The sequence below is a fragment of the Triturus cristatus genome, chromosome 9 (assembly GCF_964204655.1).
Source record: "Triturus cristatus chromosome 9, aTriCri1.1, whole genome shotgun sequence".
NCBI lineage: Eukaryota > Metazoa > Chordata > Amphibia > Caudata > Salamandridae > Triturus > Triturus cristatus.
The window spans coordinates 401,924,295-402,068,473 of record NC_140592.1 but is presented as its reverse complement, the minus strand read 5'-3'; the positions used below and the strand labels follow the sequence as shown (position 1 = coordinate 402,068,473).

At 43.2% G+C, this 144,179-nt stretch overlaps 1 protein-coding gene across 2 annotated transcripts; it reads left to right on the top strand.

Moving 5' to 3' along the window:
• The first annotated feature begins 55,632 nt into the window (after nt 1-55,632).
• Nucleotides 55,633-101,113, top strand: LOC146798040 (thyroid transcription factor 1-like). 2 transcript variants are annotated; one of them, XR_014968591.1, is made up of 3 exons: nt 55,633-56,020; nt 95,773-96,389; nt 100,081-101,113. XR_014968591.1 is itself a non-coding variant. In XM_085625274.1 (2 exons), the coding sequence occupies exons 1-2, from the start codon at nt 55,768-55,770 to the stop codon at nt 96,309-96,311; spliced, it is 792 nt and encodes a 263-aa protein (XP_085481400.1). In that variant the 5' UTR covers nt 55,633-55,767; the 3' UTR covers nt 96,312-101,113. The 2 variants fall into 2 exon arrangements, 1 of the variants encoding a protein (XP_085481400.1); XM_085625274.1 differs by having other exon boundaries at nt 95,773-101,113.
• Nucleotides 101,114-144,179: the final 43,066 nt, after the last annotated feature.

The window sequence follows — 144,179 nt, the reverse complement described above, 5'->3', positions numbered from 1 at the left end:
ATTTTGCCATAGAAAGTATGATTAGTGATGCAGAAAGAAAAATTAGGGCACATTTTGAGTGACTTCTCAAATCCTCTTCTATTTCATTAAAAAATTCTGACATGCAGACTGAAACATGCACTTTCAATACCAGCAGCAGACTTCCCTGGTGAGCAGTAGCTTTACTACAGTGATCTAATAAGCAACTAGAGTGCTAACATTCTGAATTTATGGCAAATGTGTGACACATCTGAATACCTTCTTGATGGAATCAAAGTAAAAAAACTGAAAGTATTTCCTACTGAGGAGACTGTAGTAAATGAGGAAATTAGGAAACTTCAGAACAAATAAGTCTCCCAAAATGGCCACCAGAGACAAAAAAGCCCAAATGTAGCCCAAATATCACCCAGATGTAGCCCAAGTATAGCCCAATGACAGAATGTCCCGGAGTGTTCTAACGAACAACTAGAGCGTTAACAGTGTTACTTATGAGAAAGGTATGGCACACGAGAAGCTATCTTGATTGGAACAAAATGGTAACACTTAAAACATTTAATTTACAAAGGAACAAAATGAGGGGGTTCCTTTTGCCACAGCAATTATGATTAGTGCTGCAGAAAGAAAAATTAGGGCATATTTTGACTTCTCAAATCCTCTTCTATTTCATAAACAAATTCTGACATGCAGACTGAAACATGCACTTTGAATACCAGCAGCAGACTTCCCTGGTGAGCAGTAGCTTTACTACAGTGATCTAATGAGCAACTAGAGTGCTAACATTCAGAATTTATGGCAAATGTGTGACACATCTGAATGCCTTCTTGATGGAACCAAAGTAAAAAACTGAAAGTATTTCCTACTGAGGAGACTGCAGTAAATGAGGAAATTAGGAAACTTCATAACAAATAAATCTCCCAAGATGGCCACCAGAGACAAAAGAGCCCAAATGTAGCCCAAATATCACCCAGATGTAGCCCAAGTATAGCCCAATGACAGAATGTCCCAGAGTGTTCTAACGAACAACTAGAGCGCTAACAGTCTTACTTATGACAAAAGTATGGCACGCCTGAAGCCATCTTGAGTGGAATAAAGTGGTAACACTTAAAACATTTAATTTACATAGGAACAAAATGAGGGGGTTCATTTTGCCATAGAAATTATGATTAGTTCTGCAGAAAGAAAAATTAGGGCACATTTTGACTTCTCAAATCCTCTTCTATTTCATAAACAAATTCTCACATGCAGACTGAAACATGCACTTTGAATACCAGCAGCAGACTTCCCTGGTGAGCAGTAGTTTTACTACAGTGATCTAATGAGCAACTATAGTGCTAACATTCAGAATTTAAGGCAAATGTGTGACACATCTGAATGCCTTCTTGATGGAACCAAAATAAAAAACTGAAAGTATTCCCACTGAGGAGACTGCAGTAAATGGGGAAATTAGGAAACTTCATAACAAATAAATCTCCCAAGATGGCCACCAGAGACAAAAGAGCCCAAATGTAGCCCAACTATCACCCAGATGTAGCCCAAGTATAGCCCAATGACAGAATGTACCAGAGTGTTCTTAAGAACAACTAGAGCGCTTACTGTCTTACTTATGACAAAAGTATGGCACACCTGAAGCCATCTTGATTGGAATAAACTGGTAACACTTAAAACATTTAATTTAAAAAAGAACACAATGAGGGGGTTCATTTTGCCATAGAAATTATGATTAGTGCTGAAGAAAGAAAAATTAGGGCACATTTTTAGTGACGTCTCAAATCCTCTTCTATTTCATAAAAAAATTCTGATATGCAGACTGAAACATGCACTTTTAATACCAGCAGCAGACTTCCGTGGTGAGCAGTAGCTTTACTACAGTGATCTAATGAGCAACTAGAGTGCTAACATTCAGAATTCATGGCAAATGTGTGACACATCTGAATGCCTTCTTGATGGAACCAAAGTAAAAAACTGAAAGTATTTCCTACTGAGGAGACTGCAGTAAATGAGGAAAATAGGAAACTTCATAACAAATAAATCTCCCAAGATGGCCACCAGAGACAAAAGAGCCCAAATGTAGCCCAAATATCACCCAGATGTAGCCCAAGTATAGCCCAATGACAGAATGTCCCAGAGTGTTCTAACGAACAACTAGAGCGCTAACAGTCTTACTTATGACAAAAGTATGGCACGCCTGAAGCCATCTTGATTGGAATAAAGTGGTAACACTTAAAACATTTAATTTACATAGGAACAAAATGAGGGGGTTCATTTTGCCATAGAAATTATGATTAGTTCTGCAGAAAGAAAAATTAGGGCACATTTTGACTTCTCAAATCCTCTTCTATTTCATAAACAAATTCTCACATGCAGACTGAAACATGCACTTTGAATACCAGCAGCAGACTTCCCTGGTGAGCAGTAGTTTTACTACAGTGATCTAATGAGCAACTAGAGTGCTAACATTCAGAATTTAAGGCAAATGTGTGACACATCTGAATGCCTTCTTGATGGAACCAAAATAAAAAACTGAAAGTATTCCCACTGAGGAGACTGCAGTAAATGAGGAAATTAGGAAACTTCATAACAAATAAATCTCCCAAGATGGCCACCAGAGACAAAAGAGCCCAAATGTAGCCCAAATATCACCCAGATGTAGCCCAAGTATAGCCCAATGACAGAATGTACCAGAGTGTTCTTAAGAACAACTAGAGCGCTTACTGTCTTACTTATGACAAAAGTATGGCACACCTGAAGCCATCTTGATTGGAATAAACTGGTAACACTTAAAACATTTAATTTAAAAAAGAACACAATGAGGGGGTTCATTTTGCCATAGAAATTATGATTAGTGCTGAAGAAGGAAAAATTAGGGCACATTTTGAGTGACTTCTCAAATCCTCTTCTATTTCATTAAAAAATTCTGATATGCAGACTGAAACATGCACTTTTAATACCAGCAGCAGACTTCCGTGGTGAGCAGTAGCTTTACTACAGTGATCTAATGAGCAACTAGAGTGCTAACATTCAGAATTTATGGCAAATGTGTGACATATCTGAATAACTTCTTGATGGAATCAAAGTAAAAAACTGAAAGCATTTCCTACTGAGGAGAATGCAGTAAATGAGGAAATTAGGAAACTTCATAACAAATAAATCTCCCAAGATGGCCACCAGAGACAAAAGAGCCCAAATGCAGCACCAATATCACCCAGATGTAGCCCACATGTAGCCCAATGACAGAAGTGTGCAAAACACCTATTTTTTGTGTATTTGCAGTTTTATATAGTGCAGACTTGTTAGGTATTGGAGTGCTTTACATGAGCTTTGGTTACATCACACAAGATCAAATTCATGTTGGTTGTAGACATGGGGAGATTAAGTGATTTGACCAGAATCACAGAATTTTGATCTGAAGCAGAACTCCAACCTGGTTCCCCAGTTGCAAAGTCTGCAGCTCTGGAAGTAACACCACATCCTCTCCCTTAGGTGCAACATTTAATCAAGTGGTCAACTGGATAAAAAAACATAAAGATTACAAATAATTTAAAAGTTCTTTGTCGCTATTTGAAAACTCAGAAAATATGTCCTCATTTTAGTTTTTTAGAGCACTAACCATAATTTTGATGCAAATAAGACACTCTCATATATGTAATTTCTAAAGGAAATACTCTAGGTATTACGGTTTTGATTAAATCAAGATGACGTCAGGTGTTCCACACTTTTGTAATAAATATAGATTGTTAGCAATCTAGTTGTTCATTGGGATACTGTTGAGAGGCAGAGGCCAGGGGCACGGACTCTGAAAATTGAAGGCAGGTAGGAGAGTGCAGAGGCAACAATTTGACCACACTGGGCAGGCAGGAAGGACAGTGGCAGCACAACAGACTATGGAGGGCAGTGGAAAGGTGGGCAGGGGCAACATACCAACAATACAGGACTGGCAAGAGAGGCTGTGGCAATATAATAGACCATTGTGGGCAGAAGGAAGAGGCAGTGGTAGTACAACCATACATGCCAACAGACCCGTTTCAGCCAGGAAACGTCCAATGTTTTTAAGCTCAAATGGGCTTTATTTGATCTGTCTCCTGTCTACAATCTCCTCTTTTTCAATGTAACTCAAAGGGGAAAATCAATACCCCAGTTTTTTTTCAAAATCTCCCTCTTACCAAGTTCAAAATATTCTCAAGTATGGTACATTGGATCATGGTAGGCAGGAGGAATTGGGGTAGAGACATGGACTCGGATAACAGAGGACAGGAGGGACATGGAGAGGTTCACCAAACTGACCCTACAGGGCAGGCATCAGGGTTTGCAGCAGCACAATACACCACACAGAGCATGCGGGACGGGAGTGCAGCACAACAATCCATAGAAAGCAATAGGGAGGGGACAGGACCGTGCACATGGACAACAGAGAACAGAGGGGAAAGAGGCAATGGTAGCTAGCTGACCATAATGGACAGACAGGAGAGAAAGCTGCAGCATAACAGACCATAAAGTACAGGAGGGACGGATCAGGGGCATTACAATGGAACAGACAAGCCAGGAGTGAGGGAATAGGGGTCTGCACATGGAAACAGAGGGCTGGGGGCAAGGGGGCAGGGCAGGAGCAGCAAGATGACCATGGAGGTCAGGCAGGATGGGCACTAGAAACAAGACACGCCATGGAGAGCAACAATGAGACTATGATGGCATACACACAGACCATGGAAGGAAGGTGGGAGGGGGTCAGGGGCAGCTAGCTGACCACACAGGGAAGGTGGGAGGGGCAATGGCAGCACAGAAGACCATGCATGGCAAGCGGGAGGGTTAGTGGCAGCACAATGGCTATGATGGAAAAGAAGGAGGGTGCAGGGGCATGCACAAAGGACCATGGAGGATAGAAGGGAGGGTCAGGACCTGGGCACAGACAAGAGAGTTCAGGGGAAGGGGCCTCACAACAGACCGCGCGGGGCAGGCAGGAGGAGCAGTTGCAGTACAACAGACCAGGGAGGGCAGAAGGGTGTGGCAGTAAAATGGACCATGGAGGACAGGAGGAAGGGGATAGGGGCATGGCATGTGGACAGGCAGGGTGGAGGTGACAGGGACAGGTTACAGTCATCTGACAATGCTAGGCAGGTGGGAGGGGAGTGGCAGCTCAACAGAACACTCAGAGTAGATAGGAGTGGCAGGTCCATGGAACATGGTGGGCAAAAAGGATGGAGCAGGGGCATGCACAAAGACATCGGAGGGCAGGGGGAAGGAGAATAGGGGCAGCAAGCTAAGCACAGAGGCTAAGCAGGAGGTCAATGATGGGCCATAAAATTGGGCAATGGAGGGCAGGAGGAGTGGACTGGTACATCATGCTAAATGGAGGGCAGTGGCAGCACATCAGACCATGCATGGCAGGAGGGAGGAGGCTAGTCCATGGATCCAGACAACAGAGGATAGGGAGGAGGTGGATGGGGCAGCAAGCTAACTGTTCAGAGAAGGTGGGTATTAGGAACTTTATTGTTTTTAAAATGTGTGTCTGTGCGAACTACTTAAAATATGAATAAGTATGCAGCATAATCTCACTTTTATTCAGGAAGAAGAGGACGTTTGTGACTGTGACTCCGGGCTCACTTGGCAGAAGCACCCCCTGACCCTCCACCCCCATCGCAAAATGTAATGCCCGTGAAAAGGGTAGGTGGACGCAGTGTTATATAGAACATAGTCCTGAGAGCACGATTGAAAATGAAAACTAGATATAGTATATGGTATAAACTATGCACCAAAAAGTGTGATATAAGATGAACCGGGCGTGAAATATAATATGCAATACATTGTGCGCAATGACAGATTCATTGGAGAGTGCAAGATAGCAAAAGCACTAGCGCGTGCTATGCGATACGCGCCTTGGAGTGTAATATGCACAGGGCAGTGTTGTGTAACCTAACTAGTCTCTAAAGCTGTAATATAAAATATGTGCTGGGGAGTGTAACGTTGCATATGCACTGTGACAAAGATATGGATCCCAGATTGTAATATGTATGGCATAGCGCTGTGCATTATAACATAGGCATCGAGGAAGGCACGTTAGATGGGGCAATATAACCCGTGCGAAGGCAAGTGTGGGATGACATATTCACGGGGTGGTGTTACAGTGCACATGGGCTAGAGAGTGTCATAGCATACGCACTACCTGGTGGAATACAACACAGTGGTGTGAGGCACTCGGCGGGCACTGGTGGGTGTAACACAGCATTGGGCTCAGCCAGGAGCACGCTGTGACTCTCAAGTGAGGTTCGTCTCCTTTCCAGAGAGTAAAATAAAAAGTATTACACATCCGGCGGTGGATGTGTATTTTATTAACCGTGAGGGGGGTTTCTTGCATAGTTTGGTTGAATTTTTGTCGAATCCCCTTTGAATGGCTTGATGTGCGTGTATATTAAATGTGCCCTTCAATAGCTACCCATGTTTGTATAAATAAACGACAAGGGTGTCTACTTGGAGAGTACCCACCGGCGGGGGCGCTGGGATTAGGCACGGTAGGGCATCAGACACGTCAGAGCTTCACTAGCGGTGTAAATACATTCCATGTGTATTCATTCTATGCATAGTCGCCTTTTAATGAATATCACACAAATCGTCATTGTGATAGGTACGTACGGTTTGTCCAGCATGTCCTAGGTGTTTCTATAAATATATATTTTTTTAAAATAATAAAAAACAAAGGCCGGCCCCGGGGGATGGGGTCCCCGGGTCCATAAGTGGCCTGGGGAGGGGGGCAACGCAGCCCCTTCCTAAAGAATTTTTTTTTAAAAAGGCCATGACCCGGGGGTTGGGGTCCCCGGGGCCGATTAAGGCCTTGGGAGGGCCAAATTAATTTTTTTCAGCAAAAAAAATTAGGGTGCAGGCCCTGGGGGATGGGGTCCCCAGGGCCAGTAAATTAGAAAAAGAAGGGTGGCCACACAGCCCTCCTTCTTAAAAAAATAAAATGAATAAAAGACCGGCATTGCGCCGGAGGCCACGCCCCCTCCTTGCAGCACTCTGCAAACACGCCCCCTGGCCAGTTGTAAGTTGGGGAATTAATTCCCCTTCAATACTGAGGGTCCCTGAGGGCCAACTAGCCCAACAGGTATCTCCAGTATGCGCCAGGGAGCTGAGTTGCAGACAGGTGTTCTGAGGCCACGCCCCTTTTTACACCTCTTTGCAACACAGCTCTGTGGCGCTTACTGGAGGTACCTAGTGGGCTAGTTTGACCCTAGGGACCCTTAGGATTCAAGGGGACTTAATCTCTCAACTTAGAACGTCCACAGGGCGCGTTTACACAGTGGTGAAGGGAGGGGACGGGGCCTGAGGTGACGTGTGCAAACACGCCCTGTGGCGCGTTTTTAGTTGGGGAAATAATTCCCTTTCAATCCTGAGGGACCCTGGGGGCCATCTAGCCCACCAGGTGCTTCCAGTAAGCGCCACTGCTCTGCGTTTCTTCCTGCACTTTTCTTCGTCTTTGAGGACTTCTGTTGCTTCTTTCTGCATTTCTTTTTTTTCTTGCTGTGCGTTTTTTCTTCTTTCTTCACATGTCGTATCTCTGTAGGCATAGTTAGAAATTAGCATTTAAAAAACCTTTGAAATTCACTGAAAAAAACATAGGTTTCAGGCACGTTAAAGTTAGGAATTAGCATTTAAAAAACCTTAGAAATTCACTGAAAAAACCATAGGTTTCAGGGGCGTTATTGTTAGCTGGACTTTTCACTCGTACAAAACCATTGAAATTCCCCCGTTATAGTTAGTTCAGCTAACTATAACTCGCGAGACCCGCAATGCACTGCTGATGACGTCACATATTACATCACTCATGACATGGTCAGTGACATCACTCATGACATCACTGATGACATCTCAAATGACATCACCGATGACATCACCCTTGTGATAGAGTGGCAGACCTCCTCTCCCCCTAATATAACCTTTGATACACACATTCAAAAATAGAAACTAAAATTTTCATAACAATGGACATACCAATATCAGTTACAACAACCTATTCAGTAATTCTAAGGTCCACATACACATCCACTCATTCACCAACAGTCCTATACAGTCACTCATACATGTACTCACTCAGCATATGTACTCATACACCTATACATCCTGTTACACAACACCACTCATCCATAGAGTTACTCACACACATAGTCACTCATGCTAATAAAGAATCAAACATCCATTTACTTGCATATACAGTTATACACACACCACCACACATACTTCTACTTACACATACTTAGTCTTTTAAACAATCACTTATAGAAACACATACTTATTCATACAGGAACTCTTTCAATCTATCACTCTCACATATACTCACTTATATACACCAATAGTCACATATACTAGTTTAAAACATATGTAGTTACTCATAAAGACACTATTGAGACAGCCATTCACTCACTAAAACACCCATGCACACACTCATCCACCCATACAGTCCTGCACACATGCTGTCTTCAACACATACAAACAGTGAGTCACTCATTCATGCACCTATGCACTACGTAATACCCCCACCGAACAATACAGACACTCAGACACTCATACTGATACTCAAAAAACCAACTAATAACCTATATAGACACTCATGTAGCTACTCACCAACCCATGCAGACACTTATACACAAAGTGAGAGACTGACACAGATATTTACATATTTAAACATTACTCACTAAGCCATGTATTCACTAAGATACACTTAATCAGTCAGTTATACAATCAATTTTTCAAAAACAAATCATCCATTTAGACACTTATATACCCATTTATTCTTCCATCGACCTTGAGATATACATATATAAAACATATGGAATTTTCAGAAAAACACACATTCACTGGATGATGTCATCAGTGATGTCATCAGTGATGTCATTTGAGATGTCATCAGCGATGTCATGAGTGATGTCACTGACCATGTCATGAGTGATGTAATATGTGACGTCATCAGCAGTGCATTGCGGGCGCGCGAGTTATAGTTAGCTGAACTAACTATAACGGGGGAATTTCAATGGTTTTGTACGAGTGAAAAGTCCAGCTAACTATAACGCCCCTGAAACCTATTGTTTTTTCAGTGAATTTCGAAACGTTTTTTAAATGCTAATTCCTAACTATAACGTGCCTGAAACCTATGGTTTATTCAGTGAATATATTATATGCATACATTATATGAACTATGTACATTGCTTCATGCTCCTATTATTGGAGGTTTTTGCTTCATTCTGAGAAGCGGTTTGTTTTGAAGGCACACACTGCACGACTAAACACACCATGCATGCTGGGAGTAAATGAAGGAATGAAAACTGAAAGTCAGGGACCTTATGTATTCGAAAACCGATCAACATACACCTCCCATCGTTCCAGGAAGTAGAGCAGGGAGTGAAGGGTGTCCAAAATGTTGTCATCTGGGCACTTGTGTGTTTTGTTGTTTTTAGGGTGGATGCGACTCTTGCCTTCATTTTAACTCTCTTAAAGCTCTCTTACAGCTCTCTCGTTGTTGTCCTTTCAAATGCAATAGCTCTCTCGTATTCGTCCTTTCATATATCGCTCTCCCCTTTCCATGAGAACCTCCTGCTGTGCAGCTGCATTGTTTTAACCAGGACTGTCATGAGGAAGGGGTGTCCCAGGCCCTGCGCATCCAGGGCCCTGCTCTGCTTGAGCAAAATTATAGATGTGTTTCTTAGATCTGTAAAAGAAACGAAACGCGCAGGCTTCGTTAATATTGAGGCAGCTTATTTGGCCAACCCACTAGATGGCGCCAGAGGCTGTTTTTCTTTCTTTCCCTCGTCTAGATTAATTTTAATGCTTAAAAACTCGTGTTTTTGTGCACATTGGATTAATGGGAGAGCAGTCAAAAGGGCCCTGCAAGGGCCCTGCAAGTGCCCTGCATTACTTGTTTTTTCCATGCCTAGCAAAAAACATCTGACAAGGCTGTTTATATCTGTTCTAAAAGTGAAGCCGTCCTCACTGCTGCTGCCATGCTGTATTTGGTCTGCGTGCGTGCATGTCAAGTTTTAGAGCTGCTGCACGCGCTGCACAACTTTTATTGTGAGTGAGACGTGCTTGTACAACTATTACTGGCCTGCATCTCTTCTTGAGGACAGATAAGGGAGCACTGTTGATGCGATTACTACACTTTTGGTGCAAGAAACTTTTGCTGCCTAAGCTGTACGTTTTCTTTATGCGAGAGGCATGCAGTTTGTAATAGTGGTTGACCCCATCTCCTTTACCCAAGTGAGCGCACTATGCCAAGTTGTGCACATCATGACGTGATGCCTTCTGGTGTGATCCGGAGAGTAAAAGGGGAGATATAATGACCATTCAAAACGTGGTCCCTTTACTGAGACTGCAAACAACTATTGGAATTGTCCCGTTAAAAAAAGTATAGTTGTAATGCATGAAGTTTTGGAACTTTCCTATTAAAAGGCAGCAGCGCTCTTTGATAAATGATTTGACTGCCCCACTTAAGGTATAGCACCGCTGATGAAAAAGGCAGATATTGCTCAAATGAACTACAACTGCTCTGTCTTGGGGGCATATTATCAAGCACGGCGTTAAAATAATCGCCGCTTTAGCGGCAGAAAACTGCCGCTAAAGCGGCGATAATGGACTTGATAATATGCTGCAGAGAATTCCCATAGAAGCCCTTATTGTCACCAGAACATGGGCTTCTATGGGAATTCTCTAGGGCATATTATCAAGCCCATTATTGCCGCTTTAGTGGAAGTTTTCTGCAGCTAAAGCGGCGATAATTTTAACCCCATTTCTTGATAATATGCCCCCTAGTGTGCCTGACTGTCTTGTGAAAGTACAACAACCCTGCAGAGAAGTGTAGTTACAGCGACCCTGGACTTGTTTTCCGGTGCGTCAAATGTGAATGTGAGTGCATGTGCAGTGACAGCGACACAGATGTACACCTGCGCTGCTGGGAGTGAAATTCTGCTCTGCTCGTGGAGTTTGCAGTTTTTACCACTCTGATCCGAGTAGAGCATGGTGCGGAGTTTTTTCCTCGCTCGTCCTCACCAACATTAGTTTGGCAAGCGAAGAGAATCTTACACCAGATGGTCACTACCGCTACGTTGAGAAACCTTCCGATCATGTTGAGGAAGCTGCCGCTCGAGTAGAACATCTACTCGAGATGCAGAAAGAAGCAGCACCCTCTTCCACTGAGCGTGGTGCAGTTTGCACTGATTTTGCAGTGCAGGACAAACACAAAAAATCAGTGCGAAAACATGAACTCTGCTGCTTTCGAATCTCCGCGTATCGCGGCTGAGTTTTTGGGTCACTTTACGGAGTTCCCCATAGTGGAACACTGCAAACTCCACCCAGTCCTATGATGCTTGTAGCAAATACAACAGATCTGCTTTGATGCTTAGATGGAGTCAAGAGGAGAAGGCGCAAGATGGACATGTTGGTACTAAGCCTGGGTGGAATGTCAATTAGATTGAAGTAATCAGAGTAATTTTATTAATTCTGTGTTACTCTTTGATATGGAATTGCTGATAAAAACGCAATTACACCCGCTCGCATAATTAAGAGTATTTTGGAGGGAATAATCCAACAGCGTGAGCACATTTAGTGAGCATGAGTGGCTGTTTGCACTTGCTATTGGTGTTCTGTTACATTTAGGGCTATTTCTTAGTGCAAAAAGCATCCCTTCGTCCATTTTTGACATGGGGGTGCATTATGCACTGAGAAAATAAAGCTAAATGCCAGGAGTAAGTCGTGGGGAAATCCTACCTTAAGTGCACATTTAGCGAGCATGAGTGACTTAACATGCTAGTCATGTTCTGTCACATTTATTCCTACTTCCTACTGAAAAATGCATCCATTCATTCATTTTGGATGCATTTTTGCACTAAGAAACTAGAGCAAAATGCAGAATTACTCTTCTAACTTAATTCTGTGTAATATTGCATTTGTTTGTGGTAATTACGCGTGATTCCGCAACGCAAAATTATGTGAGTTACGTCCACCTCTAGTTGGTACCCTGACAAAAAGAAGAGGGCCAAATACACTGGCTCGGTCAAGAACCTGCCAGGACTCGTACCATTACCAATGTCACCACAGAGTCCTCCTCCCTCACCTGCTCACTATACCACCTGAGGTGCAAGGCACGGTTCTGGAGATATCTGCATTACAGCAGAAGTTGCTGGGAGTAGCTCACTCCAGGCAAAGTAGAATAGTAAAGGAGATTGTGCCTGAGGAGTGTCAGGACGAACAAGAAGAGACCACAGAAGAAGAGAGTGAGGAGTACCAAGCAAGCCAGCCTGGCATGACCTGCTGATTCCCCTCAAAGGACACCTACCTTGCAGTTGTGGCAGCTTCCCATTCTACGTGGTGGGACGGTTCGGGGGCAGCACTGGGAAAAATTAATAATAAATACAAAAATATACACTTACCTTCTGCTTCTGTGGTGCTCCTCACTGCTCCTCTGCTCCCGGCACTGCAACTCCCATGAGCCCAGGCAACCATCACGACTAGTCAGGGTAAGATGCTTTATGTAAACACCTGTACAAATCCGGCTTTTATTTGTATAATGATCTGGGAAATTAATGTTTATTTTCTATATACATATAATGTGAAAGAGAACAAAAATAGGAAATAAGATTCACCAGAGGATTTTATTTAGACCAAGGGTGATGAACAAAAACATGCCACCATAACCTCTCTAGTCAAAAAACTGGGATTGACCCAGAGTTTTTGTCCAACTTAAGCCCTATCTCAAGATTATCCAGCATTGCCAAAGCAGTAGAAATAAGTATTTCAAAACAATCAATAACACTTCTTAAGCCTATCTCTCATTGAATAAATTCCAATTGGATTCCAGCCCCAACGGGGAACTGAAGCTACCCTCCTCAACTTTAAAAAGGATGTTCTCACTTCCCTAAACAAGGATGATAAGTCTGCCCTAATACTGTTAGACTGGTCTGTAGCATTTGGTACCATAGGTAACAAGATATTAACTGATAGGTATCTGTGTATGCTGCAATTAGGGGTGCCCCTCTGCCCTGGCTGAGATCCTTCCTTGATAAGTAAATTTATCAGATCAAAAAACACACTCTTCTCCAATACCAATACCATTTCTTGTGGGGCTCCTCATGGATTTGCTCTTTTACCAAGTGTTTTCAGTGTTACAATCACTCAATCAATCAGGGGTTTATAGAGCGTGGCTAATCACCAGCGAGGGTATCAAGGCGCCATGGGGGGTGGTAGCTCAGTGGCGGGCTGGGATCATTGGAAGAGCCAGGTGTTGAGGTCTTTCCTGAACTGGGGCAGTGTGGGGGTTTGACGGAGTCAGAGGGGAAGATCGTTCCAGGACTTGACTGTAAGGTAGGAGAAGGACTTCCCTCCTGTTTCGGTCTTGTAGATGCATGAGATGGTGACCAGAGAGAGGTCAGCTGATCAGAGGTGTCTCTTGGGTGCCTGGAAGGCGAGGCGGTCATTAAGGCATGCTGGTCTGCTGTTGTGGAGGGCCTTGTAGTCGTGGGTGAAGAGCTTGAAGGCTATTTTTCTTTTGATGGGGAGCCAGTGGAGGTCGCTGAGGTTTTTGGTAATGTGGTGGTGGCGGGGGATGTCTAGGTCTAATCTGACTGCGGTGTTCTGGACGGTCTGGAGCTTGCAAAGTAGTTTCTTGTTGATTCCGACATAGAGAGCCTTGCCGTAGTCCAGTTTGCAGCTAATGAGGGTGTGGCTGACCCCTTTGCTGGATTTTGATGTGATCCATCTGAATGTTTTTCAGAGTATGGGGAGGGTGTTGAAGCAGACCAAGGATATGGCGTTGATCTGCCAGTTCAACGGGAGCGCTGCGTCTAGTATGATGCCTAGGCTTCGTGCATGGTCTGTTGGGTTGAGGGGTTTCTGAGGGCGGTCGGCAACCAGGTGTTCTCCCAGGTGGATGGGGTGGATCCAAGGATGAGGACTTCTGTTTTCTCTGAGTTTAGTTTCAGGCAGCTCATCTTCATCCAGCTTTCAACCCCTCTTGGTAGTTGTGCCTGGTGATGTTGGGTTCTTTGGTGAAGGAGAGGATGAGCTGGGTGTCGTCGGTGTAGGAGACTATGTTGAGCCTGTGATTTCTGACGATAGTTGCGAGGGGGTCATGTAGATGTTGAAGAGGGTGCGGCTGAGGGAGGATCCCTGGGACACTCCACATCTGGTCTTTGTTGGTTCTGAGACGAAATGGCAGGTGTTTGACTCGCTGAGTTCTGCCTGTGAGAAAAGAACATATCCAGTCGAGAGCCTTTTCGTGGATGCTGGCGTCATGTAGTCTAGTGGCTAGTGTGCGGTGGGAGATGGTGTCAGAGGCAGCTGAGAGGTCCAGGAGGACGAGGGTTGTCATTAGGCCCTGGTTGAGGAGGAAACGGATTTCGTCTGTGGCAGCAAGTATGGCGGTCTCGGTGCTGTGGTTACTGATGAATCTGGATTGGGAGATGTCCAGGACGTTGTTGGCTTCGATGAAGTTCGCTAGCTGGGTATTGACACCCTTTTCGATGACTTTAACTGTGAATGGGAGCAGGGAACTGGACCTGAAGTTCTTGAGGTCCATCGGGTCTGCAGAGAGTTTCTTCAGGAGGGGGGTGACTTTGGCATGTTTCCAGTTGTCAGGGAAGGTGGCGGTTTCGAGGGAGCGGTTGATTGTCCAGTGTAGTTTGGGTGTGATGGCCATGGTGGCTTTGTGGAAGATGTTGGGTGGGCAGGGGTCTGAGGGTGCTCCAGAATGGATGCTATTCATGGTCTTTAAGGTGTCTTCTGTCGTGAAACTTGGCTTGAAAGTAGACCTTCACTCAGAAAGTATGTTGTTTTTGACATATATCTGTTCAGTTATTTTGAAATATTAGCATTGAACAAAGGTGCAAATCAGGATTTAAAGGGTTAACACTTTTGAATATCTCTTCCATTTCATCTTGTAAGGCAGGACTTGTGAATTGTTTCAATCACATTTTTTACACAATAGGATTGGGTGCATTAGGGACAAAAGATTTTTTTGGCCATCTTGAATCTCTTAAGATGGCTTCAGCCCTTGAATATTGCACTATGGAATTTTTTTCCAAAACCTGGGGAGCCAACCCCAAAGGTCACCGAACAATGACAGTGATCAGTGGTACCCAGACATGTGAGGACCTCATAAACAGAAGTAGTGGAATTCAGTGTCTTTTGTGTTTTTTGAGCTAGAAAAATAAACTCAGTTTTAACTGTATTTTGTCAGTGAACAAACAAATATATGTATGTAACTATGTCATGTGGGTTTATATTTCCATCAAAGGGTTCTGGTGACATTTAGGAACCACACGGCTGAAGGCTGGGTTGTTTATAAATGTCACCTGAACCCTAAAATGGCACGGTAAAACCATATTACACATTAGGGGAGAGGATGTAGCCTTGCAGCTAGAGTGGTTGACCTCGAAGCTGGGGAACTGGGTTCATGTCTCGGCAACGATGCTCAACTTCCTGTGATTCTGGGCAAGTCACTTAATCTCCCTATTCGTAAAAAAACAGAATGTGTCCATCTGTAACAAAACTGGTGCTCATGTAAAGCTCTCTGATATCTGATATCCTTGGGTCTAGTTCGCACTATATAAAACTCTAAAAAAATAAATTAAAAAAACGTGTCATGTGTTACATATTTTTTATGTTAAATGATTTATAAATTGATTTTAGTGTTCTTTAGAAAGATTTGAGAATGTGAGTGTCCTTTGTTTAATATTATTTGTTTGCCTGAGACTACAGCTATGTCTGTCAATGTTTAAAGAAATGTGTGCAAAGCACATTGTAAGAAGTTAAAATCCCTCCAAATAGGTCAAGTCTCACCCATTCTCAAGAAACCAGTAGCGGACCCCAATGACCTCAATAACCTCTGACTTATCACCAACCTTCCCTTCTTAGCCAAAACGCTGGAGAATTGTGTCCACATAGAAGAATTCAACCTTCACAATACTTTCCAATCAGCATTCATGAAAGGCTGTAGCATCGAAACTGCTATGCTCAATATTTCCGATGTCATTCACAGATCCTTAGATGAAGGCGACGCCTGCCCCCTAATCCTACTTGACCTATCGCAGTCTCCAATACAGTAAATCCTCCAGCTTTACTCAAGACTATCAAAAACCGCACAGCCCTGAGATGGTTCTCGTCCTAACTGCAACATCGCTGTCAGCAAATAAAAATCAACAACTGTCTCTGTAAACCTGCTCCACTTACACAAGGTAGACCTCAAGGTTCAATCCTCTCCCCAGAACTTTTTGTATCTCTTCATAGAACCCCTCACTGCCATTTCAAACGAAGCAGGGGCCAAATATCACCTATATGCTAATGACATACTACTCTACTACAAAATAAAATTATGCTGTGACCTCTGACAGCTGAACATCACACTAATTAAGATACAAGCATGGCTAAAAACCAAGCACCTTAAATTGAACCTCAAAAAGAGAGAACAACTACTCTTCTCCCCCCAAAACAATCCTTTACCCATCCAAGAATGGATCAAGAATGTTGAGACTCTGAACTGCTCTCTTTCTCTTTGCACCTCCGGTAAGTCCTTGGCCATCCACCTGGACAAAAACATGTTGATGAAGGAGCACATCAACAACTCAGCCAAAGGAGCGCTCTGCACGCTCAGACATCTCAAGAAAATAAAACCGTTTATTCCCCCAGACTACCTTAAGATGGTAGTGCAATAACTTGTCATCTCAAAGCTTAACTACGGCAATGCTCTCCTCACAGGAACTCTGAAATGTCACCTTGCTCCCGTTAAAGCAGTTCTCATAGGAATTAAAAGATTTAATCACATCTCTTCTGCCCTTAAGAGTCTTTACTTGCTTCCCATTGAAGAAAGATGCATCTTCAAGACAGCCTGTATCACCCACAAAGCACTTCATACAAAAAATCCAAAATAATTAGAAACTAAAATTTCAAGAGCAGGAAGAGTCCAGGCACTGAGAAGCTCCAATGCTCGTCTTCTTGTTCCTCCTAACCTAAAGAACTCATCCCAGGCACGCTTCTTCTCGGGAAATGCTCCTAAGGTATGGAACTTACTTCCCAAGGATCTCTGCTGCAATCCCTCTTTTCCTTCCTTCAAACAGAACCTTCAATTTCTACTGCTCAACAACTACTTCAACCCATCCACAAGCTGTTCTACTTTTCCTTCATTGACTGGTTCCTTCAAGATGGTCACATGAATCTTTCAGTCGCCTATTCTGTTTTCGATGCCATTCCTCAATACGTCTTTGCGATATACTTTTGTGACTTTGTAACCCCTTAATGCTGGTTTGTTTCTGTAACTTTGACTCATATGAATCCCCTCATATACCTCTTGTAAACGTAATCACATAACATGTAAAGAGCTCTGATACCCTCGGGTCTAGCTAGCACAATATAAAACTCAAATAAATCAAATTAAAATTAAATAAAAACAATAAAAAATAAAAATAAATAAATGCATTCTAAAACGTGCTCTTCTTTTGTATCAAATTTGACACTATAATGTAGGTTTAAAAAAACATATACAAAGAAATAAAATAAAGTGTTACGTGGCACAATGGGACTTTTAGCTGACAGGCTTCTGCTTTAACAAAGTTTATTTTCATACACTGGGGAGGATTCATTGGTAGATGCTTTTATCAAGGATGGGCCTACAAGGGCGAGCTTTCCAGGTGTGCTGATTAATGCTCTCAGGGCAGCACTGTCATTGTAAAAGTATTTTTTCCCAAAGAAAGAAAGAGAAAGCGATGTGTTAAACATCCATTTAACTTTTCTATTGGTTTTGAGAAGATGAACATCCTGCAAATGAATTCAGCAATGTGAATTACAGGAAATAAATCACAGACTGCTAACTTCTAGAAAACATTAATTAATAAGACATACACACAGATTCAGTTCAAATTGGACGATAAAAATTAGTTGCAAATAGTATTCTGCTTGCAACAATTACAGACCTGAATACTACAAAAATGCCTGGTTGACATTATTAGCTCTAACATTCTGCTATCTGGAGTAATGAGCCTAGTAATTAAGACTAAAAGGCCATGTGTCCTGGGATGAAACAAGTTTGGAATGAAGGAAGAAATAAAACTGGTTACAGTTGCTTTCCTTTTGAACGTGTCTTTGACAGAGGCATTGTTCGAGCTTCACAGGGCTGCCAAAAAAGGCTGCACAGCACGCCCCCTCTCTCCCCCAATTGAAAATCATTGAGGAGAACGGATATAAAGGTACCAGGGAATTTGGAAAGGGGGATACAAAGAATGATTGCTCGAAGGAAGTTGTGGATACTATTAAAATCACTCTGGACAAGGGTTGCTGCTGGATCTCTCCGCGGCCTTCTATATCGTGCCCCATAGCGGACTTTTATGAAGGCTCCAAGAGGGCGGGATCGGAGGCATGGTGTTGAGATGGTTTGATTCCTTTCTAGAATAACCGCCAGCAATCCATCTGGTGCCTGCCTTTTTTGGCACCCATTTCCCCTATGAATGTGGGGTTCCCTCAGGGCTCAATTCTTAGCCCCACTTTCTTCAATGTTTATATGGCACCTTTAGCACGTCTCGCAGAGAACTATGAGGCTAAGATAGTGTCATATGCTGATGACACACAATTGCTGTTCACCTGTGGGAAGAGCTCAGAATGTAACAGTAAGGAAATAAACACATGCTTATCTGAGGTTTTCCATTGGCTCGGGATAAACCAACTGAAGTGCAACCCTGAGAAGTCATAAATAATGATTGGGGATGGTAACATGGCTTGTCATAAATAGGGGGATTGATTTTACTGCCAATATAATGACAATGAGGCTAAAAACCTATAAATATTTGTTAGGCAGGGACTAGACTACTTACTTAAAGGCAGTAGGGATGTGTGGAGTTAAAACCCCTTTGACAGGAAACCATTATTATGTTTTTTCAGTTATGTTTGTCACCACTTCTTTGATTTGAGTGGGAAACCTGGAACCCTCTTCAAGAGCCTCGGATTCCTTTGAGCATCAAATGCGCCTCATTGTCCCCATAATCTGAGGTTATTTTTTTCTTAATTATTTTTCGTGTTAAAGTTTTTAAAGAATCTGACATTTTCACATACTGCCCCATGTGAGTGTTATATATGTTTCCATACCTAGCTGTTATGGGTGATGCTCTTTTGTGTATGTAAAGATATATATTGGTTTTACCTGTAGTCAGCAGGACCTCTACTATGATTCCCAATTGTATGAAGTATCACAGTTGTCATAACGACAGAAGGATGGATCCTAGATACCTATGCATTGTTCCTGGCACTGAAAATACATTTGGAGGTCCCATGCTTATCAGCTAAATGGCTCTGACACAGAGATCGAGATTCGACACAGACATTTTTTATGTATTCAGTTTTCATGCAGTGCAACACAGCAACCACATTTGCTTTGCTGTGTAGCACAAGGGCAAAAACTGAGATAAATCATATATACGAAGAAAGGTCTTCTGTCATCCCAGATGTTGGTGCTGTAATAAGGATGCCTTATGGGGTACACAGCCTCTCACCACGGTGCAGAGGTGAGTGTGTGATGTCTGGCATAGTACCTGTACTGGGAGCATACCCTTCCTGTACTAATTCCTAAACCTAGACAAACTGTCTAGGGTCTTACAAACTGGATGTTTACTGTGGACTTCAGCACACATGCAATGTTTGTGGGGTTTTTTAATGAATTTTTTTTAGAAATGAACACATTCCCTATTGTTAATACCTGCTTAAAGGAGGCATTTTTTTATATATAAAGCCCAGTCTGGCTATTTTAGTAGATCGGGCTTTGTGCCAAAACCTATGGATGTTCTTTCATGTCTGCCAAGTAACATCATAGTAATACCCACTTGGCACAAAGTGATACAAACCAGTGCAAAGTGGTTTATGCACTCAGAAAAGGGCACCTTTTGCACTGAAAAGTAAATACTAATGCTTCACTTTGCGACAGCCTAAAGCCCATAGCAAATCTGTTCATTAATTTGGTGCCAAATTGCGACGAAGCGATTACTATGGATGTCTATACCATTGTTGCTATACTAAGCGTAGTCTTACCATTAAACGCACAATTATGTCATTCCCACTCCCTTCCGGTACACAAAATACACTTACGAAACTACTTGAAGTTTGCCACAATTGTGATGCACGACCATGACTAAATTCGAATCTTGCATCTAGCAGTAAAAAAGCCCCTCTTAGATGACAGTGGACATGTCTGGGGCTGAACTGAAGCAATAAGAAAAGACACAAATTTAGGACATCTCCCCAAATGTTTCTAGAAGGTCAACAATGTGTCCATTATGGGAGCATGCTTGTGCTTGTGTCAAGGTAGGGTCGGACTGGCCTGCCAGAAGAGATGGTTTGACAGGTCAGTGTGTGTGATCTTTTTTTAGCTGTTGGTGAGACTGTTTTATGGTCTGGTAGGCCGCTTTTAACTGTTGATTTTACCACAAACATTGTTTGTGGCAAGCGCGCAAGTACACAGTCTCCCATAATTTTACAAAACACCCTTAAAGCATGTCTTTACAAGTTCAATTCAGCCCTGATTTGCAAATGGGGGCCACTTTTATACCTAGCTGATTCACTAATGGGGGCCACTTTCATGCCTTGCTGATTGACTAATGGGAGCCACTTTTATACCTAGCTCATTCACCAATGGGGGCAACTTATATGCCTCGCTGATTGACTAATGGGAGCCACTTTTATACCTTGCTGATTCACTAATGGGGCCACTCTTATAGAATGCTGATTCACCAATGGGTATCGCTTATATGCCTAGCAGATTGGCTAATGGGAGCCACTTTTACACCTAGCTGATTCACCAATGGGGGCCACTTATATGTCTAGCTGATAGACTAATGGGAGTCACTTTTATACCTTGCTGATTCACTAATGGGGGTCACTCTTATAGATAGCTGATTCACCAATGGGGACCACTTATATGCCTAGCAGATTGACTAATGGGAGCCACTTTTACACCTAGCTGATTCATCAATGGGTAGCCACTCTTATAGATAGCTGATTCACCAATGGGGGCCACTTATATGCCTAGCTGATTGACTAATGGGAGCCACTTTTATACCTAGCTGATTCACTAATGCGGGGCACGTTTATACCTTGCTGATTCACCAATGGGGGCCACTTATATGCCTAGCTGATTCCCCAATGGGGGCCACTTTTATACATAGCTGATTTACTGCCACTTTTATTATAGTGCCCGAGCCAATTTTCTCTCCTGTTCCGACTTTGTGTCAAGGCATGCTAAACTGCAACTCTTCATTCATCCATTCATTCATTCACTTTGGGGGGATCACTCTGAACTGTGGACAGCATGAAACTTTAAGGAAATAGATTCAGCTACTCACGCCAGGATGAAGCACGTCAAGAAAAAGATTCACACAGGAAAACAAAGAGCAAGGTAAAAAGCCTTACAGCAAATATCCCCCCTTTCCACGTAAACAACCACCCTGACAAAGCCATTATTGAACAGCGCCATTCAGCGAGGATTCAGAAGGAGGAGTGGGGCTCCGTCACCGCCACATGCCCGATTTCGTGAATAGGCAGCAAATAATTGGTTATTGACTTGTTTTCTAACATTCAGGCCTGGGTGGGGGACTTCGTGAGGCCGGCTCTCCATGAGGTATAGAAAGAGGTTGCCATTCCCAAAGGCAGAGAGAGCAGAGGACAGCAACACTGGCCTTTACCAGGCCAAAACGTGCCTTCGCCAAACCAGGGGTCACAAATCCAGGTTTACCAACATGGCTTTTAAATTTAAAGCAAACGTTTTGATTTTTTTTATTTGAAACTACCTATTACGACAGAACAGCACATATAATTGCGGCTCTGCGCGAAATGCGGTGCTGTTAATTAGTGCGCTTATGAGGGGCCCAACTAGTCATGCAGAGCTGGCTGCATGGCGGTGGCTTTATTTAGTGTCTGTGAGAGGTGATTAGGTATTGCGAGAATATGTCTTTTTGAGAAGTCTCTTATGTGTCACAGCAGCTACTTGTTTTGTCTGCGGGTGCCCGAGTACTAGGTCCCATCACGAGCTCAGTCGTTTTTATCGCGCTAAGACAAAGCGGACAGCCGAGTCTGTCCTGCCCCAGGATAACCCTGCAGTCTGCATGTTCCTGAACAGGTGCACGGACGAAAGCAATCTCACTGGCATATAGTACTCCAACCCCCAGTGAGGGTGGGGAGAGTTACATACAGGGCCGGACTGGGAACTAAAATCAGCCCTGACAAAAATGTTCAAACCAGCTGTGCTCCCTTCCTCCTCTCTCATCTCCCCCGCCCCCTCTCTCGCTCTGTTCCCCTCTCCCTCTCCAGAAGCCTCCATCCCTGCCTGCTGTACTTACATGTGGAAGTGGCGTAAGGAAGGGAGGACTAGCGGCCCTTAAAACTAGCCTCCAGAGGCTCCAGCCCACTAGGGGAATGCCTGGTGGAATAGAACAGACGGTGGCGGGCAGTACAGGCAAGAGCGGTGAGGCGGAGCGGGGAAGTCGACAGATGACGGGATTGATAACATAAAAAAAAAAAAAAAAACACTTACTTTGCGCTCGCCGCATCGCAGATTTATGACTGCAAAAAAGAATCACTGAGATCAACCAATCAATCAATATTTTCTGTACTTTTTTATTAGGTGTCCTCAACATTGTGTGGTACTGATGAGACCCCTTATCCGCTAGTGCGTTCGAACATCCTCAACAATACCAAATGAACCTTGTAACCCAATTCTTTAAATAATGGAAGGGTTGTATTGAGATTTATGTATAAGTAATTTGAGTTTGTTCATTTTGATTTTAGAAACCTTTTTTCGGATTTGTGTTTGTTTAATGCTGTGCACTGTTGATTTTACAACAATTTTTGTGTGTAATTGTGGGTTGTGTTTTTCATGGGACACTTTATAGATGTGTATATGTTTTTGACAATATATACTATGCAATATTATATATGTTTCTAAACTAGCTCCTCTTCTGTTATGGGTTAGTGTTTGGAGCAACAAGGAGGCTAGCATAAATGGGGCAGTTATTGAAGACTGCCTGAAATTGGATAGGGGCTCTACCATACCTTGGCGGAGTTACATGTGCAAACCTTTGGGTGATATCAGCTTTCCAGGAGTGTTTAGCGCCCCTGATGTGATTAACAACTCTATTTGAAAAATTGGGAAAACATAGATTTCTGGAAATTGTCACTGCTCTGAGGTTTCAGGAGGCTGCCAGTAAGCATACCATCTGCTAATATTATATTATGTTTGCAACACATGATACTACCCTGTACCTAACATTAGAGGTAAGTCTGTGGTAAAGATCTCTTTTATTCAGATTTAGGTCAGGGATGGTTTGGCGTTTCATTTGCTTCTATGGAACTGAAGGTATGTGGAGCACGGTACGCCCCTCCTGTCCCTGCGAATACAAGTCGGAACAGTCCTTACTGCATTTTATGTTTTTCTGTGGATTTTATCGTAAAGTTTTTCGGTTATGTCTTAAACCCTTATTGATTAGGTCTACTCTCCGACAATGTAGAATGGCACTCATTTATCTCCAATTGTTAAATAGTTCAGAAATTAGTTTTAATGTCTGTTGTTTTCTTAAGATGGCCATCCTAAGCAGAAAATTATATGAAATCAATGTAGTTGTTTTTTATATCATGGTTTTGTGATGTGTGAAATTGCATATTGCCAATTGAATTTTGTATGTACATTTTAATGTCTTTTTCTCTCTGTCCCTTTATGATCATTTTCGAAGATCAAATAAACGAATTTTGATTGATACATGTTTCTGTGTCAGGCATTATTATGTATGTGTGATCTCAGTGAGGATCATTTCTTGACCACATCCTATAACAGCATTATTCATGCGATTGGGTTTTCATTTATTCGAGTATAGCGATATCTTTCCAAAGAGAATCAATGTCGTATGTAAAATGATGTAAAGTCCTGGTTCTTTTTGAGTCTGGTTGTCTTTGGGTTTAGATAATAAAGTGGCAGGGGAAGTGGCAGTGGGCGCAAGTGAAAGGTCCTGCCGTGGAGCATTCTTTGGCACAGTAGCAGGGTTTGTTATGGTGTCCATGGTCTAGGGTGTAGAGCTCGACAATGGTGTATCTTGGGGGGGGGGGGGGGGCAGGGGTCTTGGTGCTGGGCGTAGTCCATGCATGAACTGGCTTGCCTTTGGCACACCAGCAGAATGCCCGATGCGTCCATCCACTATGTGGTCATGCTGCGGCCTGCATTAAGTAGGTCCTGGGGTTGACGGAGCCAATATAAACATAAAGACAGGTATTGGATTAGTTGTCCAGTTCTTTTATTGGGGGGACAGTTCATGAGGGAAAACTGTTTCCCTTCAAAGGTGGCTGACATAGAACCCCTTATGATTCCCATAAGGTATACAATGCCAGATTTGTGTACCTTGGTTAAGGCGACCTGTCCTATTAGCCTGAACACTGAAGTTGCTAAGATGCCCACCACTACCATAAGATTGCCTAAGAGGATCACCATGTACAACTTCCATGACTGCATTGGCAGCTTCACTAAGAAGAACATGCTTTACTATCCTGATAGCAGTGCTTTCACAAATTCTAATTAGCACTGGGCAGCTAATTTGCTGTGCACTGTTATTTATTTGCCTACGACTTTTTGCAGCAACTGCAATGCTCCACGGGGTACTGTTTTTATCCATTAACTTATTTCCTTGTTGAGTGCCTCCAGCCTATTAGTTAGTTTCCTTAAGGCAGCCTCAGTTAATGAGATCTCTAACACAGATGCCCACCTACTCTGGTCTTGTTCTTGCAGCTTGATTGACAAGACACTTTCCTAAAGGAATGGAAGGTTTAGAAGCTATTGTGGCCTAAAATACTCCTAAGGCAAATAAATATTGCCCTAGTAAAATTTGATCAGATTTTGTGTTATTGTAATATGAGTATTTGAAGTGTGTTGGTTTGTGAAAGTGACAGTGTCTGTCTGAGGTATCTTAGATCCCTGGAGCAGCGCACTAGCACACTCAGATGCAAGAGTATCTTTCGACAGGCACACATCTAGTATCTAATCCACAGTATGATAAAGTCTTCTATATGGGGACTAAACCAAGGATTACCATTAAATACCCTCTCAAAATTATCCTTTATACCACTGGTACTCCTTTGGTAATTATTAATTACATAGAGAACTATGCTGGGAACACCCAACTGGCTCTGAGACTGCAGAGTCTGAATATTCTGTTGCACCGTTCTACGGATGCTGTCTATGGTCACAATTCTGGAAGACATTTGCACACTTAAGTTGCACAGTATGCCATTTTTATGAGTGTAAATCCATACTTATTTTGTGATGTGTTTTTTAGTTACTTGTTAATTGTTGTGTTTGCATGCTTTGTAAATTGTGTTAGTTATTTTCATCATCATATAATCTTTATTTTGATCACTTAAGATCATAAAAGACACTTGCAAATAAAAACACTCAACCCGGTCAATTGAGGGTGACAAACATGAATGGATATAAGATATATAAAAAATGCACATTGTTCTGTTAAAAAAAAAAAAAAATTCATATTAGTTAAAAAAGACATAAAACTATTTCCAATAAAGGTCCGTATTACTAATTAGTTTAAAACCTAAGGGTGTACAATCATTAATAAGCATAATTATTCGGAATAAGTAAATAGCAAATATTTACAAATTCATACAGAAATATATATTAGGTCGAGATATATAGATGGGAAGGAGATCTCCAGCATGTAACAGAGAACAACCCACCATCTATGCCATAGGGTGCTGGCTACAAAATGTTAACCTATCCATTCCTATATCTTTTGTCTTCTTATACAGCCGTTGTTTTTGATGGGCTTACTAACCTTTGACATTTTTTTCACGAATTAGCCACATCCAACTTAGGAATTTAGCAACTTCTATTACACACTGTACTTCTGTATTGGTTAATAAAATTCTCATGGCAATAGCGCTACTCCTAACACACATATTTCTACATAGTGGTTGCAACTATATTCTCCGTGGTGCCCGATACGCTGGGCAAACAAATAAAATATGCGGATACGTCTCCCCAACCATCTAAACATAACTTTCATATACAGTCATTTTCAATATGCTATTTACATGTGAATGCATTTACAGGTAACGAACCTACCCGGAATTGGAAATATAGGCGTCTGTCCCTAGGTTTGGTAATAGTATCCCAAAAATGCTCATAGAGGGGGCGGGGTTTAAACTCTAAAAATTTGCCTCTCAAGGAAGTGGACTCTGGGGTAAGTAGACTGTTCCTCTCCACCATGGTCCAATATAGATCTTTCAATTTTTTTGTTGTTGAGGAGAATTGTTGACCCTCTGGGTCATTCCACATATGTCGAACTCCCATACCAATCAGCGTTGTTTTAATACTTTGCAATCACTTAATTTTGCATGAGGTATCGGCCACTCATACATCTTTTAAGGCAGAGGTGTAATTCAATAACTCGGGGGTAGTCCATAATCTGCGCCAATAGGCAATTGGACGAAATATGGCGACCTCAGCCAGTCTACTGCAACCTAGGTCGTAACAAATCGGCTGCAAAGGGGTACAAGATGGTAAACCAATTACATTTCGCACAAATGTATTCTGCACCATAGCTAGTGACTTCAGATCATCAAAACCCCATAGCTCCGCGCCATAGGTTACAGAAGTAATGACCTTAGTATTATAAATCTTAAGTAGTGGATAAATGGGTTGGGTCATTTTAACAATTTACAAAAGTATTTTATTATAAATTTGATTTATATTTATAATTAATGTAAATGTAATTATGTTATAGGAGAGGGATGTTGTTTTTTTAGGTAAAAGGGTGGGGAGACTATTAAAATATGTGAATAATAATTTAGTAGTATGCTTCATTTTATAAAATATATTATTATTATTTTAAATGTATGATTTTGCTTTTTAATTATAAGCAATATTTCAATTCAAATTTTCAAAATGTGATATAGCATTTATTTATTTATATAAATTATGTGTAATGTGTTTTTAAAAAAATTACATTTATGTACATTTGTGTGTATGTAACTTGATATTCTTTATTTAAATGTTAACACTTTTTTTCACTCGTACAAAACCATAGAAATTCAGCAGTTATAGTTAGCTGAGCTAACTATGACTTACTCCCCCTGCAATACACTACTTATGATCTCACATATTACATCGATCATGACATGGTCACTGACATCATTGATGACATCTCAAATTGCATCACTGATGACATCATCAAGTGAGTGTAAGTGTTTTTAAGAGTTTATGGGTGTTAAACATATACACTAATCTACTATAAAAGTTAAATGAGTATACTAAATGTACTACTACTGAGTGGTACTACTTTTAACATTTATTAAGGGGTTGGCCACCTGTTAGACCTGGCATCTTTTGGCGTGGTTACCCCAGACTTTTTTGCCTCTACCTCCTGTAATTTTTTAATGCTATGCTGGATGTCGTTTTACTGGTATAGATGCTTTGGGCACTTTGCCACTGTTGATCAGTGTCAAGGTGCAAGTGCTCCCTAGGGAAATTGTGATGTAATTGGCTATACATGTTTGGCATATTTGTTCTACCTGCAAGGCCCTAGTAAAGTGCACTGAGAGTGCCAGGGCTGGTAGTACAGATGCTACTAGTGGGCTGCAGCACTGATTGTGCCACCTACAGGAGTAGCACTAAAATGATGTCTTAGGCCTGCTTGCAGTGCCTATGTGCAGTCCAGGACTGCCATGTCGACCTGGCCAGTGCAACCACTGACCAGGCCTTATCCTTCCCTTTCTGTACATGTCAGGCATCCCTATGGTGGCCCTAGGTACCCCCCTGGGCTGGGTGCAGTGTATCTGAAAGGTAGGGCATGTACTGAGGTGTGTAACATGCCCTGGTAGTGAATTACAGCCATTTTCGTTTTTCACTGCTGAGAGGCTATCTTGCCCATAGGACAGAATGGGGGAGGCTGTTTACATGCCTATCTTCCCCTAAAGGCAAGATAGAAAATCCAAGTTTGGTATCTTTGTGTTCAGAATTTAATTATACATCTTTTTAGAAAGATGGTTTTTAAATTCACTGTGTGAGAATAGCACTTTTTAGAAAGTAGCTAATCTCCTGTTTAACCTTCCTGTGTGCCTGTGTGCAGATTGGCTGACTGGTGTCATGTGATGGGCTAGGTGGCTCCAGGAGTCTGGATGAGTCAGCAGCAGGGTGAATAGGGAGATCTGCTCTAGATGGGTGGGAGGAGTAGCCCCTGGGTTTGAGTAGGGCTGCCTCTGCCAGCACAATGCCGGCTCCACCCCCTGCTGGCCAGGCTGAGGACTCTGCCTCTGCCAGCACAAAGAAGGCTCCACCCCCTGCTGAGCGTCTAACGACCCTGCCCCTCACTCTGAAAGGAACCAGGTGCTCCAGGGCAGAGCACACCCAGAAACCGGTTTGAGCAAGGGAATCCCCCCACTGAAACAAGGAGAGACAAAGACTTGGAGGGGTATAAGAAGAGGACCCCAGACACCTAAACTTTAGATCACTGTGGAACTAAGAAGGAACCTCTGCCAAGGAGAAAGCTGGAAGGAACTGAAGAGGAGAAGACTGCCTGCTTGCTGTTTTGCTTTGCTGCCAAGGAGAGGGGAAGGACTTTGCTGTGTCCCCTTCTTTTGATTCTGATCTCTAAGGGCCTGAGGAGAGCTGGCTCCCTGTTAAGAAGTCCCAGGAACAAAAGGACTTCACCACCAGCTCCCCTGGAACTCTCCTGATGGAGTTCTGACCTGCCTTGGAGTGCTTGCCTAGTCTTGGGGCCTCAGGAGGTCGTTTTGCTGTGTTTGGGAGCTGGAAAGCAGAAAGCGTGAACAAGAGTAACTGGTACCCATCGCATCATCCAGTTGAGGGACGCATCATCCGGTTGCGAGTCGCAAGAGCGAGAGTGCGAGGAGAATTTCATCGTGGCGTCATCGCAGCACCCGGAGTCCCCGCATCACCGAGTGCATCAAGCATCGTCCCGGTGCATGAAGATTCCTGACACTGCGAAGGTCATCGCAGAACCAGTTTGCGGGCCGCACCACTGCCGGTGTGTGAAAGTATCCAGTCGCTGCGTGCGTCGATGCGGAGTCCCGTCCCGTGGCGCATCGAGGGTTGCGGCGCCAGTAGTCAACTCCGTGCCGCGCATCGCGCCCCGTCGAAGAGCGTCGCACCGTACTTGTGCGTGAAGCTTTCGCCTAAGAAACCTACGCAACGAAAGCCAAAGTCATCGCATCCTCCCCCTACAGATCGGAGCCGGCACATCCACCTCTGCTGCGTGAAGCTGGGCTGCTGCAAAGCCTCCCCAAGGTCTCAGGAGTATCGCATCACCTTTGCCATCTTCATTGTTATAGCTTTTGGGAACCTTAGCGCAACTACAGGTACTGTTGGGCACGAGAGTGTCGCATTTTGTGCATTGAGAGTCGCATTGTGCAGGACACTGATTTTTACATCATGGAGTACTTTCTGCAAACTCTTGAACTATCCTTAAAGTAACCTTTTTAATTGTATGTTGGTTTTTCTGTAGTATTTGGTCTTATGAAGTTTTTAGTAAAGATACCTTATTTTTCTAAAACTGGTGTAGAGTAAATCTGTGGTGTTTTCACTGTGTTACTGTGAGTGTTGGTACAAATACTTTACACATTGCCTTTGATAGCCTAGACTGCTCAGGCCAAGCTACCTAGAGGGTGAGCAGGGGTTATCTTAACAGTGTATCCCCCTTTCCCTGACTAGAAGCAAGGGTCCCTACTTGGACAGTGGTACCTACCCTGCCAACTGGAGTCCCCCAGATCTAACATTGGTGGTCAGCAGTGAGGATTGAACTTGTATTTGTACTTGACACACAGTAATTGGTGTACATCACTAGGAGAGCAGACCATTACGCAGCCACATACTGCTGATTGTTGATTTTTGGTTCTATTTTTGAGGTAACTCTTGAATCATCATGGCTCCAAGTGAGAAAGCAGCCAGTGTAGAAGGAGAGCTAGAGTTCACCATTGAGGATTTGTATTCATACAAGGTGGAGGAGCTCAAGCGGTTCTGCAAGGATTTTGGTTGAGTTGCAGAAGGTTCTGAAAACCTGGTGGGAGGCTAAAGAGGCTGAAGGAGCAGATGATAATAATGAAGGGAATGGGTTTGGGGCAAATGATTTGCCAGTGGGCAACCCCACCAGCGGAGCGGGGAGCCACCATTCCAGCAGAGGTCTCTCCCCAGCAGAGGAGTTACAAGAGAATCAAAGAATCAGAGAACATGAGCTGGAAGTAATGAAAATGAAAATGAACATGGAAATGGCAAAGGAGGAGAAGAAGAATGCCCTTGCTTTTGAGGAAAGAAAATTGCTTTTGGCTCATGAGTTGAGCATGAAGGAGCTGGAGATCAAAGCCAGAGAGGTGGAGACCGGCTCAAATGGTGGCAGCAAACAGCCAGTGAAAAGGGGTAAGGTATATATCCCCAAGGATGTGGTTCAGAGTTACAGAGTGAGTGATGATATCTATGGGTGGTTTTCTGCCTATGAGATTTCTTGTAAGATGCATAGAGTGCCTGAAGAATATTGGGGTGCAGGTCTGTGGAAGCCTTTTGAGGCCTCAGGGAGGAGTGCTCTAGAGCCCTTGCAAGCAGCCGGTAACCTGACCTATCCCCATATGAAGGAGGCCTTATGCCTCAGGTTTGGGTTAACCCCAGAACAGTACAGGGTCCAGTTCAGGAACTCCAGGAGGGAGGGGTCCCAGACTTGGGTACAATGTGTAAATCTGTTCTCACATGCACTGGAAGGTTGGATAAAGGGCAGCAAGGTGAATGATTATAAGGGGTTGTTGAATTTGATCATTTGGGAGCACTTGAGTAGTATATGTGTTCCAGAGCTGCGCCAGCATCTTTTAGACCGCAAGCTTACTGATCCCCTTGAGCTTGCACAGGAGGCGGACTGCTGGGTCAGTACCAGGGTCCCTAGGGGTTTTGTGGGTACCACAGCCAAAGGTAGGCAGGGTTCTCAGCAGAAGAGTGGGGGGGACAAGGGTAACCAAAAGGAGTTCTCACATGGGCCCCAAAACAGTTCCCAGGGTAACCAGTCCCAGCCCCCCAAGTCAAAACCCAAACCAACCTGGCCCCCTAAGGGAAGGTCGGATAACAGGGGTCCCATTAAGTGTTATCACTGTCAGGAATTGGGTCACAAATCCCCTGTGTGTCCCAAGAAATCCCAGGCACCCTCTGGTGCTCCAACACCAGGTATAGCTAGTGTAGCTTTTGGTGGGGATTTAATTTCTAGTGATTTGGAGGGATTAGCAGTTATGGCCCTTTTAGGAGACACAGAGATGGTCCGGGAAACCCCTGTCCCTGATAACACTAAGAAGTACAGGCAGTGGGTGACCATCAATGGGAAGAGGGTGGAGGCTCTCAGGGACACTGGAGCCAGTGTGACTAGGGTCAGGTGTCAGTGGGTCCCTGAGGAGCTGATCATTCCCGATGTACTTCACCCTGTAGTGTCAGCTGACAACTCCTTGCGCCTTTGCAAGGTAGCCCATGTTCCCTTTGAGTGGGGGGGGGGGGGGTATCTCAGGGCCTCTAAGAGTCGTTGTGAGTCAATCCATGCCGGTAGACTGTCTGCTAGGTAATGACCTGGAGAGTTCACCATGGAAGGAGGTGGAACGCCAGGCTCATTTGGAGATGTTGGGTTTGCATGAGTGGGTCTGTGTGACCACTCTGTCCGTGGCAGCCAGACAGGGTTGTGAAGCAGACCTGGAGCCTGAAACAGTGGCCCAGGTCCCTGCCAGAAAGAGGAATGGCAAGGGGCGTGGTGCGTCCACCCCCGCTGTTCCCACGGTCCAGGGAGGAGCAGACCCTGAGGGGGATGCCCTGGAGCCTACAGGGGAACAGGTAGCTGATCTGGGAGACATACCTGAGCTGACCCATTGGCAGCAAGAGGGTGGTCCCTCCAGAGAGGAGTTCTGCCGAGCGCAGAAGACATGCCCTACTCTTGAAGGTCTGCGACACCAGGCTGCAGACCAGGCAGCAGGTGCTGATCCAAAGAACTTCTTTCTCTACTGGGAGAATGACTTGTTGTACAGTGAGCCTAGGTTTGCTGAGCCCAGTGGATCACGTACCCTGGTGGTACCCGCAGGGTTCAGAGACTTCCTACTGGGTCTGGCTCACGACGTGCCTCTTGCAGGACATCTCGGGCAGGACAAGACCCGACAAAGGCTTGCCACCCACTTTTACTGGCCCGGGATGAAGACAGACGTCGGTTCCTTTTGTAGATCATGCCAGACTTGCCAGGCAAGTGGCAAGTCTGGAGGGCAGTGCAAAGGCCCTCTCCAGCCTTTTCCTGTAGTGAGCACCCCTTTCGAGCGGGTGGGGATAGATATTGTGGGGCCACTGGACCCCAGGACAGCCTTGGGCAACAGGTTCATCCTGGTCCTGGTGGATCATGCCACCCGGTACCCGGAGGCTATCCCTCTCAGGACAACCACAGCCCCGGTGGTGGGCCGTGCGTTGATGGGGATCTTTTCCCGTGTGGGTTTCCCCAGAGAGGTGGTATCTGACCGGGGTACCAACTTCCTCTCCAGGTATATGAAGTCTCTGTGGGAGGAGTGTGGGGTAATTTATAAATTCACCACTACTTACCACCCTCAAGGAAATGGGCTGGTTGAAAGGTTTAACCGGACCCTGAAGGGCATGATCATGGGGCTGACAGAGCCCATGAGACGGAAGTGGGACGTCTTTTTGCCATGCCTATTATTTGCCTACAGGGAGGTACCACAAAAGTCTCTAGGGTTCAGTCCCTTTGAGCTTTTGTACGGGCACACTGTTAGAGGACCTCTCAGTCTGGTGAAGGAGGGTTGGGAGAAATCCCTGGGGAAAACCCCCCAGGATGTGTTCAGCTATGTGCTGGCCATCCACAACCAGACACAGCGCTTCAGGACACTCGCTCAGGCGAACCTGGAAGCCAGCCAGGATGAGATGAAGAGGTGGTATGACCAGCATACCACTCTGGTGGAATTTCAGCCTGGGCAGATGGTGTGGGTGATGGCACCAGTGGAGCCTTGCGCGCTCCAAGACAAGTGGACTGGGCCATATGAGGTGGTGGAGCGCAAGAGTGAAGTGACCTACCTGGTCAACTTGTGGTCTCCCAGGAACCCCATGAGGGTCCTACATGTGAACCGCCTCAACCCCCATTTGGAGAGGTCTGAAATAACAATGCTACTTGCTACAGATGCAGGGATGGAGGAGGATAGAGATCCTCTTCCTGACCTCCTGAAAGCTAAGGAGCAAGATGGGTCAGTGGATGGAGTGGTCCTCTCGCCCACCCTGACCCCAGAACAGCAGAGGGACTGTTGCCATGTGTTGGGTCAGTTTGCATCTCTGTTCTCCCTGACCCCCAGTATCACCAACTGGTGTGTCCATGATGTGGACACGGGAGATAGCATGCCTGTGAAACAAAAGTTTTACCGGGTGGCTGACAAGGTCAGGGCCAGCATCAAGAAGGAGGTTTCTAAGATGTTGGAACTAGGGGTGATTGAGCCCTCCAGCAGCCCCTGGGCTAGCCCAGTGGTACTTGTACCAAAAGCTGCTACGCCAGGTGCCACTCCAGAGCTTAGATTTTGTGTGGACTACCATGGGCTCAATGCGGTCACGAAGACTGACGCACACCCCATCCCCAGAGCTGATGAGCTTGTGGATTGGTTGGGAGCTGCCAACTACCTCAGTACGTTTGATTTAACTTCTGGGTACTGACAGATTGCCTTAACTGATGGGGCCAAAGAGAGGTCTGTGTTTTCAATGCCAGAGGGGCACTTCCAGTTCCGTGTCATGCCCTTTGGGTTGAAGAACGCCCCTGCCACATTCCAGAGACTGGTCAACCAGGTACTGTCCGGGCTGGAGCAATTCAGCACCGCATATCTGGATGACATTGCTGTGTTCAGCTCCACTTGGGAAGAACACTTGCAACACCTCTGCGCAGTGTTGAAGGCTCTGCACAGTGCAGGCCTCACTATCAAGGCCAGTAAGTGCCAGATAGGGCAGGGTTCGGTGGTGTATTTGGGACACCAGGTAGGAAGCGGCCCAGTGGCGCCCCTACAAGCCAAGATAGATACCATCCGGGCTTGGGAACCCCCCAAGACCCAGACAGAGGTGAGAGCCTTCTTAGGACTCACTGGGTACTATCGCCGTTTTGTCAAGGGGTATGGCACCATTGTTGCTCCCTTGACAGAACTAACTTCCAAGAAGTTACCCAAGAGAGTGATTTGGACCAGTGCCTGCCAAGAAGCTTTTGATGCCCTGAAGGAGGCGATGAGTACAGCACCTGTACTCAAGGCACCTGACTTCTCCAAGGAATTCATAGTGCAGACAGACGCTTCTGAGCATGGAGTGGGAGCAGTGCTCTCACAACTAAATGATGAGGACTTGGACCAACCTGTAGCTTTCCTTAGCAGGAGGCTACTTCCCAGGGAACAGAGGTGGAATGCTATTGAGAGGGAAGCTTTTACTGTGGTCTGGGCTCTGAAGAAGCTGAGACCCTACTTGTTTGGGACTCACTTCCGGGTTCAGACAGACCACAGGCCCCTTAGATGGTTGATGCAGATGAGGGGTGAGAATCCTAAGCTGTTGAGGTGGTCCATTTCCCTACAGGGGATGGACTTCACGGTGGAACACCGTACCGGTACAGACCACGCCAACGCTGACGGTCTGTCCAGGTTTTTCCACCTTAGTGATGAGAACTCCCAAGAGGGTGGGTAGTTCTCCCCACATTTCAGCTGAAGGGGACACGTGTTAGACCTGGCATCTTTTGGCGTGGTTACCCCTGACTTTTTTGCCTCTACCTCCTGTAATTTTTTGATGCTATGCTGGATGTCGTTTTTACTGGTATAGATGCTTTGGGCACTTTGCCACTGCTGTTCAGTGTCAAGATGCAAGTGCTCCCTAGGGAAATTGTGATGTAATTGGCTATACATGTTTGGCATATTTGTTCTACCTGCAAGGCCCTAGTAAAGTGCACTGAGAGTGCCAGGGCTAGTAGTACAAATGCTACTAGTGGGCTGCAGCACTGATTGTGCCACCCACAGGAGTAGCACTAAAATGATGTCTTAGGCCTGCATGCAGTGCCTATGTGCAGTCCTGGACTGCCATGTCGACCTGGCCAGTGCAACCACTGACCAGGCCTTATGCTTCCCTTTCTGTAAATTTCAAGCATCCTTATGGTGGCCCTAGGTACCCCCCTGGGCTGGGTGCAGTGTATCTGAAAGGTAGGGCATGTACTGAGGTGTGTAACATGCCCTGGTAGTGAATTACAGCCATTTTCGTTTTTCACTGCTGAGAGGCTATCTTGCCCATAGGACAGAATGGGGGAGGCTGTTTACATGCCTATCTTCCCCTAAAGGCAAGATAGAAAATCCAAGTTTGGTATCTTTGTGTTCAGAATTTAATTATACATCTTTTTAGAAAGATGGTTTTTAAATTCACTGTGTGAGAATAGCACTTTTTAGAAAGTAGCTAATCTCCTGTTTAAACTTCCTGTGTGCCTGTGTGCAGATTGGCTGACTGGTGTCATGTGATGGGCTAGGTGGCTCCAGGAGTCTGGATGAGTCAGCAGCAGGGTGAATAGGGAGATCTGCTCTAGATGGGTGGGAGGAGTAGCCCCTGGGTTTGAGTAGGGCTGCCTCTGCCAGCACAATGCTGGCTCCACCCCCTCCTGGCCAGGCTGAGGACTCTGCCTCTGCCAGCACAAAGAACGCTCCACCCCCTGCTGAGCGTCTAACAACCCTGCCCCTCTCTCTGTAAGGAACCAGGTGCTCCAGGGCAGATCACACCCAGGAACCGGTTTGAGCAGGGGAATCCCCCCACTGAAACAAGGAGAGACAAAGATTTGGAGGGGTATAAGAAGAGGACCCCAGACACCTAAACTTTAGATCACTGTGGAACTAAGAAGGAACCTCTGCCAAGGAGAAAGCTGGAAGGAACTGAAGAAGAGAAGACTGCCTGCTTGCTGTTTTGCTTTGCTGCCAAGGAGAGGGGAAGGACTTTGCTGTGTCCCCTTCTTTTGATTCTGATCTCCAAGGGCCTGAGGAGAGCTGGCTCCCTGTTAAGAAGTCCCAGGAACAAAAGGACTTCACCACCAACTCCCCTGGAACTCTGCTGAGGGAGTTCTGACCTGCTTTGGAGTGCTTGCCTAGTCTTGGGGCCTCAGGAGGTCGTTTTGCTGTGTTTGGGAGCTGGAAAGCAGAAAGGGTGAACAAGAGTAACTGGTACCCATCGCATCATTTGAGGGACGCATCATCCGGTTGCGAGTCGCAAGAGCAAGAGTGCGAGGAGAATTTCATCGCAGCGTCATCGCAGCACCCGGAGTCCCCGCATCGCCGAGTGCGTCAAGCATCGTCCCGGTGCATGAAGATTCCTGACACTGCGAAGGTCGTCGCAGAACCAGTTTGTGGGCAGCACCACTGCCGGTGCGCGAAAGTATCCAGTCGCTGCGTGCGTCGACGGAGAGTCCCGTCCCGTGGCACATCGAGGGTTGCGACGCCAGAAGTCAACGCCGCGCCGCGCATCGCGCCCCATCGAAGAGTGTCGCACCGTACCTGTGCGTGAAGCTTCCCCCTAAGAAACCTACGCAACGAAAGCCAAAGTCATCGCATCCTCCCCCTACAGATCGGAGCTGGCGCATCTACTTCTGCTGCGTGAAACAGGGCTGCTGCAAAGCCTCCACACGGTCTCAGGAGTATCGCATCGCCTTTGCCATCTTCATTGTTATAGCTTTTGGGACCCTTAGCGCAACTACAGGTACTGTTGGGCACAAGAGTGTCGCATTTTGTGCATTGAGAGTCGCATTGTGCAGGACACTGATTTTTACATCCTGGAGTACTTTCTGCAAACTCTTGAACTATCCTTGAAGTAACCTTTTCAATTGTATGTTGGTTTTTCTGTAGTATTTGGTCTTGTGAAGTTTTTAGTAAAGATACCTTATTTTTCTAAAACTGGTGTAGAGTAAATCTGTGGTGTTTTCACTGTGTTACTGTGAGTGTTGGTACAAAAACTTTACACATTGCCTTTGATAGCCTAGACTGCTCAGGCCAAGCTACCTAGAGGGTGAGCAGGGGTTATCTTAACAGTGTATCCCCCTTTCCCTGACTAGAAGCAAGGGTCCCTACTTGAACAGTGGTACCTACCCTGCCAACTAGAGACCCCCAGATCTAATACCACCCATGAGGGGTTGTGCCCAGGGCCTGGCCAGAGGTCAGGCCCAGTGGTGAAGCCACCATTGTGCATGACCAAAAGGTGCACTCAGCTGCGGAGTTGGGTGAATATGATAACAACAGTAATGCACTGAAAAGAAACACACAAAGGTTAAAGTGACAATATAGTTAAGTTTTGTGATATGATCTTACTTTATGTTATCAAACCCTCGAAAAACAATGTTTAAAGTGATGTTATTGTTAGGTATAGTAATAAGATCTTAATTTACGTTTAAAAAAAAATGGAAGTCCAAAGATACATTATAGTTAAGTATAGAAAAAAGACTTTCACCTCCTGGAAGAAGTTGGGTTATTCGTTTAGAGGGGTGAAGGCCCAACTCAAATATTAATCACAATCCTTGTGAGGGTGGGGTGTAGTCTAGCCACGACTAAGATGACTGTCTCCTGGTGAGACACTCGCTAATCCCGAGCGCCTAACTTACTGTTTCCTCATCTCCGGCCAACATAGTACTTGGAAAACGAGTGCTATGTTACTCAGATGGAGAGGAGACCTCTCACAGAGCCCATTTGCACCCCTGTGATCTGCTATGGTGCTGCCAAGACACTGCTGGGAGAGCTCTGGTTGGGCCTCACTGTAACACGAGCTGTGAGGTTCCGCAGCCGCCCGCATGCTGGAGCACGCCAGCCCAGTACTGCAGTAATGGAACTACAATGTGAGAAACGTATTCCAGCCGCCTCTTTAAGCTGGGCCCTACAGTGCACTTTTGTTACCTGTCTGCATAGAGTCTCTACTCCACCTTCGCTGAGCCTTCCACCTGGCTGGTTCTGGGCCTATTGAAGAGAAGGCCTCAGAAAACACCAAAGGCCACTGCAGCAATGGCTACAACAACCTTCCGGAGGACTTGGTTCTGAGATGACCCTCCCACTCGCTTCGGCTCTGTTAAGTCGAGAGAAACGGTGAAATACCTGAAAGAGTATGCTCATCAATAAGTCCATACAACATACTATTCATAAGTCTTGAGTGGACGATGGTGGTCATTATGTCTTTGCTAAGATCACTGTAATGGAAGAGACATTAGTACTAGGTAACATCTATGCACCCAACATGGACAGGGCTGGATTCTTCTCTTTCATGACCTGCTGTGGAGTTTAGCTGTATGAGACTGGTAGCAGTAGGAGATTGGAATCTGGCCCTGGACCCTTATATTGACCTACAGGGGAATATGGCAAACCAAACAAAAGTGACTGTAGAATTCTGACAAATATTTTGTAAGACTTTGACATGGTTGATTTGTAGCACCTTACTCAACCCAAAGACAGGGAATACACATATTTATCACACCTGCATGGTATGTGCTCCAGGATTGATTCCTTCCAAAATCCAACACGTGGTTCCGCTTCAAGGGGAAAGAAGACTGGGTAGAAGTCCGCAGTGACTGCGGACTTCTACCCAGTCGCTTGGACTACGGCCAGCGCTCGTATTTGTTACGTTGGAACTAACTAATCTTGGATTATTGCCAGCGTCCGTATTCAGTACGTTGGAACCAACTATTCTTGATTTCCACTCCGTGTTCCTGCTTCATTTTCTGGTCACTGCCTCCGCTTGCGTGTACCCTCATTTCTTCCTCTTCTTTCCCCTTGAAGCGGAACCACGTGTTGGATTTTGCCCTGGATATTAGACCTATCTGTGGATATTGGTATTTGTTGAACCCCGTTTATTGATAACAGAGCACTTTTAAAGAGTTATGTAACCATCGTCCTGATGATGACCTCGAGTGATAGAGGTTGAAATGCCGTCGACCCTTCAACACAATTTATGGCTTGTTTAATGGTCAACTTCGTAATGGATAAATCATGTCTATGAATGTATAATAATTTTGTTGACCTACACTATTGTATCGACTGTTTTGCGCCGTTGGTCGTTTTTTTTTTCACCATAGTTGTCACTGCGCCGTTTATTCACCCTACACTTTCAGTGCACCTTGGTTGATATGGTTACTACAATTTAATTTGTATTTATGTGCTTCTATGTGTGGAATAACATCCCTTTTCATTCTCCTTGGTCTCCCTTGTCCTTCCTTGTGCTATAGGATTGATTACTTATTGAACAGTCCCTTTATGTGAATTACCTGTTGAGACATTGTTTATTGTTGCCATATTTGACCCGGTCTCAATTGGGTTTACGGGTGTACTCCAGTTTTTGTTTGACTTACGATTAGCATTCCAAGGCAGGGGAGCGTCAAAGAAGTCCTGCCTTTGAAATGCGAATGTGGCTCCTCTCACAGGAGAGGAAGCATACCCCCTTTGTCCAGAGCCCTTTGCCATCTGAACAGGCAGGAAAATTAGTCAGTCAGGTAGGGGTGCCCACCTCAAGACTAATACCACTTCTAAGGTGGGCTAACCAAAGTGGACACAATTTTTTCAGAGTTGGCCATCGTTGTGATGGCAAACTTAGGAACTCTGGTACAGGTGTATGCCTATTTCCCACAGGAAGTGGCCATATAGCCTATAGGGGATGTAGTGATCCCATGGGTAAGTAGCCCATTGGCTACTATTCTACACTATAAACCACAGCAAGAATTGGGGGTCTAATACTAATAGAAAGAAGCACATGAAAAAGACAGGAGTGTGTATAAAGAATCAAAACATGGAATTCTAAAGCAGAGGCTGGATTCCCATCAATTATTTTTGTGATCAGTATTATCATTTGGTCATCCACCCGATAGAAGAATATATCTCTTGCTCGGGTAAACAGGTGGAACCAGGCCCATAGATAAAGAAAGACAATTGTGTCTATAGTCAGTGATCACAAAAAGCTTTTGCAGTGCAAAAATTATATAGTGAGTGAAATCTTAAAAAAGAGTTGTTTGGAGAAAAAGACTCTTTTATTAAACAAACTCCTCACACTCTTATTGAAAACATTGCAAAAATAGCAGTGTTAACAAATAACTGCTAGTTAAACCTTTTAGTAAACAATTGTTTTATTAATTTATTTTCACACTTTATTGTGGGTGGGTGGTGTTAGTATAATGTTGCAGTAGCGAAATTTTGACAAACATAGGTCCCGAAGAAAGCCTTGGGTAGTGTCCCCTTATGGCTGAAACATGTCGACCTTTAACCAGCAGTTATTTGTTAACACTGCTATTTTTGCACTGTTTTTAACAAGAGTGTAAGGAGTTTGTTTAATAAAAGTGTTTTTCTCTTTTTTAAGATTTCACTCACTATATAACTTTTGCACTGCACAAGCTTTATGTGATCACAGACTATAGACACAATTGTCTCTCTTTATCTATGGGCCTGATTCAACCTGTTTACCTGAGCAAGAGAGCTCCCCGTGAAGGTAGTCTCTATGATCAAGAGATATATTCTTCTATCGGGTGGATGACCAAATGATAATACTGATCACAAAAAGAATTTACGGGAATCCAGCCTCTGCTCTAGAATTCCATGTTTTGATTCTTTATACACACTCCTGTCTTTTTCATGTGCTTCTTTCTATTAGTATTAGACCCCCAGTTCTTGTTGTGGTTTATATAGTAATTTTGGGGATCAGAACTAGGGCAGGTCGTTAAAATATCCCTTAGGCCCTATTTCTCTAAGAGCGTTGTTGTTGTTAGTATTCTACACTGCCCTAACACCCCTAAATTCAGTATTTAGGGGAGCCCCTGGCACCAGAGAACCAGATCCTGCTGACCTGAAAGAAGAGTTGCAAAGGGCAAGAAGCCCCAACCGCTGACTTGGCACCAACCCTGCCGGCCTGCCTGCTGACTTTGGCAATTGTGCCAAAAGTTGACTTGTCTTGCAGCTGCTGAGTCTCCAAAGCCTGGGAAGTCTGCCAGCATGTCACCCAGGAACCAAGAACTCCTGAAAAGTAGCAGACCTGCATCCTGAAGGCAAACATAGACTCGTGAGAGGAGTTTGTGTCTGCCGAAACCTTACGCCTGAAGACACCACTGCACTGATTGCAGCGCCGGCACACCTCCTTGTGAGGTAGCTGTTCGCGCTTTATAAAATTCTGTATTATTATTATTATTATTATTACTGATTGCGCCAAGCCTGAGTTGAAATGGGCCAATGGTGTCATCGTGGTTCCCCAGTCCTCCAGAGACCAAGTCCACCATGGTTTCTCCCCTGTGAACTCTCCGAAGTCAGCTGAATCCTCTGCACACAGGCCCCATCGTCCAAGACTGCTCCAGGTAAAGAAAACCCAAAGCCTAAAGACACCTCTGCACCTTTTGGACCTGGGACGTGGAGAGGAGGACCAAGGGTGTCACTACATCCCCGAGCATTGTGAGGCCTGAGCCCCCCTGCTGGTTCAGTCTGGCTGGCTTCCCAGTCAAAGCCTTCAGCCTCTTTATGCGAAGACTGATCCCCATAGAGTAAAATTGGTCACCCAGCGCTGTTTTGCATTCCTGCACCGTGCTGCCCTAGTGCCGCTTGTGGTGTTCTGCTGGTGCTACCTTGGATCTTGCCCACCACTTACCTTAACTCCTGGAGACTTGCATTTTACTGTACCTGAATACCGCACTTGCTTTTCTGCCCACAGGATAACATTGCAGCTTTTGAAAATTGCAGACTTTAAATGCAGAAGTATTTCTTTTGAAAAACGTACTTACCTGAACGAATTGCTTCTGGTGCCTAATATATATAAAGATATGTGTTATATTTAATAAATATGTGAGGCTGTCCTTTGAATCATGTGTCTCACTTATTGACTATTGTGTGTATTTGTGAATGTCTAACACTCCCCGCTGATATGCCTAAGGCTGCTCGACCACATTACCCCATAGAAGAGATCCCGGGGATTGCTAGAGCAAGCCACTGTCCATTTATGAGGCAGCTCCCCACACACTCATTATTTAACCAATACACTACGGCATCAACTAAGAAGAGGAGAATGTATATACTATGCAGAATGGTGGGGAGCAGGCACCATTACACAATGCACACTAGTGTGAACAGCACTAATACCTCATACAACTCAGATACCACAATCACCCCCACATTCCCAGATGTGCCAATACCATACATGCGCCATAACCACTGAGAGCACTATTGCCAACCTAACACACCTTTGTAGCAGTTTCTCACTGGGCGGGTGTACACACGTAACAGGATGCAAGAGAGGGATAGTAGGCTAGAGTAAGAATGTGGACCTCTTTATATTGACAGGGGGAAAATTCAAATTCAAATGTAGATTCTGATTCTTATTCATATTTTAATCATTCCACTGTTAGTTATAATTGTTCGAGTTGGTATCAGTGAAATTACTTTTGATTAATGGTGTGAGATAAGACAAAAGGATAAATAGCAGGGTGTGCTGACTACACTGGAGAGCTTACTGATATAAGAACCAAATATGGTGGGCTGTGATAATGTGCTGTGATGTTTTTGTATTTCATTTTGTATGCCAGATTGCCTATGTATATTTCGTACAATAACAGCCATGGTTTATGAACATTCTTGTAATGTACTTTGTTTTATTTTCTTCTGCTATGGAAATAAAGTAATATAGGCGGGGGAGCAAGATGGCGGCAGCGTAACTCGCAGCCATCGCCGCCCTCGCCTCAAGCAAACTCTACCGTCGTCTATGCTGCCTGGCGTGGACACCCCGGTCTTCAGACCTTTGATCGTGCCACGAAAGGGCCGCCCGATACATTGCATCCGAAGAACTGGTCTCGACGCTGACTCGGTGCAAATCGACACTGTAGCTGGGTTAATTGGGGATCTTTTCCTGCTGGCATTCAAACCTCCGAGTTTTCTGCGAAGAGACCACCAGACACTTTGCAGCCGGAGAGTAGACATCATTGTTGACATGCTGCAATCAGATACAGCATCAGGGCGGATCCGGGACTTTTCTCTGCTGGGAGCTGTGGCATTTCTCTGTTTCGCGGCTTCCGCTGAGGGTTCCCGTGCCGTGAGGGGTTCCCTTTGCTGACTATCGCGGACAATGGTGTCCCGCGGAGGGAGAAGCATGAAATCAAAGACAGCTGGTAACAATGCAACTTCCCAGAACACGGGGGGACGACACCCGATTTGGATACCACGCCAAAAGGTAAAAAAGACAATCTAAATGCTAAGAGGGCAATGGGGAAAACAGGGGGGGGCACCCTTAAGGAGAGTAGAGGGTCCTAGCCCTCAATTGCTAAATTGTTTCCCGGAGTGAGCTCCACGCCCCAACGGCCTCAATGGGGGAAAAATCTGCTAAAACCTAGGAAAGTGGGGATTGTAACACTGACTCTTTGCAGAAAGTTCTAGAGCTGCTTGATCCCCAAATACCGTGGGAGACTACAAACTCAGAGCCGGTACATTCAGGGGGTACACTTATTGGAAGTTTTCCTGATGATTCGAAGGTAACTACTGAGCATCTTGACCTTGCTGCCCCCTCTCCGGTAGTCAGGTCTGAAGCCCCCCAGGTAGGGGGTCTAAATATCTATCATGACTCAACCCACTCAGGGCTGGACCAGCAAACTAGTGGCAGCTCAAGAACTCAACAAGGTACTGACCCAGACTCACTCCCCCAGGGCGTCCAGTCTCCCGACCCGCCTTGCGATTACTTCTTTTCACTGTCGGATGGCACAGATTCAGCGGCTGAAAACAATTCTTCTACCTCTAGTGATAGAAATCACTCTGATTCCAACTGCAGCGATTCCGGCAAAGAAACTGGCACAGTACAACCCAGGAAGAGTGCGCACAGTAAACGAGATTGGCAGCGCTCTGGGAAGCATCGCCAATTAAAGTGGGACTATTCTGACTCACAGATTGCCTTCCCTTTTGAAGAGGAATCTGATAAGCGCCAGGGCCCAGTTAAACCGCATGCTATTTCAAACCCACATGAATAACCCTCGCTATCATCTATTCTGCTGTAGATCAAACATTTTCAGCAGGAAGCTCGATCAGAAAGCAGACAAGCTAAGGGTGCCGCTAAAAAGTTTCAAGGCGGACTCAGAAGGTGGAATAAAACCTGTTCTGATATAGACAAAAGGGTCAGTATGATTGAAGGGCGCACGGAAAATCTGGAATCTTAAATTGCGACGCTGAACAACCTATGCTCTTCCCAAAGTGCGTGTATGATGGACGTCATGTGGAAGCTGGAAGAGCAGGAGAACAGGCAGCACCAGAATAATCTCCCCTTACTTGGCATTCCTGAGGGGGCAGAGGGGGAAAACCCCCGGTGCTTCATAGTGAAACTTTTGAAGGAGACCTTCCCAGATCATCCAGACTGGAACTGGGATCCCCATTTCCCCCTCACGCCGAAAAAATCACAAGCAAGTAGCGGAGCTAAACCCAGGGCCTTCCTTGTGGTTTTTGGAAACTTTTTGCTACAACAGCTGGTTTATGACGAGGCTCAACCAAATTCCCAGAAAAGCTCCGAGGGGTGACATTCTTCGCAAAACCCGATTTTTGCCATATAACAGTGGAGCTGAGATGGCGCCACCGTCAATTAATTACTCCCTTTCAACAGCTGGGGGGCCAAGCTTTTCTGATGAACCCTGCAAAACTTAAAGTCATCCTGAGCAGCACTCCGCGAATGTTCTTCTCTGAAGTTAAAGCTCAAGAGTACTTTAACGAAGTAAAGTCCAAGAAAGGACAGAGTTAGGCTCTAATAGACTCTTATAGGCTACTCTTAGCAGCTTAATCTTGGCTGACACTGCCTAATTTCTCTCTATCTTTTTTGCAAAGCTGAGATCGGGGCAAAATGGTAGGGTTGGCAGGTCTTTCGCCTGTTCTCATTATTATGTTATGAGGATCCTTAAGTATAATAATTTGTCACTAAAAGGATGTCCTTCTCTATTTTTAGTATGATCAGCATAGTTTAGCCTATTCTAAGTTTTGAATTCCTGTGGCGGGGCTGGGTGGTGGGGTGTTATTGCTGGCAACCATCATTGAGGCTATACCTGATTGCTCATTTTGTGGGGGGGCGGGAGAGTGGGCGGGGGAGGGTTTGGGGAAGTTCTCGGGAAGGGCATTTAGTTTGAGGTTTGTATGGGTTCTTTTCTTGGGTTGGATTTTGGTTATCACTTTGGTCTATGACACCATTTATTGCAGAAAAGACAAGGCTAGTAGGATTTTTGATAGTGAAAACTTGATCCTTTGGGGCAGCATGTATTATTTGTTTTCTGCATGTTTCTTCGGTGTAACCTTTATACATATGTTAAATTTTATAGTACATCACAATGACCAATACAACACAGTTTAGAATTGTCTCATTAAATATCTGTGGCCTGAACAACGCTCACAAGCGGCATAAAGTCTCCCAAGGTCATAGACTCATGGGAGCGGACGTAGTTAATCTCCAGGAAACTCACATTGAGGGTTCGCAATTAAACCTTTTGAATACATTTAGGGTTCAGCCTAGTGGGGGGGACCTCACAGGGCGCCCGGATAAAAGGGGTAGACAATCTGATTCAACGCAACCGTCTAATGCAGTCCTCACGCATTAAATCTGATCCCCAAGGGAGGTGGGTTTTAGCAGAATGCCGGCTTAATGTGGAATCCTCTTTCACACTCTGTTCAATCTATGGGAGTACTGCGGACGATCCTGGGGTAATCAACTATATTTTCGAAGAGCTAGTCCATTGGCCTCTCCCAGTTATTATCTGTGGAGATTTTAATATCAATTTAGCCAGCAATTGGGGAACAAACAGCCCTTGCAAATATATGGGTAGGAAACCCAAAGTCTTTCAAGCCTTGAAAAATGTAATGCACACACATGGGCTGGTGGATGTCTAATCCAACCTCAACCCGAACCAGCCGGGATACACTTATTATTCAGCCCCAAATCATTGTTTTGCCAGATTGGATTATTTTCTGATATCAACTTCCCTACTTCAAGAAAGTAAGATAGATGTCCTACCACGAATCTTGTCAGATCACAGTCCTTTGATCTTAAGTCTAAGGGGCACTTCGTTTCGTAAGCCAGTTTCAACTTGAAGCTTCGAGAGAGCACTACTGCTCGATGTAAAATAGTTAAACCACATGAAGGGCTGGATCCAGGACTTTTTGGAAATCAATACTGGATCAGCTCCAATTATGGTCGTTTGGGACGCCCTGAGGGCAGGTATATGAGGGGAGACCTTGCAGTTTTCCTTAAGAAAGAATTAACTTGAGAGGGATCAGATTTTAGAACTCCAGAAAAAGCTGGGCCTAGCAGAAGAAAAACTCATTGGTGCAGTTCAGAAGGGGGCAGACATCGAACCCACCCAGTTAGAATTAGCCATCTATAGGGAAGAAATTGACTCAATCTTGGCAGGAAAAGCTGCAGCGAAATGGGTCACTGCAAAGGAAAAGATATACGAGTACAGTGAGCAGGTCGGCCACCAGTTAGCGGTAAGGACAAGGCAACATCTTACTACAAACGGGATACACTCTATACAGACTCCCACAGGGGACGTCACTAGCGAGCCTAGCAAGATCAGGGCGGCCTTTCGCGCCTTCTTCTCTCGATTATATACTGAAGAAGGTAATGATTCTCAAGCTATCAGACATGAGGAGATAGATAAATATCTGGACTCAGTGCCATTGCCACATCTTGACACCGAGGACCGTAGGCAATTAGAAGATCCCCCCTCCTGGGAGGAAATAGCTAATGCCCTGGCAAATCTACCAGATGGCAAGGTGGCGGGCACCGACAGCATCCCAGTGGACTTCTATAAAGTTTTCTCCACTCAGATTAGCGGAATATTTACAGCTCTGGTAGAACAGATTTTTAATGGGGCCACCCCTCCACCTTCCTGGGCAACAGCCAAGATAATGATCTTCCTTAAAAAGGACAAATCCCCCTTAGAAATGGGCTCATATCGCCCAATTACACTCATAAATGGTGACTCTAAAATCTATGCTAAAATGTTCGCCTCTCGACTATCTACCAAAATTGAACATCTGGTATCCATTTGGCAACAGGGTTTCATTCCGGAGAGGGGTACTACCGATCATATTTGGAGAACCATCATCCTGTTCGATGCGGCACAGATTTCAGGAGACCCGATGGCGCTTATACTACATTATGCCGAAAAAGCATTCGATCAGGTCTCCTGGCTGTTTCTGTGGCGCGTCATGAAAAGGATGAACTTTGGATCTAATGCCATTCAAGCCATAAAAGGTTTATACCTCAATCCTACCGCTAGGGTTCTAATAAATGGGCAATTAACCGAGCAATTTGAGATCACACACGGGACCCGACAGGGTTGTCCCTGCTCCCTGCTGCTCTTTGCTATATACATAGACCCCTTTATCAGAAAGCTCATTAACAATTTAGAAATCCCGGCTATAAACAGACACGGACTGCACACTAAAATTATGGCCTATGCAGACGACTTAGCTTTCGTCACGCCCGATCCCGAGAGGGCCATTATAGCCATAGAGCATGAAGCACAGGATTTTGGGAAGATATCAGGGTATTCACTAAACAAGGGAAAAACCCAGATTGTCATGAATAGGCAGATCAATTGGGCTGATCAGAGAGTGGTAAAAAAGGCCAAATACCTAGGGGTAAATATCCTGCAGACACCAATTTAATAGTGAACGAGAACTTGGAGCCTCTTGCTGCAGATACCAAAAAAACACTGAATAGGCTTAAAAACTTACATTTGACTATTGTGTGCCGCTGTAACATTATCAAAATGATGTTCTTCCACAAAATTCTTTACTATTTTAGAGCTATCCCTCTTGAGTTTATGAATCAAGCTCTACAGAAATTCGACCGTTTGTTCTCCCAATTCATTTGGGCTTATTCTCAGCCCAGAAGATCACTTAAATTTCTTTCTCTTCCTCTTGAGAGAGGGGAGTTGGGCTCTTCCAAACTTGCGATTATATTATTAGGCTGCGGCTTTACAAGGGTGCACCATATTACTCCAAGATCAATTTTCTACCTCCCACACGATGCTCCCGTCACCATTTGAATTACTGTTGGATTCCGAGGCTAAAGGCTGTCTGTGGCGCCAATTAGAGTTCAGGTACTTTAAGAGGGTAAGATTTAAGTCCCTTATCGGAGCTTATAAGGTATTCACGGCCATGCGTAAACTTCTTGGGCTGGGTCGACTTAATTATTATACCTCAACTAATAACAACTCCAATTTGCCCAACATTTTCGAGAGTTCTTACTTCCAAAAATGGTATAGTTCAGGGATGAAAACACTAGGGGCCCTGTACATGCCCAGCGGGGTCTTGGCATTTGAAGAGCTTCAGACGAGATTTAATCTGAGCCAGAATGAGGTTTATAAGTACTATGCAATTAGGGACTTTCTTTCACGGAAGGCAGGGGGCCCCTCGGGATTTGAGAAACACGAACTCGTAGAGAGATTGTCTGCACCCTGTGTTCCCTGGCTAGGGTCCATCTACGCTTTGTTAAATAGAGTTATGCCTGATGATATGATCTCAATTTCTAACAAATAGCAGCAGAAATTGGAAATTTCAGACAATACCTTTTATCTAGCCTTTCAATACGCACAGAGCGACCTTCTATCGGCCAACTTAAAAGCACACTTTTATAAAACCTGCTTCTTCCTTTATTATACGCCAAGCCGAATTGCTAAGTGGGGTACCGGTAAAGGTACATACTGTCCCCGATGGGCTGAATATAGTGCATATGTTTGCTTCGTGTATAGAATTAGGGCCCTTGATTACCCAAATACAAGCCTTTTTAAGTAAAGCAGTAGCACAGGACGTTCTGCTAATCCCCACGACCATCCTGCTGTTGATTTGTGACTCTATTAGTAGAAGGGAAGGTGGGGCCTTATTTTTGTTGCCATGGCTGTTTACAGGCTCTGTATAACCTCTGCCTGGATTGACTCTACTCCCCCTTCATTTTCGCACTGGTTGGCCCAGTTATTGTCAATAGGGAATTTGGAGAAGGCTATTTATGCTAAAAAGGGGGTACGAGCTAAAAAAAGGGAATTGTAATTTGGGAACCCATTTGTAGATGGCTCTCCCAGGTAAATCCATAATTCGTACTGTGTATCGAGCCACAAAGGTAGGACTGAATTGTATAGCCCTGCCTCTTTTGCATTCAATCCTATTTTGCAAGCACTGTATACACCCTAATGTGCTGTAATATGTTCTGTCTTACCTTTTGCGTTGTTTACATTTTTTTGCGCCTTCAGCACTGCTCACTTTATCCAAGAACTACTCAAAGGTGGACTTATAACATTATACTTGAACTTTATATCTTGATGTACTAAAATACATGTAGTCTAGATGGTGTTTTAAATTAACTTACTTTGGAGTTGCACAATCGGATAATCACTTCCTTCTTCCTTTGCCCTTCCTTTCATTGACCTACTGTATCTGTAATTTTATCAAGGGGTAGTGGGGGGGGTGGACGCAATGTTTTGTATCTCTGAAGGTGCCTTTTTGTAAATTGCATACTAAAATGAAAAATAAAAAAAATTTAAAAAAGATTTTAAAAAAAGGAAATAAATTAATAAAGAAAAAAAAAACAATCCTTGTGAGGGTGTACCACAACAGTCCCTAAATAAACCTGACCTCAACCCTCTGGTAGCCATGGCACAGAACAGACAGGCTTATCTTTAGAAGCAATGTGTAAAGTATGTATGCAGTACTCAAACTGTAAAGTCAAAATCACAGAAGAAGAATCCCAATTCAATTGAGAAAAATAGAAAGAATATTTTAATAAACAAAACACCACCAAAATGATTTTAAAAAATCCAACAAAGGGATCCAGAGAGGTGAGTTTTTAAATTTGAATGAAAAAATGGCACCAATAAGTGATAAGCGCCAACCACGATCATCTGGTTGCACTCGACTGGCACTAAGGTGAAGTTAGGGCCGGCCTGGATGGAGCACGTGCCATATACAGGGACCAGGTTCATCCTAGTTAAAAAGTTCCTATCAGATCTAGACAATTTTAGAGAAGCACAAAGTCTTCAGTGGACCCAGGCTACAGGCTTTGACCGCAGACAGGGTTATTAACAATGGGGAGCTGCAGGATGTGGTCCGGGGGAAGCTGTTAACAAAGGCAGGAAATGCTCTGACTCGCAAACCGCCCTGGACCTTGACCGGATTCTCTTTGATTGCCAGTGAAGCTCTCTATATTCAGACTTAGAAATGTTCTGGGAATTGGATTTCCTCTACGGGGCAAGGCTGTAGCCAAAGAGGGTCTGAAGTCATCGGAGGCTGCTCAACGGCTGAAATGGATTTGCTGTTGTGTAGAAGAACGACTGAAGCAAACTCGTTCTCTGCAGTGATGCACCCACGGTGGATCAGCTTGGTAAGTTGGTCCAGATTCCATGTCTTCAGTGGACCCAGGCGACAGGCTTTGACCGCAGACAGGGTTATTAACAATGGGGAGCTGCAGGGTGTGGTCCGGGGGAAGCTGTTAACAAAGGCAGGAAATGCTCTGACTCGCAAACCGCCCTGGACCTTGATCGGATTCCCTTTGATTGCCAGTGAAGCTCTCTATATTCAGACTTAGAAATGTTCTGGGAATTGGATTTCCTCTACGGGGCATGGCTGTAGCCAAAGAGGGTCTGAAGTCATCGGAGGCTGCTCAACGGCTGAAATGGATTTGCTGTTGTGTAGAAGAACGACTGAAGCAAACTCGTTCCCTGCAGTGATGCACCCACGGTGGATCAGCTTGGTAAGTTGGTCCAGATTCCATGTCAGTTCTCAGGGCAAAAAGTAGGTCAAATAATTTCTAAGACCCAGGTCTTATGGTTACCGGGGAAGTGTATACTCTGACATCAGAAAATGGCCCAGGACTTTGAGGACAGCACTGGGGGGTCAGGATTCAGTCCAGCAGTAGCCAGCAGGGAGGACCAGGTCAGGTCCAGTTGAAAGTGGTCGGCAGGAAAAAGGCCTCTTGAATCTTGTTGTGTCCCTGTAGCTCAAACAGAGGTCAATCTTATGACACTTGGAGTCACTTCCACAATCCAGTGAACAAGGGAAGCAGGTCCAGCAGGTTAGTCCTCTTCTGATTCTTCCTCAGGTTCTGTAGTGTTCTGATGAAATTACTGGGAATGTCACATTTGTCCCCAGTTCCAGGCTGCGAATTGGGACAACTTATGGCCACTCCCTATCTAATGGGATAAATGTTCCCAGAGGCAACCTCACACATTTTTCAGCTCTTCCTGTGTGTTTTACTGTAGGCTATCCCACAGTGGTCCTCTCCCCTTAAATCCAACATAGTAGAACCGTCCTTACCTTTGCCAGAGTTTCCTGTGCCCACTAAGAGGTGTCACTATGAAAATGGGCAAACCCGCCCCTGTGGTCACTCGAAAACCAGTTTTGGGGCAGCTCTTCCTCCTGCAAGGATTGGTGCCAGCTTGACTAGGAGGACAATAGAGAGACAGGCCCAGTTGTGAGCTACGCAAATTGCGGTCACAAAACATTCATACATACCGATGCGATTCAGTATTATGAAGGGGCGCCCTAAACACGCCCCTTCCTAATACTGATTCGCAAACCCATTTTGCAATTCGGTAACAGGTTACTGAATCCCAAAATTAGGTTTGCTGCATCGAAAAAGCATTTTTTGTGTTCGCAAACGGGCAGATTCTGCCCATTTGCGAACGCAAAAATGCTTGATACATATGCCCCTATATTTTTCTTCTATTAGCATTTAAGAGACATGAAAACATGTTGTATATTTTATTCGTGGGTCTTGTAGCAGCATGATGAGTACACCAAAGCATGGTTAGAAAAAAGTTTTGTGATGATTCTCAAATTAGGAAACAAGTGTTTCACAAATCAGGGCACTCAAAACAAAAATTAATACGTTTGCAAATTTCCCTCTGCCATTTTATCTTAGAGTGAGGGAGACTGACAGTTGGTCATGGGGTTGGGCAAACCAACCCACAAGTGAACGTGTAAAGAAATGCCATGGGGCACTTCAACTCAAAGGGGCCATCAAAAGGTGCGGGAGACATTTACTTACAATCCCCTGGGTTCTGAGGCCCTCTCTGGTCACACTCATTTGTCATGATAAGGAATCTGGGAGGATTTTTAGAAAATGGTGTTCCCCATTCTGCACAATAGTTTACCAAAGATTGGAGGTCGGGAAGAAGGGAGGTGGTTCAAAACATTATTTGCCTTACCCAGTGTCAGGGAGAAGAATCCCCTGTGGCAGGAGACACCCCTAGCCCAATCCTAGCACACATTCAAGCCTTGTGATTGGGGAGCATAATATTTGGGATTGAGCCCACCATGCTCCTGTAAATTCACTGGCATGGCCAAAGGCTCCCTATCAAGCTCACCTTCACACTGTGAGGAAGGGCCATGTGCAGAAAAATCTGGTACATGGGGACCTAAGTCCAGATTTACTAAGGGCTTGCATTGCCTTGTAAGGTGACACAAGACAACAATAGCCCTTAAGTACATTTTACTATGCCTATCGCTATGCGTGGCTTAGTAAATATAGAGTAACGCGATGCGCTGCCTTGCATCACTCTGCTTTGGGAAGGTGGTCCATGGGTAGAGTGTGGGCACTCCCACACATCCACCCATTGATATTGGCACATTCCCAGATTTATTGAGAATAGAAAACCTGGGATTCCGTCAAAATGGTACGCCTTCTCAACAGGGGCGTTAAGCTGAGAAATGTGTTTATTTCTCTTTGTTACTTCCTCTCCCACGTGATGCATTCTGCAGCACACATAGAAAGAGAAAAATTATTCTGAGGAATTTTTTTCTACTGGAAGGTGTCCCTTCCTGCACAAAAGCAATCCTTCCCGTAACGTAAGCACACTTGCACCATGGTGCAAGGGTACCTGTGTTGGCACTAGGCAACACTCTGTTCACCGGCGCTGGGCCGAGATAGCAGGAATGTGTCGTGTCTCAGTAGATAGGGTGCATTCCTGCTCTCCCCCTCTCATACAGCACAGCGCAGCGCAGTGCAGCAAGTTGTGTTGCTGCTTTGAGTGACTTGAGTGCCTGGGCCATTTTGTGGAAAGTAACCAAAGACCACACCCGCCGTCCTGAGCCTGTGGCAGATACTAAGTAGGTCTGGTAGCAGGCGGGCTGAGCTTAGGGGTTGGCCTAAGGCCACATGCCATATCCTGTGGAAAAAGGTAAACCACAAACATTCACTGAAATAACATTAAGAACTTGAAGTTATGGTGGTTTATGCACACCACAAAAAAAGTGTGTATTAATAGACCACCATACAAATTCAGCAAAATCACTTCACAAATTCCAGTTCTGAACCAAAACCTAAAAGAAACTGAAATGTGCCAGTTAGATGAGCTGCACCGCCACGACTCCTACAATCAGGGGCTCATGACCTCACATATGATGATACCACAGTTGACCCAAGCACATTTAAAATTACACCAGAATCACTCACATGGGTAGTTTGTGTATGCTAGTGGATGGGGTTATCTGCCCACCAGCAAACCTGCAAGTTTGTGGGTATTCTTAGTCTTCTCGTGAGAAACTTCAGACACATTCCCACTCAGAATATGGTCAGAGAGCAGTAGGCAGTGGGGACGTATCAGGTAGAGGAATGAGCTTTTCCATGGGGAAAAAATGTGCTCCATTTATATGTACAAATGCACTTGTGTGGCACAAATGGACATGCCCAATAGTATATTTACCTCATTTGCGAATACCTAAAATGTTATGCATGAGAGAAAAATGACACTGGCTAAAAAGACCCAAATTAGTTTCGTGGATCTGCAACTGTCACATACTCCCAGGAGGAACCCCTGAAATATCCTCCAAAAGAAGTTCATTTCAGGCTAACATTTGTGAATAGGGCACATTCAGTCTCAACGAAAACTGTATTCCATATCTCCCATTGTTTTATTATTTCCCATCGCTCTCCCTCTTTATGTCTCCCACCCTTCTCTCACAGTTTACTTTTTCCTCGTCTGTCACGGTCTCTGTCCCTTGTTCCTATTTCTTTCTTTCTCAGAGGCTTTGCCTCCGTCTCTCCCCCTCTGTGTCTTGGTGCCTCAGCACCTCGTTTTCTCCGTCTCCACTCTCTTTTTCACTGTCTCCCTACCCACGATGACAACGCCCTCTCTTATTCTCTTCCTCTTTGTGACACTTTCTGTGCTTCTTTCTGTGTTATCTTTTTTCCATCTCTCACGTTCTCATCAACTTTTTCTATCGATCGCATCCTCCTTACCTCTCCGTCTTCTTCTCTGTTTTTTGTTTCATTACTGCCCTCTCCACTTTCGCAGCATTTATCACTATGTTCCTTACTACTGTTTCTTACAACTTCAGTGTTTCTCTATCCTTCTCCCATACCTTTAGTTTCTCAAACTTCTGCGTCTCTGTCCCCTCCTCGGTCTCTTTCATCCCTACTGTCTTTCACATGTGTTTGCTATGTCTCGCTTGTCTCTCCACCCTTATGCTCCTGGCTTCAGGGCCGGCTTTAGTGCTGGTGGCGCCCTGTGCGACAATGTTTTTCGGCGCCTGCCCAATGACCACCTCCACCACGGATTCTCTCACTAGCACCCTTTAACAGTGACCAAGCCTCCATAAACACACTCTTCAGATGCATTGAATTAGTTATACAGCACCACTCATACCAGTGCAGGGTGTCCGAGCACTTTGCATCACACACACATTACAATCAATCATACGTGTGTAAATCAGTGTATAGGAAATGTAACATAAGCCAAAGGACTAAAAGTGTAGGAGTCACATGTCATCCATACTGGTAGGCAGTATAGTTTAAGAGTGCTTGGTGTGGAGAAGCACAAACTCAGAGTCGAAAAAGAAACAGCATAGTTAGTTGGGAGTTTTCTTTAAATATAAGAATCGATTTCTAGCCAAATTAACCCTTTTTGCAACATTAATCAATGCTCTAATAATGTATACTTTGTAGTGTGTATGCAGTTGTAGGATGAAAGTTAATAGTTCACTATCCTATATTAGGACTTTAAGTTATAAATTGCAAGTAACAAAAGGCTGTCTCTTTTAAAAGCAGTAACCTGCTGATCTGTTTACATCATACGCACTCTGTAATCTACTTGGTACACGTTCTTTGCAGCAGGCATATTAACCCTCTGCACTAACTTCACCTAAAAGTCAAAACCTCAACTATACAAAAGGCTGATCTCTCTCCAGGAAGATAATTAATCACACTAGTTATCTTGACATTTATGTGAGGCCTGGTAATTGCCGGGGGAAAGAAACGCTGCAGCAGGTGCTTCAAAAGCATAATAAACTTGGCGCCCCCAGGAAGCCAGCCCCCGGTGCGGTGGCACCAGTCGCACTGCCCTAAAGCCGGCCCTGCCTGGCTTGGTCTGTTTCTCTATTTTTCAGTAGTCTCACTTTCTGTCTGCCTCTCTGCTTTCCTCAGATTGTGTCACTCTCGGTGTATTTTCTGTCATGCCTCTGTCTCTGCCTGCCTCTCTCTGTCTCCCCCGTGCCGCCCATCGAAGAGTCATTGATGAGGTCAGTGTATTTACACTCCATTGTATTGGGAGACGGGCCCTTAGGCTCCTCCTCCCCCTTACTCCTGGCGTCTGCTGACCCTAATCCCCTGATAAGAGTGTGTAAAGAATGAAAGCTGAGGAGCTCCGGTCCATTGGAGCCCCTGCACAAGTCTGGGACACCTCTTACGCACCAGTCCCCACCTCGGCCTGGCTGGAAGCTCAGGAGAAGCCGGAGCACAGGCCCTTGAGCTGGGACACGCCTCGGGCCATGGAGACCCCCTGCCTGGAAGGCTTTGGGCCAATGATGCAGGTCTCCCACCACCAACAGTGCCTCCAGCCCCCTCTAGGAGCCACCAGCTTCTCTGTGGCCCACTGCCTGCCCCAGGGCACTATGAGGGGCTACTGCACCACCACATACTCCAGCAGCCACGGCGAGCTGCCATCTTACCAGGACAACTTAAGGGCTGCAGTGACCAACCCGGACTGGTATGGGGGCGGCCAGGAAGGCCACTACCCATCAAGTAAGTACACTCGCGGACTGCATATGTTATTGTTTCCAACATGTGAGGCGTTTGTTCTTTAAAGATAAAGATATATTTTATTATTACTCGAGGCTGCACTGCGGCCTTTGCTTTGCTCTTCTTATGCATATCTTTAATTATCCAACAACCCCCGTGATAGGTTTAATTTCAAGTTGCACGGACTCCCCCTCTCATCCACCTGACATAGGTAAAATTAAGACTACTATGAAGTCAGAAAGTCTATGATGGAAGTAGCAACATATATACATTTTCTAATTGGACAATGTAAAATACACAGTGTAGGTGCTGAACATTATCAGCATTTGTGTATGCAGATCTTGTTGTTGTGCATACCGTTGGTAGTGTATGTGTGTATATATTTAAGGCGTGATAGCTAAATCGTGTATTTAAGAAACAAAGCCCGTCTCCCAGCATTACCATATTTTTTCAGTTTTGGTCACGAGCAGGCTGCCTACACCGCAGCACTGCCAGAGGCTCTCGCGCAGTTCTGCTCGAATATGAGGCAGGGAAAACTATTTGACCCTCAATGGAAAAGAGGCAAAATCGACACCTGCTGCCTGGGCTATAATTGAAGAATGAAAAGCCTTAAAATATGCCATTGTGGTGATCAGAGAGCGGACTTTTCATCGGATGAACTATGGTTCATATAGATATGTTTCTCTTTAGAACACTGACATCCTTTGTTATTAACGGAAACAAAATGGATTTATGACAAAACTCCCTTAAAACTAATTAAGTGATGGAACTCGCGAAAGGAGATGCTCTTTTAATGACACACCTTAAATTCGGAGTTTGGCACCCCAAAATCCCAGTTGGAAAGAGGAGTCCAAAGATTACCAATGTCAAGAGGGTACTGTAGCCGCTGAAACCGCATAAGGGGGACGTGTTTCAGCCACAACTTTTGTGTATCCTTGAGGTACCCCCATCATTTTACATTCGTGACTGCCAGAGGCCATAGCCTGGAGCTGAGTGATGAATCCAGAGGTACTATCTCAGTGCGGCAGTAAGGTTAGCACACTCTTGAGGTGTGGCGTCACCACTGGATTTAGCGACTATGAGATAAATGGGGGAATCATTTGGTGGATTTGGCCTGGTAGTTCTCCTGAGATGTACTGATGCCAGGGACATCAATACCCCTTGGCGGATTTAGGAGGTAGCTAATTCTGAAGATTATGGGATTTGGGGATTTGGAAATAACGTGGGAATTGTTGTTTCTGCAGCATTTTCTGCACTTTTTTGCTTCATAGTTTAAACGGAGTTCGTAATCCCAATTCCACCGTTAGCTATACTTAGCCGAATTAGCGGGAAACTCCTGTTAAAACGCAGTGATTAAAAAATATCGTAGATAGTGAAGTGCAGCATACGTTCCTCGACGAGTTTTTTACGCCCCCAACCTTTTCTCTGATTCATGGTAACCCGTGCTTAATCTGTAAAACAGTGAGTGCCGGGGCCCACAGTTCTGTTCGGTAGCTCGGCCTGCCTATCCAAGGTCGGGGTGCCGAATGCCTATCCAAGTTGGGTGTGCCGCATACCAAGGCTGCGTAGCCTTGATATTACCGTATGCTTTTTTATCCACCTCCCCACACTTGATTCCCTTTTATCTCACTTTACAGGTTTTCTTTCATCCCTCCTTTCTCACGTTTTCTGTCCTTCTTTTCTTCCCTCTTTCTCCCTTTCATGTCTTTCTTTCTCTCTTGCTCTTGGTCAAATTGCCCACCGATGGTAACTCCATGATGCCCTCAAAACTGTTTAAGTTCACCGGAATGTTATAAAAACACAAAGACCTAATAAGCACGCATTTCAACTACTACTGCTGGACTTCTGCAGGATAATTTAGACGGGGCACTTGTAGTAAAAAGTAAAAATTGGCATTTGTGCCTGTTTTTTTTAAGGCAACAATGCACAACAGGAACTGAGTGCAGAGTGCGCTGACATCCCTTCTTCACTCACCCCTATCACTAGTTCTTAAGGCAGAGGGCAAAATAAGGGGAAATTAAATATAAATGTGCGCAAAGCGAGCGCAAAAAAAGGACAAAAATGTTATTTACGCCAGATTGTTGTTTTGTGCCCAGTTGTAATGCTGAGGTATAAATGAGCGCAAACGTTTATAGTTGCATTTGAACAAGTACCTCCAATTCCCACAATCTCTTCAAGTGAGTCATTTTCACACTAGATATGTGCAGCGCTAAAAAACCGTAGGACTGCTTAGCAGGCGCTACATAAGGGCACATTCTAATTCGGCACTTGCTGTGAGAATGTTAGTGAGCGGGCCAGAGTGGTCCCATATACTCCATGCATTTTCCCCTAACACAAGTGAAAAGTCAACATTTGGCCACCCATCTCACATTTCAACAACAATATTGGAAGTCTGAGAGGAGAAAGTGAAGAGATTTTGCTCACAGTGTGCGAAAATGGTAATATTTAACCAGGGACTGCATAATAAGGTGAAAGAAAGTGCACCAGGAATTATATCCTAAGACAGGAGTAAAAATAAAATACTAGTACTTCCCTAGAAGCGTGCAATTCTATTATATCTGATCCTGACACAATCAGGTGCATTTGTACAATACTGACCTTACAGAAAGGCCCGAGACCTGATTCTTGTATAACTGACTGGCCAAACAGTATGATCCTGGGCAAATAACTTTATCAAACTCTGTCACAGTCGCAGTACAATTGTCTTCCAAAATTAGGAGCAACTAGGAAGTATGGAAGCATTATATAAGACGAAAGCAAGCTATGGATGGGACATATCAGAAAGGCCTAAACGTTTTTAAGACAGATGTTTTCTGAAGTGTATGATATTTGCATATAGAAATGACAACAACATGTGTTTGTGAAATGACAACGTGTGTGGGTGTACAGGTATTTTTGTGTATATGTGTGGGGGTATGTCTGGATGATGAGAGATTTATTTAATTGTATTTTTCAACATGTTAAGTAATGTTCTATCTATCTATCTATCTATCTATCTATCTATCTATCTATCTATCTATCTATCTATCTATCTATCTATCTATCTATCTATCTATCTATCTATCTATCTATCTATCTATCTATCTATCTATCTATCTATCTATCTATCTATCTATCTATCTATCTATCTATCTATCTATCTATCTATCTATCCATCTATCCATACATTTATCTACAGATCGACCAATCACTGGCTACAATACATATGTGTCATCGATATTCAAAAGAATATTTACTAAATCTATGTATCTTACACATATGTAATCTCTTTAAATAGCTATCTTTACTATATCTAGTATTACCTGTGATACCTATATGCATGGAATGATCTCCAAAAGATTAATCCAAATAACCATCAATAAACACTGGACTAACCACTAACCTTTGGTTCCCAGAGCAGTGTGCTGCTCAGCTTAAACAGCTTCAACGCCTCATCAGGGGCAGTAAGCACTATATAAATATACTTATAATTGCAACTGTATATATATATATATATATATATATATATATATATATATATATATATATATATATATATATTCACTTAAAAAACCATAGGTTTCACACAGGTTATAGTTAGAAGGACATTTCCCTCGTAAAAAACAGATGAAATTCCTCCGTTATAGTTAGTTCAGATAACTATAACTCGCGCGCCCGCAATCCACTGCTCATGGCGTCACATATTACATCACTCATGACATGGTCAGTGGCATCACTCATGACATCACTGATGACATCATCCTTGTGATAGAGTGGCGGTCGCGCGAGTTATAGTTATCTGAACTAACTATAACGGGGGAATTTCATTGGTTTTTTACGAGGGAAATGTCCACCTAACTATAACCTGTGTGAAACCTATGTTTTTTTAAGTGAATTTGCAAGGTTTTTTAAATGCTAATTCCTAACTATAACATGTGTGAAACCTATGGTTTTTTAAGTGAATTTGTACGGTTTTTTAAATGCTAAGTTATGTATTTATTATTTTTTTTTTTCAGGGTTTTCACCGTGCGCGCTTCGTGCACCGATCGCCCACCGTGCGCTGTGCGTGCCGTGCACGCACCGTGCGCGCACTCCGCGATCTTTTAAAAAAAAAAAAAATGTTTTTTTCACCCTTGGGGGTCCTTCTGTGACCCCCTAGCAAAGGCTAGGGGGTCAGGAACTGTCCACCCTTCCCCCTTTTCACGTTCTCCACCTTTGTTTTTCACTGCCTCAGACTGCGAGAGACAAAATGGCGGCCGTCACTTCCTGATTTCTACCGATTCGAATGTTTACTGACATCTAACAACCAATCAGAATTGCGCTCGCGCACGAGACCGTGCGCGCACGGTGCGCGCGTATAGATATTGATATGCTTTTAAATGCTATTTTCTCAGGAAATACTGAACAGATTGACTCCAAACCTGCAGAAGGCACTTCCTTGACCTTATGGCTACCTCTCTGCCAAATTTCACGTAATTCTGTTCAGCCGTTCGGGCTGTACCTTCGACTAAAGGTCCTATGGAAAAATGCATGGGGAAAATGCGTTTTGGGACCCCCCCCTTTTTCTCGGCCCCGCTTGACGAATCACCCCGAGACTTTCAGGGTAGGAGCTGAACGGAGCGCCCCATTTGTTTTGAAAATTTCGCGAGGATTCGTCAACCGGCGCCAAAGTTATTCAAAATAGAATTTTGAGATTTCCTATGGAAACTCGGTCCTAACTATAACTATCTACTGGCGACCGCCAGTAGATTATATATATATATATATATATGTGTCAGAAAAAGTCTCTCCAATACCCACAGGGAGAGGACGAGAAGCACTCTACTGCCAGCATATTTTTATTTCAAGACAGGACATCAAACAGGAATGCCCCCGACGTGTTTCGATATGTTCATCTTACTCATGGGGTAAAGCGGCAGTTCAAACCATGTGTGCTTAGCGACTCATTTTTTATACTTTTCAAGCAGACGACCAATGATATTCAACTCTCATGCGAATTACGTTCCCAGCGCATTGTGGTCCCAATAGTCTCTTGAGCACAGCGCTAAGCACACATATTGTAAAACCCAAGTGGGATCACCTCTTTAATGTCCATATGAATTTCCCAAGTCTTGCAGTCCCGAATGCAGCGTTACATCAAAGCTGCCAGGCCCTCTACGCAGACCGCCAGTAGATTATATATATATATATATATATGTGTATATATATATATATATATCCACTACCAGTGCTTACTTCAGGCTAAAAAGCAAGCTGGACACAGCTCCGGAATTTGAGACAAAAGAATTTATTGAGCTTCTCAGCGCTGGCTTACAGTCCGTGAAACGCTTGGGCAGACGCGTTTCTGGCCGGAATGGCCGTCTTCAGTGCCGGTTTCAGCAACTGTTGATTTCACCATTGGCAAAGGAACCACTCCTTAAAAGCAGTCTCTCGGCTCCTCCTACTAACCAGGTGGTTATCGTTAGTGTTGCTGGATTCGGGTAGGTTGCATGCTGGTACTTGCAGTCCAACGAGGTACCTCATGTAGTAATGGGGATTCCCAAACATCAAGTGATGCCCCAAAAATTGTCTGGCGCTGGATTGACAATAACGCAGCCTTCCTGAATATATATATATATATATGAAAGAAAGAAGTTGCCCACGCTCGGCGAAGCACACACAAGTGAGTATTCCATCCCTTTATTTGAGGTTGCGCTGCAACAGGCTGGAGACAAACAGAGCAGTTAGTTTCACCTTACGCGTTTCAGGCACACGCCCTTGATCACAGGTGTTTTATGGGGATTTTGAAGAACAAGCCTCTCCAGTGGGCGTCGCCGTTGCTTGACATATGCAAAGGCTCATTGTATTAGTAGTTCTATACAGATTAATCCCACCAGTAAGTTCTCCAAAGTCACAATTTCATAAAGTTTTATAATCCAAGTGGATTGATGAGTGTCCCACCGCACATTGCCTCGCACTTATCCATCCTCCAAGCAGGTCTCACTGTCCAGACTAGCGACTCCACATCGGCGTCACCACAGGTCCGCTGCCGCGGCGGTGCTTCTGCCACGACCAGGCCGGCTGTAATATATGAAAGAAAGAGGTTGCCCACGCTCGGCGAAGCACACACAAGTGAGTATTCCATCTCTTTATTGGAGGTTGCGCTGCAACAGGCTGGATACAAACAGAGCAGTTAGTTTCACCTTACGCGTTTCAGGCACACGCCCTTGATCACAGGTGTTTTATGGGGATTTTGAAGAACAAGCCTCTCCAGTGGGCGTCGCCGTTGCTTGACATATGCAAAGGCTCATTGTATTAATAGTTCTATACAGATTAATCCCACCAGTAAGTTCTCCAAAGTCACAATTTCATAAAGTTTTATAATCCAAGTGGATTGATGAGTGTCCCACCGCACATTGCCTCGCACTTATCCATCCTCCAAGCAGGTCTCACTGTCCAGACTAGCGACTCCACATCGGCGTCACCACAGGTCCGCTGCCGCGGCGGTGCTTCTGCCACGACCAGGCCGGCCGTAATATATGAAAGAAAGAGGTTGCCCACGCTCGGCGAAGCACACACAGGTGAGTATTCCATCCCTTTATTGGAGGTTGCGCTGCAACAGGCTGGAGACAAACAGAGTAGTTAGTTTCACCTTACGCGTTTCAGGCACACGCCCTTGATCACAGGTGTCTTATGGGGATTTTGAAGAACAAGCCTCTCCAGTGGGCGTCGCCGTTGCTTGACATATGCAAAGGCTCATGGTATTAGTAGTTCTATACAGATTAATCCCACCAGTAAGTTCTCCAAAGTCACAATTTCATAAAGTTTTAAAATCCAAGTGGATTGATGAGTGTCCCACCGCACATTGCCTCGCACTTATCCATCCTCCAAGCAGGTCTCACTGTCCAGACTAGCGACTCCACATCGGCGTCACCACAGGTCCGCTGCCGCGGCGGTGCTTCTGCCACGACCAGGCCGGCCGTAATATATGAAAGAAAGAGGTTGCCCACGCTCGGCGAAGCACACACAAGTGAGTATTCCATCCCTTTATTGGAGGTTGCACTGCAACAGGCTGGAGACAAACAGAGCAGTTAGTTTCACCTTACGCGTTTCAGGCACACGCCCTTGATCACAGGTGTCTTATGGGGATTTTGAAGAACAAGCCTCTCCAGTGGGCGTCGCCATTGCTTGACATATGCAAAGGCTCATGGTATTAGTAGTTCTATACAGATTTACTGGTGGGATTGGCGTGTGCCTGAAACGCGTGGAATACTCACTTGTGTGTGCTTCGCCGAGCGTGGGCAACCTTTTTCTTTCATATATATATATATATATATATATATTATCTACTGGCGGTCGCCAGTAGATAGTTATAGTTAGGACCCTGTTTCCATAGGAAATCCGCAACATTCTATTTGGAATAACTTTGGCGCCGGTCGATGAATCCTCGCGAAATTTTCAAAATAGGTGGGGCGCTACGCTCCGCTCCTACCCTGAAAGTCTCGGGGGGATTCGTCAAGCGGGGGCTGAGAAAAAAGGGGGGTCCCAAAACGCGTTTTTCCCATGCATTTTTCCATAGGACCTTTAGACACAGCTACAGCCCGAACGGCTGAACAGAGTTACTTGAAATTTGGCAGAGAGGTAGTCCTCAGGTCAAGGAAGTGCCTTTTGTAGGTCTGGTGTAAATCTGTTCAGTAGTTCCTGAGAAAATAGCATTTAAATCAATATATATATGTGGGCGGAGCCTAACCACACATCTCATCCTGAGATCTGATTGGCTGTCAGCACTTCATCCAAGAAGTGTTGGCAGCCATCTTGGGACCAATATACATGATAGCACCTCATTAAAAAGCATTGCAGTTAATAGAAGATTTTAAGACTTTAGTTACATTATAAATCATTTGTTGATGGTACCATACTCATTTTAGGAATTGTGGTATGTTCTAAGGTGATTTCACCATGTGAAAAAGCCTTCTGCTGGGATATCATGATTGAGAGAAAAATATTTTCTCATGCTTTTACCACAGAGGTTTGGAAGGTGATCTATAAGCTAAACTGAGAGCTTATTTTCTGTAAATTCACATTATCTTTCTCAGTCATGTGAGAATGAAGTCTGACATTCTCAGTAAAACATGTACATCCAACAAGGGCAGAGACTGTCAGTTGATTCCTTTGTGTTCTACTGCAGCTTTCCAGAGTGTTCCAAAGAACTACTAGAGCGCTAACCGTCCTACTTATGATAAATGTATGGCACACCTGAAGCCATCTTGCTTGGATTAAAGTGGTAACTCTTAAAACATTTAATTTAAAAAGGAACAAAATGAGGGGGTTCATTTTTCCATAAAAAGTATGATTAGTGCTGCAGAAAGAAAAATTAGGGCACATTTTGAGTGACTTCTCAAATCCTGGCATGCAGACTGAAACATGCACTTTCAATACCAGCAGCAGTTTTCCCTGGTGAGCAGTAGCTTTACTACAGTGATCTAATGAGCAAAAAGAGTGCTAACATTCTGATTTTATGGCAAATGTGTGACACATTTGAATGCCTTCTTGATGGAATCAAAGTAAAAAACTGAAAGTATTTCCTACTGAGGAGACTGCAGTAAATGAGGAAATTAGGAAACTTCATAACAAATAAGTCTCCCAAGATGGCCACCAGAGACAAAAGAGCCCAAATGTAGCCCAAATATCACCCAGATGTAGCCCAAGTATAGCCCAATGACAGAATATCCAAAAATGTTCTTAAAAACAACTAGAGCACTTACTGTCTTCATTATGACAAAAGTATGGCACACCTGAAGCCATCTTGATTGGAATAAACTGGTAACACTTAAAACATTTAATTTAAAAAGGAACACAATGAGGGGGTTCATTTTGCCATAGAAATTATGATTAATGCTGAAGAAAGAAAATGAGGGCACATTTTGAGTGACTTCTCAAATCCTCTTCTATTTCATTAAAAAATTCTGACATGCAGACTGAAACATGCACTTTTAATACCAGGAGCAGACTTCCATGGTGAACAGTAGTTTTACTACAGTGATCTAATGAGCAACTAGAGTGCTAACATTCAGAATTCATGGCAAATGTGTGACATATCTGAATACCTTCATGATGGAATCAAAGTAAAAAACTGAAAGCATTTCCGACTGAGGAGACTGCAGTACATGAGGAAATTAGGAAACTTCATAACAAATAAATCTCCCAAGATGGCCACCGGAGACAAAAGAGCCCAAATGTAGCCCAAAATCACCCAGATATAGCCCAAATATAGCCCAATGACAGAAGTGTGCAAAACACTTATTATTTTGAGTTTTTGCAGTGTTATATAGTGCAGACTTGTCAGGTATTGGAGTGCTTTACATGAGCATTGGTTACATCACACAAGAACAAATTCATTTTGGTTGTAGACATGGGGAGACTAAGTGATTTGACCAGAATCACAGAATGTCGAGCTGAAGCAGAAACTTCAACCTGGTTCCCCAGTTGCAAAGTCTGCAGTTCTGGAAGTAACACCACATCCTCTCCCCTAAGTGCAACATTTAATCAAGTTGTCAACTAGATAAAAAAACATAAAGATAACAAATAATTTAAAAGTGCTTTGTCGCTATTTGAAAACTCAGAAAATATGTCCTTATTTTAGTCTTTTAGAGCACTAACCATAATTTTGATGCCAATAAGACCCTCTCATATATGTAATTTCTAAAGGAATGCTCTAGGTATTACAGTTTTGATTACATCAAGATGATGTCAGGCGTTCCACACTTTTGTAATAAATATAGAATGTTAGCAATCTAGTTGTTCATTAGGATACTGTTGAGAGGCAGAAGCCAGGGGCACGGACTCTGAAAATTGAAGGCAGGTAGGAGGGTGCAAAGGCAACAATTTAACCACACTGAGCAGGCAGGAAGGGCCGTGGAAGCACAACAGACTATGGAGGGCAGTGGAAAGGGGGGCAGGGGCAACAAACCAACAATACAGGACTTGCAAGAGAGGCTGTTGGAGGGAAGATCTATTACGGGTCAAGGAAGCTAGGGGCGGTCCCCAGAGCCCCGGGAGCCACCACAGAACTGAGCAGGAGAGTGAGTCAGGGACAAAAGGGGCACCTTAATTTGAGCCGGGGTGCCTAGGAACGCTTGCTCCAAAAATGAAGAAAACAGACATATGAGACATGGAATTGGAGGCAGAATACAATGGCAGTTTAATGAGAAGATGCAACTTCAAAGAAACCGCAGAATAGAGACATAAAGTACAAAATACAGAATCCAGATAATCATACAGCTGTCATGATATTCTCTGTATCTCAATTAATGGACTGACAGAGAGAGAGAGAAAACACATCTATAAATGCATCATGAGAAACAAGTTACACCAAGGAAAATGTTACCTAGGGACACTCACATTTACTCTTAGAGCAAGCATTCCTGCAATTACAATACAACATCTTTTAAATGCAAAAGTAAAGAGAACAATGGTTAAACATAACATGACATTTCATATAGGTAAAATAGAATAAGATACTTCAAGCAAAGCAGAGCAAGACATTTTAAGCAAAGGAAGACAAGAGCTCCCAGTTCTTGGGGAAAACCTGCACAGCCTGTTAACCTACATACAGACGGCGAGGTTGTCCGTCGATATCTGTGGGTGCTCCCTTTTTATATCATTTTGTGGGCTCCTTTGCACGCTACATCTACCTACGTATGCTACCCAAAAGCTTCGTCTGCAGATTTTACCAGACATTTCGTCATTTACCCACTTAATGCTGACAATGGACTGGGTGAAAAGGTCAGTCTCTCAGGCCAATCGCTTATCGTAAGTTCCATAGAGCAAGCAGAAAATAATGGGTATTGTACAGGAATTCAATATATTCATGTATAAAATCTCCTCATTTCTCCTAACTTGACGCTCTGCGGTTGCCACTTCCTTAAAAGCGGGAAACCTGCCCAGGAAGCTAGTACCAGTCCAGGATGCAGCCTACTGTATGTCGACAGCTTCAGGGGGATGTTGAACTTTGATACCGAGCACGGAGCACTCGGGTAGGGTGGGGGCTACTAGTTTGGAGCAGAAGGCCTCGCAGACCTGCCTTCAGACTGCTATACACTAAAATTGTAGAGCTATGGTCAATTTAACAAAGAGGCCTACATATTGAACAGAAGGGCCTACACAGGGGTTTTATGCTGGCTGAGTGGTAAGGATGTCTCAGGATAATTATATAGCAACACAGGACCCGCTGGTCAATTTAATACGGCCTACAAATGCGGCTGGCAGGGCAAGGACAAGGGTCTCATACTTCAGGTGTGGACAGAACGGGCCAGGGGCCCCCTGTGATACAAAATCTACCCTCCTTCAAGGCTGTGGCAATGTAATAGACCATTGTGGGCAGAAGGAAGAGGCAATGGTAGTACAACCATACATGCCAACAGACCCGATTCAGCCAGGAAACGTCCAATGTTTTTAAGCTCAAATTGGCTTTATTTGATCTGTCTCCTGTCTACAATATCCTCTTTTTCAATGTAACTCAAAGGGGAAAATCAATACCCCAGTTTTTTTTCAAAATCTCCCTCTTACCAAGTTCAAAATGTTCGCAAGTATGGTACATTGGATCATGGAAGGAAATGGGATAGGGACATGGACTTGGATAACAGAGGACAGGAGAGACATGGAGAGGTGCACCAAACTGACCATGCAGGGCAGGCATCAGGGTTTGCAGCAGCACAATACACCACACAGGGCATGCAGGACGGGAGTGCAGCACAACAATCCATAGAAAGCAAGAGGGAGGGGACAGGACCATGCACATGGACAACAGAGAACAGAGGGGCAAGAGGCAATGGTAGCTAGCTGACCATAATGGACAGACAGGAGAGAAGGCTGCAGCATAACAGACCATAAAGGGCAGGAGGGACGGATCAGGGGCATTACAATGGAACAGACAAGCCAGGAGGGAGGGAGTAGGGGTCTGCACATGTAAACAGAGGGCTGGGGGCAAGGGGGCAGGGCAGGAGCAGCAAGATGGCCATGGAGGTCAGGCAGGATGGGCACTAGAAGCAAGACACAACATGAAGAGCAACAGTGAGACTGTGATGGCATACACACAGACCATGGAGGGAAGGTGGGAGGGGGTCAGGGGCAGCTAACTGACCACACAGGGAAGGTGGGAGGGGCCATGGCAGCACAGAAGACCATGCATGGCAAGTGGGAGGGTTAGTGGCAGCACAATGGCTATGATGGGCAAGAAGGAGGGTGCAGGGGCATGCACAAAGGACGATGGAGGATAGAAGGGAGGGTCAGGACCTGTGCACAGACAAGAAAGTTCAGGGGAAGGGGCCTCACAACAGACCACACGGGGCAGGCAGGAGGAGCAGTTGCAGCACAACAGACCAGGGAGGGCAGAAGGGTGTGGCAGTACAATGGGCCATGTAGGACAGGAGGAAGAGGATAGAGGCATGGCATGTGGACAGGCAGGGTGGAGGTGGCAGGGACAGGTTACAGTCATCTGACAATGCTAGGCAGGTGGGAGGGGAGTGGCAGCTCAACAGAACACTCAGAGTAGATAGGAGTGGCAGGTCCATGGGACATGGTGGGCAAAAAGGATGGAGCAGGGGCATGCACAAAGACATCGGAGGGCAGGGGGAAGGAGAATAGGGGCAGCAAGCTAAGCACAGAGTTTAAGCAGGAGGTCAATGATGGGGCATAGAATTGGGCAATGGAGGGCTGGAGGAGTGGACTGGTACATCATACTAAATTGAGGGCAGTGGCAGCACATCAGACCATGCATGGCAGGAGGGAGGAGGCTAGTCCATGGATTCACACAACAGAGGATAGGGAGGAGGGGGATGGGGCAGCAAGCTAACTGTTCAGAGAAGGCGGGTATTAGAAACTTTATTGTTTTTAAAACATTTTGTCTGTGCAAACTACTTAAAATATGAACAAGTATGCAGCATAATCTCACTTTTATTCAGGAAGAAGAAGACGTTAGTGACTGTGACTCCGGGCTCACTTGGCAAAAACACCCCCTGACCCTCCACCCCCTATCGCAAAATGTAATGCCCGTGAAAAGGGTAGGTGAACACAGTGTTATATAGAACATAGTCCTGAGAGCACGATTGAAAATGAAAAACTAGATATAGTGTATGGTATAAACTATGCACCAAAAAGTGTGATATAAGATGAACCAGGCGTGAAATATAATATGCAATACATTGTGCGCAATGACAGATTCATTGGAGAGCGCGAGATAGCACAGGCAATAGCGCGTGCTATGCGATATGCGCCTTGGAGTGTAATATGCACAGGGCAGTGTTGTGTAACCTAACTAGTCTCTAAAGTTGTAATATAAAATATGTGCTGGGGAGTGTAACGTTGCATATGCACTGTGACAAAGATATGGATCCCAAATTGTAATATGTATGGCATAGCACTGTGCGTTATAACATAGGCATCGAGGAAGGCACGTTAGATGGGGCAATATAACCCGTGCGAAGACAAGTGTGGCATGACATTTTCACGGGGTGGTGTTACAGTGCACATGGGCTAGAGAGTGTCATAGCATATGCACTAGCTAGTGGAATACAATACAGAGGTGTGTGGCACTCGGCAGGCAATGGTGGGTGTAACACAGCATTGGGCTCTGTCAGGAGCGCGCTGTGACTCGCAAGTGATGTTCGTCCCCTTTCCAGAGAGTAAAATAAAAAGTATTACACATCCGGCAGTGGATGTGTGTTTTATTAACTGTGAGGGGGGTTTCTTGCATAGTTTTGGTCGAATTTTTGTCGAATCCCCTTTGAATGGCTTGGTGTGCATGTGTATTAAATGTGCCCGTCAATAGCTACCCATGTTTGTATAAATAAACGACAAGGGTGTCTACCGGGATTAGGCACGGTAGAACATCAGACATGTCAGAGCTTCACTAGTGGTGTAAATACATTCCACGTGGATTAATTGCATGCATAGTCGCCTTTTAATGAATATCACGCAAATCGTCATGGTGATAGGTACGTACGGTTTGTCCAGCATGTCCTAGGTGTGTCTATAAATATATATTTTTTAAAAATAATAAAAAAACAGTGGCCGGCCCTGGGGATTGGGGTCAAAAAAATATAATTAGGAGACAGGCCCTGGGGGATGGGGTCATCAGGGCCAATAAATTAGAATAAGAAGGGGAACCACACAGCCCCCCTTCTTAAAAAAATAAAATAAATAAAAGACTGGCATCGTGCCGGAGGCCATGCCCCCTCCATGCAGCACTCTGCAAACGCGCCCCCAACAGGCATCTCCAGTATGCGCCAGGGAGCTGCGCTGCAGACAGGTGTTCTGAGGCCAAGCCCCTTTTTACACCTCTCTGCAACGCAGCTCTGTGGCGCTTACTGGAGGTACCTAGTGGTCTAGTGTGACCCTAGGGACCCTTAGGATTCAAGGGGACTTAATCTCTCAACTTAGAACAGCCACAGGGCGCGTTTACACAGTGGTGAAGGGAGGGGACGGGGCCTGAGGTGACGTGTGCAAACACGCACCATGGCACGTTTTAAATTGGGGATATAATTTCCCTTCAATACTGAGGGCCCCTGGGGGCTAACTAGCCCACCAAGTGCTTCCAGTAAGCGCCACTGAGCTGCATTGCAGAGAGGTGGTCCAGGCCGTGCCACTTTTTACACCTCTCTGCAACGCAGCTCTGTGGCACTTACTGGAGGTACCTAGTGGGCTAGTTGGACCCTAGGGACCCTCAGGACTCAAATGAACTTAATCTCCCAACTAAAAACGGACACAGGGCGTGTTTACACAATGGTGAAAGGAGGGGACGGGGCCTGAGTTAACGTGTGCAAAAACGCCCTGTGGCCTGTTTTAAGAGGTAGTTTTAATCCCCATGCCCTATTATATACTAGGGGCTTATAGAGGAGGTAAGGCTAATCACAGGGGGACCCCAACGCATAATGTTCCCTAGTGTATGTAGGTGTTTTCACTGTATTCTAAGTGTCTTTTAACATAGCACTGGCTCTAGGACTGGTTAGTCAGACTCAGTTACCACCAGTATCCGTCTGAAAAAGTTGAGGGTACAGGATGATTTTGCAACAAGGCTTCTTTCTGCTCTTCTTTTTGTTCTTTCTGCACGTTATCCTTCTTCCTGCACTTATCTTCGTATTTGAGGACTTCTGTTGCTTCTTTCTGCACTTCTTTTGTTTCTTTCTGTGCATTTTTTCTTCTTTCTTCACATGTCCTATCTCTGTAGGCATAGTTAGAAATTAGCATTTAAAAAACCTTTGAAATTAACAGAAAAAACCATAGGTTTCAGGCACGTTATAGTTAGGAATTAGCATTTAAAAAACCTCAGAAATTCACTGAAAAAACCATAGGTTTCAGGGGTGTTATAGTTAGCTGGACTTTTCACTCGAACAAAACCATTGAAATTCCCCCGTTATAGTTAGTTCAGCTAACTATAACTCGCGCGCCCGCAATGCACTGCTGATGACGTCACATATTACATCACTCATGACATGGTCAGTGACATCACTCATGACATCACTGATGACATCTCAAATGACATCACTGATGACATCACTGATGACATCATACTTGTGATAGAGTGGCAGATCTCCTCTCCCCCTAATATAACCTTTGATACACACATTCAAAAATAGAGACTAAACTTTTCAAAACAATGGACATACCAATACCAGTTACAACAACCTCTTCAGTAATTCTAAGATCCACATACACATCCACTCATTCACCAACAGTCCTATACAGTCACTCATACATGTACTCGCTCATCATATGTATATATACACCTATACATTCTGTTACACAACGCCACTCATCCATAGAGTAACTCACACACATAGTCACTCATGCTAATAAAGAATCAAACATACATTTACTTGCATATACAGTTATACACACACCACCACACTTACTTCTACGGAAACTTACACATACTTAGTCTTTTAAACAATCACTTATAGAAACACATACTTATTCATACAGGAACTCTTTCAATCTCTCACTCTCACATATACTCACATATATACACCAATAGTCACATATACTAGTTTAAAACATATGTAGTTACTCATAAAGACACTATTGAGACAGTCATTCACTCACTAACACACCCATACACACACTCATCCACCCATACAGTCCTGCACACATGCTGTGTTCAACACATACAAACAGTGAGTCACTCATTCACCTATGCACTACGTAATACCCCCCACCGAACCATGCAGACACTCAGACTGATACTCAAAAAACCAACTAATAGCTTATATAGACACCCATGTAGCTACTCACCAACCCATGCAGCCACTTATACACAAAGTGAGAGACTGATACAGATATTTACATATTTAAACATTACTCACTAAGCCATGTATTCACTATGATACACTTAGTCAGTTACACAATCAATTTTTCAAAAACAAATCATCCATTTAGACACTTATATACCCATTTATTCTTCCATCGACCTTGAGATATACATATATAAAACATATTTAATTTTCAGAATAACACACATTCACTGGATGATGTCATCAGTGATGTCATCAGTGATGTCATTTGAGATGTCATCAGTGATGTCATGAGTGATGTCACTGACCATGTCATGAGTGATGTAATATGTGACGTCATCAGCAGTGCATTGCGGGCGCGCGAGTTATAGTTAGCTGAACTAACTATAACGGGGGAATTTCAATGGTTTTGTTCGAGTGAAAAGTCCAGCTAACTATAACACCCCTGAAACCTATGGTTTTTTCAGTGAATATATATATATATATATATACACACATATATATTTTTATGTGATCAAGCTCGTGGAGGCGAGTGAAACGCGTCAGTGGCGGGCACTATGTCCGAACAATCTCTGGATTTACTGTGCTGATTATTAAATATGCACTTTATTTTGGTGTGTTCCTGATTTGATTTTCAATGGATGTTCTTCAAGAGGTCCTCGCCAGATGATCCCCCCTCGCTCTTGTATTGCGGGGCTGGATCAGTTCTTGGATATATATATATATATATATAGGGGTGTGTTTGTATTTTTTTTAAGTGAAGAAAACAAAGTTTAAAGTGACGTAGATCTAATGGCTTCCGCAACATTTCTGCTCATGATGAGGTCAGCCAGTTAAAGTGCTCACTCCAAATAAGGTTCATCCGCCAATAAGAAGGCTTGAAATTTTGAATTTCAGCCCATCTGTCAATATATCGATACATTTTTAACCTTATTCTCTCCAGAACTACATAACAAATGAGCTCCAAATCACAGAAATCCCACTTTCTGGGTAAAGATCTAGCTTTGTGTCAAATTTGGAAATTCCGTTTAACCATTTTGTCTGCAGCGCTTTTTCCCTATACCCTGTGGAATTTGAATAGGGATTTTGCATTTTGGGACCCCTCTTTTTGTCTCACCAACTTCCTACCCATCCACCCCAACCTCCCCAATTGGCGGATCACCACGAAACTTTTCAGGCAGGAGCTGCAATGGATGTACTTTGATTTGGAACATTTCATGAATATTCGTCAAAGGGAGCTAAAGTTATTAGTAAAAAAACAACAATGCTCTCACTATAGAAAGTCTGACCTAACTATAACTGCGGAAGAGAGAGTGAGAGAGAATACATAACTGAGTGGTGTCACTGAAACCCCAAGATGGCAATATGCAGGTGCAAATTACATGCTTCCCAAAAAAGGATTTTTTGTATTATATGTATTTTTTCAGGTAATTTTATGAAAAAAAAGATATTTTCTTCATAGTACAGCTAACAGTGGATATTGATTGGAATTAGAATGTTTAGGTTTTGTTTACCTTTCATGAATATAACGTTAATAAATTAATGCACAGTGGTGTGGGACAGTGGATTTATACAACTCTGTGGCTGCAGCATTTACCACAAAATTATGGGTTTTCTACCTTTAACCATAGTTTATAGATTTCATAAAAAGTTGTTTCGTGCACAAATAGATGAAAATAATGCTGGCAGAAAATGTGCCCCACAAAATGCTATTTTTTTTATTTTTGAATATAAAGGCTGTTTAAACTCTCCATCCTGTGCCTTTCTTCCACCATCCAACACTTCCTGTTACAGAACATAAAAGCTCTGTAAGTGAGTACAAGTGCCACTCTCGAAAATGTATATTTAAACAACCAGAATCCATTTCTATTTGTCTCAAAAAATCATGACAAGCTCGATTTTGTTCTCCAGCCACAATTACTTTGATTTGTTTTTGTATCTTAATTTGTAGCTGCAACGCAGATCAGCAATAGAATATCGAAATCAGCTTATTATGTTATACATTTCTTTTTATTTCATTTTTTACCCTAAATAAATTAACTACATACAGCAGCAGATCTCTCCAAAGTGCTTCCATCGTGCTCCGACTATAACAGTAACTGAATACCAAGATATGAACTGAAACATAAAAGCAGTTATCATAACAAATCAAAAATGCATAGTTAGGAAAGAGAAACACGGCAACCACTAGTTCCAAGAGCTCTCTTGCATTATACCTTCTTATTCTCCAATTGGACAGGACTGTCATTTTTTGTTGAAGCCTATTTATTTAATAAATGGTTGTCTACTTAAAATGAAGTCTCATACTTTTATTTTGAGCTCAGTCTTTGACTATAAAAGGTGATACTGTTCTTTCAATCTAGGCATGTACTGTATTTTAAACCTACATTTTATTAGGCATAGTCATACACCGAACATACATGGCTGCTTCAGGATGTACCACCAGTGTTATCAGTTGTGTGGGACCTAGTCACAAAGTAAATAGGAAAACTGCACTTGTATTTTTAAATGTACCCCATAGTGAATATCTACTATTTGTTCCAATTCATGAACTCTTCAAGGGATGCGAATGGAAAATTGTGCCTGGTGAAGGCTTCCATGCGGATTCCTTGGGAAGTCACAGTTTTCTTGTCGGGGAAACTCCTTTCTCTGCTGTACCATGACGAGATCTGGAGGTGATCTATTTCCCTTCCCACCCTGGAAAGAACATTTACACCAGCACTTGACTGAAGTGAATTTACAGCTCCTTCCATGCAGGAAAAGGGAATGATAGTAGTTTGTGAATGCTCACGAATGTGCTTGCTTTTGGGAGCTCCAAAACTTCCAAGGATAATAACGTCTTGGAACAGCGAGGAATATTTGAGCGGGATTTACGGGTGCGGAGATGGCCACACACATACAAGGATTCCCTTTTTGCATTCTGGCAGAGGTGACTGGGGTAAATTTGGAAAAGATGTGGTGTTACGGCCACAGGTGCTGACTCTGGAACTGGGGAACCAGTCATGGCTGCGGCTCAACATCTTGTGATTCTGAGTAAATCACTTGATCTCCCTGTGCCTAAAAATCAGGGGGCATATTTACAAGACCCTTCGCCACCACAACGTCACTTTCAGTGACGCTGTGATCACTATAGGGGCCTCGCCTTATTTACAAGGCAACACTGCCTTGTAAATAAGGCACCCGTTCACGCTGTATTTAGCGTGAAAGGGGAGGGCAAGGGGTGTTGCGGTGGCCATTCTACTGCAACACCCATTGATTTTGACGCTGCCTCCTATTTACAAGGGCCGCGTAAATAGGAGACACAAGATAGGTGCTTGTAAATATGCTCCCAGGTCTTAAATGCTTTATTTCACCTCGTTTTTGGTGTTTCCATGTGTGCTGCTTTGTGCCACACACATAGAAACAGCAAATTGCCTATGATTGTTTACGTGCAGGAAGGTCCCCCTAGGCAGCTAAAGTTGGCGCCAGCGCAGGGGGAAATGCAGGGCTGCACTATATTCTAGTACCTATTGCACAGCCCTGTCTTTCTAAAGTGATGAAATGTGTCCTTAGCCTTCTTGACTTAACGACACGCTTCGCCACTTTATTTTAAATGTGCCCCCAAAAGTCTAGTTTTTATGTAAAGTGCTCTAATACCCTTGGGCCACGTTTATGCTATATAAAACTTTAAAAAATGGTTGTACACTTATTTTTACCGCCAAATGTAGCTTTGTGAGCAGGCCCCTGAAAGTTTTAATTTACATTTTACTACTGGCTCCAATTTTGAGATATCACGCTTTGTATGAGCAGTAACCAAGATAGTGTGTGATATTGTGGGTTTTACAATGAAAGTGTGGCTCTTAGCTAAAATTACTCTTCAGAACCTATGAATCCAGGAAACAAGGTCCATTCAAACAACTTTCTTTGCAGCAACCAGTAAATAGGATGCATCACAACAGACCTCATCATTGAAGAAATACCACCAAGAGTAAATTACAGCGCAGCTAAAATCACAGCTCAAAAGGCTTTTATTTCTCAAATATATTATCACTAAAGATATAGAATTACTGCTGGAGATAAAGATGTCAGTTAAAAAACACATTTTCCTGCACTTCGAGCGTCTAAGCAAATACCACCAAAGTTAACAAACTACTGCCATTGTGAAAAAAAAAAAAATCCGCCGTTTACAACATATTTTAATTCATAGGTAGAGTAATGGTCTCTTCAACATGAATGGCTTCATCATTATCTGAATGTGCAGTGACCTCAGATAAATTCCGCAATTTATGCTGCGGCAGTCGGCTCTGGGTTGCTTCCTTTTTAAGACCAGCTCAGAGTTGACCTTTTTCGGTAATCTTTTCTTGGGTATTTCCATGTGTGGTGATGGTCGTTAGAACTAATGTATTTACCGGCAGTGGTAATTGTACCAGCAACAGTAACCCAGCAGAGTGGATTTTGCCATTTACATATTTCACCTTTTGTGATGGGTGGTATTTTGTGCCAGTGGTTATGACCATAACCACAGTTCGTATTCCTAGAACCATTTTGTTTATGAGAATAAACAGCTGTATTTGACTGAAAGAGCAGCTGTGAATTTTCCACACTGTCACAAGTCCTGAAAGATTACTGGGAACTTGCCAATAAACGAAAGTCTCCAAAACAGGAATGTGATTAAATGGGAGGCAGGGGCATTGCTTGGGCAGTAAGATTGGAGGTGGGGGGGAAGCTTCAGATTTTGCAACAATCACGCTGACATATAATGTTAAAATACATCAAATGACAGGTATGGTGTATGGGGGAGCCTAAGGAACAGTGAAAAGGGAGAGGAATGTGAAATGGTAGGAGTACAAAGTGAGGGGAAACATAATATTTAGAAACATAACCAACCTGTCTGAGGACTTTCAAAACAGAGAGTGAGAGAGTATGGGTGCGTTTTTGTCTGTGCGTGTAAAAATTCCTGCTGAAATCCGACAGACGTCACCATACCCGACAGAAAGCACCTGTACCCAACCATTTACCAGAAAATACATTTATTAGGGGGGTATAACACTCCAACCCCCTCCCGCTCAGCTATGCCCCTGTGGGGCGGGGACTGATGCGTGTGTGGGTTTGTGTGTGTGCAGGACCGGCTCTAGGGTGGTGCGACCGGTGCCACCGCACCGGGTGTTGACTTTCGTGGGGGCACTGTGGTTGCAAGTTTATTACTTCAAAGCACCTGCTGCCGCGTTCATTTCCTTCAGTAATTTACAGTCAACAAACAAATGTCAGGATAACTCCTGTGATTAATGTTTTCCTTGACGAGAGATCGGATTTTTGTTTAGTTGGGGTTTTGACTCACTATAAAGTAGCACAGTGGGTTACTACGCCTAGTGCAGAAAAACAGTACCAAGCAGATTACAAAGTGCATAGAACGTAAATAGGTCAGTGGGTTTCTGCTTTTAAAAGAAATCATTTTGTACTTGCAATTTATAAATTCGAATCGTATATTAGGATTTTAATTTATAAATTGTAAGTAACAAAATGATGTCTCTTTTAGAAGCAGTAAACCACGGACCTATTTACATTCTATACACTTTGTAATTGTACTGCACTATTAACTTTTATCAAAGAACTGCATGCAGGCTGCAAAATATTGATTTGAGCAAAGATTAATGTTTCAAAAAATAATAATTTGGGCAGAAATCTATTCTCATCATTAAAGAGAAGCTCAAACTATCCAGTTCCTTTTTAGATTACGAGTCTGTGCTTCTCTAGACCAAGCACTATTAAACTATACTGCCTACTATAGTTGATGACATGTGAATCCTACACCTTGGAGTCCTCTGTCTTATGTAACATTTCCTTACACACATATGATTTATTGTGTATGTGTAATGTGTGTCTGATGCATAGCGCTCTGACCCACTACACTGGTGAGTGGCGCTATATATATGCATCTGAGAGAGAGTGCTAAGTATGCATCTGAGACAGAGTGGTTATGGAGACGTGTGCACTGTTAAAGGGTGGTGGTGAGGGAATCCGTGGGTGGAGGTGGTCATTGGGGGGCGCCAACAAACAATGTCGCACCGGGTGCCACCAGCTCTAAAGCCGGCCCTGTGTGTAATATCTAGCCAGTTGTTTTTTAGTGAGAGTGACAAATGAGTAGCTAATTATTTTTTCTCGGTGTGTTTGTGTCTGTGAAATATCTAAGCAGGTATTTTTATATGTCCGCGTGTGTGTATGCAAGCTATTTCTACATTAGCCATTTGGTAACTCTGTTGCCGCAGAATGAGTCTGCTTCTTATTATGGGGAAATCAAACTCTGAAATACTCTGAAATGCCAAGTTTTTTTCTGCAAAAGTATGGAGCGAAATATGTTGTACTGGTATCTCGAGTGACTCTTTTCACCTGAGGGCATACTTCGTGTGAAAACAGTAATTAATGCGAGATACTGGCAGGAAGCTAGTTGGAGCAGAAAATGACTCTCGGTGAAACATTTTCTGCATGAATCAGTCTCAGGTGGATGAAAATGACAGGAAATCATGCAGGAGTCATGCAATGCAAAATTTAGCAAATTTCATATCACATGAATCTTGGGCATTTATAAACCTCGTCTTCAAAATGTACATTTCACTGAAGCTATTAGTCTCGTCATGCTCCTGTCCCAGCAAGAATACAAAAATAAGCCGAAAGTCGCTGAAATCTGAAGCGTGGACTGGGTTTGTTAGAGTGAACATTATATGGTGCTCTGGTGCCTGCAGCTCAGAGAGTTATCCCGGCATGCTCTGGCTTAGGAATTTGAAAACATAACACAAGCTGAAGATTTTGGTTTTAAGGTAATATCTTAATGAGGGCTTTATTATGGATAGTGGGTAAAAATGGAATACCACCACAAGCGAAAGATTGCGGAACTGTGAGTGGGGTTGTGAGTGGTGTCGCGGTTACCACATGGGCTACTTACTGTATTATGGTGTGTTTATGTACCACACACCCCTTTATTTTTCCCTGACATATTTTGCAAGCAAAACCAGGTGAAAATGATCAGAGAGAAAATGCCATGAAAAAAAATGCAAAACAGGCCAAACGTCAAGCAGTAAATACTAATTCCGTGTGTCTTGTTGCATTCAGTCTTTCAAAACTCGAAATAGGAGGTATTTACCACAGTAGTAAATATCCCTCTGCTGGTAAAACATTACCCACTATCCCAACCTATTTAATAATCAAGGCCTAAGTGCGATATGACTTTCGGAACATAATCACGACTTGAGACTACACAAGAGACTGTTTAACAACAGTACAATGACCTGTGCTCTAGGTCAGAAATCACGTGATGTCACTTCATGCCTTATCATCAAAGTCGATTGAATTGTGATGTCTCTTCCAGTGATACTCAAAGCAAGGACCAGGGGCAGATGCGGCCCTCCTGACATTTATGTGAGGCCCCCTGGTCCACAGTAGCACTAGGCTGCTGTTTACTCGACTTGGCACAAAGTTTAAAAAGATGTTCAATAAACGGGCAAAAATGTATTTAAAGGTTAATTGTTAATTGACCTTAAAAAACGGAAGTAACTAGAGTCTCCTGCACCACTTAACTTTAAAAACACCTCTATTTTTATAAACATTGTGCCGCAAAAGTGTAAAAATATGATGAGCTTTTTGAATTTTGAAGAGACTTTGGGGCATATTCACAAGAGCTTCTCAACACAAGAACGTCACTTTTGTAACATTTTGGTGGCAATTAGCCCTTCGCCTTATTTACAAGGTGGCATTAAGCCACTTATTGTGACTTAACGCCGCCATGTGACTAAGGCCCCCCCCGTTCACACAGTACCTAGCGTGAAAGGGGTGGGCAATGAGTGTTGGGGTGGGCGTTCTGCTCCAACACCCATTGCTTTTTGATGCTGCCCCCTATTTACAAGGGTGGAGTAAATATGGTGCAGGCCCCAAAAAAAAGACAAGGGAAAGCCTGGCGAAACGAGAAGAAATTATTTATTTCATTTTGTTTATGCTGCAAATCACCACTAGTGATTGTTCATGGGCAGGAAAGTGTCCCTTTTTGCAAATAAACTATCGTTAAAAAATGATGAGTTATAACTTCTATGTCAGCTGCATAATGCAGAACACATAGAAGTTATAAATCGGCATTACTGATTGTTTATGTGCAGGAAGGGACACCTTCCTGTACATGAACACTCATTCCTCGCAACACAGGCACCCTTGCACTATGGTACAAGGGTGCCTGCGTTGGCGCTAGACAGCTACATTTTGCGCCAGCACTAGGGAAAACGCAGGGGTGCGCCACATTCTTGTAAGTAAGGTGCATCCCTGTGTTTGGAAATTGTCGGAGCACAGCGTTATCAATCTTGGCTTAATGCCGCTCTCCGACAGTTTCCTTGTAATGATGCCCCTTTACTTCTTTAAAGTGCAGAACCCTTTCATCTTAGTACATAAGATTACATCAGTCCATTGCGAAGTACTTTTTTGAAGAAATAGTTTTCAAACATGAATTTATAAAAATCCATTCTCCCCCACCCCACCATGATAACAATGCCAGTAATGAACTAAGAGGCAAGTCATTTGCTATGTGCACTCTTTGGGTGCCGTTTGTTCCTATTGTACGTGAACAACATTATAGTTTTTTAAATTAAACACAGGAGATGTTTTTGTACAGTGTACATCCTGAAGTCGTGCATTTTGAGGTCCTCTTACATGTGATAATGAAGATAAAGGAGTGAAAGTGAAATAAAACAATTACCTGGGATCATACAATTTGATTAAGCGGGGAAGCTGGTAATAATCTAAGGTTTTCTGATTTTACATTGTGTAATTCAGCGACAAGATGTATATGCTACACTTCCCCTACAACCAGCCAAACAAGAAAACCCCCGTCCAAACACCTCCCACCCTGACCATCACTCTGTTGACATCAATTGCACCCTTATTCACATCACAGACCATACTTTTTGGTCCCTGTGAAAATGTTTGCGAATACCCATGTCTATACCAACATTTACAGTGAAATTAGCTCACTGGGGAACTTGATCAGGAAAAGAAATATCAAAATTTAGTACAAACATAAAGATTGTCAAAAATAACTAGTACATTTTTTGGATACCCAAGAGTGGAATTCGACTTAGAGCAGACCTTCAAGCTCATGGGCAGACATGCCACAAAACTGTGCAAAAGCAATGCACCGGACTCCTCAAAATATGTGCAAATGGCAGCATGAACATTCCAGCAAGAGCTGGGCATGCAACCAGTCTGCAGAAAATTGTGTCCCCATGCTTTTGACAGTGACTTTGGGAATGGATTTCTGGAATACAATATGGACAGGACTTGTCTGATTAGATTAGTGTCTCTAAAAAATACAATATAACGTTATCATTGAGCATTTTGATGTAACCCTCACAAATATGTAGATTCGTAAAATAAATACTGCGGTATTCATTGAGCCACAAACAGAACATAATCAGAGTTTTAAGATATTTACAATTAATATGTATGGTGCAAGTTTGCATCTATATTGTGCTTTTCAGCATGTTTAGTAGTTATTCTAAAAATCTGACTGGATGTTAACTTTTCTGTGGATTGACAAACTTTGGTCCAAGAATAATGGTTCTATAGAACTACTGGTTCTACAGAACTTCCCTGATAGATGACATTAAAGAGTACCCAGAAAACTATAAGCAAACCCAAGAGTGAGGAGAAAGCAGGGCAGTTGTTCACTCTAGCCCCAAGTGAGAGATTTCATATTTCGACATGAATCAGGACTTCATTTTTAAACAATTTTAATTTCTCCCTGGAAGTTCCTGATTAAAAAGGTGACAAAAGTAACATACTATCGCCTTAAAGCCTGCTGCAGACAACTATATGCATTAACCCCTTAACTGCTGGGCCTTTCCTCCCTCAGCGCTTAGCTCTTGTTTGGTTGTTTGGGGTAGTTCACACTTAACCTTCATAACTATTTGTCTATTTAAGGTATGCATGCCACATTTGCATCCTTTTTTCAAATTAGGCAAAATATTGCTAAATTTTGAGTTTTGGGGGAAAAATAGGAAACTAGTGCTCCAAATAAAAGTGTCTATTTTTCCCCAAAAACAGACACTGGCCAACGGTTTGCTGTGCTAAAGTCACCATCTTCCCAGCTTTTAGGAGCATGAAAAGCTTTTTCAAAAAGGTAACCCAATTTTTCTATTTTTGGTGCTTTCAACCTATTTCCAGTTTCAGGTGGACTGGAAATCAGTGCAAACCCATGGGTGATCCAGGAAAGCTATAGATTTCTGAACAGTAGAAAAAAAGTGGGATTCAGCAAAGTGTCTTATGTGTAGATCCCACAAGGTTTTCGCAAATAAACTAACTACTGAAATAAGGAAATATTAAGAATGAGTAGGGAAAAAATAGTCATTTGTGACAACATTTTCATCTATAACCTTTGGTCACGATGACCGATTTACTAAAGCAATATATAATTTATTTTGCTAGACCCTTCTGGTTGCAGGAATATATAGGGTGTGTAAGTTTTCTAATATTTCGAGGTACCCAGAGTCAACAACTGAGCGGCACCGTCCATGGTTTTTTATTGTGTACCAAGTATTGCCTAATTCATATGGTAAAATATGTAGTGTAAAAAATGGGTATCAGGGAAATCTATGTACTTCTGAAATGGGCAAAAGATATGGAGTTTAGGAGCAGTGTTTATTTGTACATTTCTGAATTTGTGTGAACCCGTATTAGCATGTGGTTGAGAGGGTACCTTTTTAGAATGTCTTTTTTCTTACACACTGGCTTACATATAGATGGCACAAATGCAGCAACATCCAATTGGTAATTGTTAGAAATGGGGTTCTCTAGTTGGCAAGGGTTTGCACCTTTGTCCAAGTAGGGACCCTTCCTTCTAGTCAGGATAAGGGAGTTACACTCCTAAAATAACCCCGGCTCACCCCCTTGGTAGCTTGGCATGAGCAGTCAGGCTTATCTTAGAGGCAATGTGTAAAGCATTTGTACATAACCAACAGTGATACAGTGAAGACACTACAAAAGGACACCACACCAGTTTAGAAAAATATCCAATATTTTTATATATCCAAAACAAGACCAAAAATGATAAAAATCCACCAATCTTGAGTAATCAAAATAGACTTGAAATGCAGTTCCTTGAAGTTGATAGCTCCATCTGGGGCTATCAGGGGGTCGTGAACAACAAATCCAAACAGTTCTGGCTGACCGCGGCATTGCGGGCCAGCTGCGTTGTCGGGAAGACCCGCAAAACAGTACATTTAGAAATGTAGGGCGTAGGCGACCTCCTGATGAGCCCCGAAGGGCCGGCGTCTGTAGGCGTTGGTTCCAGAGGTTGTGCAGGAGTCATCGGGCCCTTGAAGTCACACGCGTTGCAGATCGTAGTCCTAGAGGTTGAAGTTGAGAGTGCCGGCGTCAGTAGGTGTCGAGTCTGTGGTGCAAAGTGCAGCGGTGCGGCGTGTGGTGCCCTCAGGTCACAGTGCAGGCAGCGGCTCGGTGACGGTCGTCCAGCGGTGTTAGTGAGACCAGGGCTGTGGTGTGAAATGATGCGGTGCTCGTCGTGGTGCTGGCAGGTCACGGTGCAAGCAGCGGCATCGTCGTTGCTGAAGCGCTGTCATCAGCTGATGAACTGGAGTCGGTGGTGCCGGCGTTGGTGGGCCAAGACTGCGGTGCAGGATGACCATGCGTCCTGTAATTTACGAGTGGTGCTCTCGAACCATGGTGCAAGCAGCAGCATCGATGTCAGAGTGGAGAAGCGTTGTCGGGATACCTGGGCAACTGTGTGAAGTGAGGCGGTGCGGAGTGCAGTGCCCACAGGTCACGGTGCAAGCTGCAGCTCGGTGCCAGCGTTAGCTGCTGGCATCAGGTGTCATCACCAGTGAGACCAGGTTTATGGTGCGGTGTGCGATGGCAAAAGAACTTGAAGTCTTTCTGTTCCTGAGACTTATTGAACAGGGGGCAAGTCCTACCTCAAGCCCTTGAAAAAAACTCAATAAAGAAGTTGCAGAAAGTTCAATCCAGTCCTTTCCCTGCCCATGACAGAAGCAGTCACTGCAGGCCAACAGAACAAAGCACTCAGCAAAGTGGAAGTTCCTCCTCACAGCTTCTCCAGCTCTTCTCCTTGGCAGACTTCTTGGTCCAAAAGAGTTCTAAAGTTCTGGGGTCTGGGCCCCTATATTTATACTCCAAATTCCTTTGTCTTCTCAGGCAGAGAGTGTCTGTGCTTAGTCCAAACCAGTTTGTTCCTCTCTGGCCCAGCTTCCCAGCAGGAGGCAGATACAGCATTGTCTACAGCAGACCAGGCCCATTTAGGTGCAGAGAAATCTCCTCCCACTACTCTAACTGCAGCTCAGGACTAATCAGCCCTGCCCTGACTCATCCAGACTCTCTGGAGCCACTGCACATCCCCAGCTACTGTCACTCCAAAGCCAGACAGTCACTACACATCCTAGCAGAGGCGCACAGGATGGCCAAGCAAGAAAATACATAGTTTCTAAAAGTCGTATTTCCAAACACAGAATGTAAAACTTTACTAAAACATGCATCTTTAGATTCTGAGTTCAGGCATACTAAACTTTATTGTCCTATCTGGTCCCAATGGGAAGTTCTATGACATCCACTCCGGGGCCCCCACAGACCCCTGCCCACTGGACATATACCTCAGAGCATCTACCACCATCGCACCCATACTACAACGTGCCATCAACACCACATTCAAGACCAGCTCCTTCCCCGATGACTGGCCCCTGCTCAAGAAGCCCTCAGCAGACCCAAAGGACCTCAAAAACTACCGGCCCATCTCGTTCCTCCCTTTTGCAGCTAAAGTCGCTGAGAAAACCGTCAACACAGAACTATCAAGATTCATCCAAGACAACACCATCCTCAACCCCTCTCAATTCGGATTCCGAGGCAACCCCAGCACCGAGACCACCCTACTCGCCGCTACTGACGACATCCACGCCCTCCTCGACCAAGGCCACACTGCAGTCCTGATTCTACTTGACCTGTCAGCAGCCTTCGACACCGTCTCCCACCGCAAACTAACAGACAGACTCCACGACACCGGCATACAAGGAGCCACCCTCGGCTGGATCAGATCATTCCTCACCGGCTGAAGCTAAAGGATCAGACTGCTACCCTTCATCTCCCAACCCACCGAAATCAACTGCGGAGTCCCACAGGGATCATCACTCAGCCCTACCCGCTTCAACATCTACATGGCCCCCCGCCGCCATCGTCTGACGGCACGGCCTCAGCATCTTCTCCTACACCGATGACACCCAGCTCATCCTCTCCCTCACCAAGGACACCACCACCACCAGACTCAACTTCCAGAAAGGGATGCAGGACGTCGCAGCTTGGATGAACAACAGCTGCTTAAAACTCAACTTGGAGAAGACAGAAGTACTCATCCTCGAAACCACTCCCTTGGTGTGGAACACAACTGGTGGCTCACCGCCCTCGGCAGACCCCCGACCCCTACAGACCACGCCAAGAACCTCAGCATCGTACTCAACTCCTCCCTCTCCAAGAACCGCCAGGTCAACGCCGTCACTTCCAGCTGCTTCAACACCCTCTGCATCCTCCATAAGACTTTCAAATAGATCCCCCTGAGGCAAAGAAGACCGTCACCCACGCACTCATCACCAGCAAGCTGGACTACGGAAACACCCTCTACAACGGCATCAACAAGTATCTACTCCGCAAGCTCCAGACAATACACAACACCGCCGCCAGACTCGTCCTCGGGGTCCCTCGACGCAAACACATCAGCCAACACCTATGCAAGCTCCACAGACTCCCTGTCGAGAAAAGAATCACTTTCAAGATACTCACCCATGCCTACAAATGCCTACACAACACCGGACCCCAATACCTCAACGACAGAATCACCCTCCACGTGCCCAAATGCAACCTCCGCTCCACCAACCACATCCTCGCCGAGACCCCACGCATCCACAGAGCCAGGGCAGGGGGAAGATCCTTCTCCTACATTGCGGCCAAGACCTGGAACAAGCTCCCCATTGACAACAGACGCACCCTCTCCCTGAGCACCTTCAGGAAGGTACTGAAGACCTGGCTCTTCGACTGATACTGATCTACTGACCCCCCCCCCCCCCCCTCAGCACCTTGAGACCCTCATGGGTGAGTAGTGCACTTACAATTCCCTGATTGATTGATTGATTGATTGATTTATAAGATGTTATAAATTAACTCCCATGCTTTCCTATGGGCCAAATAGCCTTTCAATAGTGAAAAATGAAATGCACTGTAATTCACTACCAGGACATGTCACACACATCAGGGCATGTCCTACCTTTCACATACACTGCACTCTGCCCACAGGGGTACCTTGAGCCTACCTTGGGGGTGACTCAAATGTAAGAAAAGGGAAGGTTAGTTCCAAACTGCGCACAAACTCTGCAGTGGCAGGTCTGAGTTACCTTTACAGGGCTACTTCTGTGGGTGGCAAAATCAATTGCCCTCTAGTGGCATTTGATTTACAGGCCCTCGCACACTCAGTGCACTTTCCTAGGGGCTTACCGGTAAATCAAGTATGCCAATCATAGAAACACCAATCCATAATACAATTTACAACAGGAGCACTTGCACTTTAACACTAAACAGCAGTGAGAAGGTGCGCAGAGACACTAATCAAAACCGGGAGGTCAGAAAGCAAAAAGAAAGGGGAAACACGTCAAAAGATGCCAAGTCTAACAGTATTACCTTGGGAACACCAGCAAACCTCTACATTGTTTTTAATGAGACACCTAGGGGAAAACAAGTTGGGGAGTTACAGGTTTTCTCTCCCAGAATCCCTTGCAAACCTCAAACTTTGACACATTTTCCTCACATTTCTGTGATGGAAAGTTCAGGAATCTATGGGGAGCCACAAATTTCTAACCACATACTGTTCCATCTAGTCTGATGATAAAAATGGTACATCACTTGTGTGGGTAGGCCTAGTTCCTGCAACAGGAAACTGCCCCAAACTCAACACGGGCACATCACACTTTTCAATAGAAAACGCACCCTTTTTTGCAACATGAGTAGCTGTGGATTTTGGCCCCAAGCTCACCTGGCACCTTTGGAAACCTACCAAACCTGAACATATTTGAAAGTTAAACAACCAGGGGGTCCAGGGTGGGGTGACTTACGTGGCTCTCAATAAGTAATTTTACCCAGAAGCCTTTGCAAACCTCAGACTTTGACTAATAAAACACATTTTCTACATGTCTGTCAGGAAATCATCTAGAATCTGTGTAGAGCAACACATTTCCTCCCCCCAGCATTTCCCCAAGTCTCCCAATAAAAATGCTACCTCACTTTTTTGTGTATATCTAGTGACAGTGGCAGGAAAGGGCCCAAATGGAACATAGGCACATCACATTTTTTCACAGAAAATGCTCCCTTTTTTGAAATGTGGGCAGCTGTGGATTTTGGGCCCTAGCTCCCCCAGTACTGAGGGAAACCTAGCAAAACAGCACATTTTCTAAAACTAAACAACCAGGGGAGTCCAGGGGAGAATGTCTTGCTTTGCTCTCACTAGGTAGTTTTATCCCAGAAGTTCTAGTAAACGTCAAACTTTGTTATGAAATATAAAATTTCCTCTCATTTCTGTGATCGAAACTTCTAGAATCTGAGGAGAGGCACGCATTTTGTACCACCCAGCACTCCCCCAAGTCTACCAATAAAAATGCTACCTCACTCGTGTGGGGAGGCCTAGTGCTCAAGATTGGAAAGGGCCCAAATGCCTCCTGATAAAAATGCTACCTCACTTTTGTCTGTAGGCCTAGTGACTGTGACAGGAAAGCGGCCCAAATGCAACATAGACACGTCCCATTTTGGCAGTGAAAACGAACCCTTTTTTTTGCATGTGTGTACCTCTGGATTTTTGGCCTTAGCTCAGCCAGCATGTGGGGAAACCTAGCAAACTTGCACATTTTTTTAAACTAGACATCCAGGGAGTCCAGGAGGGCATGACTTGCATGACTCTTCTCCTTTTTGGATGTTGACAAAAATATTTTTAAAGGGTAGGCAGTGACCCTATGGACCACGGCCTACTCTTAAAAAATGAAATGTACATTGTTCTTATTTTTAAGTACATCCCGTTTTCCTTTCAGGAAAACAGGTTGCATTTCTAAAACAAATGCTTTATTTAGCAGCAATCACAGACATGGTGGTCTGCTGATCTCTGCAGGTCAACATCACTTAGGGGCTACGATTCCTAGTGGGTCACAATTTGCAACACACCTCATTAATATTCATGAGGGAGGTCAAACTGCAACCCACTAGGAATTGGTACTTTGCGACCGATCCATCAATACATAAGTCAGTTCGCAAAATAATACAATGGTTGCAAAAATTACAGGTTGCCAATTGCAAGCAATATTTTGTGACCAGTCTCGCATGCATTGAGCCTTATGTTTTGTGCTGCTATGTTAGAGAGAAAGAAACAATCTTGGTAACAATAATGGGCACAAATCTTAAGCATAAAAGCATGTAAATATTCTGTTAAATACAACATTTCAGACCCTGCAAACATCATTTGCACAGTTATTTATCACATTGAAAATAAGCACCTTATAGCTCAAGAAAAAACAATGATTCAAATATGTTTTAGCCCTCTCCGGTCAATGTCCCTTTCTTCCTTTGCCATATTCCCATGTGTCGGTTAATAATCTCATTGGCCACATAATGTACGGCGTTAACAACTGATATTTGCCCTTTACCCTCGTTACCAGCTTTCACCTGTGGCTCGTGCCCACATTTGATGGAAGCACAATTAGCAGCTCTTAATCCCTTGAGTTAAGGGCAATAATGCTCAATTAGTACATTTATTGAAGTGTTCTGAGTGGGATGGCCAATCATGTTCCTTGGGATGCAGTTCATAATTACCAGTACTGGTTCTCGGTTGAGTTGCAGCACTCTTAACAGACCATTGCCTTTTTTTTTTTTACAGTAATGGCAGATTAATGTGTTAATAGTTTTAAACATCTTCTAGAGAATTGATGATGGTTCTTATTTTTTCTTGCCCTTCATATACGCAGAATCTATGAACTAGTGTTATTGGCTGGCTCCAAGCTTAATATTGTTCCATTAGCATATCACTTTCAATGTTAAGAGTTGATAACTAATCAAAATCTTTTGAATGCAATCTGTTAGTCTAGGTTTCGGATTGCTCTGCAACCTCTCTTAGAAAACACAGTTCATTCAAGCCCTAATAATGAGCAGAAGATAAACTACTATAGTTAGGAAGGGGAGAAAGAAATAAGAAAGAGGGAAACGTTGCACTGATACGTTAGTATTATTGAGCTTCACTCCAGTCAATAATGGTAATTATAACCTCTTAATCCTGTACATGTGCCCTTGCATTTCACTAGGGGCATAAATCAGGTTATTGCTTGGGTCCACTGTTCACAATGCTGTACGTTTGTCAATAATTGGTCGCGAATAATGCCTCTAGAAATAAAAATAGATATTCTTGCTTATGTATATTCGTAAGATTTGATACACCTTTTTTTTAATGTCACCATCAAATCAATAGTTTTCAATCTCCACGTTCTACATTTTTCAATCTCCACATTCTATATTTTTTTTAATTCTGATATTAGAAATCGTGACCTACCTGATAATGCGACTAAACTCAAAAATTTGAAACTGTTCAAAATGTAAGCACATCCTTCCACTGCTTGGGTCTTTGTGCCAAGTAGGCACGATAGACGATTTTACACCTATTAGAAGCCACAGATACTTTGAAAGGGATCCATAAGCCCCGAAGAATGCCCTCAAACCTTTTGGCTATTATCATTGGGCAGAAACATTTTGGCAGAGGAGGAATGGGTTTGAGCCATTGCTCTCATTATACCCGTTCAAGATTGGTTTTAGAGATACCCTGTGTCCCTTTGAATAAAGATAATATCCTGATAACACCAAGGAACTTTTACGAAAATCTGGAACCCGTGTTTGTCCAGTTAGTCTTATTCACTTCCTCCTTCAATTTAAGTCTTCGAAGAGGTTGAGTTCGCCCTGGTGGTATTTACATACTAGAGTGGGGAGAGGATGCTGATGAGAAAGCATGACACACCGAAGGCAAGCCCGTCTGCACAAGCCCGCGCCCGAATGGGACCAGGGGCCAGGAACCCTGCCCATTTTCCGCCAGATAACAGTAGCAAATACTGATACTTAAGGGAAGTGCTTCTTGATTTAGGTAAGGCCCTGACACACAATGAGGCTCTTTGTGTTGAGGGGTCCCCAGGTTGCACTGTGGGTCCTTTCTCATGCCATGTTTGCTGTGGGGAAGTCGGGCAGTGACAGAACGGCAATTCTGAGAAGAGGATACCTTGATGTGGCTTATATTGAAATGCATTTATTTTAATGCAATATCCCTGCCCAAACAGTGTTTGGAAATTTGGGACATTTAAGCAGAAGAAAAGCCAGACTTAGCCTTTATAACAGAGACTTGGCCAGATGATAATAACATCCCTGATATCGCTACCATCCTACCTGCTGGCTACAAGATGGTAAAGTGTGACATATTGGGGAGGAAAGGAGGAGGAACAGACAATCTTTTTAAAGATTCCTATACTTGTCTCCATGAATTTGTAACACTACTAGGAGACCATGAGATTTTAGTTTATCAGGTATCTAGAGGAGAACGCAAAATGTTTGGGGGAGCAGTATTTTACAAGCCCCAGTCTATAAGCCTGAATTGACAGCCCAACTACTCTCTCATCTGCTTTCTGTTTATTTGAAATATGATCATTTTCTAGTAATGGGAGATTTTAATGTTCATTTTGACAATACGGAAGACTTTGTGTGTAAACAATTGGTAAGCGATACGCAGATTCTTCATCTTAAACAGTGGTCAGAGAACTCACCGATATTGCAGGGCATACACTTGAACTCTTATTTTCCAGTATGGATTCTATTAATATCTCAGGGATTGAGCCTTTATCCTGTAATGATCACTTTTTAAATGCCTTCTCCTTTACTCTACCTGTAGAGAAAAGCAGCCCGAGCTCTCCCGCATTAGTGGTAAAAAGGTAGTGGAAGCATATAACTACAAATCTGTTTGCTTTTCATTTTTCTTTCAGAGAATGAATTGCAATGAGGGCACTCCCCGAACAGGTGGAGATTTAACATTTTGAAAAAGTAACACATTGGATCAGTGTGCCCCCCAGATAGAAAGCAAACTAATTAGGAAATCCCATCAGAAAAATGGTACTAACCAGAACTTAGGAGCATATTTACAAGAACTTAACGCCGCAGTTGTGTCAATTTTTTGACGTTATGGCTGCTTCTTTTTTATTGCCGTATTTACAAGTTGCCGCAAACTGCAGTTAGCTGCGCTTTTTCAGCAGAAACGTGAATTTTCAGGATTGCCACTTCTGTTAGTGGGACTTAACGAAAATTAGATGCAAGGTAATCGTTCCCGTATTAAAACTGCCTCTAACCACACTTCGCGATATTTACAGTGAAATTACTGTATGGCGACAACCCCCTAAAACTGCCACTAAGTCCAGTTAGAGGCAGTGTTTTAAGACCAGAAATAGCTGGTCTTAAAATTGATGAAAAGACTTGGGTCCCCATATAAGATGTTTGGGTGCTGGACAGAGCTGCAAGGAACATTGCTGCGCTGCCTGCACCAAAACAAAGGGTCTGAGATGCACCCTATCAATAAGATGGGGCGCATTCCTGGGCCCCATTCATGAAAAGTGTTGCATCGCTGTGACAAAACAGTGTTGCAACAATTTTCACGGCGCCCTCCTTGCGACACCATGGATGCGCCGTATTCAATCTACAGCACTCCATGTCACAGCGCTGGCAGCGCTAAAGTCACGCATTGCTACAGTTATGTTGCAAGCATGATGAAAATCCAGCAATGCATGGGGCCAGCCTATCCCTATGGCACTGTGTCACCCTTACGCCTGCCATGAGGCAGGTGTAAGGTTTTGACGCAGTGACGTCCTAGAATTGTTGCCACGAAATCTGAGAGACTTCACTGTGCCAATCCTACAAGACTTTGCTGCGTGGGAACGCCCACCCTGCATACATCATACCTGAGTCAGCTTCAGCACAATTGTTTATGAAGAACTCATTTAGATCCAAATGTGTTACTTTAACTTAAGCGAAGTTAGCAATTAATACAGTCAATATGTTCAAAATTTATGTAAAATTCCTGTTAAGTTCCATTCAGAGGGAGAGAGAGACAAACGACTGGAGAGAAAACAGCCCAACAGAAATTCTTATTCAACACTCACTTCAGCCAAAGCGAGTGCTTTTTATTTGCAACTCCAATTTATGGTAAAAGGACTATACATTATAAATTAAAACTGTTTATTAACACTATTTACAAATTTAATGACAGAAAAATTTGACTTATGTGACCCCAGTGAAGTGACCATAACCAACAGGTGAATAAAGCTAAAGTGACGGTTTTAGAACAAGGGGTTGGTTATTGGAGTTAAAAGGATATCCTTTAAGGTTTCAGATTAAATCATAGGGTCCAAGAATGTGTTCTAGTGTTCTTCGGACTATCCTTTATCAATTGTCGAGTGTCGACGACATTTTGACCCTCTATTGTTATAGGGGTCTCTTCAGGACGGAGATTCTGAGGACCAAGGCACTTCAATGTATGCCAGAAGGTGCAATAATATTTCAGTCATCCAACATCAAAACATAAGTAATGGGTGCAGCCTGTGGTAACCTTCCTAGGAACAGACTGCCCTCTGAAGGTATTGTATGATAACCAGGTAAGAATTGTACTCTAGCATGAATAAGTCGATTTGCTTCAGTATGATACTTGGTAGTATTGTAGAAGTATAAAGGGTATTCAACTTAGCCCAATATACGTGACAGAGCATTATTCTCTTGTGAGCTGTATCGAATGTCATTGTACCCCGGTTCTAGTATTAGATATTGGAACTGTGGAATACCTTACCAGATCCAGGTATATTGGGCTAAGTTGACTACCCTTTATACTTCTACAATACTACCAATTCTCATACCAAAGCAAGTCAACTTGGATTTGCTTACCTGCAGCACACAAGGTAAGCCATACAGGCAGCACATTTCTGTAGTCCTTCGTAGGTGTAGTTTGTTGAAGCTCTACATAATGTCCTTATAACCCAAGAATTACTGGTACGTATCCCTTGTTCTATTATTGCAACCCGAAAGTCTAAATTTTTACCTTGTAGTGTTAAATTCTGGCTCCCTTTTTGCCACATGCAAAAGGAACACATGATGGATGGCATGCTGAACAATGCAAACATTCGCCCCAACTCACAAAGATCTGGGTTTAATCCATCGTTCTTTTGCTCACCCCACCACCCCAGTTTGGACCCAGCCAATTGCAAATGAGTCTTGACCCTGTTCCTCATGGGAACAGTCCAGCCCGAACTGCCAAGCCAGGTCCTCTTAGGGCTGGAAACAAGCGTTGTTCAACTTTCTGTCCGTCAATTGTTCTTTTTGCATTTGTCACCCCGAGTGGGATGGGTATGCCCAGACGTGGGTCCCATGCCATTAAAGTCAAGCTAGTCTGGTTGATGAGGGAGGAAACCCCAAAACCAGTCCTAGGATGCTTGTTTTCCAGTCCATGGATAACCTGGCCATGCAGAAAGTTTGTTGAAATTTTACCCATCCACCAAACGAAAGGTAAAATATAGGTTGGAGTATTATATTTCTGTATGTTAAACTACTTTATTCTGGAAAACCACATTATCGAGGGGTGTAATAAGTCTTGCTTTCCATTTTTGACTTACTGAGCGACAATTGATTAGCACATCAGTCAGACCTTCCTGTGATGGATGCAACAGCCCTTGTGTGTGGTTCCGTCTATGTTGATTTTCCTCCAGGCCATTGCTGTGCTGATGCCTGAAGAGCGATTGAAAATCAGCAGGAAATCTTGACCCCGACCCCAACACTCAAGAATTCTTTTTGCAACTGAGGGATAAATTTAGGTTGAGCATTCAAGATCTCTTGTATATACTTTAGTATATACTTATATATGTACTGTACTTTGTGGGCACTGGAGATCAGCCCTAGGACTTGTCTGCTTCCGCTTTGGGACTTTTCTTTTTCTGTTCAACTGCCTCTATTTAACTTTCTTGATAGAAAGCAACCAGTAGAGGTCAGTAAAATATTAGAATCACTTAAGCATTCTCTAGATTCCAGTCCATAGAAATTATCTTCCACGAGCACCCGTAGACAATAATATTTTTTCAAATCTTGTATTTTCAGTGATATGACCACCAAAGGCCCTGATTTTATATTAAAACAGAGCTTTGGACTATATAATTTCCTGCTGAAAGGCAATATTTATCTCCATGTGTTCCCAATCCTGGTGTGTCACACAGTTTGGTGCTTACTTTCCCTCCATGTTAAAGAACAGTAGATGTTTCAGCACCCAAGCTAATGTGCTGCATAGCTAAATACATATAAGGTCCCAAAGGCGAGACCGATTGCATTGCAAATGCTTGTTACCATGATGTTACCGCATATGTAGTGTTTCATTTTGTTTTTGATAATTTAAGGTATGACGTGTGCCTTTAGAGCGTTGTGTCTCAATCCAATGACCAACGGGAACTTGTGTGTAAATATTAGACATCAAAATGCATACATTATTGACTGATAATTCAATTGGAATATGTATTATTAACCCTTTGCATATTTTAAAGAAATTCTGATTATTAGAAAAGGGAGGTGTTTTAGTTGATTGCTGTCTTAGAGCAGGGTGTCATGAACTCTAAAACAATATGTATAAATAAAACCTAAATGTGGAATGAAAATTCAAGATTAGTTTTTAAACTTGAGGGATGTGTTGTTTTAGAAAGGTACATGTTAGCAAGTGTCCAGAACCGTTAATGAGCGAAATGTCCATGACATTATTGTATTTGATAAATCATTTTGTGCTAAATAACAAAATGCCTTTAAAGTTGTTTGGGAGATGGTGGCAAAAGGGGATCACGAGAATGGTTGGTGCTAAAATCGGAGGGTGCTTGAGCTGGATGTGAGAAGAGATAACTGCAAGGGTGTGCGACTACAATTGTGGCCTTTAAAATATCAACCTGCAAAAATGTAGACTGCAATATACAAACTTGGAAAATGTTTTCCAGGTAAGTAGGTGAGAGCTATAATTGTTAATCTACACTCCCTTGTGCATGCTTAATTTGATGATATTGGTCACCACCATACCTTGCAGTCTATATCTATACAGGCTGATAATTTTGAATGAAATAGTTTGGCTCATAATCAAATTCGTCCGTACATAGGACAGCTAATGACTGCGAGAAAGCGTTATTCAAAGTGAATATTAATTAAAGAATAATGTTTAGTTTATCTTCACCTGTATATTGCAGTATCAAGGAGTACCTGATCACACACCATTTGACGAGGTGTTGTCTTAAGGGATGGTTTTTTTGATGTTCTTCTTGTAATAGTAGTACTACCAGTAATACAAAGTCTTATGTTTTAATGAAGTTGTTTTTTAGTGTCAGCTTTGTTCTTATTTCTAACTCGCTTTGTCTTTGTAAGTTTCAAGGTACATGGGACCAGCAGGATTCAACGTATCAGGCTTGGGCTACATCGGGGATGTTGCCAAGCCCCCTCTTTACATCCAGCACTCCCCCAGGAGGAAGAGGAGGGTCCTTTTCTCCCAGGCCCAAGTCTACGAGTTGGAGAAGCGGTTTGAACACCAGAAGTATCTGACAGCCCCAGAGCGAGACCACCTGGCCAAGGCCATTGACCTCACCCCCAACCAGGTAAAAATTTGGTTCCAAAATCACCGCTACAAGATGAAGAGGCAGGCTAAGCAGAGGCAGGCCCGAGCATCAGAAGAACGCCTCCGGCCTTACAGCGCAGAGAAGCTGGACTGTGTCAGCCCCACCACCTCTCTGGAGGAATATGGTGCAGCGGAGACTCGGCTGGAAAACAAACCGTCACCTGAGATCCCAGAGCTCCTTTCTGGGCAGTCTCAAGATGCTGGCGTTGGACAGGAACTCTCTGTTGCTCAAAACTTGCCTTCTCTCCAGGACTACACAATGAACAGGAGCATAATGTTTAAGCCTTGGTGATGCAGCAGGTAGAAGGCCAGATCTTTACGTTTAGTGAACCAGGGAGAAGAAAACTGATATTTAGAGTTTGGATATACAGTGAGTCAAATTCTTATCTTCAGTCATTCCAAACAGTTTGCCTATCTTCTACACATAGCCTTCCTTACACCTTGTCGTTTTGTAAATTATATTTTTAAAACTGAAAACAAATCTACATGGTTTATTTGAAAGTGATGGACTGTTTCCAGTAAGTGATAATTTCTCTACTGCTCTTCATCTGGGTGTCATTTCTTGAATACAAGCAAATCAGAATGTGTTCTCCATTTTCAGGCAAAGCATTGGTAAAATGGTACTAGATACCTCGGTATATAAAAGAACTATGTCCATTCCTGTGGCTGCACTTACAGTGGTCTCCATTGTCCCAACATTTTGAATGTTACCACTTTTTACAAGGAATTGGAATGACTGGAGTAAGAGAGGTTACATAAATTATATCTCACACCCTTTAACAACAGTGACATCAAAGGATTGACCCCTTGGCCCAACTGTAGGCCCTCAACAATCGCTAATTCACTGCTAAGTTGCAAGAGGAAGGACAATATACAGTGGCGGCTGGTAGAGGAGGGTGGCGGAGAGGCAGTGGGGGGTGGTAGAAAAACAATTACATGTGGGTCTATAGCAGTGCCTCTTCTCTGTCCGCACTGCATGCTGCTTCCCAAAGCACACGGGCTAACAAATTTCCCTAGCCAATCATGACTTTGCTTTACAGCAGTGTTGTGATTGGTCTGAGCTCTGTGGTTTGGTGCTCAGATAAGGACTGGGAGCCTGGGCATGTTCTGCACCCAGGCTGTACAATACAGCCGGTGGAGAACATGCACAGTGCGCATGACAGTTGGTCGGCCCAACACGGCCAGCCAAACCATCATGCACACTTATGGTGCAGCCATCACTCCTCTCTCCTATGGACTCACACGAGCCCAGCCCTGCCCCACCATAACATGGAGCTTAAAGGCAGGCTAAAAATAAAATCATAATAACGTTCTGTTATTTTCATTTTATTTTTATTTTACTCTTCTCTTAGAGCAGTGGGCCTACCCTCCTCTGCTTAGAAGAGGAGCCGCCCCAGGCAACATATGAAAGCTATAGAGAATAAACATAGCTCTAATGGCCTGTTTACTTTCTATGCCTGCCCCTGTCGTCAGGACCTCGGGGGTACCAGAGGGTAAGCAAGGGTTGGCAGCTGCTACCTTTAGCTGTCAATACTTGATGTTAATGTTTCGAGACAAACTAACACACAGCCTCTGGTTTTGCAAGAGACATAAAAGTGGGTGGTGGGCATCTCTTTAAATGCTTTCTATCCCCAAAGGAAAGTGTAATAAAGTGATGTGGGGTGGAACATTGCGAATCAGTAATTTTCCTGATATCCAGGACTTCAGGAGTAAACTGGCGTATTTTTGTTTTACGAGGACCTTATGCCTATTATTTCGGTCCTAACACTGCAAATTGATAAAAATTTAGGATCATTTATCAGTTTTCCTCACTGGAGGCCCAGGATGTAAGCCCTGCATAGAGTTTGGATTTATTTCTTTGTCATATTGTGAAGGCTTACTTTGGGTAGCACATGGCAGCATTGCCGTTTTAAGAAAGCGTCTATTCTAGATGTATTTATTTGTTATATTTGCCTAAGTCAAATAAAACTTGAAATCTGAAATACGAGGTAGGAAAATGTTTACTCATAATTAAAACACATCATTTAAATCAACTTTTCTGCTACTTGAAATTAGATCAGTACTTTAGGAACTTGGAAATTGCTGAAAACGTATACGGGCTGTGATGCAAGATCTGACATACATCAGAGAGAAGAGCATCACGCCTCCTCCATACAAATCTGTACACCCGCTGGCATGGACAGTTTTCCATTGGAACTCTAACTTTTCAAACTAGCTGAAATCTCCAGGTAAAAATGGGGCCAACAATGAAGAACTACCTAGGGGAGTAGATGCATTAAATCCGATCCCCTCAGCAAGTCTCCATTTCTTAGTAACCCTCAGAGTCCAACTTGTAAAGGCACATTTTTTTCTGACCTGCAGAATTACCCTACTGGCCAGTAAATACTAACTCTGGGACCAGACTTTCCGGCCCCAAAAATAGGTTCTTGGTAAAGAGAGTCTAAAAGCTCTGAGGTCAGGTGAAAAAGATGTAAGAACTGTACAGGTGAACTGCGAAAACCTTTGCTGTATATCCCTCTTTCTGAAATAATTCACTGCCGGCCTTCGGTCTACACATGGAAGACACTGTCTCTGCTGTCTAACATGTAAGAGTAATTTGTGGGTGGGTGAGTGCAACTGAGTGTGAGTAAGTGAGGCTGCACATGTGAATGCGTGGGAATGACTGAATGAGTGATTCAGTGAGTGGAACTAAATAAGCTTGATTGACGAATGACTATATACTGTTTAGAGGGTGACTTACTCAGACAGTGACTGATTCAGTGGGCAAGTTAGTAAGTCCTGTTAGTATCTGTGGGAGCTTGTCGCCTTGTGCCTTGCTCCTGCTTATGTTCCCAGCAGGAACAAAGAACTTATAATTTCCATGGTTATCTTTTGTGTCTGGGCACAGAGCTTCTATTCTTATAAATACAGTTATTTTATTCTTTCCTTTTAATTTTTCATAAAGCTTCCTGTTTTTAGTCACGGTGAAGTCATGTGAGCCATATTTTTTATTATTGTATCAGTAATACTTTTTAACAAACTTTTTAGGTGGCAATTTTCATCACCTTCAATTTCTTTACTATCTGAATATGGAATTTTAAAAATAGCGATAAACAGTGTAGCTAAATCATTGATAACCAAAATATCATGAAGATAAGTATATATTGGAATTAATTGATTTACTGGTCTTAACTCCACCTTTATGTACTTTGACAATATATATTCAAGGCAAGTAGGTGTTAAGTTAAGAATAATACATCTGTACTTACCTAAATATACGTACCTGCAAGATATTTTGGCAGCTGATATACTGGTTATGATCCTTTGGAAACACAATATATTTTTTCCTGATAGTATGACATACAACCCTTTTCACAACATAACCTCTATTTTAAATTGATCATTCCGTCAACCAAATTCACCTTATTACTGATTTCCTTTACTTTTAAACCTGTGTCTATCCATTTCAAAAGCTGGTATCTTATGCTTCCAGGAGAAGGCAAGCTGAACAGATATGCAAGACAAAGCAAGCACACAACACTGATATTTTCAGAATATAGTGTGTACTACTCTATGCCTGGTAGAGAAGGATTTGAATCTACCCTGTGCCTCAAAATAATTTCATCCTCATTTTTATTATCAAACATGGCCAATTTCCTCTGTGAGGAGCAGCCATTTTTTCAAATTCTCAACATGCTGATGACGGAGGGCTTAAAACAAAATATTTATTTTACATCACTGGTTTTAAAAAAAAAAAATCTGTTTTTCAGTAAGAATTGTATATAAACGAGCACTTGGACTGTTTCTTGCACATACATTTATGCTTGCAAATGTAATCACCACATGTGTGTGTGAACATTTATGGATAAGGTTGATTGATGATATTTTTTATTGTCCTAACTATGTATGGAACGTGATGAGTTAGTGTGAGCATTTAAGTCACTGAAATTAGCATAGGTAAAAAAAATAGTATGATTTGCAGTAGATACATTGCTTCAGGATGAATCTGAAATACATTTGAAAACTCATTTACCACTGTGGCACTCAACAATGTTATTTGCTAAATTTCTATTGCTTTTTAGGATTACCTTTCATGAGAAGATCTCATTCAAAATCTGAATTTGGAGGAACACTGCTGCTGATAAAGCTCAAACTGCTTTACAATAATTGTTTGCACGTGCAGAAATGTGTGAATACTGCAAAGCAATTCTCCAATTATGCTGTTATATACATTTCCCAGACATCAATTTTTTTGAAATTTCAGCTCCATTATTATGAAGTGGGCTTAACTTCAGACAATATTTTGGCATGTGTCCATTTTTATTGCTTTTTTATTTATTACTGCCTTCTTTCAAAAGGGTGGTGGGGTGGGTTTGAGAACTTTTTAATACATTGTATAACCAAGAGAAGTGAAAAAATAAAATTGTTCTGCCCAATGGTGTTTTGTGCGCCATTTTCAATGATAGTATGTATTTAAGTGGTGTTATTGATTGTGTCAAGGTTAAAGTGTAAATGCAGGCGTTGACCTCAAGTTGTTTGACATTAGGTGCGAGTATGCATGACAACTGTTGTTTCAAATGTTATCTTTGTTCAGAAATTAATGCATTGCCTCAGATGACCCTGGGAAGATTCTTGGCTAAACACTTGTTCCAAAACCGGTACCGGGGATCTCGTGCATTTCTGCTAACCTCTTAAACAACCTTGATTGCAAAGAAGAATTATTAAAAATGCTATTTATGGTGGCTGCCATAACAAATACTGCTTGAACTTTGGACTATTCACTTACTTCTAAATATGCGAAAGTTGTATAAGATACAAAAGGTAAGAATATGACATCTTATGACAGTGTATATTTGGAGCCAATGTTATCATCGCCGACTTTATTATCAGTGAAAGTTTGAGACAGTCTTGTAAAATCTCATAACTTGAAAAACATTCAAGCATAGATGAAAACATTGTATCGTATAGAAACATAATTTTTTTTTTTTTAATTCTATCATGATCCGTGGCAGGAAATTAATTCACAATAACAACAGTGTTATGGATTTTTAATTCAATGATCCAAATGGTGAAAATATAATACAATTTTGGTGTGAACAGTGGATTTTTCTTTGCTTCAAGGTACTTGCATTTTGAGTTTCAAAGAATGGATGTGATGAGAATAAAAGAAAAAGCTTGACTGGATGAAGCAGGAAATGTTTGACATTCCAGTTAGTGCATTTACAAAATACCATTATAACTTACACTCCCTTTGTTTCTTGCTTCATCTTGAATTTCCCGAAACTTCATTAGGTTTTCAGTTCAATTATGAACAAGCATTGGCAAAGCTAATAAATCTGGTCTCGCACAAGCTGGGGCAATGGTTACTTCTTAAACTTTTTTAATGCAAAAAACAGCAACAAGGCTCTTCTGTCTAAATGAGGTGCCATATGCTGACAATACACATTTAAAATAAAAAAATAAAAAACATTGCATATCATTTTAATAGAAGAGTACAGGTGCTTTCCACTTAGAACGTGTAATTAGAACAGCAGTAGAAACATTTTCTTTAAATTTTTATGCACATCACAAGAAAATATAATTGCTACAGGTGCACAGAAAAATGTACCATAGGCTTTAAACTATTTCAACCTGAAGACATAGTTTAACACTCAAGGATGACTACAAATATTTGAAGTTAAAGAATGGAAGGAAAACAATCATGAGCAGCGCAATTTATTGGCTCAGCGGGCGAGGGACTGAAGTGTATTTCTTTTTAGGTGAATGTGTACATGTAATTAAGACATCTTTTTGCCAACTTGCAAGATAGCCGGTGGTTGAAGTGCTGACCTCTTGCCCAATGCTGTTTGCATTGTGGATAGAAACAAAATGTGAATTGGAGCTGAACAGATCAAGGGATGAAAACGGCTAACCCATAGCGCTTCTCTACTTCTGCACATTTTTTAGATTTTTTTTAAACAACATGTCCAGGAGGCTGGGGGCCAAGCCTAAGCTGTTGCTGGACCATACCTAAAAATTGTCTGGCTGGGGTTTTAAAGAAGGACTTGTTCCGTTCAGTCACAATCTCTGGGGTCTCAATAACAGGGATGTCTACAACTGCCTTTATGTGTCAGAGAACTTCTTTCTAAAGGCGATGGTTCATGTAGGTACCCATCAAATACAGGGCCAGACTGGCTGTAACACGCATCGGGCGTTTCCCTGGGTGGCTGGTTTTGTAGCAGTGCAGCAGTTTCAAAGCACTGCAAAGTTCGTTTTATATCAGGCAGTTTTCGGGCAAAAATAAAAGTGTGAAGATAATTCTGATGGTTAATGTACCTGTTTGAGTGAGATGGGAATTTGTCTAGTGGCACTTTTGACTCATCCAAGGTAGCGCATAGGCTTAATATGCCTTCTGCAAAGAATGTGTACCATGCATATCAAAGAACAGTATTTTATGTGCACAGATCAGTAGGTTACTGCTTTTGCCACAGCAATTAATTTATTATTGTGCAGTTCATAAGTTACATTCTTAATCTAGCACAAAGAGCTATGAACTGCCATTAAAGAGCTGCATGCAAACTGCATGGTACAGGTTAGAAAGTTATGTCTTTTTCTGTTTTTTTCATTTTTAGGATGTTGCTAAAATGTTTTTTTTTGGGTAGGAATTAATGCTTCTTATCACAAATCAACCCTAACCACTATGTAATGTTCTGAATTCAGAATTTGTGTTTCTCCAGACCAAGCACGTGAATCCTACACCTTGTAGTCCCATTTGCCTTATGTAACATTATCTATACACTGGTTTACACACATATAATTCATTGTCTCTGTATGTGTGTGATGTAAAGTGTATTGACACCCTACACGTGTATGGGAGGTGCTATTAAATATGTAAGAGTGGGGCTAAGGGCAGATGAGAGGCACTGTTGCAGAGTGATAGTGAGGGAATCAACAAAGATTGTTGTATCCTGGTGCACAGTAAGGTTATCATTTACCATACTTTAAATGCTAATACAATTGATCATATAATGACAAATGTGTTGTAGAATGCAGCATGTCCCCTCAAATGTTCTCATTGGGCGTAACCCTCTTAAGCTCACCTTTGTAATAGTCAGGCTCACTCGCTATGCACAGTACGGAACATTTGCAAGGGCTGCTTTGGGTTCCCAGTCCAGCTCTGATAAAATATGGTACCTCTCCTCTCTTGCAGCACCAACACAATTCATTCAGTTTGACAATATGAGAAGTAAGTATCCTAGGTACATATGACATTATTTCTGACTTCCATCAGTGTGATACTTACAGATCCCCGGTACATATCTGACCCCAATTGCTCTAAATAAGTGTCACCTATGTCGTCTGCTAAATCACGTTCCTACAAGACCTGGTATGGCCATTTAACAAAAGGCTGCTTTCTCAGAGAATTGTATACCTTTGCAAGATCATCCCTCTGGGCACCCCTGCATCTCCCACTAAACACCTTCTCAAAGGATGTTATGTGTCTGGCTGCCAACCTATTGATTGGATGCACTGTACAGTATCTCATAAAGCATATGTTACTGGTCGTGAACCTGGAAAGAATGCTTGCATTGATCAAATGTTTTCACTTTTCCCCCGTGAAATATATCTCTAAGAGTTCTACAGTCTCCAAGTCTCCCTTGTAAAAATGTGTCTCGATCTTCAGCTGATGAGAATTGCGGGTTGAAGAGAACGGGGTGATTTGGTCATTTTAATGGCAAATTGAGCAGACACAAGCCGCAGACAGAGGATGGAACCCAACCCCTTTATTCATTAGAATTTAGCCAATCGCCACATTTTATAATGATCGTCTATAAGATACACAGATGTTTTTTTGACATATCCATAACATATATCAGTACCACTAAAATTAAGCACAATGATTAAAGAAAAGTTTTTTCTTTTTGAAGGCTTTTAGAGAGGCTTCTAATAAATGAAGGGGTTAGCAGGATACAAATGATGGTCCTGATACTCTTTGGTTGACACACTCACAACACTGTTGTAATACCTATCCTGATGCTATGATGTTAGATGCATGAGTCGTGTTATCACACGCCACGCCCACTGGGATCCACACATGTCGTTTGAGCTAAACACAGCATAAATACCATCAGGTTGTATGACAGAAAATCAAGAACAATATTTATTGACATGAATAGCATGTCACAAATATTATTTACAAAACAATTGTGTTTTTATACTTACAATGTAATTTATAAAAAATACTGTGTCAAAAATATTGTTGAAGACCATATCACAAAAAAGGTAAGACCATTTTTTAATAAATATCAATTTATAACTAATTGATTTAATAGATTAAATCAGTAAAAATCATGTAATTTAAAATAAATAGTTTAAATTAATTAAAGTAGAAATGTATTTAGATATATACACAAATATACAATTTGCTGCAATCAACAGATCACAGCCCGGGTGACTGAACGAGACAGGAGCAGACTAACACGGGCTCCATCTCTCCTGTGCGAACACATTTAGGGGCTGATTACGATGTCGGCCGGATAGCCTCCGCCGACAGTTGAAATTTCCTAGACCGCATCGAAATCCTTCCGACCGACTTAGTTGGAACGTAAACCGTGCGGTCATTCCAAATCGGTTCCCACCGGCTCTCGGAGTATCCGTGTGGGTTGGAACCACATCGTACACCCCTATGGACAGCATTTCCATCCTCGGGATTACAATTTTGGTTTCCAACAGCCTTCCAGTGCTGGCTTTTCTGACATGAAAAGGCTGTCAGAAAGTGACTTTGGGGGCCCCTAGCAGGGCCCCCTTCACCCTGCAGCCTCCGGTTGGGAACCTAGGGGATCCCCCTGCAAAACCCTTAGCTGTGTGGCAGGCACAATGGGGTGCCTGTGAGAGGGTACAGGGTTTTACACACACACCATTTTCCCATAGGAGCCTGTGTTATGGCCGGTTGTTGGGCAGAACACGAGCTCCCATAGGAAACATTGCCCAACATTGTAATCAGCCCCGTAATATCCAATCAATCATAAAAGAAAGAGGACCCGTCTCACTCACAAGGATTGGCCTTTCACCCAGTAAGAGGCCATCATTATTACAGCATCTTTAAACCATGTCACGTTTCTTGCACCAGTTTGATAAAAATCAAGAAAATACTATTTACATCCATTTTCTTATTGCCATTCTTGCGCGTAAATATCCAAAACCACGTTCAAGGTCTATAAAGCTCATTGCAAATTACCATATCGATTAGCATTTGGTTTACAAAAAATATAAAAATAAGAAAACGATCACCAAGCTGTTATTTATAACAAAAAATAATTCTACCAATGCATATGCATTGTTAATATGTGCCATGATGATCATATTCTGGGGAGCTATTTATTCAGATATTAATCACATGGTCCATGCGAAATATCAAAGTCAAATATCACAAATTGTTATACTGAAGTGGACTAAATCTCTGTAACTTCTGTCCAAAGCAACATCTTCACAGTGCATGAATCAAACCACATTGTGAATACCTAAAAGAAAAACAAAAACTAATTCGTACCTGCTAAAAAATCTCTCATAAGCTAAAATACAGGAACTCATGATTTATATAAACACATGTCAATCTTTTTCCACATTCAACCCATTCGGTTGTTTACTATCAAGGTGGATAATGTATTTAGATTCTACATTACTCAAAATACTTTTTCTGTCACCCCCTTGTGGTAACTTGTGGACACTGTCAATCACTGAGTAATGGAGATTGGATACATCACGTTGATGAAATCTATAAAAATGTCTGGCTACCAGATGCCTCTTATCTACATTCCTGATAGCACTTATATGCTGTTATATTTGTTTAATTGCTTTCAGAATTGTACTCCAAACATATACATGGGCAGATCAACATGTAGACTGCAAACTCTGTTCTACAAAGTAGATGTTGACTTATTTTCTGAATTCTGTTAGCATGAGGAATATTGAGTGTAGTGCAATCTTGGCTAAATTTGCAAGCAAACCATTTATGTCAGCCTTTAAATCCTTTTGGGGGTTTTAGCCAATCTTTCTTCAATGGTACAAAACGGCTTTGTATCATAGCTATGATTTTAAAAGTGTCATTATTAAATCAAACCAATATGATAATTTTTAATATGTTTTTGGAATGTTTATCATAGTATTGGATTTATATATGCAAGGACGGCAACATATAGTATGTATTTATTTTTACCATGCTGATGTCAAACATGTGGCACAGCATTTAAAAATGATGCAGTAATGGGCTTTTACTGTGAACAAGGCCACAGTGCGACCCGGGTTCTTTCTTTATTATCTGATTGGATGTTAAGTATACAAAAGTATACATAGATAGATAGATAGATAGATAGATAGATAGATAGATAGATAGATAGATAGATAGATAGATAGATAGATAGATAGATAGATAGATAGATAGACAGATATCACAATAATAATTAAAGTTTTTTTAAATGTATTTAATTGAAAATATTAACAGTGATGTAAAATTAAAATGAGCATACATATATAAATCAAGCAAAAATATCTAAGCTAGTTGAATATTAACATGAAAATATAAAAACAGTTCTATTTATTATATTAAAGAACATTTATAAAAATATACGGTATATGAATATGTATAAAAATGTAAACAACATTTAAACAAATAAAATATGGAAAAAGAATATTAACAGTAAGTAAAATTATAAAATGTTTTATTTATTACAGTAAAGTAAATATACAAATATAAGGTATATGAATATATATAAAAAATTCAACAATATTTAAACAAATAATGAAAAAGAATACTAATAATAGTAAGAAAAATTACATTTAAGAATATTTAGTTAAAATATGTAACAAATAATTAGATTATTACCTTTTAATTAAAAAAAAAAATTGACTTCGGAGAATTTACATTTACAATGCCCACTCGAATCTGAGGGACACTGGGCAAAGTGTTGAACTTCGTAGGGGTTAGATTTACTATTCCCACTTCAATCTAAGCAACAGTAGAGAATGTGATGGACTTTGGAGAGGTTCGATTTGCTGTTCCCACTCCAATCTAACCAACAGTAGGGAAAGTGTTGGACTTCTGAGGGGCTATATTCACTATTCCCACTCAAATTTAGGCATCAGTAGGGAAGGCGTTGAACTTCAGAGAGGTTAGGTTTCCTATTCTTATTCCAATTTAAGTAACAGTAGAGAAGGTGATGGACTTGGAGGAGGTTAGATATACTATTCCCACGCCAGATTAAGTAACCATAGGAAAAAGTGTTATACTTCGGAAGAGTTCGATTTACCATGCCCACTGCAACCTAATCAACTGTAGGGAAAGTGTTGGTCTATGGGGGGAAGGGAGGGGTTAGACTTACTATTCCCATTCCCACCTATGTAACATTACAGACAGTGTTGGACTTCGGAGGGGTTAGAGTTACTATTCCCTTTCTAGTCTAAACAACATTAGAGACAGTGTTGGACTTTGGATGGTTACATCTACAATTTCATCTCCTAATCATTTTGTTAAATTTGTGTCAACAGCTAATATTATAAAATTATTAGATTTTTTTTTTAAAAACAAGAAATAATATAAATTTGTGAAATGTACATATTAATTACAAAATACCAAAATTAATTTTTTAATAAATTAAATACGGAAATTAAATAAATTAAATTCACTTCCCTCCCTACTACCCCAAAAAACAAACATGAAATAGATAATTTGAAAAAGTAAACAAAAATACTAAAATCTAAATACTACTTGAATTAAACAAATACAGTTAAAAAATGAATACAACATACATTTTACAAATATTAGTAAATGTACTTATCGACAAATTAACATATATTTAATCTAAAACAGACATATTACTTAATAAATAATCAATTAGAAAATTTACTTAATTGTCAATTACAATTCTAAATAACATCCCAAAAATTATGCAATTTCTTTTTAAATAGCGTCCCACTCTAAAACTCCAAAAACCTGCTACTAAAATATTAGAAGAAAATAAATAATACAATAAAGTTAGCAAACTAAACTTGTATAAATAAAATAACAATTAAGCAATTTACACAATCATTAATTAATTAAATATTTAATTCACAATAAGAAGTTAATTAACTTTAAACATCAATGTTATAATTTATTTGGGTTCCTACTCTATCGCTTATAAACCCAACAACCTGCAACTACTTTATACATTACTTATTAAAGTAAAAAAAATACACATTTAAATTTACAAACTATATTTAAAAAGCTATAAGAATTATACTAATAAAAGGAACACCTCAAATTAATATACAAACTCATAAAGGTGAATTAAAAGCTATATTAAAGAAAATGACATATACAACAACACTCTTAATAATGATTCAATATACAAAATCTTATATTCTTACCTTCATTTTCTGTTCCACGATATTTTTGTAGTGATAGTATTCTTGACACAATATTCCTGTCACATGATATTCTGGAATCAATATCTCTGTCATACACCCACTGTCATTCAAACTGAAAATGTCTTTGGATGGTTGTACATAGCAATATCCCATAGATCCTCTTGTTGAGATAAGTATGGGCTTCACTAAAAGTAGGTCATAGTTGACCTTAATTTCAGCCTACATACATTTTAACTCACCGATTTTGCTTGTAATATTTTTCTGTATAGAATTAGACTATAAAGGTTTACGGAGGTACACCTTCTAGGAAGTCATTTCCCTTAGAGCTTAGGGTAATGTGCTTCTAATAAATGATGTACTGTGAAACAAAACATAATTGATATCATGAGTTGAGTGTGTGGGATGATTTTACGCATTCCCGAGTTCACTTTGATGAGCATTTTACTGCTTTGAAAAATCTAATCTGTCGCATATTCATGTTGTATTTGTCTTTTTTTTGTCATTAAACTTCTTTACAGGCACCAGTTTGAGGTGCTTCAAATAAAAGCGTGATTACCTCTGCATGCATTTAGCATAACTAATTGTATGTGTGTGACAAATTAGATAGGTACAGGGCCACCTTTCATCAAAACATTAGGGGGACTGACTACGACTGACAGGGGTAACAGTTGTTCCTGAAGAAAACCAGTGGCCCTCTATGCAGGCCAACAAAGGTCCAATTGAAATATGTTGACCAGAAAAATGGGCAACCATTGACAGTTTCTACATTCAACGCATATTTGTTTTATCTTGCCATAGTAGACCCCCAATTAAATTATATTGGATATCTATAAGGCAATTGTAAACACATAGCATACCCCTGTGAAACAAAAAGATCTCTAAAAGAGCTTTTGAAATTATTAGAAGCCCCTTCAAACTACTCACTCTTGATACCTGCAATCACATCCTACTTGAATGCCTGAACTTCCACCTGGAAGACAATGTCATTCCCGATTCAAGAGCAGTCATTCAATCAATCGATCAGTTATTTGTAAAGTGCACTACATACCCGCGAGGGTCTCAAGGTGCTGGGGGGGGCCGCTACTGATCGAACAGCCAGGTTTTGAGTGTTATCCTGAAGGAGAACACTCATTGAAGACCTTGAACGTCTGTGCCTCTAATCAGTAAAGGGACCTGCCCACATTGGCAGACATCTCCTGGGCTTATTTTCACCAACTTCTGCAACATCAGAGTTGACATTACCACACCAGTCCCCTAGATAGACCCTTCCATCGTCAAGTTCAGCATCCCTGTCCTGGTCCAATGCACACACACCACTGCCAGACCCACCCACCGAAACTGGAGCAACATCACTGACAAGAACTGAAACACCACTTTCAATGCCCACCGACCAGAAAACTGCAACAACCTCTTCAAAACCTTAAAGAATTTCAACAATTGTATCACCACCTATGCTGACTCCCTGTCCCCCTAAATGAAGCAGTACAACAAGATCCAGACCCCTCACCAGTTGGTACACATAGGAACTGATGAAATGCCACTGCAAATAACTGGAGCACAAATGGAGACAAGTCAAGTCAAGTCAAAAGATTTATATAGCGCGCTACATACCCAGAGGGTCTCAAGGCGCTTGTAGAAGGGTGGGGAGTTACTTGTCGAATATCCACGTTTTGAGTTGCTTTCTGAATGCTAGGTGGTTCTGAGTAAGGCGAAGGTGAGTGGGAAGTGAGTTCCAAGTTTTAGCAGCTAGGTAGGAGAAGGATCTACCTCCCATGGTGGTTTTGTTGATGCGAGGTACAGTGGCAAGGGCTTGGTTGGAGGATCGTAGCTGGCGGGAGGGGGTGTAGAAGGATAGTCGTGTGTTGAGGCATTCGGGTCCGATTTCGTAGAGTGCTTTGTGTGCGTGGGTTAGGAGCCGGAAAGTGATCCTCTTATTGACGGGGAGCCAGTGGAGGTTTTTCAGGTGATCAGAGATGTGTTCTTTACGCGGGATGTCTAGTATGAGCCTGGCTGAGGCGTTCTGGATGCGTTGTAGTTTTTTCTGGAGTTTTGCGGTGGTGCCGGCGTAGAGGGTGTTTCCGTAGTCCAGTCGGCTCGTGACCAGAGCGTGGGTGACTGTTTTTCTAGTTTCGGTAGGGATCCAGCGAAATGTTTTTTTGAGCATGCGAAGAATGTTGAAGCAAGATGAAGAAACGGCGTTGACTTGTCTGTTCATCGAGAGTGAGGAATCCAGGATGACGCCCAGGTTCCGTGCGTGGTCCGTCGGGATGGGTGCTTTTCCAAGGGCCTCTGGCCACCAAGAGTCGTCCCAGACGGAGGGGGAGGTACCTAAGATGAGGACTTCTGTTTTGTCTGAGTTCAGTTTCAGACGGCTGTGCTTCATCCATTCGGCTACTTCTTTCATTCCTTCGTGTAGGTTGGTTTTGGCCGTGTTAGGGTCTCTGGTGAGTGATAGGATCAGTTGAGTGTCGTCGGCGTAGGAGATGATGTTGAGGTTATGTTGGCGTGCGATGGCCGCGAGGGGGCTCATGTAAACGTTGAAGAGGGTGGGACTGAGTGAGGACCCTTGAGGTACGCCGCAGATGACTTCAGTGGCCTCTGACTTGAATGGTGGAAGGCGGACTCTCTGGGTTCTTCCGGAGAGGAATGAGGTGATCCATTCCAGTGCTTTTCCTTGGATTCCGATGTTTTTGAGGCGCTGTAGAAGGGTGCTATGGCAGACCGTGTCGAAGGCTGCGGAGAGGTCGAGGAGGATGAGGGCGACTGTGTCTCCATTGTCCAGTAGAGTTCGAATGTCGTCTGTTGCGGCGATGAGGGCGGTTTCAGTGCTGTGCTTGGCTCGGAAGCCGGATTGTGAGGAGTCGAGGGATTTGTTGGATTCGAGGAAGGCGGCGAGCTGGTACAATACATATAGAAGCACTTCCAAGTTTGCTCTAAGATGCTACCACCAAATGATCCAGACTACCAAATGCACTGTGGGACCACAACGATGCCAGAGCCAACAAAAGCAAAGAAATATTCACCATTGTGAAAGATTTCCCCTCCCCACTGGCCTCCCCCAACTCGATCACTCCCTCGCAGGACCTCTCCAACAATCTCTCTCAATTCTTCAGGAACAAAATCACTACCATTTACAGCAACTTCAGCCTGAAGCCAGACCCGAAAGACTTCACCAAATACCTGATCTTATTTAAAGAACCAATGCTAACCACATGGCCTGTCATCATACCAGAAGAAACTGCTGTCACCATGATGTCCATCCACTCGGGCCCCATCGTACCCCTGCCCCCAGCATACCTACTCCAGAGGACTTCAACCCATCAGGGCCATGCCCTCACCCATTCTAAATGCCCCACCTTTCTGGGACCTTCCCTGATGCCTAGCAACATGCATCTACCTTCCTATTGCTGAAGAAATCCTCTGTTGACCCCTCAACGCTCGCCAACTACAGACCGATCTCCCTCCTACTATTCCTGGCCGAGGTTTTACTGACAATTATCAAAAGACACCTCATTGAATATGTCAATGACCACCAATTCCTCAAAAACACTCAGTCTGGTTTCAGATCTAAACAAAGCGTTGAAACTGCCCTCATAGCCACCATGGATGACATCTGCATGACTCTGGACAGAGGTGAAATAAAGGCCCTCATCCTCTTGGACCTCTCCGTATCATATGACACAGTCATCCACCCCATTCTCATCCAACGCCTATGTGAAATCCGAATCCAAGGACAGACATTCCAATGGTTCTGCTCCTTCCTGACTTCTTCTGCTGAGTTTTGCAAGGATCCTCCATGAGTCCAATCCTCTTCAATGCATATATGATCCCTCTAGTCAGTATCATCCACTTTCTCAATATTAATGCCCAGTCCTTCGCTGATGACACGCAACTCAGATCAAGTTCAATACCTGCATGTATGAAATGTCCCACTGGATGAATACTAACAATTTAAAGCTGAACATGACAAGACTGAAATCATGATCTTCAGAAAGAGCACATCACCGTGGGACTCCACAAGATGGACAACAGTGTTAGGACTCTCAATCACCCCTGCCACCCACCCCAAGAACCTCAGGATCATCCTTGACAGTAAACTCGAAATAACCATCCAGGACTATGCCAGCACCACCTCATGCTTCCATACCCTGAAGTTGCTGAGGAAGATTTTCAAATGGCTCCCAATCATCACTCGGAAAACCGTCATGTGTGCACTGGTCACAACCTAGCTGAACTATGGATATACCATCCTTGCCGGGATCAACAAAAAACTCACCAGAAGGCTTCAGATCATTTTGAACTCGGTGGCCAGAATCACTCTCAACCTCCCATGCCACATTGAAATCACACCACACCACTGGCTCCCCTTTTCACAAACAGGCACAATTCAAAAGGTACTACACAACATTGGCCCAGCATACCTCAACAATTGCATCTGCTTTCATTACTCTTCCGGACACCTCCACTCATCTGGACTCCTACTTGCACAAATCCCACGCAAATGTAAAACCAGATCTGGTGGTCGAGTCTTCTCCTACATCGCTCCTAAAGTTTGGAATGACCTGCCACTACACATAAGAGCCTCCTCCTACCTTCTTGAATTCCGCGAGTAAATGAAGACCGGGCTTTTCAAATAGTCCCACTAGGCACTGCGGCCCATATTTATGATCCTTGTGGTGCAGAGCAGTGCAGCAAGTCATCTTGCTGACTGAGCTGCCCTTCATCACAGGGAAAGGGCAGGAACGTGCAGCATTTATCCAATATGGTGCATTTCTTTCCTTTACCCTTGCGCTGTGCCATTTTGGCAGCCTAGCGCCAACTCAGGCACACTTGCACCATGGTGCAGGGGTGCCTGTGTTGTAGGCAGGGTTGTTTATGTGCAGGAAGGGGAACTTTCTTGCACAAAACCAATCCAAACAATCGTGAGAGGTGTTTTCCTCAATCTGTGTGTGCTTCAGAATGCTGCATACATAGAACAAGGAAAAAACAAGGAGAAATAAAGATATTTCTCCTTGTTATACCTCACATGGGGGGACGTACCTTTTTGCCACATTTCCCAGGTTTACCAGGTTTGGTAAATCAGGGAATACATCAAAAACCATGGGAGTTTCATAGGAACATACACACAACATCCATTGAATGCCTCCCTTGCGCAGTTTAATGCAATGCAGCAATTTGCACTGTGTTGCATTACTCCATATTTTTTAAGCCATTCAAAGTCTCTGCATGGCTTCCAATATATGACTTTAGTTATGCGTCTCTCTTGCACCACCTTACATGGTGCAGGAGCGACTCAAACAGGGTTATAAAATTGGCCCTAGGTGTAGCTAGTCTTAACCTGCTCTCTTCCAAAAACCTTCCTGACTGATAGGGCACTCTACAAATCTGCATAACATAACATGCCTGGAGTTTGAATAAAGATCAGCCCGATGATGAAGCATGCCATGTAGCTTGGTGGGTCAGGGCTTGCATCCTTTTTGCTGAGACATCGTGTCCTCCCCTTTAAAAGTTACTGTCCTCACTATCTGGTGGGCTTGCTTGAGTCAGATCCACCAAATATATAACAAGGTACCTCCCTCGTCTCTAAATCCTGACACAATCCATCCACAGCCACATATTGAGATTGTGTGATGTAAGCACCCATGGAATGTAAGCTTCCCTCTGTGATGCTTACAGAGCCCTAAGATATATCTGACCACAATCTCTCTCACTCAATGTCACCTATGTCTTGCCCTGAGACCTGGTGTGGGTATTTAACCATCAGACTGATTTCTCTCTGAATTGGACAAATATATGAGATTATTCACTTAGGCACCCCTGTATCCTTGCTGATAAGTTATCAAATTAAATTATGGGCCTAGCTGCCAATGTATTGGTGAGATGAATTGTCCAGTGTTTCAGCTGAGAGAAAGGCAAATGTTGCTGCTCTTGTACCTAGAACCATGGAAGGAATAATTACACTGAATATATCCCCAAAAGTTCTAAAGGCTGCAACTCTCCATTGTCAGAATGTGTATTCCCAGTTGGTGCAAATTGTAGGATGGAGAAATTAGTGCTTTTGATGCATCTTGGGTATTAGTGGATCAATTCTTTATGAAATATGAGTTCAATAAAATAGGAACATAAGTTGGTCAATAATTAGAAGGGTCCAATGATTTCTCTCCATCCTTCTTTACAACTTTGGAAGAGTGACGTTTAACCAAAGTGTTGTGCATTTCTGTTTACTCCATGGGATTGAGTGAGACTACTATACCCAGTGTATTAGCAAAATGTGAAACCCCAGTAAGGGGCTGTGAAATTGATGGAGTTAAAACAAAAATTAATTGGACTAGAAAATTGGCAAAACCCATCCACAGGACTAGATGAGCAAGATCAGGTGCAGGTCATTGTGTAGTTGTCTCCCAACATTCCTGAAAATGCGGGGTACTGCAGCTTTAAGAGATCTGTACAGCTGGAAAGATTTACTCCCATACTCTAGTTAAATACTATTTTTATTTTCTACTGATTAAACTATAGGACTACATTTCAAGGACTTAAAAACTGAAAACATATTTAAATAAGCCACAATTTATAGCAGCACAAAGATCCCTCTTTAAGAAGAATTCACCTACCCTAGCATATTTTAGCAACAATTGATTCTTTACCAATAAGCATGCAAACTATATTTTAGATGACTACAATCTATACAAAAGGAGCGTGTAATTCATCCAAATAATGATAGCGTTCCAAGCATTGCACTCATATATCATCCACTCTCTGTGTATCCAACCAAGAAAATCCCAAGGGAGTCTTGTTTAATTGGAAAGCCAATTCCGCATTTATTATTCAATCCAATTTTTCAACACAACGGTACATTATCTAATTTATCCAGCCAACGTGTTTCGTCCTACGCGGACATCATCAGGGGTTCTAATACCATAATAATCATATGACTTCAAGGGCCAGATGTACAACCATTCAATTTAGCGGCTCACAATTTGCGACACATTGCGAGTCGCAAATTGTAAGGCGCTAAATGAAATGTACAACAGTGTGTTTAATACTGTTTGCGATTCCCAATGGGGTCGCAAATTGCGAGGCTCATTAATATTAATGAGCCTCTTGCAATTTGCGAGCCCATTGGGAATGCCAGCCCTCCCAGGGATGGTGGCCTGCTGGGTTCAGCAGAACACCATGTCTGGGACTGCTTTTAAATAAAGCAGTTTTCTTTTTTAAATGCAGCCCGTTTACCTTCAAGGAAAACGGGATGTATTTTAAAAAAAAGAAAATGAAACGTTTTTGTTTCATTTTTTAAGGGCAGGCAGTGGTCCCTGGGACCACTGCCTTCCCTTAAAAAATAATTTTGCATGCATTTGCAAAGGGGAAGGGGTCCCTGGGAACCACTTCCCATTTGCAAATGCATTACCACCTACTTGAAGTAGGTGGTAATTGCGAGTGTTTTGCGACCGCAATATCGGTTGCAAAACATTCGTCCATGATTTTGAGACTCGCTATTTGGAAGGTAACGCCCCTTCCAAATAGCGAGTCCCAAAACCTATTTAGCGAGTATCAAAAAACTTGTGACTCGCTAAATAGGCTATGTACATGGCCTAATAGGTTTTTGCATGCGCTAACCGGATCGCAAACCCGTTTGCGCATGCAAAAACGGGTCGTACACCAAGCTCATAATTCCATGTCGTGCGCCCATCCTTCTTCTAGTATCACTCTTTGTTTATTGTAAACATCAATTACGTTCCACGCTTCCTTCTAGTGAGTCTCCAACACTGTCCTTCTTTCGTACACCGTAACGGTGATAGCTTTTCAGAGGATAGACTGTTCGCTTGATTCCAGTCTTTATCGAAAGTACATAATATAGCTCTGTCTCAAATGCAAATAATGTTGCTTTTTTCTACAGTTTGGCATCTTCAGATTTCACCATTAAATAGGCATTGACTTAAAACATACATGCTCTCTAAGTATACATGAGTCCACAAAAAGGTATGCAGTTCCTATAGACGGGAAAGAGAAAGTGAAAAAAACAGGTCAGAAGAGACTGGTCAAACAGATCAGAGTGATCTGATTGATCAAAGCAAGAGTTCTCGAACACCCAGATGTGTGTCATGCTTCATCATCAGGTAGCTCCTCGTTGGTCCGGCGCTGCAATGCTCTTTGCAGGAGATCTTTTAAAGATTTTAAAAGTAATGAGGAAGTATGTGTAGTGGTGCAGTGTGTGTTAAATGGTGATTAAATGGGTTGAAAATTACTAAGAGTACCTATAAGGTCTTTATTAAGAAGGTACTCTTGTCATGAGTGAAAACAGGGGTTGGGTGTGCTGGATAAAATGATGCTTAACAGTGGAAAATGTGGTGAAAACAGGGGACAACATATTTCTTGCCTGTAATCACGATTGATATTGGCAATTTATCAGGAGCATAAATTAACCTAGCCTACAGCTGATTGGGGTTGCAGGTGTAGTGTTAGTACAATACCCAATCACAAAATCTCCCATATGGTCTAGGGTGTAGTTTGTGGCTGTAAATGTATGCAATCCAACCTCTAAAGAGAGAAACCGTAGGCAAAAAGGTATCACTAAAATGGGTGAATGAGTAATGGCACCCATCAGTGATTTATAAATACATCTGGCAACAGTATCTATAATCATGCCATAGGGGAAGTATCAAGAATAACAACTGATGGACGGAATGCTGAACAAGGTCACACGCTTACCCCAGTACAGAGATCTAGGATTAAATCCATGGTTATTTTGCCATCAGTGAGCATGCAAACATGTACAAATAAACACCATCTGTAGCATATGGATTCTATGCACACTAGGACACTTGTGGTTCTTGGTGAACTCTGAAGAGGAAATACGTAGTATGCCAGGAGGTGTTAGGGTGTGGTTAATCATAAAGTATGATGTAATGTGCAGTCTGTGAGGGCATGTTGAAGAATAAAGTAATGCATAACAGCAGTTCCTGTGTGACATGATTTATCTGCATGCTCCAGGGCTGGGGATGACGCTACAACTGGTGATGAGTAGGGGATAAGTGTCTGAGAGGACAAGACTACTCTCCCTGTGAGTTGGCAATGATAGGACAAACTTGCTGGACATGCTATGTGTGCCAAGAACCGGCACATTTAACATCAAAGCCCTGCTCCAGCTCATACAGGGCCGCAGAAGAAATTGAAGGTCCTATAGAGGAGCATGTTCACAATGCCCACCAAACCCTTCAACGCAGTGATCAACACTGCACTGTGATCCTAGTACAGAGCAACCAATCGGACAACACCAAAAATAATGATCATAACAATAAGGTCAGAGAAACAGAGAATTTCTCACTGTCAAGTGTTAATGAAGCATTCTGCAACCCAGGCTCTAGCACAAGGCCAGTGCTTGCAGAAGTTGTCGGTAATGTAAGCACAGTGAAAGCTGTCTGAAAAGCACGTGCTCTCAATGGGGGCAGAAAGGAGCGCGAAATACAATACAGCCCTGTTCCTGAAGCCACCACCACCTTTTGACACTTCAAAGAAACACAATATTAGTGCCAAGTGGCTGCGTGGATCGAAGCCTTCGATGACTTCACAGATGCACTGTAGGAAGAAAATGACAAGAAGATCATCAAATATTTGAAAACCTTGCAGGGAATGGAGTGAAAGAAATGCTAAAGAAAATCTCAGGGACTGATGTAAAATTGTATCAAAAGGTAAAAGAAGCTTTGGAGGCCAAGTTCAACCCAATGCTGAAAGTTGACTATGAAAGGTATATCTTAAACCAAGCACGACAACAGGTTGTTGAAATAATGGATGAGTTTGCTGATAGACCAGATGCATTCATTAAACATAGCAAGTTCTGTGACTTCACTACAAGGAAGAAGCCATGCGCCCCAGAGTCATTGATGGCTGCCTTTCAGATTAGTTTAGAAGGCACAAGCTGAGAATGACACACAGGTCAAGAGAACATTTTGATGGCTGCGAGAGCAGAAGAAGGAGCAGACATAGAAGTTGCTGACATGGAAGCAGAAACAGCACACAATAAATTGGCATTGATCGTGAAAAGCAAGCACAAGCATAACCAAGATACACGTAAGTTAATGTCTTCAAAGAAAAGAAAGCTATGCTTCTGATGTGGACTTTTGTTCCCCCGCAAAGGTAAATGTCCAGCTATATGACAAGTCTCGAAAGCTTGTTGGAAAAAGAACCATTTCATAACTGTGTACCAAGCTAAAGAAAAATTAAGTGCATCACGACAGCAAGAAAAGAGGGACGCAAGAACATTACAGAAGTATTCTTTCAACGCCTCTAAATCCAAAAATCAACATCATCAACGACAAGTAGAAACAAGGCAAAATCAACTGTTGTCAAGCTCAACGTACAAAGGTTCTTCAATGCCACTATTAAGTATCAGCGAAGAAGATAGGTATGCGCTGATGATGTCAATCAGAGAATTACGTACACATGTGGGGTTAGTGGTCTGTAAAATAAATCACTGTTCAATGACAGCCTAGCAAAAAAGCGACAAACTTCATTTGGAAACTGTCCCAAAAAGACATTGAAAGTGAACAAACACCCAATAACTTTCATCATAGACAGTGGCACATAGATTGCCATCATGCCAATGGAAAGGTTTATCCCCTGTTCCTCACCCACTCTGTCAGACACGAGAAACATTTTGGACACGTTTTGGGCTTGATACATATGCCCCCATGTCTGATAAATCCAAAACCCCTCTGTTCCATGAACTTGCGAATGGCACTGTTTACTCTCCTATGAGAAATTTCAATGGCGCCCTGCCGGACCATCCGTGGAGTGATCTCCGAACACCATAACTCACATAGGCCCATCTGATTACTTATCTCATCCATCTTGGCTTTCATAGCCTGTAGCAGTGCCTACATACCCATGAACGTCACATCATTGCCCCCAAGGTAGATGACCAAAATGTTGGGAGGGGTTCCACCTCCTGCTAGTCTGTGCCACAGCTTCTTCAGCAAGCTGTGCCATCCCATGCCTGGAAACCTCAACCAGACTATCTCAGTGAGGGAAAACCCATGCTTCCAACTCCTGCTTTCCGCCCATTGCAACGCCCTAGCAATGCATGAATGGCCGATCACCCACACCTTTGATCCTGGCGAAATAAAGAAATGCAGAGTTGCAAACACCTTTTATTTGAAACACAATGCACTATTGGAAAACAATTACCATGCCTAACTAACAAACAATATGCTCTAAAACCACACTGCAAACACATAGAACACATCCACTGCCATCCTGGTGCTCAATTGAGCACCCCACCTTTTTCTGAACATTTACAGGCGGATGTAGCGCTTGTAGCACTGAGACTCCCACTGCCCCACCTGTTTGATAATGGTCCGGCGACATGCCAACCTTTAATGCTGAGGTAGCCACTCCTATCCTAAAGGAATGGCTGCAAAAACACTTTCCAGGCCCAGCATTTCCTGACAATACCAAGCATGACTTCATGACTTGCTCCACCTGGAACTTGGTGAGGGGCGTGCGGTCGGTATGAATAAGCAAGTAGCTTCCCGTGGGAGGGTGAAGGGCTAAGTAATCAGAGACCAGGCCAACAGGGCAGTACCTTTTATCCCCAAGTGGACGTAGCCAGATCACCTTCCCCAGCCCAACCTGGTCCATTTTGGTTCTCTTCACTTGAATTCTTATGGATTCTCCTGTAAGCATGGTATCCTGTATCCCTATAGCATTCCCAGACCCATCCTTCTTTGACCCAAGCCACCAATTAGCTCATTTTCAAGGCTCCAAAGAATGCCAAGCTGAAAGCCGCTGAGAAGAGAGTGGTTTCAAAGGGTGAAAGGGTGGCCCCTGTGCACTACATTGATCATACCCTGTAATGTTCTGAATTCGATGGGCAACCTGGAGTCTGGAACCCGTGTTTCCCCTCTCGCCCATTCCTTCAGCGCTGCCCTGATGGGGAATGATCCTGTTGTCCCATAATCTTGGCTTTATGACTCACAGCAGGCAAGTGGCCCGAGAACCAGGAACGACTCTTACTCTGGTCCTTGGCCCACACGACAAAGGTTTGGACTTTGTGTTCCAATGTCATTGTACCCTCACCCCAGGCCCCTAAGACTTTACAGAAATTAGATACACAGGCCTTGTAACACCCCCTGGTCCCTGGCACTAGGGAAAGCTTACCTAAATCTCTTAATCGCTGTTCTACTGTAGCCAGAGGTGAAGCGGGAAAGGGGTCATCTCTGCTCTCGCTCACGGCCACGCATCCCAGAAATGGTGCCACTGTAAATGAGAGAGAGCATCAACTCTTGCATGTGCCTAGCCCTGAACTCCACATTGTTGAACAAGCAAGCCCACACCAATTCCCTCAGCAAGCAGAGTACAAATGGACAATTAGCTGATTGTGCTGTTGCAGGGATTCTGCTCATGCACAGAACTATGCGCAGGAAACCAGGACCTCAGTGAATTGTGGGGTACCAAAAACTCACCTCAGAACCCAGAACCCCTATCCGACCAGCATTAGTGTCCCATTCGTTATCCGTATTTATCTCGGCGGTCCCAATGTATAGACAACCCAGAACAAGCGACTTAGTGTATTCTCAGGAATGGTGGGACTCAGAAATACCTGTTCGTTATTATTCTCATATCAGTCCACAACAAGAGTAAACAGAGACACTGTAAAGTTTAAAGAGTTTATTTATAAACCTCGTGTCCTAAGATGCAGTACTTTGGCTAACATAAGCAGACAAATGATTAAAATCAAAACCATCAGCATAGTTACAATACCATAGAAAATGAAAGGAGAAATCATAATATAATGACAGTGGAATACAGCCACCTTCCTTTTGCTAGTAAACTAATATTATTATTAGACTAGCAGAAGATCTCTAGGCTTGAATGGGGAACCCCATACCGTAAAGATCAGCTTAGTGGAATCAAATCACAGGATCGGGTATACTCTGCTCCTGGGAAAGCTCTTCTTCCGAATGAATGAATTAAGCATGCCGCCTGCAAAATAAAAGGGCTCGACTCTCAGGTATTTGCAGCTGTGTGCGTGTTATGGCTAAATAGTGGGCCGATCAACCTGAACCCAAAAGCATGCACCGTCTAGCGAGCCAGACTGTTTCTTTACACAATGTTCAGACCAAGGTTGCAGCTCACGGCTAGGGATGTGAACAACAGACAGTTCTCATGTGAAGAAAAGGCGAGCAAGCATTTCTCAAATAATAACATGTAACTGCAGTGTCGTGTGCAAAAGCATCAAAAGTGACAAGATGGCTTTCTAAAATCTAACTTAGCAATGTACGTATATAAGTTGCAGCCCTCACTACACCCCCCCTTGATCGGACCACTAACTAATAGGGGTACAATTAAGGAACGCAGAGTTCAAGTTCGATAGAACGGAACTAAGAGCACAAATTGGAAATCCATATAAAGGCAGTGAATGTTCGAAGAGAGAAAAAAACTAAACATAAAAAGCGGAAAATAAATTATCGATGGATGTCGAATAAAAATGTTAAAGTTCGTGCAAAGGAATGTTGGACGACATCCAAGTTAATCCATCAACGTATAAGCACAGTAAGTAGCAACGGCTTCCAAGAGGAAATCATTGGAACGTCCTGCAAAATTGTCTGCCATCCAGTTCAGTAAGGGGAATGAACACACATGTTCTTCGACCACTGGAGCCTCTAGTACCATCAGAGGACAACTGGCGTGTTCTTCAAGATAACTTCTTGCCAGGAAGTCATCTGCAGACGGACCGATGTCCCAATTCCCTAGGACTCCATGTGCCGCTCCACAGGCCATAATCCTGACACCAGAACAGTCCAACTCATGAGCCACTAAGGGGCTCATTAGTCGATCATAATCCGGGGCGGGAGACACCGAGTTTGACAAGCACAAATCCAGAGCCCATTGGAACGGACACTCTAGGCAATGAAAGACAGGTTGTACGCATGTAAAGTAGGGAAACCGGAAGGTCAATCCATAGGCTAAGCTCAAGGTTGCCAGTGGTAGTGTTCCATAGTATTCAAGCATCCGGTTACGAAGATGGAGCAGCCGGGACAGGCTGTCGTGTGACACGAATTGTGCAGCCATTGCGTAGTAAGCAGACCAACAACAGCACCCCAGCCACGAGGGCGAGAATCAACGGTAGACCTCCAAAGACGCTGGAAAAAATAGAATGAAAAAATGCCGGGATCACACCAAAGATAGTTTGGAAGGAGGTCACGAGGCAGGAGCCCACAATTTAGAAAAAATGTGCCAGGCCACTTGTTGACGAGGCGTTAAAGATAGTCTGAATCAGGGCACCAAAATGAAGTGGGAGATCAGTATTTAAAAGCGCTTGCACCTCGGTGCGCGTGTTTGCTACGTGAAGGACAAATGTTTCCCGGGATGAAGTCAACGCGGTTTCTTTTTGAGACAATAGAGCCCTTATTCTGCTCATGTTGTTGAACTCTGCTTTCAAGGTTGGAATGGAAGGCCAGATGGATACATCGAACCGTCCATGCGGGGGTGGGAAAAGGGCATTGTTACAGCAGACTACTCTCTGTGATACAGTCACTATGTAGGGAATTCCCACTAACATCCCACAGCAACCTTCATTATTTAATAGCAAATAACTACCGTTAGCCAGCAGCGTAAATGACGGTGTTATGACTGGCACTGGAATCCCTTTCAGGACGCAAGCTAAATTAGGAGCGTGCACATTACATGCACCATGCAATTGAATGTGCCGACACACCACAGAGTGATCCAGAGTGGAAGTGCATTTTTCACCTTTTAAGTAAACCTCTTTACCGTCCCTCACGCACCTGTACGTGAATGGGAGTGACCAAACTTCATGCAGGAACGCAGTACCTAGTTGTTCATATCTGCCTAGCGCATAATGTTTCATGCAGGAACTGAACTTAAACAGGGGAAATGGTAATGTGATCAACCCGTGGATAAGCCACACAGCGGAGTTTAACTCGGCAACAGAGAAAGGCAAAGGTTCTAATTTTTTAATGTGCAGCAATGAGTATGTTGCATCTTTCATGGACATGAACTGTTGTTTTGCAATTAAATTAAAAGGAAGGAACAAAGATGAAGTATTCATGTAGTCCCAAGGGACTTTCCCAGCCTTTAACGTTTGCAATGTCCATGCAAATTGCATTATAGAACGCAATTAATTTTGACCATGATATAAAACAGACACATCATCCTGCACAATGTCAACAACAGATGAAACGATATTATCTAACGTGTAAATTCTGGACGAAAGGGTGTTAATGCTATTATCTATAACAGCCAATACTTTCTCCATATTGGCTTGATCAATAGCCCATAATCTGGATGCAGTTTCAATTTGTGATAGCTTCCAAACTTCGTTATAAACAGCATATACCCATCTTTTGGACTTGCCACCCGCAGGACCCTTAACAAAATCATTCAAATCTATTTTGTCATTTAATTGTGATAAATGAAGTTTAACAGATGCTAAGGTGGAATGTTGCAGCCAAGATTGGCATAACTTCCCTACAGAGTAGGTAGTTACAGTATGAGATGATTCAAAACGGGGGTCTACACGAACGTTTGTATACCCCGGATCTAGATCCAGAAAACGATGTTGACAGGAATCTGAGCTCATTTGCCATATTAACTATCCTTTCGGGTTTAATTTGGAAATATTGAAGGATGTGTTAGAAACGTATGACTGCAACGTATCAAGGGACAGATCTGTGTGATTATCCCAATTAGGATAAGCACCCAGATCCGGAGTAGAGGGAGAATTTAATTTTTTAGAAATAGCCAATCCAAAACAGGTGGTCTGAAAAATTGACGAATTCAAAAACAACATGTGGTCGGGATGAGGCAGGCACGATGCAAAGCTTCTGTTCATTGTACCTGCCACGGTTTAGAACCCCAAACCGATTTAAGATCAATAGTTGCTTTCCACAGATCATAACCTCTGATTGCCAAATCATCCATAAAGGACTTGGAATATAACAATTTCGTGTGTGTCAGCCTAACTTTCGAGGCAGACTCAGCTGCCACTTTAAAGTAAAAGGAGGCAGGATTTGAAACACTGAAATCAGAAAAATATGTGAATTTGTTCACTACCGTGGTGGAGCTGCCCAGCCTAGGTGCTGGACAGTGTTCCCATTGCGTGTAATTTACAAAATTTCTAAACGTATTGGCTTTGTGAAGGAAATGATTGCCATAATTTTGATAGCAAAACTGCTCATCATAAGTAGCAGTATCTAAATACAAATCCTCAGCATCAAACGCTGCATATTATTTCAAATCAGAAAACAGTGCTTCTATGGCTTGAATATCCCAATCATCTGAGCAGATGATTTGCTTAACTACATCACTCATAGAAACACGAAATACATTTGGCACATTGATTACTTCAGTGGGACCATGAATTTGAAATTTAACAGCATCCCACGCAATCCCATCCAACACAGGCCAGGCAGTAATATTCACAAAATTCTGGTCCCCTTTCATGATGTGTGATGAGGAGTGGGGGGCCAAAGTGCCATCAATTAGTCCAATTGTAGATCTTTCTTTTAGATAGTGTCCATTCACAAGACGAAAAAATACCACCACAAATCCAATGGACATGAACAAAAAAATAGATACGAGCACCAGCCAAATGTAAGTCCAAGGGGGAAATAAAAAATGTCTTTTAAACCAGACAGCAAAAATAGAAGCTTTTGATGGGGCATTGGAAGTTATTGAGTTAGTGTCAAAGGAGAAGCGTGTCTGGTTAATTGCGGTGGATTGTAAAACAGGCAATGGTACATCTGCAGGATAAGCATACTCAGTATCTTCAGGTAGACCACCAGCTGGTGGTAGCAACAAAGGACCAGTAACTGTATGCATCTCGATGGCAACATCAGACAAGGTGGTAGAAGCTGGAGCCAAAACAGAGTTTCTCAGCATCGCAGGGCAAGAAACGGCTGGAGTCATACTAAGAAGAATTGTCCACTCGCTGTAGCTTGACATTGTCAATAGAGATGTACCTGTTATCCTTGCGACCAGGAAGTGGAGGTAAAATGACTGTTCGTGTACCCTGCACGCCAAGCACTGGAACCGGTGCACGATATGAGGGGCCGAACTCCTTCTTGTTCTCCACCTTCTCACGGACCAGATCACCAACTCGAGGTAGCCAGCCGACTACCGGAATCTGAAGCGCAGCATCAGATGTGGAGGGCACGTGTTCCTTCGCTAGACTGTCTCTGGCTTCTTGTAGAGTTTGCAATCCAGCACAGTGATCATCTACGTCAAAGGGTGCGGCTGATGCCGCCATGTCTAGACCATCAAGGATCGGGACAAACATTTGTATGCCAAAGAGCATCATGTATGGGGTCCGCCCACCCAGAGACCTTCTAGGGAGATTATTAAGTGCACGTTGGACGTTATACAGATGGGCTAGCCAGTTCCGGCCAGTGCCTAAAACCCTAGCTGTCAAAGATTGCTTAAAGTCACGGTTCATTCGCTCCACCACACTATTACCCTCAGGTTGGTAGGGAGACGAAAATTTGACTTGGACCCCCAAATTTCTCATGGCTTCCTTGTACGCCTTAGAGGCGAACGCAGGGCCCTGATCAGAATGAAAGGTACCACACGCAAAACTTCCCACAAAGACACGCAAATCCCTGATGACAGTATGGGCATCAGCACTCCTTTGAGGCCATACCCACAGAAAACGTGTGCACGAATCCACTACAACCAAGATGTACTTGTACGCAGTATCAGAGGTGAATGGACCGCAGTGATCCAAATAAACACACCCTAGTGGTTTATTAGATATGTACAACTGAGTTTGTGGTGGGCGCGCAGCTGTTGAAGGTTTAATCTGCTGGCAAATGTCACAATCAAGAACATAAGCGTAAGCTTGTTTATATAAACCGCACCACCAGTAACGTTGTTGTAACAGAGAAACAGTAGCTGCCACACCGGCGTGGGCAGAGGCCAGGCCTTCGTGAGCTGCTGTTATCAACGATGGTCTGCAGTCCGCGTTGGGAATCAATCTGTCACCAACGTCGTTAATTCTCACCAATGGGACTTTATCAGGACTTAAGTGATAATGGTAACGAGAAGGAAAACCTCTCGGGTAATTACTTCCCGTTTCTGTCGCAGCAATAGCTGCCAAAATGTCATCATAAATCTTACTTTTGGATCTTGTAACTGCTGCTACTAGATATGTCGCCACTGCTGTTTTTGCTGCTTCGTCAGCTAAGCTGTTGCCGACAGCGTGGACACCAGAGTGTGAATAACATTCACGAAAGGCAGATGTTCTTTAAGTTCTGCCACTCTAACCCAAAGCATTTTATGCTTAATTGTGATACCTTTGGAATCACTGTATTCATTTTGAGACCAAAAATGTAGATTGCCGTTTTAAGATTGAACACAATAAAACGAGTCACTTACTATAAGAGTAGTGACCCGAGGATCAGCAAACTCCAGTGCAAGCACCAGAGCACGGAGCTCTGCCAACTGTGCGGTACAATCACCCAATGTCTGTGCATGCACAACATCAGATTGGAATTCACCATTCGTGAAAGTACCCACCACAATTGCGCAGGCCGCTGAATAGGCATGCTTCGATCCAGTCGCCGGTTGCGCTGAACCGTCAGTGTAAATGACACAATGGTCATCTTTGAGCGGGCGCAAAGACAGAGGAGCTGGATGAATGAATTCATACTGTAAGTACTCCTGAGTCTGTAATGAGGCATCAAAGATATAGGTGACGTCGGACGATGTCAAGGAAGTGGCCCATTGTATCCACCGAGGATGCAAAGCTTTAGAATTTGGTACACTCGCTTTGGTCACTGCCTCAAGGGCAGGATATAGTGTGACAACCAACATGCGTTTTCCTTGCGACAGCGCTCGTTCTTTGAGAGTCGCCATCTGTACTGCCGTAAGAACTTTCTCAACAGAGGAAAAACGCATTTCAGCCGAAGTGTACAGGTGTGATTTGTAGGCAATGGGGACGGTGTCGCCCTCATTGAACGTTAAGTACGTGAAACCCACTGCGCCTGGCACAATTCTTATTACCAGGTTAGTGCGGTTATCACGTGTCAGTAAGTATTTTGAAGCAATAAGATCAGCTTGCAGTAATTGCAAAATAGCTGAATGCTCCGGCAGCCAGCATGATTTGGAAAAAGTAGGTTGTACCAAGACATAAAGCGACTTGATACGCTGGGCATAGTTAGGAATGTACATACGACCGAAATTCAGAAAGCCCAGCAAAGACTGTAATTTCTTCAGTGTTGTAGGAGCACACAGGCATGCTCACTTCTCCAGGAAGTGCGGAGCCAATCCTCGACTTTCATCGTTGAGTTCGTAGCCCAAGAACAACACTGTATACTCTGCAATGTGAGACTTCGCAAAATTGAATTTGTAACCGAAGTCTGCGAACATAACTATAATGCGATCAACGTGACACAGATGCGGCCACAACTCGTCGTCTGTGAGATAGATATCGTCAACATACGAGTACGCATCTGGATCTATGCTCTCTAAAAGAGAGACTACACGTGCGGCAAAGACGCCAGGGCTGTTTTTATAGCCCATGGCTAGTCTTGTAAACTGTTTTTGTTTGCCACCCGAAGTAAACGCTGTCCACTGACTGCTAATAGAGGACAGGTTATGGCTGTAAAAGCCATTGGAAATTTCAAGTGTGGTTTTAAACCTTTTTCTCACGAGACTATCGACGAGAGCCGAACTGTGAGTATTTTGTACCGCGCATGTCCGGCAATGAGAATTTAAATGCCGGTAATCCAAAACCAGGCGGTACGATCCATCAGGCTTCGTCACAGTGAATAAAGGATTATTCATTGGTGACACGCATGTTTCAATAACACCTTGATATTCCAATTGTTCAAGGATCGCCGCAACGTGTGGTCTAGCTTCGCGACGCATGGGATATTGGGGTTGATGCTGGGGCATAGACCGCAATGGAATCTCATGGCTGGGGACAATTTATCCCAGCCCACCTGAGTACGATACAAAGCCGGTGCTAGCACCAGAGCCCACTCCTCAGCGAACCTTTTAGCTTGGTCCTTTGGCACTGTGTGCGCAAAGGACGGGAGGATTACCTCCTCCCCTCTAGGAGCATCTAAAATGAAAGCCGGGGGCCAGTCTGCCTCCGCTAGGAGGATGTCATAAGAAGAGGTCAGATTATCCCAAAAAATCCCTTGAATCGTACGTCGTATGTCACCTTCAATTAGGAGGACTATGTTATATAGTCTGTCAGGTGGAGCCACTTTAGTGTCAGCAGTTTCTACTGTGATAAACGTATCAGTTGCTGTCGCCTCCAGATATGGACGCAGTGCTTGTCGCACTACTGTAACCTCCGCCGCGCTGTCGAGCAGCGTTAGGGCCCATGTCAGATTCCGAAGCTGCGTTCTCACTATCTGTGGCATACCTCGCTGTCAGTGCAGCAACTTTCCTCTTCTGAAACGTGGGACGTTGATGTGCAAACTCGTCTTGTTTGCCTTTACCGTCAGCCTGACGGGGTTGTTCACGACCTTGTTGTGCACCCCTACCTTTGCCACGGTCTCTGCCACCGGACTGTGAGGCCGATGTTTCCTGTGAAGAACGAGGAGAGCGTTGTTCAGTAACCTGAAATCTATTAGGCGACTTAATACTAGAACGATCGCGCAAATCATAAGTACGTTCGCTAGTCTGCTGTACGGGAGACACAGGACGAGACCCCTGTTTCTGTTGCTGCTTTCCCTGTTTCTTTGCTCTCCAACTCTGTTTTGGAAAAGCTGGACGATCGTCTTTACTAGACGAACTCACCTTAGTTTGTTGTATCAAGTCAGGAATGATTACAGTTGGTTTAACTCCCAAACTACTGCGGACAATAGTTTTATAAGCTTCCGCAATAAGTTTAGGTAACTCTTTGAGCTTATCGAGTTCAGCGGCGCGGGCTAAGCCATTTGCCACTTGGAATTGCACCGCATCTCCCTTGAGATTGCCCAGGACGAGGGGGGCAATGGCGTTGAATACTCCAACAAGCCTCATTCCCAATTCTACAGCCGCCTCCGGTCCGTGCTGATCTTGAACACGTTTAATGATGGAGGGCAGCACGGCCATAGACGGAGTGCCGAAGCACTTCGAGTAGACCGCGGCAAAGATCTTTCCCCAGTTGTCACAATCTGACACATCAGGGATAATATCTTTCGGCAAACTAATGGTGGGAATTCTGTGTTTCTCCACCTCCGTAGAGTGTGGAAACACTGTTTCTAGCTGGTCAAATTTCTCAGCAAGCCAATAAGGAAAATCATCCTTGTTCTAGGGGCGCTTGCCCATCACCAAATTAACTATGACGGGACTAATAACAACCGCCGGGTGACCAGCCGGTAGTCCCGCAACAGCAGAACCCACCTGCGCATTACGTGAAACGTATTGCGCCAAAGCCCTATATACTGAAATAAGGGTTGTATGGAGCGTACGCAGCTCATCCACCGCAATAGTCAAATAGCGGGGTGAGGCGTAAATCCGGCAAGCACCGGCCATGTGGCCCCAGGAATTGACAAAGGGCCCATTCTAGCCGGTGCAACCGTATGGGGAAGGGCGCCATTAAACCAAATGCTGTGCTGCCAGGCTGAAAGGGGGATCTCTAGAGTCCGATATGGCGTATAATTGGCTGGGACCCGCGTGTGAGTATACGAGTGAAACGTTTTATCATCCGCATTCACTGCTGGCAGTGTCACCCAAGAGTAGAACAACTCATAAGGGTGGGTTCCATCTGCACTCACCACAAAAATAACGGCCATCCCATCGTCCGGCACCCCGTACGTCATCAAATGACGACGCAGAGGTGTACGGCTATGTGCAGCAATTTCAACCGCCATAAGGACTTACAAAAGATCAACAACGAGTTTAATCAGTAGCACAAGGGTTCAGAAAATAAAGGAAACCTTTTTAATGACCAAGCTTGAAAGAACCCATCAGGTGAGTAACAGGTAGGTTAAGAATCCGTCACTCCCGTTATCCGGAAACAAGAGTGAGGGAGTCGTGGACTAATATAAGCACTACTAAGGCGTTTCAAATCAATAGACCAAACGTTAGGTGCGCCATGTTGCAGGGACTCTGCTCATGCACAGAACTATGCGCAGGAAACCAGGACCTCAGTGAATTGTGGTGTACCAAAAACTCACCTCAGAACCCAGAACCCCTATCCGACCAGCATCAGTGTCCCATTTGTTATCCGGATTTATCTCGGTGGTCCCAATGTATAGACAACCCAGAACAAGTGACTTAGTGTATTCTCAGGAATTGTGGGACTCAGAAATACCTGTTCGTTATTATTCTCATATCAGTCCACAACAAGAGTAAACAGAGACACAGTAAAGTTTAAAGAGTTTATTTATAAACCTCGTGTCCTAAGATGCAGTACTTTGGCTAACATAAGCAGACAAATGATTAAAATCAAAACCATTAGCATAGTTACAATACCATAGAAAATGAAAGGAGAAATCATAATATAATGACAGTGGAATACAGCCACCTTCCTTTTGCTAGTAAACTAATATTATTATTAGACTAGCAGAAGGTCTCTAGGCTTGAATGGGGAACCCCATACCGTAAAGATCAGCTTAGTGGAATCACATCACAGGATCGGGTATACTCTGCTCCTGGGAAAGCTCTTCTTCCGAATGAATGAATTAAGCATGCCGCCTGCAATATTAAAAGCTCTCGACTCTCAGGTATTTGCAGCTGTGTGCGTGTTATGGCTAAATAGTGGGCCGATCAACCTGAACCCAAAAATATGCACCGTCTAGCGACCCAGACTGTTTCTTTACACAATGTTCAGACCAAGGTCGCAGCTCACGGCTAGGGATGTGAACAACAGACAGTTCTCATGTGAAGAAAAGGCGAGCAAGCATTTCTCAAATAATAACATGTAACTGCAGTGTCGTGTGCAAAAGCATCAAAAGTGACAAGATGGCTTTCTAACATCTAACGCGGTTCTACTAACTTATCAATGTACGTATATAAATTGCAGCCCTCACTAGAGTGCATTTATGGCCTGAACCACTGCCATATTCTCAGACCAGAATAGAACTCTCCTAGATGCCAGAGCTTCTGGCCTGAGATGGAGAGCTACAACTATTGGGAATAGCTACAGAACAGTTATGTTGGACATGATTTTCCTCTTATGCAGGCATTCGGCTATTTCTCTGCATACCCTCGCTCCCCAAGATTGCTCCAAAGCCCTCCCATCCAGACGTATCCGTGAACAGGCACAGCTCGGAGCTGCCCGCCCAAGGTTGTCTCCAGATAACAGAGCCATTGAAGTTGGCCAAGAACTCGGCCCACATGCTAAGGTTTTTCTTCATTCCCTTGCTCAGTCTGACCAAGTGATGAGTTTTCCTGACCCTGGCCATGGCCAAACTTCTAGCAAAAAACCTCCTAGCTGGGATCACTCTAGCCACAAAATTGAATTTCCATGTCCTTAAGGTTGCCTTATCCTTTGCCAAGGAAGCCTGGATGTTCTGAACCAAAGCCTGCACCTTGCCCGCCGGGAGTATGGACACTCCCATCACTGTGTCTAGCTCAATACCCAAGAATGTGAGGACCTGCGCTGGGCCCTCCATTTTGCCTGGTGCCAATGGGACCCTTAGATGGTCAGCTAGCCTTTCAAAATCCTGGAGTGCCACCCCGCAACACTGCGTTCCCTCCTCCCCAATTAACAGGAAATCATCAAGTTGGTTTGTTACCCCCTTTACGCCATACATCCTTTGTAAGGCCCATTGCAAGAAACAGCTGAACACCTCAAAATAAGCACAAGAGACTGTTCAACCCATGGGCATGCATCTGTTGTTTAGAACTGGCCATCTAGGCTTGAAACCCAGCAAGTGTTAGCTGTCCAGGTGGACTGGCAGCAAACGGAACATCGATTCAAGATCTGCTTTTGCTAACCAGTCCCCTTTACCCGCCCTCCTTACCAAGTCCACTGCGACATCGAAAGTGCAATAAGAGTTCCCTTCTGGGTGTAACAGGTGGTGTATAAGCCTAAAACCCCCAGGCTCCTTCTTAGGACCACCCCCGGGGGGGAAACAACAAAGTTGTTGAGTGAAGGGTGGGGGAAAGGTCCGGCTGCTCTCCCTATTGACTTTCACTACCTTGGCCAGCACCACTGCTGGAAGCTCCTTCGCTGACCTGAGATTGTCCACATCTCTACTTACCAGAGGGCCTACATAAGAGATCCTAAAGCCCTCAAGAAAGCCCGCCGCCAGCAGGTAACCATCTTGTGCATTGGGGTATTATATGAGTAATGGGAGGAGGTTGTCCAGGTGCACTGGTGACAGGCCTTTGACCGCGCAGGCAAGGGCTAGAGCCCTGCCTACATGGAGGAGGGGGCCAGCATGTGAACAGGAGGCAACTGGGTCCAAAGGTGTGCTGAGCGGTGCCGCCAGGGAAGGGGGTCTGGGTGTGCCTGTCTCCACTCAACTGTCCTGCGTGTTTTTGCCAGACGCATGGGGCTCATGTTTGCTGTAACAGGCCGCCACGGGGTGAGGGGCCCTGCATTTGTTATAAGTGTGTGCGAATTTACATGCCTTGCCCCAGGAGCAGGAGCCGGCATTGAACAGCTTATAAGTTCCCATGGTGGGAGCGCTTGAAACCTTCTCTCTGGCTCGATCCATCCTGCGTGCCTCGAAAGGGCTGTTTGAAATGGCGTCTCCCAAGTTGGAACGGACTCTTTCTTGCTAGATGCCCACCTTGGTTTTTGGTCTGGTATTCCTTATTCTGCGGGTGTATTTACCCATATGCTCCATCCAGAGCTGGACTTCCTTTTGGTCCCATCCCATCTCGGACACATGCCCATCTTTTTCCTCAACTCTCTATCGTAGTTGATCATCCCATGTCTCCCCACTTCAGAGCCTCATTGTGAATGGTCCGGGAATATTGGAATATTGGGTGGATAGAATGATGAAAGGATGAATGGATAGATGTTTGGATGGAAGAGACGATTTACCTTTTCTGAGGAGGGTCACAGTGACTTTCTTCGTGCAGTAATGATGAAAGGACGAATGGATAGATGTTTGGATGGAAGAGACGATTTGCCTTTTCTGGGGAGGGTCACAGTGACTTTCTTCGTGCAGCAAGAGCTTTGGCTCAAAGTGGGCGGTATTTTAATACGATGGCTATTCCCTTGCGTGCCATGGACACCTATTGTGTCCATAATTGTATTCATGTGCTGGACAGTGTGTCAAGCTGGGTCAGTGTATTTGTACAATGATATGCTCCCGCTGTCTATGATTATGACACCACGAGTGGATCAGGCAATGTGTGACAACAATCTGTGATGCAAAGGTCAGTATCACGTGTGATCTGGAATTTTGCTGTATGATGCATGCTCTGTTGCTGAATAATTGTGCTCCACACTTTACTGGGTCTATTTGCACATGGGTGTAACCTATAGCATCTGTCACATTTGGGATCCATTCTATTGAGTCCAATTTGCTATGGCTTGGTCACAAGTAAAGCAGTTTTGTTCCACAGGATCTAGCAGACCATTCACGACCTGAGTTTGGTGTCTGTGAAAAGGACTGTAAGACTGTATCAGACAATGAAACCGTGTGTTGGAAAGACCCACTGATGCAGAAATGTAAGGCCATCAATAAGTTCAGTAATGTGCAATAGATGGACACATATAGTCTCCCCAATGACGGCCAAGGTGGTATATGCAGGGGCGGCTGGTGACATTTGAAAGTGGTGGAGCGTAAAATGATTGGTATACTGCACCGTTGCGAGCGAGGCCGAACCACCATAAGGGAGGTTCGGGGGGGTTCTCCCCCCGAGAATATTTTGAAAAAAGAGAAGAAAAATGGTGCATTTTCAAGTAAATTTGAGAAAGCAGAAAGGTTAATAAAGCAATTGTGAAAGTGCAGTTATAACATTAATAAAGAGATGTCATATAACATAGGTAGCTGCTTATTCAGTATGACCACAGAGCTTCATAACAGACTTCGAGATACAATGCATTTCTGAGTACCTCACTCACAGATGTTTTTTTATTTAACAAACAACTAAACTGGTTGCAAAGTAGCAGCATTCAACATTGTTTACTTTTTGTAAATGAAATCAGCACATCTCTCTTTAAGAGCAGCAAACTTTTCAATAACTTTAATGTTAAAGTCCGGGATTTTCTGAACTAGCTTGCTCTCTACAGAGAGCATTGCCAAAGCATTGAGTCTTTCCTCAAGCATGGTGTTTCTCAGGAATGTCTTAATCCTCTTTAAGGCTGAAAAACATCGTTCTGGCTCGACTGTTGTCATAGGAGTGGTTATGACAATTTTAAGTAAAGCCACTGTCTCTGTAAGTGACTTTTCCATATTAAGTTTATGTATTAAAGCCAGCAAAGACAAGGCACTTGTGGCCTTCCGGTACACAGGCATTGCGTACAGTACAGTCAACTCAGTTCTCAGCTCTTCTTTTTTGAGCATAGGATAAGCTTCCACAGCCTCATTCAGAGCACGCTCCTGGAAGGATTCATCATATTTGGCAAATTGTTGACTTTGCAACAATGTGGCACTCACCAAATGTTTTGTGAAAGAAAAAAGTTATTTTGCCTGCACAATTACAATGTCACATATCTGCTTTACAATTCGGACCAGAGTGGTGATGTTTTTCCTGCGGTTTGAGAAAGTAGTTGCTGTCTAAATTGTCAACCCCATCTCTCACTTTGCTTATGCTTTGTACAAACATAGTAGTATATACTTGCACTTTGACAGTATCTATCTCTCGTGCTTGTAACTGATTGTATAACAGGTCGACAGCTACCATTATATCATGAAATAAAAACCGTAAGAACTGAAACTCTCTGTCTTGTAGTGTTCTAGCAAAGCCACGGGCTTCAGTCTGACTTTTGTAATCAAACTCATCATTGTCTTCTATGGCGCCAAAACATTTCTCTTTTTTTTTTTTTTTTATTTCCACAAAGATTCCGGTGACAATACAGATTAGATTCATACCATTGATACAAGTTAATTAAAAATAACATTCAAATTCATACATTTGAGACACTTATGGAGACACAAGAAAAAAAACATCTTTAAAGGACAGTTGAATAGACCTCAAACATTTAAGAATTAAAGTAGAATGATAAATGCTGCGGGGCTCATCATGTCCCCAGATAGTCTGTGAGAGCACCCCAAGTTAACAATCCAATTTGTTTCTTTCTAGCCCCCTTCAAAGCATATAGACTCCATTCTAATTCATACATATTATAAAGCTTAGCTCTCCAAAATTCAAATTTCGGAGCCTCAGGGAATAACCATTCCGTTGCTATACATAAACGCGCAACAGTCAAAGCGAGAAATAAAAAATATTTGTGCTCATGTAATTTAGGATAGTTAGATACATTTTGTCCTACTCCCAATAACATAAATGCTGATGAGATCTTAAACGGGCAATGCAGCACCTTTGATATACATACCTCAATACTGGTCAAAAAATGCGACAATTTGGTACAATTGAAAAAGATATGCAACATATCAGCGTCCAAATCCCCACATCGAAAACATTTCCCATCATATTTATTGCCCCATGTTGCCATCCGCTTGGGAGTGTAATATAACCTAAAAACCGTCTTATAAATTTGAGCTTTTAAATTTGCAGCCAAACATATCTCCTTAGACATACACAAAGTAGCCTGAATATCCAATTCAGGCTCTCCTAACTGATTTTGCCAATAAAGGTTATATTTTTGCACATCATCCTCTCTAAACTCCATCAAAATCAAGTATAGCGAACCAATCCTTTTTTTAAGGCGAATCCCTTCCACTAATATATTGTGAGAGGGCTTGATATGTTTTTTTAAACAAAAATCTCGAATTTGGAGATATTTAAAAAAAGAAGAATGGGGCAACTGATATTTATCTAGAAGTTCTGCATATGTAACAAATATGCCATTTACATCATATAGATCTCCAATTCTACATACGCCATTTCTTGACCAGCTTTTTGCCACATTGTCCCAGAATACGGAAGGGAGTATTTTATCAGCACAAAAGTGAGTTTAATATGTAATTCTACCCAAATTTATTATTTTCCATGCCCTTCTCCATACTTTAAGGCAGAGTCCAGTACCTTGAAGCGGGTATGTGTATAGTAATTACCCTCGAGTTCCTTTAATAAACATCCTTTTGCCTGTTCTCCTAATAACAAAAAGAATATCGAGGGTGCTTCCGCTTCATCCTCCACAGGCTCACCTGTCAGCATACACCTCATTCTTTGTAAGAAGCAAACATAATAATAAAGCAAAAAATCCGGTAAACCACGTCCACCCCTTTCTTCCGGTAGCGTCAACCATTTTATAGCTCGTCGCACTTTTCCCGGGGCCCAAAAAAATTCCCCACAGATAGTCTGAAGTTGCAATATATATTTAAGTGGAAATTCCAATGGAATACTCCGAAATAAATATAATATCTTAGCAAGAACATTCATCTTAATGATGTTCCCTCTTCCTATTATAGATAGTTGCAATCGGCCCCATCTCTCTAATGATTGCTCAACTTGTGATGTTATCTCTACCCAGTTAGTATCTACTATCTCTTGCATTTGAGTTTTAATTTTTATACCTAAATATGTAACCTCATTTATAACCCTTGGATCCTTAAATTGAATATTTTGTGTACACAAAACTTGAGTTTTTGCTGAATTTAATTTATAACCAAACATGGCACCAAAATCTCTGGCTAATTGTTTAATCTCGCCAAGAGACTCTCCAGGATAAGTTGTTACTATCGCGATGTCGTCCCAATATGCAAAAACTGAATATGCAATATCTTTTACTAAAAATGGTTTAATATAAGGTGAGTTTTGAAGACTAATAATAAAAGGATTAATAAATAAAGCAAAAAGCAAAGGGGAGCACGGACAACCTTGCCGTGTCCCTCTCGTTATGATAATCTTTTCAGATTTTAAGCCCATAGCAGTTATTCTGGCGTTGGGTATTTTATATAAAACCTGAATTGTAATCAAAAAGGCCTTCCCAAATCCCATCCTTCTCATCACTTCCCACAGATATGACCACTCCACCCGATCGAAAGCTTTCTCAGCAGCAAGTAATATCAACGCTAGATCCCTTTTTTCCACCTCTGCAATATCAAATAAGGTAATAACCCTATTAATATGTGTAACAGTGCCTCTTTTTGGAATAAAGCCATGTTGATTTATTGCCACAAGCGGTGTTATGACCTTAGATAGCCGATTCGCAATCATTTTTGAATAAAGCTTGCTATCGCAATTAAGCAAAGATATTGGACGATAAGATCCGGGTAACTCCGGCGGCTTCCCTTTCTTACTAAATACCACAATTAAAGCATCATTCCATGTACTTGGGGCAATCCCCCTTTGTGCCATTCTAAAAGTCTCCAGCATAACCTTTTTCAAAGATTCAAAAAAGCATTTGTAAACTTCTCCCGGAATAAAATCAGGGCCTGCCGCCTTACCATTCGGTATACCTCTAACTACCACCTCTAATTCTTCCATGGAGAAGGGGCTATCCAAAAATTCCGAATCACTATCTTTTAATTTACTAAACATGCCCTCTTCCCATTCCTGACCTACAACGGAATTTGGCTGGTGAGTGTATAATTCCGTATAGAACTGCTGAAATATATCTAATATTTCCCCCGGATCCTCATGAATCACCCCAAACTGATCCTGTAATTTTAGGATTGAACGAGAGGTCGCCTTCATTTTTAATCTTAAAGCCAAGGACCGACCAATGGATTCTCCATATTCATGAATATGCCGTTTATTTACTAAATATTTCTGCGCTATATCTTGGGTCCAAACCCCGGTTATACTCGCCCGACACCGTGCTACTTTAGCCTCGAACTCACTTATATTCACTAAATTATCCTGAGTTTGGTGTCTGTGAAAAGGACTGTAAGACTGTATCAGACAATGAAACCGTGTGTTGGAAAGACCCACTGATGCAGAAATGTAAGGCCATCAATAACTTCAGAAATGTGCAATAGATGGACACATATAGTCTCCCCAATGACGGCCAAGGTGGTATATGCAGGGGCGGCTGGTGACATTTGAAAGTGGTGGGGCGTAAATGATTGGTATACTGCACCGTTGTGAGCGAGCGTAGCGAGCGAGGCCGAACCACCATAAGGGAGGTTCGAGGGGGTTCTCCCCCCGAGAAAATTTTGAAAAAAGAGAAGAAAAATGGTGCATTTTCAAGCAAATTTGAGAAAGCAGGAAGGTTAATAAAGCAATTGTGAAAGTGCAGTTATAACATTAATAAAGAGATGTCATATAACATAGGTAGCTGCTTATTCAGTATAACCACAGAGCTTCATAACAGACTTCGAGATACAATGCATTTCTGAGTACCTCACTCACAGATGTTTTTTATTTAACAAACAACTAAACTGGTTGCAAAGTAGCAGCATTCAACATTGTTTACTTTTTGTAAATGAAATCAGCACATCTCTCTTTAAGAGCAGCAAACTTTTCAATAACTTTAATGTTAAAGTCCGGGATTTTCTGAACTAGCTTGCTCTCTACAGAGAGCATTGCCAAAGCATTGAGTCTTTCCTCAAGCATGGTGTTTCTCAGGAATGTCTTAATCCTCTTTAAGGCTGAAAAATATCGTTCTGACTCGACTGTTGTCATAGGAGTGGTTATGACAATTTTAAGTAAAGCCACTGTCTCTGTAAGTGACTTTTCCATATTAAGTTTATGTATTAAAGCCAGCAAAGACAAGTCACTTGTGGCCTTCCGGTACACAGGCATTGCGTACAGTACAGTCAACTCAGTTCTCAGCTCTTCTTTTTTGAGCATAGGATAAGCTTCCACAGCCTCATTCAGAGCACGCTCCGGGAAGGATTCATCATATTTGGCAAATTGTTGACTTTGCAACAATGTGGCACTCACCAAATGTTTTGTTAAAGAAAAAAGTTATTTTGCCTGCACAATTACAATGTCACATATCTCCTTTACAATTCGGACCAGAGTGGTGATGTTTTTCCTGCGGTTTGAGAAAGTAGATTGCTCTGGCAGTTTGCTGTCTAAATTGTCAACCCCATCTCTCACTTTGCTTATGCTTTGTACAAACATAGTAGTATATACTTGCACTTTGACAGTATCTATCTCTCGTGCTTGTAACTGATTGTATAACAGGTCAACAGCTACCATTATATCATGAAATAAAAACAGTAAGAACTGAAACTCTCTGTCTTGTAGTGTTCTAGCAAAGCCACGAGCTTCAGTCTGACTTTTGTAATCAAACTCATCATTGTCTTCTATGGCGCCAAAACATTTCTCAAGGTCCTCTCTATGTTCATAGATTAGGTTGACTGTACAGATGTTAAAGTTCCAACGAGTTGAGGATCCCCTTGGAACGCTTTTGTCCACAATCTCATGAAGTGCTTCTGTTCTTTTGGGGGAACGTGAGAAGAATGCTGCCATGCCTCCTATATCCTGAAAGAAAATTCGTGTCTCGGTGATCCTTGATACTGCCTGTTGCATAATAAGATTAAGTTGGTGAGCGTAACAGTGCACATAATGAGCATTAGGGTGCACATCTCGAATTCTCTTCTGAACTCCACTAAGGCTTCCACTCATTACGGACGCACCATCATAGCTTTGCGCAATACGTTTTTTTTTTGAGGCAGCTCTGGAAATATTAAGCTCAGTTGACGCAGTATAGCTGCAGTAATGGTTTCTGCACTAGAGTCTCTTAAATGTGTGAAACCATAGAACCTCTCCACAACTTCTCTGTCATTGTCAATGTACCGAAACACTAATACGGACTGTGTTTTAGTGGCCACATCAGTGGTGTCATCAGCCTGAATAGCCACAAAGTCTGTGTTTTGCAATTCTTGCACAATATGGCTTCTCATAATTTCGAGCATACACTCAAGGAGTTCATTTTGTATTGTTTTAGAGGTGCCCTTAAAGACTGTAGCACTTGCTAAATGTGCTTCCATATCCTTGTCTATGCTTGCTATTAAATCCACAAGGCCTTTGAATAGTCCAGAATTTGGGGAACCTTCTGATTCATCATGGCCTCGCAATGCCAGTTCAAAAGCACCACAGAAATGAATGCAATCAATTATTTTGGATAGAATCTGTCTGTTCCTATCAACTGCTTCATTGTGTTTCTGTATTGCTTTGCGGTATGCATCACTTATCTGCTGCTCAATCGGTGCATCTTCCCCCAACATTCCCAGTCTCGTCAGGTTTTCCATATGCTTTCTTGTGTGTGCATGCTTCTTTATTTTTTCAGACAAATGCTTCAAGTCTGTTACTCCTTGATTTGTCCAAGAAAACTCACCACCAAACAGCAAGCAGGGGAAGCAGAACAGAGAATTTCTTAAAGGGCACCCTGTAAGCCAATCAGCTTTTGTGTACCAGGCGTTTGAGAATGTACGTGTGGACATTTTTCCTCTGTCCTGGGAAGTTTGCTGTAGTTTTATGTCAGGCCGATGAGGTCCTAATTGCTTTAAATGTAGTTTCTCTTCAAGTGGCCGTGCCTGGAATTACCTTGTAATCAGCTCTTGTACTGTATTCATGATGCCGATGCTGGCCATACCAATATATATTAAAGAAACCTGTCAATAATCAAAGTACAACATATAAGGTGCGGTTCAATAATATCAAATTTCAGTATAAATACATATATCTTGTGCAGTATCGCAATACATCTCCAACAGCTCCCCTTTGCACAACATGACTGCTAAAAATACAGCCTTACTGCCTGCTGCCTCTGTGTCCCATAGTGGTTGCTGAAGGCACTGAAACAGACACTGCTTGAGGGCCTTGAACAAGGCAAGGGATAGATAGTGCTGTTAACAACCGTTATTTCCCAAATCACAGGGCTAAGGCTATTAGTAAATGCCATCCACTGAGGGTACAATGTTCAGAATGTGCGCCTACCCCAACCACCATGTACAGTGACCACACACATGGCCCTAACTCCAATCTAAAAAAAAAATAGCATCAGTTTCCTTACCTTTAACTCTGGTGTTTGCTGGGTCGTAGCCGGGGTGAAAGAGCAGCAAAGGAGGTCTTGTTCTTCGCCAGAAAATTGACCAAAAATTTGGTAGTGGTTGTCAAGCTTTAGAAGGTGCTGAAAATAAAAATAGAACAATTTATTTTTGAAACATCACTGTACTCTCAGCTAGCTCTAACGCTGTAAGGATGCTCTGGGAAGTAGGCTAGTGTCAATCTCTCATAATTGTTTTTAGAATCTAGTACATTCTGTGGGTTAAAGTCTTCATTCACTTACATTGAATTTATTCAGGTAAGGTTTATGAAAGGAAAGCCAAAGAGCAGGATATGATGTACCATCTGAGATGGCCTAACCCAGTGAACCTGACTAAAATGATAGGGTTGCTTGCTGTAATCAAGAATGCCTGGGTAGAGCTTCCCCTTCAACACATGACACAATTTTAGAGGTTTAAAGCTATGGATATCACAGTGTCAATTTAGATCAGGTGTCGTTTTTTTTGCCGCCATTACCTGGCAATCGGGCACCTTTGCTGCATACAAGATCAATGTGATGAAAGGCGAAGTGGACTGCGCATGATTTGAGTCAACTACTAGCAATCACACGCCTACAAATGCCAAAATTCCTTAATTTGTAAGGGAAAAAAAAGATAAGTGCGAGGGGCCCTCGTCAGGAGGCCCCTGCAGCTTGCACCACCCATTTCCCTGTCAGCGAGCCACCAACACTACCTACACAACTGTCAACCATCACATTCCTTCAAGTTTGATAATTCCGAATATTCCGGGCCCTAACGCTATAAAAATGGCTCAGGTATTCGGTGTTTGTTTTTAATGTGCATTGTATTAATAAACAACTGTTGTTCTACCGTCTCAGAGACTGTCGTAAGTGTCGGAAATCACCGGCTTAAATTAATCACTGATTCCAAGCCACCCAAAACCATAAGAATGGCTTGGGGAGCAGGTATTATTCATTTTTAATTGTATATTGAAATAATAAAGACTCTTAAATAATATTAAAGGAGGCACAAAAAAAAAGTTCAGATTCAATGGCTCTGTGCTCAAACACCCAGGGGCAGATTTATCACACTTTCACGCAGCGCAGTCATCCACCTTCCTGCACTGTGCTGCATGAAAGGGCAGAAAAGTACAGTATTTAACATTATACAGTGCATTCCTGTCCTTTCCATGAGCTGCCGCCATTTTGGCTGCTGAGCGCCAATGCAGGCACCCTTGCACCGTGATGCAAAAATGCCTGTGTTGTAGGCAGGCTTGTTTTGTGCCCCAAAAACAATCTTCAGAGGCATTTTAATCTTTCTAAGTTCCAACAACGAGGAGAAATAAAGATATTCTTCCTTATTGTTCCTCCCCTTGGAAGGTGTAGCATTGTGACACATTCCCAGGTTTACCAGTGTCGGTAAATCTGGAAATGTGCCAAAACCCATGTGTGAACGCATGGGAACACCCACGCTCTACCCATGGAAAACCGCCCTAGGGCAGAGTAACACAACACAGAGATTTGCTCTGTGTTGCTTCATATTTATCAAGCCATGCAGGTGGCCTTGTGTGGCTTGATAAATCTTACTTTAGTGTTGCGTCACCATTGTGTGGCGCAAGGGCAAATCAACACATTGATAGATATGCCACGCCAAAGTCTCTTACCTTGCTTGGTCAGAGCCAAAATTTGCCATCCTAAACCAAGCTGCTACATGCAACTGTGAGGTGGAGGAGGGAGTGGAATTAGGGTGGAGGACACTGGAAGATATTTGCAGATTTTGAGGGTAGTCTCACAAGGATTATGAGGGAACCAGAAAACAAGAGTGCAAAAGGGCTCGTCAAATATGTGAAGGAAAGAGGACAACTAGGACAGGCGCGTCCATGAGAGGCACAGACTGAACACTTCTAAAGCAGTGGGGATTGCAGTCACTCACTAAATTGCAGGCTTCTCAGACAGCCCCCAATTAACATCAAGCCAACCCAAAAGGCGCGTTTAGACTTCATGTATCCTTACAAAGCATAAAAATGAAAATAAATTGATGACTCTGATGTTCAGCAACAGTAAGGAGACCCGGCAGATGCCAGATGTCTATTCCCGAGAATAACTACATTCAGTAAGGGTGGAGTGATTTTGCCGACATAGGCAAACATGATACTTTGCTACTCTTTGCCATGTAAATACTGATGCCTTTGAAATGTCTAAGTGAATTTGGTAGCACCTTTCTGCTGGCAGCTTCTTGTAATACATGAATTGTGTGTCGGCCCTGGCTACCCAGAACTACAAAGGAGAAAGCACCTGCTATGGAGATACCCTAACCAGCAAAGAACCATGACACAGACAGACTCCCTGGAAATGACAGGACTGCTGGTTTACCTTTTCCATTGGTATCTATCAGGAAAACACTGCCAAATTACTCTTCTGTCATTATCGAACCGTCTAGCCATTAACAGATTGGCTGTACTCCTCTATTTGGCTTACTTCCAATGTATATTGCTGTTTTGTAGTGTATATCCATCCATTCATCCACCACCTAAAAGCACTGAACATTAGAACACTAAGAACCTAGCAAGATGGGCTGCCCTCCATGATCTACCGCTGTGTCAGGGAAGGAAGGCCCGGTGTGCTAGAGAACGGGAGACCCAGAGGCAAGGGAGGCGCGCGCACACACACGCAGCTCGGGTCAGAGACCCTCAGACCGGGCAAGAGGGCTCCGGCCAGGATGTGGGCGCTTGAACCCCTGGCACGGAAGGGGTCAGGCTCACAGAAGGCACCAGAACACAGAGCCCACGGGGAAGTATGGGCCATCGGTAAAAAGGGAAAACAAAGTAATGCTGCCAGCATGCGCTGCAGACC

Coding starts and splice junctions, on each gene's coding strand:
- LOC146798040 (XM_085625274.1), top strand. CDS start 55,768: ATGGAGACCCCCTGCCTGGAAGGCTTTGGGCCAATGATGCAGGTCTCC. Junction 56,021..95,772: donor GGAAGGCCACTACCCATCAA/GTAAGTACACTC, acceptor TGTCTTTGTAAG/TTTCAAGGTACATGGGACCA.